General features: G+C 34.6%; 18 protein-coding genes across 33 annotated transcripts in view; 9 read left to right on the top strand and 9 right to left on the bottom strand.

The window, feature by feature from the left end:
• The window catches only part of LOC133692606 (cleavage stimulating factor 64), a 5,374-nt gene extending 659 nt beyond the window's left edge, over positions 1-4,715 (bottom strand). The window contains exons 1-9 of the mRNA XM_062113678.1: positions 4,296-4,715; positions 4,015-4,093; positions 2,749-2,923; positions 2,382-2,415; positions 2,042-2,286; positions 1,882-1,959; positions 1,690-1,725; positions 1,103-1,612; positions 280-582 (exon numbers count right to left, since the gene is read on the bottom strand). Coding sequence (XP_061969662.1) covers positions 280-582; positions 1,103-1,612; positions 1,690-1,725; positions 1,882-1,959; positions 2,042-2,286; positions 2,382-2,415; positions 2,749-2,923; positions 4,015-4,093; positions 4,296-4,329 — 1,494 coding nt within the window. The 5' untranslated portion in view covers positions 4,330-4,715. The remainder of the gene's footprint in view (positions 1-279; positions 583-1,102; positions 1,613-1,689; positions 1,726-1,881; positions 1,960-2,041; positions 2,287-2,381; positions 2,416-2,748; positions 2,924-4,014; positions 4,094-4,295) is intronic.
• Positions 4,716-5,302: 587 nt separating this feature from the next.
• On the bottom strand, positions 5,303-8,663 carry LOC133692604 (NAC domain-containing protein 17-like). 2 transcript variants are annotated; one of them, XM_062113676.1, is made up of 5 exons: positions 8,341-8,663; positions 7,500-7,777; positions 7,092-7,406; positions 6,094-6,742; positions 5,303-5,811 (listed from the first exon to the last, which is right to left on the bottom strand). In XM_062113676.1, exons 1-5 carry the CDS (start codon positions 8,525-8,527, stop codon positions 5,399-5,401), a joined length of 1,842 nt encoding a protein of 613 aa, XP_061969660.1. In that variant the 5' UTR covers positions 8,528-8,663; the 3' UTR covers positions 5,303-5,398. The 2 variants fall into 2 exon arrangements, with proteins under 2 accessions (XP_061969660.1, XP_061969661.1); XM_062113677.1 differs by having other exon boundaries at positions 7,104-7,406; positions 8,341-8,662.
• Positions 8,664-14,974: 6,311 nt separating this feature from the next.
• Positions 14,975-18,945, top strand: LOC133692314 (very-long-chain aldehyde decarbonylase GL1-9-like). Its single transcript, XM_062113168.1, has 3 exons — positions 14,975-15,179; positions 15,587-15,943; positions 18,115-18,945. Exons 2-3 carry the CDS (start codon positions 15,713-15,715, stop codon positions 18,655-18,657), a joined length of 774 nt encoding a protein of 257 aa, XP_061969152.1. The 5' UTR covers positions 14,975-15,179; positions 15,587-15,712; the 3' UTR covers positions 18,658-18,945.
• Positions 18,946-23,686: 4,741 nt separating this feature from the next.
• On the top strand, positions 23,687-25,842 carry LOC133690752 (co-chaperone protein p23-1-like). The gene is made up of 6 exons (XM_062111020.1): positions 23,687-23,848; positions 24,601-24,787; positions 24,873-25,035; positions 25,160-25,203; positions 25,304-25,358; positions 25,484-25,842. Exons 1-6 carry the CDS (start codon positions 23,844-23,846, stop codon positions 25,582-25,584), a joined length of 555 nt encoding a protein of 184 aa, XP_061967004.1. The 5' UTR covers positions 23,687-23,843; the 3' UTR covers positions 25,585-25,842.
• A 2,275-nt stretch (positions 25,843-28,117) lies between these two features.
• LOC133692893 (uncharacterized) lies at positions 28,118-34,331 on the bottom strand. Of its 10 annotated transcripts, none has more exons than XR_009842008.1 (17): positions 34,186-34,331; positions 34,009-34,068; positions 33,803-33,914; positions 33,586-33,658; positions 33,367-33,412; positions 33,115-33,225; positions 32,909-33,005; positions 32,456-32,552; positions 32,308-32,368; positions 32,044-32,174; positions 31,278-31,395; positions 29,744-29,828; positions 29,343-29,450; positions 29,177-29,251; positions 28,853-28,954; positions 28,660-28,765; positions 28,118-28,566 (listed from the first exon to the last, which is right to left on the bottom strand). XR_009842008.1 is itself a non-coding variant. In XM_062114063.1 (16 exons), the coding sequence occupies exons 1-15, from the start codon at positions 34,252-34,254 to the stop codon at positions 28,902-28,904; spliced, it is 1,341 nt and encodes a 446-aa protein (XP_061970047.1). In that variant the 5' UTR covers positions 34,255-34,331; the 3' UTR covers positions 28,118-28,500; positions 28,853-28,901. The 10 variants fall into 10 exon arrangements, 2 of the variants coding, with proteins under 2 accessions (XP_061970047.1, XP_061970046.1); XR_009842007.1 differs by having other exon boundaries at positions 29,334-29,450; XR_009842006.1 differs by having other exon boundaries at positions 29,708-29,828.
• Positions 34,332-36,153: 1,822 nt separating this feature from the next.
• LOC133692036 (2-dehydro-3-deoxyphosphooctonate aldolase) lies at positions 36,154-42,066 on the top strand. Of its 3 annotated transcripts, none has more exons than XM_062112701.1 (15): positions 36,154-36,237; positions 36,358-36,424; positions 36,515-36,612; positions 36,926-37,022; positions 37,595-37,660; positions 38,475-38,534; positions 38,673-38,747; positions 38,878-38,962; positions 39,353-39,411; positions 40,094-40,138; positions 40,457-40,555; positions 40,808-40,855; positions 41,009-41,056; positions 41,693-41,797; positions 41,907-42,066. In XM_062112701.1, the coding sequence occupies exons 2-14, from the start codon at positions 36,389-36,391 to the stop codon at positions 41,747-41,749; spliced, it is 873 nt and encodes a 290-aa protein (XP_061968685.1). In that variant the 5' UTR covers positions 36,154-36,237; positions 36,358-36,388; the 3' UTR covers positions 41,750-41,797; positions 41,907-42,066. The 3 variants fall into 3 exon arrangements, with proteins under 3 accessions (XP_061968685.1, XP_061968686.1, XP_061968684.1); XM_062112702.1 differs by having other exon boundaries at positions 41,916-42,066; XM_062112700.1 differs by having other exon boundaries at positions 41,693-42,066.
• Positions 42,067-42,213: 147 nt separating this feature from the next.
• Positions 42,214-43,139, top strand: LOC133692040 (agamous-like MADS-box protein AGL61). Its single transcript, XM_062112706.1, has one exon. The coding sequence runs from the start codon at positions 42,488-42,490 to the stop codon at positions 42,977-42,979; it is 492 nt and encodes a 163-aa protein (XP_061968690.1). The 5' UTR covers positions 42,214-42,487; the 3' UTR covers positions 42,980-43,139.
• A 595-nt stretch (positions 43,140-43,734) lies between these two features.
• Positions 43,735-45,489, top strand: LOC133692038 (protein COFACTOR ASSEMBLY OF COMPLEX C SUBUNIT B CCB3, chloroplastic-like). Of its 2 annotated transcripts, none has more exons than XM_062112705.1 (2): positions 43,735-43,967; positions 44,793-45,489. In XM_062112705.1, the coding sequence occupies exons 1-2, from the start codon at positions 43,960-43,962 to the stop codon at positions 45,325-45,327; spliced, it is 543 nt and encodes a 180-aa protein (XP_061968689.1). In that variant the 5' UTR covers positions 43,735-43,959; the 3' UTR covers positions 45,328-45,489. The 2 variants fall into 2 exon arrangements, with proteins under 2 accessions (XP_061968689.1, XP_061968688.1); XM_062112704.1 differs by having other exon boundaries at positions 43,755-43,967; positions 44,788-45,489.
• A 127-nt stretch (positions 45,490-45,616) lies between these two features.
• On the bottom strand, positions 45,617-48,301 carry LOC133692037 (anamorsin homolog). Of its 2 annotated transcripts, XR_009841783.1 has the most exons (9): positions 48,144-48,301; positions 47,735-47,885; positions 47,177-47,343; positions 46,997-47,101; positions 46,668-46,827; positions 46,452-46,585; positions 46,041-46,115; positions 45,836-45,959; positions 45,617-45,711 (listed from the first exon to the last, which is right to left on the bottom strand). XR_009841783.1 is itself a non-coding variant. In XM_062112703.1 (8 exons), the coding sequence occupies exons 1-8, from the start codon at positions 48,144-48,146 to the stop codon at positions 45,921-45,923; spliced, it is 834 nt and encodes a 277-aa protein (XP_061968687.1). In that variant the 5' UTR covers positions 48,147-48,301; the 3' UTR covers positions 45,617-45,920. The 2 variants fall into 2 exon arrangements, 1 of the variants encoding a protein (XP_061968687.1); XM_062112703.1 differs by having other exon boundaries at positions 45,617-45,959.
• A 2,955-nt stretch (positions 48,302-51,256) lies between these two features.
• On the top strand, positions 51,257-53,212 carry LOC133691233 (uncharacterized). The gene is made up of 2 exons (XM_062111653.1): positions 51,257-51,722; positions 52,748-53,212. Exons 1-2 carry the CDS (start codon positions 51,375-51,377, stop codon positions 52,958-52,960), a joined length of 561 nt encoding a protein of 186 aa, XP_061967637.1. The 5' UTR covers positions 51,257-51,374; the 3' UTR covers positions 52,961-53,212.
• Positions 53,213-55,957: 2,745 nt separating this feature from the next.
• On the top strand, positions 55,958-60,426 carry LOC133690727 (ras-related protein Rab7). Its single transcript, XM_062110992.1, has 7 exons — positions 55,958-56,276; positions 56,365-56,391; positions 56,679-56,778; positions 56,857-57,003; positions 58,356-58,436; positions 58,520-58,665; positions 60,067-60,426. The coding sequence occupies exons 1-7, from the start codon at positions 56,224-56,226 to the stop codon at positions 60,128-60,130; spliced, it is 618 nt and encodes a 205-aa protein (XP_061966976.1). The 5' UTR covers positions 55,958-56,223; the 3' UTR covers positions 60,131-60,426.
• Positions 60,427-62,088: 1,662 nt separating this feature from the next.
• On the bottom strand, positions 62,089-64,135 carry LOC133691185 (ubiquitin-NEDD8-like protein RUB2). Of its 2 annotated transcripts, XM_062111579.1 has the most exons (4): positions 63,957-64,135; positions 62,797-63,056; positions 62,462-62,588; positions 62,089-62,332 (listed from the first exon to the last, which is right to left on the bottom strand). In XM_062111579.1, the coding sequence occupies exons 1-3, from the start codon at positions 64,047-64,049 to the stop codon at positions 62,477-62,479; spliced, it is 465 nt and encodes a 154-aa protein (XP_061967563.1). In that variant the 5' UTR covers positions 64,050-64,135; the 3' UTR covers positions 62,089-62,332; positions 62,462-62,476. The 2 variants fall into 2 exon arrangements, with proteins under 2 accessions (XP_061967563.1, XP_061967562.1); XM_062111578.1 differs by having other exon boundaries at positions 62,089-62,588; positions 63,957-64,134.
• A 1,100-nt stretch (positions 64,136-65,235) lies between these two features.
• On the bottom strand, positions 65,236-68,786 carry LOC133691369 (uncharacterized). Its single transcript, XM_062111841.1, has 9 exons — positions 68,556-68,786; positions 68,401-68,452; positions 68,227-68,300; positions 67,931-68,032; positions 66,950-67,102; positions 66,677-66,728; positions 66,189-66,262; positions 65,544-65,633; positions 65,236-65,463 (listed from the first exon to the last, which is right to left on the bottom strand). Exons 1-9 carry the CDS (start codon positions 68,678-68,680, stop codon positions 65,442-65,444), a joined length of 744 nt encoding a protein of 247 aa, XP_061967825.1. The 5' UTR covers positions 68,681-68,786; the 3' UTR covers positions 65,236-65,441.
• A 3,622-nt stretch (positions 68,787-72,408) lies between these two features.
• On the top strand, positions 72,409-76,862 carry LOC133691597 (polyadenylate-binding protein 3-like). The gene is made up of 7 exons (XM_062112176.1): positions 72,409-72,857; positions 73,573-74,348; positions 74,466-74,543; positions 74,638-74,727; positions 75,315-75,611; positions 76,133-76,357; positions 76,463-76,862. The coding sequence occupies exons 1-7, from the start codon at positions 72,599-72,601 to the stop codon at positions 76,682-76,684; spliced, it is 1,947 nt and encodes a 648-aa protein (XP_061968160.1). The 5' UTR covers positions 72,409-72,598; the 3' UTR covers positions 76,685-76,862.
• A 306-nt stretch (positions 76,863-77,168) lies between these two features.
• On the bottom strand, positions 77,169-78,477 carry LOC133691598 (uncharacterized). The gene is made up of 4 exons (XM_062112177.1): positions 78,363-78,477; positions 77,963-78,266; positions 77,668-77,832; positions 77,169-77,579 (listed from the first exon to the last, which is right to left on the bottom strand). Exons 1-4 carry the CDS (start codon positions 78,411-78,413, stop codon positions 77,302-77,304), a joined length of 798 nt encoding a protein of 265 aa, XP_061968161.1. The 5' UTR covers positions 78,414-78,477; the 3' UTR covers positions 77,169-77,301.
• Positions 78,478-80,898: 2,421 nt separating this feature from the next.
• Positions 80,899-82,036, top strand: LOC133691409 (embryogenesis-like protein). The gene is made up of 2 exons (XM_062111902.1): positions 80,899-81,717; positions 81,826-82,036. The coding sequence occupies exon 1, from the start codon at positions 81,168-81,170 to the stop codon at positions 81,711-81,713; it is 546 nt and encodes a 181-aa protein (XP_061967886.1). The 5' UTR covers positions 80,899-81,167; the 3' UTR covers positions 81,714-81,717; positions 81,826-82,036.
• Positions 82,037-86,287: 4,251 nt separating this feature from the next.
• On the bottom strand, positions 86,288-90,447 carry LOC133691573 (LRR receptor-like serine/threonine-protein kinase RGI5). Its single transcript, XM_062112138.1, has 2 exons — positions 87,070-90,447; positions 86,288-86,916 (listed from the first exon to the last, which is right to left on the bottom strand). The coding sequence occupies exons 1-2, from the start codon at positions 89,930-89,932 to the stop codon at positions 86,534-86,536; spliced, it is 3,246 nt and encodes a 1,081-aa protein (XP_061968122.1). The 5' UTR covers positions 89,933-90,447; the 3' UTR covers positions 86,288-86,533.
• Positions 90,448-95,478: 5,031 nt separating this feature from the next.
• LOC133691192 (protein PIGMENT DEFECTIVE 338, chloroplastic-like) lies at positions 95,479-99,878 on the bottom strand. Its single transcript, XM_062111591.1, has 8 exons — positions 98,906-99,878; positions 98,512-98,586; positions 98,355-98,426; positions 97,735-97,815; positions 97,521-97,618; positions 97,294-97,419; positions 96,103-96,151; positions 95,479-95,996 (listed from the first exon to the last, which is right to left on the bottom strand). Exons 1-8 carry the CDS (start codon positions 99,821-99,823, stop codon positions 95,829-95,831), a joined length of 1,587 nt encoding a protein of 528 aa, XP_061967575.1. The 5' UTR covers positions 99,824-99,878; the 3' UTR covers positions 95,479-95,828.
• Positions 99,879-114,527: the final 14,649 nt, after the last annotated feature.

Genomic DNA, 114,527 nt, shown 5'->3' on the forward strand with positions numbered 1-114,527 from the left:
TATAAAATATTTGGTCAGCCATTAATATTTGATTATAAATCGGATCAAAGATATCCAAATGATTGCATCTAATATGCATTTGATCTGTTGGTCGGACCAATTTTAATCTTTATTCAGAAAAGAATTTCCAGCCAGCTTTAAACAATTCATGTTACCTCAGAATATATACATTGAGCAACATGACAAGGGATGAGTGTGACCATTTGGGACTCTGGACCAGTTAATGCAAACTGACAAGTTAAAAGAGGTGATCTCTTCAGATCATTAGGGAGAACACACCTGAGGAACTTGTTTCCCAGAATGCTGCAACTCTTCTGGCCTGGGAAGTGGATTTGGAGGAACCGAATTGACTGCAGGTGCTTGGGATGGTCCAGATCCAGTGGCATTAAACAAATTAGAACCTCCCATAGGGACAGACATGCTCCTTCCATCATCTAATTTTAACACCTTTGAAGGGCGATTAATTGGTTCTTTAGAATCATGAGCTGTGCTTGTTTGCATGTTCAAATATGCATTACTTCTGAGAGTAGACCTATCAGCATTTGCTGCATCTGAAAGGCCCGATGATACTGAGAGGCCAGACTGCTACCATAATGTATGTTAGTTAACAATAAAAATAACACCAATCAACATGCAAAGGAGGTGTACGTATAAGCATGCTCACGCACAGAAATGTGAAGACTGATTCTAGCCAGACTTTGCTACATGATTTTCTACACATGAAGTAGGAGAAGTTTACCGGGAAATTCAACAAGGTGGCAGACAATACACTAAATATGACGTTGTATGTGCAATTGAAACCATTTACCTCCAAAATTGTGTATATTTCCACATACAAGAAATGTCTGAGCAAAAAGGAGAAAAGGAACGAAACATTTCTAGGCATTGAATTAACAAATGTAAGTGATCTTTTCCCTTTCCCCTCTCCTAATATTTAATCTACAGTAGATCTCCAGTGTTGAGATGCAGAAGGGGGAAATTTTCATCAAATAAAAGCAGATCTAATGAAATGTAACAGCAAAGCTACTCCGTACCAAGTATTCTTCTTTGTTTTTCAACAACAAATCATAATCATAAGAGCTAATGGCTTAGGTAACTGAACCTGAAAGGAGCCTGTTGCTGGAGGACGGGATAAAAGAGAAGATTGCATAGCTTTATTGGGAAGAACCATCTGAGGGTTGTGCCTAGCATTCGTATTTCCAACCTGTCTTGTATGTTGTACCAATGAAGGTTGCATTTGTTGGTTCAGAGGTGCAGAGTTTGCCATCTGAACAGGTGGTCTAACAGAAGGAAGCGCAGCAGGAAGTGGCGCAGACTGCCCTAACAATGTGGCATGATGAGGAACATGGTTGTTGACATGATGTGGAATCTGTGTTTGAGCTTGAACAGATGGTTGTGGGGTTGCAGAAAATTGGTTGTGAACCAGAGACTTCTGAGGCTGAACAGATGGTTGTGGACCAGCAGAAAATTGACCTAAGCCCAACTGCATCCTCTGCGCAGTAGGGGGTAACCCAGGAAGATTTGGAACTGCTGGCCGCTGAACCTGTTGAGAATCTTGTAATGAAGATAGAGCGGGTTGACCTGTTGATTGCCGAATATTTGGGAGCTGCAACTGCACAATTCAAAGCGTTCTTTAGGAAAAATGAATGTGACAAACCATAAAATATACTCTGGGGTGCTGAAACAAACCACTTGTGGAGTCACCATTCCAAGCATTATCTGTGCCTGTAAAAATTGTTGGATAATTTGTCAGACTAAGCATGCATCCTCTCTAATTTGTATAATAAGTAGTAAGTTTTAGGACAGATCGTATAAATAAGAAATAAGCAGAATAATAGAACCTCTATAATCATGAAAAAACACCACACAACAGGTGGGTACCTGAAAAAGAGCTTTTGACAGCTGTGGTTTTCCAAGTAACAGCTGGTGAGCTGCTTCCCTGTTTTGTGTAGCCATTCCCTATTAGCAGTACGGATTTAGATAATTATCACTAAACAATGCAATAAAAAAAAAATCGTATAACCTTTAATCAAGAGCGCACCTTTAGCTCAGACATGATTTCATTCAATTGATTTCTAGACATTTTTGCCAGATGAAGAGTCAGGGGGTCACTTGCTAGTGCTGGCTGACTCTGTAAACCATTTTGATTTGACTGCATGACAGTCTGAGCACCACCTAAAGTTCCTGCCATGACAGTTGCAGCAGTAATGGCTATGTGGAGACCAATTGGCTGGTGCTGAGCCGGCTCCTCCAGAATTGCTGGACCCCCTGCTTGTTTCTGGGGATCTGTGCAAGCATAAAGATAAAAAAAAATGTCCCAGGATTCTTTGACATGGGAAGAGAAATGAATACATAAAGTTATGAGAGCCAAAGAGACTAACCATTATTTGCAGCCAGTCGAGGACCCCCGCGACCCTGCAAGATAAGTAAAGGTCATCACTAAAGCTTTCACCTTCAAAGGGAAAAAATATGGCATTTGACACAACTGCAACTCAAAGCTGAATAACAATGCAATGACGTATAAAAGAAGCCAGTAATCCAGGTATACTGTAAAATACAAGTCTCAACCCAGTGGCACGATGGATGGTACCATTCAATTGATGTCAACTTAAACAGCTATAATATACAGGAAAATAATTTGACCATCAGCATTAGACTAGTCATGTAAGGACATGCCAATGACATCACTTTGAAGGGGAAAAAGGAAATAAATAAGCTGAATAGCTAGACATCTAAACTTTACCACACCTGTTCTCGGTTTCTGTCAGCATTTTTGTCATTTTCAGCAAAATCAACCCGTAACTGCCGGCCATTGATCTCATAACCCTGAAGATTACGACGAGCACTTAGCGCTGTCTCTTCATCCTTATATTCACAGAATCCATAACCTTTAGGTTTCCCAGTTTCTCGATCAATTACTAATCTGAAACAAAGGGAAATAATAAATCATTTAGACAGCATGATGTAGACAAACAAATTACTGCTGTGGGAGAAAAGAAACAGGGCATAGAAACCTGATTTGTGAGAAAAAAGGTAAACTAAGGCAAACTATCTATCTTAGAGGACAAACCACATAATTCGTTGAATGATTATATAAAGTTATGGCTATATGGTGGCATAGCAGATAGATCTACAATAAAGACAATCAAGAGATGGGCAAGAGATACACCTAATGTTCTACTGAAGAACTGACTGATTCTCAATTAGTAAAGCTAAATGACTGTCGTGACATGTGAGCTACAGACTATTTCTTGGCTGCTCCCTTTTTCCTCTCTCGGGTTTTTACCTTCATTTGATTATGCTGTCAAAGTAGTCAACAGATGGTCTTATATCTAAGAACTCGTTATCATCTGTTAATATGTTAATCCACGACGCAAAAGTTAAGTTCGGGAAATTTACTAAAGGCATGTCAGCATTTTCTTCACTGACGGCTAATTGAACCCACTTCCATTTTTAGAGTAACCACCTATTGCAGAAGAAGCTTTGTTTTGGCCAAGGCCTTGTAAAGGAAATAAACACCCTAAGTATCTGTATTTGAGTGCTTTCTTCAAGCTTGATAAGACAGAATCAAAAGCACTCCCACTGCCTAAGGAAGCACCATGTCCTTCTGGAATGGTTGGTAACCATTCCAAACCCATCTCTTACAAGAACTGGAAGGGGTATCAGGGTTTCCCATTCCGGGTATAACAGATTTGCGGTCTTCCTTTTTATACATTAAAAAAGAAAAAATGAATGAGAGATTAACTGCAACGAATTCCACCCTCGCTAATGTCTCAACCCGGAAACTTCAGCTAACCTTCCCGGAGAAAAGGATCAGCAAACAACTAGTTTCGCAGCAGAATCGGTGCACAATTCAATAATTTAAATAAAATACAACATGGTAACTAGTTAAAGATTAAAACTGCAATGATAACAGAACAAAAATTGAAATTTGACAATCAACTATTTTCAAATTCTAGGGTTTCAAAAGCTTTAATATTGCAACTCCCAAGGAAAAATAACAATAATACAGACCTGAAGGACACAACAGGCCCAACCTCTCTGCAGATTTCAATTAGCTGTTCCTCGGTTGCATCATACGGTATATTCCCAACTGCCAAAATTACAAAATAAATAATCAAAAATTCCAGTTTGTAAGTTTCCACCCAAAAAAAGAACCAAGCTTGTAACTCAGCGAAATCAGTTTCAAATTCAACTGGATTCTGCAGGATTGAAAAAAGAAATTGCTGGCTTTTCCCAGCAATCAAATCGAACACACTATTGCATAGATAAGAAGAGAGAGAGAAAAGAGATACCAAAAACGCAGCGATGCTGAGAAGAGGAGGCCATGAATTATTTTAACAAGAGAAGAAGAAGAAGAAATGCTCCATCTTCTTCCTTCTCCACGAACCGCTCTCCCTCTATTCTCTTATTCTTCTTCGAAAACGGCGTCGTATAGTACCCCAAAAAATATAGATAGCTGAATAAATAAATAAATAAAGTGTTTTATTCGGTTGCTGTTTATGTGTTCGTGAATTCGTACGTTGTTGAGTTGAGTTTGGTTTTGGTCAGCGTCAGAAAGTTCCCAGAAAGAAAGAAAGAAAGTGATATATATCTGTTTGTCTTTCTTCTGAATATAAAGGGGGAGGGAGGGAGTAATGCCTTCTGTTCTTTCAGGGCGATCAGGGAGAGAGTCGGTGTAGTGTTTCGGAGATTCTGCAGTTCTTGTCCAGAATAAAATGGGCTACCAATTTTATTTTATTTTATTTTTATCCACTCGACTGGCATTTATTTATTTATTGTTACTGAGGTGTCAAAAAAATACATGCTTATTAGCTTCAACCTTAGTGTGCTTGAATTTGCAGGATCAGGGGGGAATCGGACATCCTATTAAGCATATATTTTTTTGAGAAATATTTTTTAAAAAAAGAATTTAAGACCTCTGATTTGATTACAGCCTCGAGATTAAAGAATAAAATGCGGCAGAAAATTATAATGCATAGATTATATTTAATGTTTAAATTCCAGAGGCCTTTCTTTTTATCTTTCTGAAGGGGGTGATGAGAGAAAACGGGGAGAAGACTGGACTGGAAAATGAAATAAAGTGAGGCCTTGGAGAAGAGCAATGGACATGGCGGCAAGGGAAAATGCAGCGGTTTTCGTTAGCCGTTTTCCATCAGAGAGGGAATGTGTCCCTTGAGGAGAGAGGAGCATCGCCATATTACAGGGCCAAAGAAGAAGAGCTATCTGCAACTCCTACACCCTACTAAAAACCTCTCCTCATCCCAACCAAAAAATAAAAAACACTGCAGCACACACTAAGTGGTAAAAACTATAACTACTGTGATTAATAGGCCTATTCATAAATTTCAGGCGCTTCCCACAAAATATTCAACAGCGAACTTCACATTTACATAAATCACGAGGAGATTGATCTCCCCGACAATCTACCACTACCTACGAATACCCATAAGATGGCACACAAGACTCCAACAATCGACAATAAAACAAATCCCTTATTTCTACTAGCGCTCCTTACACTTGCAGCACCATTAGCTGCGACTACATTAATACTATTGACATTCATTCTGATCCTGCTAGCTGCGTCAACATTAATGCTTTTGACATTCATTTTGATCCTGCTGAAGCTTGACATTCGCTCAAAAGCCTTATTAACCAATGGATTCTCTGAAGCTGACGCAGGAGTAGTAGGGATGGACTCCACAAAACCCCACAAGGCAGAAGAGAACCAACCATCAGCAGCATCGCCCTCTTTTCCACCTTGATTTCCGTTGGTTATGGTAGAATTATTGCTGGATTCACACGCAACACCTGAACATGACCAAAATGGCCTACTATTAGACTAAACTACATTCCAATGGTTGTTATTAATAATAAACGAAGGAAATACATGTATTAGAACTCTTGAATCTGGCTCAAAGTCCCAAATTCACATAGGCTTTTCTGCCTCGCATGCCACCCATCTCATCATGAGCTCTGCATGGGTTGGCTAAGACGACAGCAAGTTTTGTCCAAAAATAAAACAGTAGCTTAGTACACCAGATGGAAGACAGGATAAATGCAGTGATTCTGCTAGTCAAACTAGTTATATACCTGGAGTTGGTTGGAAAAGATTCCCATCATGTGATTCTGACGCAGCTAACATATTACTTCTCTGACCATGCACCCATAGCTGATTGTTCATCTGCTCTGCATCAAAAAATTGTGCCTGCAGATCACAGTCCACTTGGTTGGCCACAAAATTTGACTGCTGCAACTGATAATCCACTGCATTTATTATTGAATCGGGCTGCAACTGGTAGCCAACTTGGTTAACCATGTCACACCCATAGGGATGCATATATGAATGTGAAACTGCTTCCTGATCAACAGGCCCCATGTCACGCAAAAACATGGCTGCGTCATGGTACAGGTCAAGCTCACTCAATCCATCAAAATCATCAAACTGCAAGTTTTCCACAGGATGCTCAGTATTGGAGAAAGATGGCTCTGGATCAATGAGATCATTAATTTCCAGGAAATCCTCTTCATTTAACTGGGGAGCCTGTTCATAGTTAGTGCCGGATGTGACCTCAGGTGCCTCATGCAATTGCAATGTTGAGGTACCTGACTGGTCAAAGTTAAAGCTGGTGTGTTTATTGCAGTGCTGACCACTTGTTGTCAACTCTCCAGCTGGCTCACAAACAAATTCCCTGAAAGATGGAACGACCAAAGTACTCTGCGCCTCTTCTTCCCCAGTAACCTGCAATGATGAAATTGATTAATTCAGTTGGATCCTGAAAAGGTAAAGATCAAGCAGAAGTAAAGAAACCACATAAAACAATGTAACTCTACTTTTGCTTTGTTAACACACAACCAAAGCAATTGTATCCTGCCAATCAATGTTATCAAACTATGAGCAAAAACAACTGGACCGTTTAAGATTTGTTTTGGACACAAAAGAATCAGTGCAAACCAATTTTGTGACATGACACAAGAACGGTCAAACTAAATATCACTCCGACTAAATACACCATAAACTTGTAATTACAGCAGTCAGTATGCTCTGGGTCAGTAAGTGAAAGAAAAGGATGAAACGTTGAAGAAATTACCATAACACAAACCTGAGGCAGTAAATAAGTAAAATCATTGTTCTGCAGCTCGTTATGTGCAGGTTCTTCACCAATTTGTTTTATTATCTCCTCAAAATCATTCAGTGGCGGCTCAAGTTGAGCAGACTGTATGAAATTATCAACAAGAGTCACTTCATTGTGCTTCTTAACAGGAATCTCTGGAGTAAACATGCCATTGACACACTGAAATTCATCATCAGCCCAGTCTTCTTCCTTAAATGGTGCTCCATACTGTTCACCATTCTTAGGACCAGCTCCGCTTTTTTTGTAAACCTTGTAAAGGGCATAGTAATCCTGATGCAGGAAATACACGAAAGAAAAAATAATAATTAGCATCAAATACACAACAAATGAAAAAATACAAAACAAGACCACCATCCCACATACTTGAACATTTGAGCATCTCTTAAGTTCTTCTTCGTCCAAAGAATACTCATGCATCACCCAGTCAGTTCGCTCACCGTTAGGTGCACGGCCTCTGTAGAAAACTAGGGTCTTCTTCACCCCAACATTTCGAGAATTGCAGACAACAATGCGATCCTTCCCTGTTGCTTTCCAGTACCCCTGTCTGGTCGCCCTATTTGATCTTGCTCCATTAGGATACTTCCTATCCCTGGGACTGAAGAAGAACCATTGCCTATCTCCAGTCTTCAAAATGGATTGCCCTGCAAGATCATAATTTCATTTTTTAGCAATAGATAATTCAATCTTCCAAACCCTAACTCAAACCTCCTGAAAAAAAAACTAAACAAACAAAAAATAAATTCACAGCAAAAACCATTGATATAAACTTTTGCAGTGCAAGAGATACAAACCCAAAAGAAATATACGATTACACTAAAAAAAAATCAAATCCAAAGCTCAAGGAGCCAAACAAACACACGGGAAGCTCAAAATCAGACAAAAAAAGGTTCGCCTTGTACCAAAACCAAATGAACAACACTTACTTTTAAAATGATTCCATCAAACCAATTTCATCACAGCGAACCATTCCAAAACATAAAAATAAAAATAAAAAACTCACCAGACAAAAATCCAAAGAAAACCCACATCATTATTTCTGATACACAAACTAATTAAAGTTGATCACCTCCCTAATTCCTGAAATCAAACCCTAAATCCTCCGATCAAATCCAAACCAAACAAAACCCTCAAAAATCAGACACGAACAAAACCCAAGTCAACGCCCATAAAAAATAAAAATAAAAACTTCTAAAGGATGGCATACCAGGCAACTCCTCAGGATCCCACTTGTAAACATCAACTTCGCGAATAATATTAAGCTTTAACCTTTTCTTGCAGATCTTCCTCTTCAGGTAATAAACCACAAGCTCCTCGTCTGTCGGGTGAAACCTGAACCCAGGAGGCCACTCCTTATCATCAGCGCCTAAACAAGAGTCGGCGTTCACCGTCATCGATGAGATTGACCGACGAAGAGAGGGAGAAATTTGAGAGAAATTTTTCAATTAAAAAAAAAAATAAAGTTGTTTGTTGATCAAGCAAAGTAATGACCAAGCATGGGGAGAGAGTGTGGTGGACTTTAAAGAAGCGGACGCGAAGTTACTTTGAGCTTTTTTGGTATACTTTTCAGGGTTTTGGTTGGGTGGGTTGGTGAGTAGTGTGTGTTATCGTAGGAGCGAGTGTGTTGTGATGTGTGTGGAGGGTTTTAGAGGGACTAAATTGATTTCTTTAGGAAAAATATTTTTTGCTGACAGGGTTTTAGAGGGACTAGTTTGAATTTTTTGGGAAAATGTTTTGATATAGCTTTTCCGTAACAAAAAGGAGCCCGATTTGTGTGATATTGTGAGTAGTTTATTAGTTTTTTACTCGAAAATTTAAATATTAAAAAATCAGACCAGCCTTGGCCCTTGGGGCGGGAAAAGATAAAACTTTTTAAGCCATTAAGTTTTATTTCTCCCCGCCAGAAGTTAATTTTTGTTTTTATTTTTATTTTTTAACTAGAAGGCGGCTTAAACTCAAACCATAGCTTTGTGTTTCCTGAAAAACGTGGGTGTGAAGAAGTTGATGTGTGTAGTTTATTAAAAAAAAAAACATGTATTCTTTTTTCCTCCGTCGTTCTCCTTGCAATGTTAAGCTTTGAATTACAATTATTAAGTAGATTGGTGGCTAATACTATGATGCTGGTTGAGCTTGATTTATTTTTTAAAAACTTTTAAAGAGTAAGAAAAGTTTGGGATTGAGATTATTAACTCAACTGAATTCAAGAATTAAAAAAATTTGTCAAAGCCCCTCCATCATACCTTTATTAACACGCATCAGACACTGGAAAGAGCGTAACCAGCCGCTTTCAACACCGTCATGAAAGTTGATGTTCGATCGTCAGAGAAAGCCACATGCGCCGCTGGAACACAATTGGACTTCCTCTAGTTACACGCGCTAAGCAGTTTATCTGAGTTTTCATATTAGTTTTAGTTTTATTTTCGATCCCTTTACACTTAATTGTTCTAAACAAGTTGAATTGTATTTTATAAAACCAAGCAATAACAAATCACTTGAATATTTTCCCGATATTGCAAGATCTCTGTATCAAGGCAATCAAAACAAGCTATGAAAGTCAAATCTCATACAAAGCAAACGTGAAAGGACTAGACTGAAGAAAAAAAAGTCGAGGGACTGTAATTCAAAAGGAGACATGCTTTTCCTTGACCTTGCAAATTAGTTATTGATATTGGTAAAAAATTAAGGACTATACATTTTTTTCAAGCTTCAAATCCAATCCCTGGAATTCTAATTATTTTAAATTAATAAAATTAAATTTTGTTTCACCAAACCAATAATTAACCAAGTGATGAAATATTTTCCCAGCACCCCGAGATCCCATACACGCACGAAAACAAATCACCAAGTGAGAGCAATTTCAAGATACCAAATAAGAAGACAGAGAAATTGAGAGCCTAAAGTGTAAAAAGAAATAAAATTGCCGGAATGAACAGTGCTTCCCCTCACCGCAACGTGAATAACTTCACTGTAGAATATAAGAAGAGATGCCATCCAGAGTGCTGCGTGTTTTGGTGGGAAAAAAACAGCTGTCGGATTTGATACAAACGACAAAGCAGGAGAAAGTGTAAGGAGGACGATTGCATTCATGGTCCATGTATATCCACGTTAATGGGAGATTTTGGATAATTTCACTGTAGAGCTCTTTAAGCTGCTCCCAACGTAATTCATCTAGTGTTTTTTAAAATTTTAATTTTTTTTTAAAAAAATTATTTTTTTATATGTTTAGATCGTTTTAATATACTAATTTTAAAAATAATTTTTTAAAATTAAAAAAATATTATTTTAATATAATTTTAAATAAAAAACATTTTAAATTATAACCGTTACTACGAGAGGCTGCACCGCTGTCACGTGAGCAAGGAGACACTACTGTTCCAGGTATAGATATGTTGGACAGGTTTAGGCGTGGCAAGTTGGGCAAAGATGATATATGCACGTATGTCGCTGTTGTTTGGATTATTAGAGCATAGCGGTAGAATACTTTTCTAGCCTTGAGGGGTCTAGAGCCTGTACTAGTTTAAACCGAGAGCTGTCGCTGGACAGTTTTTTAATTAGATTTTTATTTAGTCTTGCTATGATAAAAAATTAAAAATAGGTATTTATATATAAAAAATACAATAATTTAAATTCTAAAAAAATACCTTTTTATTAAATGAATTTTTATTTTTTATTAACATGTATTTTTTATTTTTACAAGGATATTTTTTTAGGCAAAAAATAAACAATAAAACATTAACAGAAAAAACCAAACTAAGAAAAAAAATTAAAAATCAATGAAAATAAAAAACAATTAAGCCTAATTTTGGTTTAAAGCTTCTAAAATCAATTGAATTAATAAAAAATTAAAAAATTAAAAAATATATCAGGGGTATAAGTCAAAAATTATCTTTCAAGGATTCAAACCCTAGTATTCAATAGTCGCACACCTCCTTTGTTCCCTCCGCCCTTCTCACTCGATCTCCTCCATGACTCCACATGCAGCCCACTCTTAAGATTTGCGTACTTTTGTTAAAACATGAAGTTCATATTGTTCGTGGTGTATTCAGTGTTTATACAGGTTTTACTTGCAACAAACTCTTATAATTACATATTTAATTTCTTTTATATTTATATTTATATTTATATTTATATTTATATATGTTGTTCAGTATCTGCAGTTATTTTATTTATTTTATAAATTTATTTTGGTTTTGCCCCTTGTTTTATAAAATTCAACATGACCATAAAAAAATCCACTAGAACCAACATGGAGGGAGGGGCACAAAAAACTAGTCCTCCTCCTCCTCTAAATTGTGTCAAACATAAGTAAAAATGGTGAAAAGTTACTCTCAATTTTTTCCCTGGTTTACATCCATACCAGACGTATCCTAACAAGGAGATATTATCTCAAGTGTGGAAAAAGAAAACAGATTGGATCGTGTAAGCCCAGATTAGATTGCCAGTCAACCGGTAAACAATTTGACCCGTAGGACATGTCCTTCCCGGAAAGTTCTCAACAGTATCAATTCCTTAGCATTGTTGTATTGTTCAAATCAGACTAATAGTGTTTTGTTATTTTATTTAATGTTGTTTTTTAAAATATTTTTTTTATTTTTAAAATTTATTTTTTGACTAGCACGGATAAAAATAATCTGAAAAAAATAAATTAATTTGAAACAAATAAAAAATTAATTTATTAACAACATGTCAAGATGAAACACAACAATTTCTATGTTTTTATAATTTTTTTAATTCTTGGACTGATTCAATAGCTTGATAAATTTCGCTGGACTAGAGGTTCAGTGATCGACTTGTTGACCAGATCATATTCATGCATTCAATGTCGAGAGATTTTCACACCGAATATTGCATCATTCCAAGAGGAATATTGCATCATTATACAATTTTCTATTATATAAAAAATAAAATGCATTCATATCCATGCATCATATGACATTACCAAGACTTCTTTCTTGGATAAAGTTGTCTCGATGGCCGGATGTATACAATCCCGACACGACAACTGAGAGTTTTGATACATTGACCGGTGGGAAAGTTGTCTCGATGGCCCGATGTGTGCAATTCAGACACGACCATTCAGAGTTTTGATACATTGACCGGTGGGAAAACAAACTTTTTCACATTAAAAAAAATGGCAGAATGAAACTTCTGAGCAACTGAGCAGCCTGACGAAATAAACATGATTTTTATAATATATTTATTTTTGTGTTTTAAAATTATTTTTTTAAAAAATAATTTTTTTAGTTTTAAATTAATATTTTTTGATATTTTTAAATTATTTTAATGTGTTAATATCAAAAATATTTTTTTTAAAATTAAAAAATATTATTTTAATATATTTTTAAATAAAAAATATTTTAAAAAATAATTATACCGACTTTTCAAGTTATGTTTAGATTTTACTAGCCATGCCGCGGCCCCTTTTTTCCAATAAAAAACATGCTCGGGTGCTGAAAATTGAACACGTAACCAAAGATATCGGTTAATTAACACGCTATTAAGTATTACACGACAAGATTATTAAACGGAGCTGATGGGACAGTCAACCCGATCAGAAAAATTAATTCAATTTTTTTAAAAAAATAAAAATATAGAGATTTTTATTCGTGAAAAACATTTTTTTTGAAAATCAAAGACACAGCTCACATTTGAAGGAGATTTGTTTTTTTCGAAAGCGTTCACAAGCCTTTTTTTCAAGTAACTTTCATGTCAGAAGCTTGTACAAGCTCCCTTTTCAAAGTGTTTTTCTTGTGTTGATTTCCTTCCCAACCTTACTGTTTTCTTCTATTCAATGGGTAATTTGAACCTTGCCTTTTCACTCTGATGTCCATTGATCTTCCTCTTTTTATTTGACGTGTATTTTTTTTTCTTTTTTTTTATCGTTGATTCCTCTCCGAAGGAGCTCGACAACGTTGAATTAGTATATGTTCTGGACAATATAAGAATCACCTTTAACTTCTTCTTGCGACGGTCCTTTTCGTTCACTTCGCTAATTTCCTTGTCGTCTGAGGAGTTGTGGCAACTGTTGTTGTTGTTGTAGGTAGGGTTATGGCTAGAGAATCAACCGGAAGGAACTGTAGTGGTGGTGGCAGATTTGTGATTTCAAAAAGAATTAGTGGTTTTTTAATTGCTTGAACTAGAATTAGAAGACTAATTGATGATGTTTGTTGTTTTTTTGTTATTGATGTTACTGGTTTTGCGCCTTTTTTTAAAAGAAAAAAAGATTAGATTTGGATGAGGATGAGTTTGAGTTTGAGTTTGAATAGGCTGAAGAGGTTAAATTAAGTTAATTTTTTTATTTATCTGAATTGGTATAGCTTTTGGGTTAATCTATTGGATCAGAGTTTTAAAATTATGAAAAAAATACATGAAAAAACCAGTTTTTTAATTATTATTATTTTTTGTTTTAGATTTTATTGTATAATTGATTTTTTTTCAATTTTTAATTTGTTATGGATTAGGTTTTGCGGTTTTTCTATTTATAATCTGGGTCTAATTAATCCTATTCATAAGTTTAAAGGATTAATATGAATCGATATATATTTTTTACTTATTTTCTTTTCCAATTTCTCTTTCACCATTAGTTTTCTTAAAAATAAAAACTAAATTTGTACTTTTTCTTTAGTTTTTTCGATAGGATTATCTTAATCTCATGATTTAGGTCATAAAATTTTATGTTTTAAACCAGGTTGACTTGCCCCTTATTACTCGGGTAACATGTATATCGTGTTGCCTTAAGTTGGCCCGGGCTAACCCCCCTTGTTCTATCTAATTTCATATTTTTGTTCCTTCAAATTATCATGATAGTTTTATTTTTTATATTATTTGTTTGTTATCGGTGATTTTTTTATTATTTAATTAAAATATAACCAATATATTAGCCTTTACAGGGCCTGTAACCTAATTAATTATTTTTTTTAAAAAAGAAAATACTCGCAATACTTAAATACTATTTTATTTTATATGAAAAAAAGTGGATCCATAACATAAAGCTGATCAACATCTAGTATGTTCTGTGAGTATTTTTCTATGAGATGAATTATGTAAAAATAACCTTAATTACATGAATAATTTAATTACACAAAGTTTAATTCCGAATCCATTTTCGGAAAGTTGAATCTTTATATTTTACTATATTTTACTAGAATTGTTGAAATGAAATCTATTCGAGGGATCCACTTATCCAATGCATGGGATTTTATGGATAAATAAACTCGAGAAAATAAAATATATTTAGAACCTACAAGAATTATTAATATGATCAACTCATTTAATATATGAGATTTTATAGAGAGTGATTTCGGGACAAATATCTGGTAAGAAAAAGCTCCTTTTTTTTAAGAATATGTATGATAATTTGTTAACAATAACAAGCTGCAATAATACCAATCTTTTCAAAGTTAAACAAAAAAATAAATAAAAAAATTAATTTTAAAAAGTATAACTTAACTAATATTTTAAATTTATTTTTTAAAAATTACCAGTTGAAATCTCACAGATCTCAAAGCCATTAAAAATTTACATAGTTATTAATTTTAAAATTTATAGAATTAATTAAGGTATATATAAGCTGTTCAGGAACTACATTAATAAAAAAAAATAAAAATCTGTTAAATTAAAGTAATATTTGCTGATTTTTCTCAGCGGACATTATTGTTATTATTATTATTATTTATCCAACACGCACTCATCCATCCAGCCAGTGCAGCCACTATCAAAAGACCCCAATGCTATACGAATCACGGGCCAGGTCGGCTGCATTAATTTTTTTTAATTATAAAAAAAGAAAAATCAAAGGGGCAGACAAAAAAAAAAAAAAAGTCATCACATCACAGCTTAAAAAATCAGAAAGCATTGAATAATCTCAAACCTGTGCCGTCACCAATAAGTCATTAACGTTGATCAAAACAACAGGGCAGGCCCTCTGCTTCGCTCTGGTTAGATCTAAATAATCTATTACGTTTGCTAAACCAGTCTGCCTGCCTCTTGTTTCTCTCGACGACGACGGAGACGACAACAGCTTCATCGCGCCCGCAATCTCTCCCTGTAAGTAACCGATACCTTAAACCTCAATTCGTTTCTTTCATTTTTTTTTTATTTACCCAGTTCTTCAATTTTTGTGTTGGTAAAAGGTGAACTTTGATTTAGGTCCTTTTTGTTGGCTAATTAGTTGCGGATGATACGGTGTTTTCTTTTTTGTTCCCTTTATTTATAGTAATAAATCAAAAGCAAGGTGTGGTTAATTTGAACCTCGTTAGCCTGAATTGTGGTGTTTTTGTTCTTTTTTTCCTTGGAAACTATGATATAAAAGTCTGGAAATTAATTTATACTTTTTTTGAGCAGGAATCATGGAAATCAAAATTTCTTTTTTCGTTTTTATTTTATTTATATATACGTTTTTTCGTTTAAATTTCTGATTGTTTTTTTTTTGTTGTGATGTTCGGGTTATGTAGAGTGAAGATTAAAGTTGCAGATCTTTAGTTTTAAATGCAGCTTCGAATCTGGAGATTGTGAGGTGCAGTTTAGGTCTGGAATTGAAGAGTTGATACTTGTTGTTGCCTTTGTAAATTGGATCAGACATGGTGTTTTGGGAGGGTTATGTGAGTGATGAAGTGATGGGCATTTTTGCCCCAATTGTCATTTATTGGTTGTACGGTGGGTTTTACCAGCTATTGCCGCCTTTGGATGGGTATCGGTTGCATACTAGAAAAGAGGAGGAAGAGAAGAATTTGTTGTCCCTGTCGAAGGTGGTGAAGGGTGTTTTGCTTCAACAACTACTTCAGGCTGCTGTTGCTCATACACTCTTTTTGGTTAGTTACTGAAACTGTTCAAGTAATTCCTGTTTGCCTTTTCTGTTATTTTGCAGTGAAATTGTGATCCTTTTTGGTGTGAACAATTGGATTTTTCTCAATATAGATTTTTTCCTATATGAAAAAACACAGGTTATAGAAATGCAAGTATAGAGTGGCGAAGGTATCAATAGCATTGTGGGTGATTACTAGAAAGGAAAGTGATACCGAGCTCTCTCTTTCTGGGTTAATTGTGTTAACGTCCATCAATATCATTTAAAGATTATCAGAAATTCTGTAGGATTTTTGGAAAAAGTAAGGGTAAAATTCTTAATTTACTCGTGTCATTGACCGTGAATTACTTAACAACGGACCTCGAGGACTCATGGTTTATTGGTGCTGGTAGTGTTTCCTAGAAGTGCCAGTGGTAGGAATGCTTTCCTTTACCAGCCAAAAGTGTGGAGGGCCTTTTTAGTTAAATAAGAAGTTAGGCGTAGTTCATGGGGGACCTTTTGAGAATTCCTTGGGGTAGGGTAGCTCATCCATGATCCCCGAGCCTTTACCACTGCTATTAAGTCATGTATTTTATATGATTTGTTAAGGAGTATACACTATTGTTGGCTAGTTGAAGAGACTGTTTTATCTATTACATTGTTTTTACAAGCAGTAAATAAGTATCTGATATGCTGAAAGAGAGGAGGTAGAAATAAAAGTAGTTGATCTAATAAAGGAGTCGAATAAGAGTTGTGGTCATGAAAGAAGAGAAGAAGACCATGGGTTATAGGTTCAATGACATTGAAGAATTTAATAGCATTAAGCTATTTAATACAATGAAAAGGTTCCAAAGGAGGGGCTTGATGTGGATTAGAACTTGTAATAGCTTGCTAGTTTACTCTCCTTCACTTTGTGTTCTATGATTGCCTAGGATTGGCACATTAGGATCCATATAGCTGATCCCATCTAGTTTGGGGTTGAGGCTTGGTCTTTGTTGTTATTGGTCTATGATTTTTACTACTAGTTCATTGTTTCAACTTGCTTCTTGGAGATGGATTTCCTTTTATTACTTGCGTGCAGTTCTTTAGATAAACAACAAGAGTATAGTTCTTGTAATGTGCTATGTGCAATGCGAGCCTTGCATGGCTGATCACATGTTAATTTTACTCTGATTGCTTGGGAATTTTTTCAATCTTTTGTTCTGTGATAGTGGTCTTCAGTGTATGATTCTGATGCCTTGGTTTTAAGAAGAGTAGCACTATTGACATTGTTTTTGTCTGTGTGAATGGGATATTAAGTTTATAGGCGGAGAAAAAGATGAATAATTTCTTTATGCTGATTCAAGATGCAAGATTTGAAGTTTCTTAAATGTTAGAAGTTGAAGTGGCTGTTATTATTTCTGCCATTGCATTCTGTTTTCATTTATCTTGTCCTTTTTTTTAACAGCTATACGGGGAACATTGGTATTTTTTGTTGGCAGAGTAAGCAGAAACTGATTTTCATGTTTGTAAAGTTATTGGATCCAGCTGTGTCCGAAACCCTTTTCTTCTTCATGAAGCAGGAAGTCTCTTTTTAGTTGTCTTATATCATTTTCAGAGTCTGTGAGATACAATATGTTGATTCAATAAAGGTACTGAGAAAAGACTTATGGATAAAACATTCAAATCTCATTTTGGTTATTTTCTAGCTACCATGTTTCTGATTGGATGCCCTTTCATGAACACTCAGAAATTTGATCTTGGTTTTCCAATTATGAAAGTTTTCTCCACTCACCTTACGATTCCAGTTGCTGCTGTGGAATGAAAATGAGCATTTTGGACATTGAAACAAGTTAGGAGTTTTGATATTTTTTTCATTGCTATTGGTCTTTTGTATTTCTTAATATAACCAAATAATTATTTATTTACCTTGACCCTTGTTTTGTGCAAAGATGAGAGTCTTGGACTTGCAACCATAGGGTTGCAGGTTCCCTTCATTTGTAAGTACTGAATGGTAGGATTGTCTCCTAGCCCTCCCTCCCATATCCCTGCTTTGGTAGGAGCATGTGAAGTGATTGAGAGATCATTGATTCTAGGACTTGGATAATAATTTTGTCAATTGCTTGGTGGTATTGTTTGATTTGCACGGTCTAGGATGTAGACCTGTATTTGTTTTACGTTTCACCATATAACTTTTTTTTGCCTGCATTGTTGCTACAGTTGACATCAACAGCTGATGAATCTGGAATCACGATCCAGCCCTCTATTCCTATCCAGATTGTGCAAATTATTATTGGAATGTTTGTCATGGATACGTGGCAGTACTTTATGCACCGGTACATGCATCAGAACAAATTTTTATACCGCCACGTCCACTCACAGCATCACAGGCTGGTCGTACCTTATGCAATAGGGGCACTTTATAACCACCCACTGGAGGGTCTCTTGCTCGACACAATTGGTGGTGCCATTGCATTCCTCACCTCAGGAATGACTGCGCGGACATCGGTCTTTTTCTTCTGCTTCGCTACAGTTAAAACGGTTGATGATCATTGTGGACTCTGGTTGCCTGGCAATATCTTCCATATTTTTTTCCAGAATAACACTGCTTATCATGACATCCACCATCAACTCCCGGGCACAAAGTACAATTATTCTCAGCCATTCTTCTCCATTTGGGATAAAATTCTAGGGACTCATATGCCTTACACTCTTGTAAAGCGACCTGAAGGTGGTTTTGAGGCGAGACTGGTCAAGGACTAGTTACAATTTGACACTTCTCCAGTATTATTTCAACCTTTCACTTAACAATGGAATATACTTTGGCTGGGTTGTGCTCCTCGAGGAAACATGAATTAGAATTGTTTGTTTGACATTATAAGCTAGAAGCAAGTCCATGGGGTGTTCCTTGTTTTTCTAGTCCTGTGAAGGTATATTGTCCTGCTGGTAATGGTAATTTGCACCAAGCTACCCAAAGATTTGTATTTTTGATACTCTGGGTTATCCCAGTATGTAGCATATCTGTCTCATATTGTTTTCCACTTGTTCCAATCTGTTGAGATTGATGTCCTAGTACTTTTATGATCCTCGAGAGTGCTGGAAGTTGCTTACACTAATTTTCAATTCCACTCTCATGCTCATATTCTGTTAGCACCATCTTGTTAAAACTTTGTCACAATCATGTCTTTTTGTCAAAACAAATTCCAAGCACTTTTTTGGGTGCCACAGTTGATAGTTTTTTTTTTTTTTAAAAAAATAAATTGTATTTTTAGGAGTGATTGGACCCCATCATCCCAAAATTAAGCATACCTTAACCAAACACTATTTATAGAACAAAACCAGCTAAAAGCAATTGGGGGCAAAACAATATTAAAAAGGCTCGACATCCTATTTTGAGGAGAACGCATATAAATCCAAAAATCCCTGCCAAACTTCTTGGAGCTGGGCAATACCACCTTGCAACTGCGGTTCCTTCAGCTATCAATCTGGCACCAAGCTTGGACCTGCCTATCGATTAAAAGTTCAAACAGTTAAGTCTTCTATGATCTTTGCAACTCTATAATGGTAGGGTGGTATGCTAACAAGGATGGTGTGAATTATAATGGCAGGGTCGCATGCAAACAGGAACTGTGAATTAGTAGAAGGTATATACTATATATCATGCAATGAGCATGCTGGAACAGGGGACCGAAGTAAAATAAAACAAAGGAAACTCAGATGGGATGTGGTTTTTTAGCGTTGGATAAATTGTTTCTGAGCAATGGTTGTACAGAAATTGAAAATTAAGTCATGCTAAGAATAATCTCTGCCAAAACAAAAACCTTCGTTAAATCACACTCTATAACTCACAATGATTTCTCAATCATGTCTTTGATAAAAGCTTAAACATGAATGAAAATCCCCACATATCCGAAGGTTTACTTGTTTTTTTTTTTTTTTTTTAATATGCTGCTTCAAATCTCTGATTTTTTGTTTTTTTTAGATTTTCAGGTTAATCTGCTACCGCTTTTGTTACCGCGTTTCCAAACGGTCTCTACTAAAGTGAACATTTTGGCTGTAGATCTTTAATGTTAAATGCAGCTTCGAATCCGCAGACTTTGAGGAGCAGTTTAGGTTTGGAACTAAAGAGTTGATACTTGTTTTCTTTGTAAACTGGATTGACTATGGTGTTTTAGGAAGTTATGTGAGTGATGGGCATATTTGCCCCGATTGTTATTTATTGGTTGAACGCGGGGTTTTACTAGCAATTCCTGCCTTTAGAAAACTATCGGCTGCACACTAAAAAAGAGGAGGAAGAGAAGAATTTGGTGGTGGTCAAGGGTGTTTTGCTTCAACAACCAGTTCAGGCTGTTGTTGCTCATGTACTCTTTGTGGTTAGTTACTGAACCTATTCAAGTAGTTCCTGTTTGCCATTTATGTTACTTCGTTGTGAAATTATGATCCTTTTGATGTGAACGATGAACGTTTTTTCCGACATAGATTTCTTCCTATACGAGAAAACACAGCTTGTAGAAAAGACGATGCAGGTATGGAGTGATGAAGGGATCAATAGCAATGAGATCATTACATGGAAGAAAATTGATACTGAGCTATTTTTCTTTGGGTTATTTGAGTTAGCGTCTATCTATAGCATTTAGAGATCCTCGGATACTCTAAAGGAGTTTTGTAAACAGTAAGGGTATTCTTGTAGTCATCGTGTGTTACTTAACAATGGAGCTTAAGGAGGATGGAAGTCATGGACTCACGGGTTATTGGTGCCAGTAGGATCTCCTCGGAGCTCCGCTGCTAGGTATATTTTTCACGAGCTGCCGAAGGTGAGGAAGGCTCGAATATATGGAAGGTGGGCATAGGTTATGGGGGTGCTTTTGAGAATTTCTTTGCCTCTTGCCTTTACTACTGCTAAATCATGTCTTTTATATGATCACGCGTCAAGAAGTACGCACTGCCTGTGACAAATTGAGGAGAATGCTTTGTCTATCACACGTCTTATGTTCTCTTTCTAATTAATAGCAGATTAGTTTTTTCTAATAGAAAACGAGTTACCTGAAGATGCTGAAAAGAACTGGCAGAAACTTTTCATGGCCCTCTGCAGGGAATGCTTCTTCATGGCTCCGTTATGTAGAAGCTGTGGATATGATGTCGTGCTTGTCAATTCTTAATGGGGGGATAAGTAAATTATATATGCCAGCTTTTAGAAGTTTTCTGTGACTGTTTCCTCCTGCCAGTTCTTTCGATAAACAAGTCATGTTCTTGGCCAGTAGTCTGTTTGTTTGCAGCGCAAGCCTTACACAGCACTTCCATGTTGATTCTGCTGTGTGCTTGGGAGCTCTTTCTTCCTTCTTGAGAATCGTGGCCTCCAACGCATCATCCTGACGTTTGGAAGAAGCTTGGCAGTGCGTGTGAATGGGATGTTCAGCCTGTAAGTAGGGGAAAAGATGAAGAATCCTTCTGGTTTCTCTTTGTTGATCGAACAAGCAAGATTACAGGTTTTCTTATAAAATGCCATCCATCCACACAAACAAATTATCCTGAAAATTGTTCATATGAATAAATGTCACGGATGATAAAATGGATCTTATAAATATTAAATGATCGGTCGATAATAATATAAACAATTATCACTATATAATTCATTTGCAAGCTCTTCTATTACATTAACAATCTTTTTTAACAGTATTTAATATATTGCAATCTAACTTATATATTTCACATAACAATTTTATCCAATGTAAGATTCAGACTCATCTATAACTAAATACGTGGTAAATTTCAAATTGCATCATTTTTTTAACTAAAAAAAATTAAAAGAGTTTTTGACTTGTTAAATTTTTTTTTTAAAAAAGCATGTCAATTCATATAAAAAAGAGTTTTTGACTTATTAGGATAATATTTTTTTTTAATATTAGAATAAAAGCATATTAGATCAATTCAGGTTTTATAATTAGATACATGAAATCTATGATTTAGATTATAAATTTATCGTGTTTAATTTTTTAGATTATTTTTATTTAATTATATAATATTGAGCTTGATAATGGACTTAACTTGGTTTAATTATTTTTTTTTAAATTATTTTTTGTTTAATCACACAACAAAAAAATTATTGTATATGGAGATATTTATTTAAGACCATAATAAACTCACAAATATTAATTCAAAATAAATTATGTTATTCAATTCAAAATAAATAAAATGTTAAAATAAAAAATTATAAAAGAACCAGCAAAAAAAAATAAATAAAAATAAAAAAACAAAATAAAAAACAAAGAATTATAAATAAAAGCCTAGGTAGGTGTGGAGGCTGGGGCAGCCCATGCACCTAGGCTTGTTAATTTTTTTCTTCCATCTCATTAAAAAGTAATAATAACAGGCGAAACGTTGACTACCGTCATGAATTCTGGCCATTGGAGGTATTTGGAAAGTCGGGCAGTTGTCCTATAGGGGTAAAATACCTATAAAACACATTTGTTTTTCAGCTAAAAGAAATTAAGAAACACTATAGGGACCTCAAAAAAACCTTTTTTTAATATCAAAATTCATTATTCAATTAATTAAAAAAAACCCAAATCAAAATAAAAACTCAATATATTTTTTCTGTCAAGATAAATAAATAAAAAATCCAAATAAAACTCTTATAAGCAAATAAAATCTATCAACACGAGAACAACAGGTTTTTTCATAAAAAAAAAAAATATTTCTCAATTTTCTTTATCATTCATTGCAACTCCCTCCCTAATCTATCAAACTTAGAGACTTTAATGAAAGAAAATAAATCCAATAACGTGATTTCAAAACTAAATGGATCAAAAATAATTTTTAACAAAATCTAAAAACAAAAAAAAAATTAAAAAAAGGTTCTGACAAATTAATTTTTTTTTAAGGATTGTTAAATATTTAACTAATATAATTTTGATCTTTTTATTTTTAATCTTTTCTATAAAATAAATTTAGATTTTTTTTTATGAAATCAAGCATGATAATACATAGCGAGATATGTCTTTGTGATTGAGTCAACTATAAAAAAATAAAAAAATAAAATTATCAATTTCAAATCCCAACCAATAAAATATTAAAGAATTTAATTAAAAAAATAAATTAATGACCGAAGGGAAAAAAAAAAAACAAGGGCCATAATTGATATTTCTTTTTCATATAAAATAAAAAAACTATTTTTTTCTTTACTTCAATTTTGATCCTTTTAATTTTAATTCTCGGCAAACAATCAAATTAATATTTTTTTTGAAGTCAAGTGCTAACCATATAACGGGTTACTTTATGAGATCTTGATAATCATATAAAAAAATAAAAATTAATTATCAATTTAAAATTCTAATTAACAAAATAATTAAATTAAAAAAAAACATGAAAAATATAAAACACGATTGCAATTCACAATTCACAACTATATGTCCTTCGAACACTCCTCAGTATGGCCGATCTCTTTAAGTTTTTTTTGGTAATTTTAATTTTAATTTAACGAGGAGTGTTCGAAGGACAGATAACGTTGAGAGGAATTTTGACACCTGAAATCCAATTTTGGTCGTAAAATACTCGATGAACTATCGTTTAAATTGAATATTCTCAGCATCTAATTAATAAAAATGAAAAAGAAAACCCCCCACAGCAACAAGATGTATGGCGCCCGCCCTCATAGAAGAATTTACCCGGCTCGACCGGTCGAGCCGAACACCAAAATAAGACAATCCCAAAAATACCCCCGGAGGTACCAGATACAAGAATGGAAGCATCTAGACGTGTTCGCTGAGTTAGGGTTTTACATTTCATTCGACCGGTCTATAAAACGACCCATACCTTCCGTCACAATAAAATTAGGAATATCTCTATCTGACAAAAATCACACGCAAAGAACAAGTCTCGCCGTTTGCTCCTCTTTTCCCTTCCTCTCTTCCCTGCTGCTCACTGCAGTAATTTCTTACTCACTGACCATAATGAGGTACTACTAATATTGTCATTTTGATAGATAGATTATCTTCAATACTTGTACTAAGCTAGACACCGCCCTAAGTTTGTTGCTAGACGCCCATTTCTCTAAGGAAACTTAGGGTTTCTTTGGGGATTTCTTGTCCTTCATGGTTGGATCTGGTATTTTGGACTAGTTTCTTAAGCAGGCGACGTTTGTGATTTGCGTGTCTGGTTATGATGTGTGTCTTCTATGGATGGGTGGTGGAGCCACAGTTTATTGTCTGAGATGGTTGTCTTTCTGCTTTCTTTTTTTTCTATGTTTTTTCAAAGAAATCTTTTCCCCACTATGTAAATTTTGTTTTGCGAAATTCGTTCTGTTTCGTCGATTGGAAATTGGACAAAAAAGAAAAAGAAAAGCTAACATGTGGTGTACTCCTATGGCAATCTGTGTTATTCCTTGTTGTTGTGATTAAGGCCTGTTGGGAAAATAAGATTGCCAGACATGATTTCGAGGAGTTATATATGTAGACTGGAGCATGGTATAATTAGTCTGGTTGCTTTAACTCTTGGGAAAACTTATTAGCCTTTGTTACTCTTGGATTACCTGTAAAAATTGTATTCAGTCCCCCTCCCCCGCAATTGTTCGATTTCATTTTGTATTATGAGTATACAGACATCAATGTAATCGAATGCTGCTGACGAGTTTGTTACATGTTGTATTTATGGTGGAAATTTGTAAATATTTGTTTTTCTCATGTCGCATTGGACATTCAACCTTTTCAGCCGCCATCCTTCAGTGAAATGGGCCCAGAGGTCCGACAATTTGTTCATCACCGTGCAGCTACCTGATGCACAGGATGTAAAGCTTAAAATCGAGCCCGAAGGGAAATTTTTCTTCTCTGCTACCAGTGGGGTGGATAAGATACCCTATGAAGTTGAACTTGACCTATTAGACAAGGTCATTGTAGAGGTAAGTACCCTTTCTGCCTCGTACCTGAACCTGTCTTTTTGAATATATTTTTTGCCAAATATCAAGTTTTTAATACTACTTGCAGGAGAGCAAGGCTAGTACTGGCTCCAGAAGTATCCAGTACATTGTGAAGAAGGCTGAGAATAAATGGTGGAGCAGATTGATAAAACAAACCGGAAAACCTCCAGTGTTCTTGACAGTTGATTGGGATAAATGGATTGATGAGGATGAGGAGTTCACTAGCAAGGGCAAGCCTTTATCCCTCCAGACTCCAATTCTCATTCCATGTCATTATATTTTTGCAATGCCTCCCCAGCAGTTCAGTTTGACTAATTATTCATGTTTTTTTGTTTTTTTTTTGCTGGTGTCTAGGAGCACCTGAGGCTGAGATGGGGGATATGGGTTTTGATTTTCCTGTAAGTATCAATGTTTTTGTTGCATAAGAATGGATGGGCTGCTCCTCTCTTAACTATTTGTGACTAACGCTGCTGTTTGATCGTAACCTTTCTAATTCAGAATCTGAATCTTGGAGGCGGAGGCTTTGATGGGCCTGCTCCTGAAATGGACGATGGTAAGTCACTTATAATTTATTCAAGCAATGTGCTTTTCGCCATTTGGATTTATTACTTCGAGACTAGTATGCAAACATTCCTGTTTAATCGGATTACCTAAAAATGAACCACCTCATCCGTGCAGATGATGAAGATGACACAGAGGATGAGAATGCGGAAGAAGCACCGTCAGCAGAGAAGGAAGTAGCATCCGCTAGTGGCGAAGCAGACACTAAGAAAACTTGAAGTTTTCCATGAAATGTGTTTTGATGCTCTGAAGTTGCCATTTTATTACCTTCATCTGTTGAATGTTTGACTTAAAAAGTACCATAGGTGCTGTAGTTCTACATCACAATATAGTTTGTGATAGAGGTCAACTATCGGTTATGATGTGGTCTTGCCATTTAACTTCTAGTGGCACGAATCGGTCTTTTTTATATACAATGGTACATGATGATGATGATGATCTATCTATACATGCCTGGATGAGCTGTTTTTCGTTGAGAGTTTTGATGATGATCTATACATCTCTTCTATCAAATTTCTTTTCTATTATTTATGCCATTTTTTTATAAAAATCTTATTGTAATTTTAAAAGCAGGTTTTATAAAAATAATTAAATTATGAATTGAAGTAATTATTTAAAATGCATTTTTGATTACAGTATATTTTTCATGATGCTTTAATGTTTACTATGAACAGTGGAGTTTTTAATATATATTTTTAATTGATTGATCCATAACAAATCCAGTTTGAGCAGCATTAGAGCTGCATTTATTTTTTAAATTGTAAAATGTAATTTGCTGTTTATCATATTATTTTAAGAAAATAATCTCAATTGAGCATACAAACTAGTATTATCATAAAAGTTTTAATATTATTTGAAAATTATAGCATAATTAGATAATTATTTAAATAAATTTATTGAAAATGAATTTTATTATAAAATAAAAAAATAAGAGGCATTACAAAAAAAAAAGAAAAAAGAGAGGAATGTTTGGGTTGTTAGGATGGGTCTACGTGCCTAGCTTATAATTAAAGAGGTGGATTGGTGCTTGGATTTGATAGACTAGATCGCATCTTAAAAAGGTTGAAGACCCCCCTGCCTGCTTTTTCTTTTTCTTTTTCTTTTTCTTTTTCCTTTTGGAATTGAGAAGATATTGTACTGATCGCCTACAACATTTTTTCAGTCACCAGAGGGTGCTTGTTGGATTTTTATTTTTATTTTATTTTTTTAAAAACTTATAAATACAAAAAAATCAAGTGGAATTCTATTTCTAACAAACATCATTGAATGATTAAGTTATTCTCTTGAAAAAAACTATAAACACCAAAATTGCAGGTATTGATATCTTTTGTGGTCAATTAAGAGTTTTCTTTCTCTCTTTTTGACATTTTTCTCTTTTCTTTAACCATTGATAAGGACTGAACTACAAAGAAAATGAAATTCTATGACTAAAATGCAAAAGTTAAAAAAACAAGGATGTTAGTTTTGACAGTTAATCTTTCAATTTTTGTTTTAATAACAATCTAAAATTTAATCATGTAAATTTAATATTTAATTTAATACCTGAATATTCAATTACACCCAGAATACATAATTATTCAATTACACCCAGAATACATAATAACACTTGAATACCATATATCAATTATCAAGTACATGACAAAGTGCCAAATTAACTTGTGAGGATGAGATTAAAAGGAAATAAAGTTTAGTGATCAAAGTGCACTGAGAGGAAAAATTCCAAGCCTAAAAGGGATAAAATGACAATGAACAAACGTGAACAATTAAATGTAAGAGGGAGCACAATGGATGAATAAAAAAAACTCAAACTTTTTAGGTTGTGTTTGTTTCTCGGAAAGTGATTTACGAAAAACGACTTTCTAGACTTTTCTGTGTTTGTTTACCATTAAAAAAGTTAGTCAATGAAAAATATTTTCCAGTCAAAGAAAAATTTGACTTGGTTTCTAGAAAAGTGTTTTCCTTTAATTTTGGGCGGAAAACACTTTTCGGAAGTTGTGAAAAATTTAAAAATGTTATATTATTTGCTGATTATATCAAATTTGGTCCTTAAACTTTTGATTGCTATATATATATATATATATATATATATATATATATATATATATATATATATATATTTTGTTTTTCAATTTCATCTCTTAAAATTTAATTTTTATATTAATTTTGATCCTTATTTTTATAATTGTCATTTACTTTTTCTTTATCATTTTTTAATTGAAATTTTTTATCCATCAAATCTTATCCTCATTCTTTTGATTGTTGCTTATTTTATTTGAAATAATTTATAAAATGTTAATTATTATTATTTTAATTTTTTCATCTTTTAATTTTTTTTATTTTTTAAATTTGATCTTTATTATTTTGATTATTATTTATTTTATTTGAAATAATTTATGAAATTATATTTTTTTTCAATTTCATTCTCATTCAACTTTTTAATTTGTAAGATTTGTTCCTCGTTATTTTAATAAACTTGAAAAAAAATAAAACATTAATACGTTATTTTCCAATTTATTTTTCATTATACTACTAAACATAAAAAAATAATTCATTTTTCCAGAATTCATTTTCTCGAAATTTACTTTCCAAAAAAAAAAAATACTTTCCAGCAAACAAACAGGACCTTAATTTATTTGTTAATTTTACAAAATATCATTTTTGATCCTTAATCTTACAGTTTTTGTTTTCATAACCTAAAATTCAATTTTATAAAATTAATCTTTAATTTAACACCTAACACTCAATTTCACATTGAGAACACAAGAACAGCTGGTTATAACTCCACATCGAGTATGCAAAAGCATACAAATCAAAACAGATTTCAAGAAACAAAACCATGTCAAAGTTCAGTATGAACAATGCGGTCGTTGTTAATACAACGTGTAATAATGATGAAATTAAAAAAAAAAGGAAGACTAGTGACAAAAATGTAAATAAGAAAAAATTTGAAGAATCTAAAAAGGAAAAATTGACAATCAACCATGGCGCGAACAATTAAAAGTGAGTGGGAGCACCCAATCTCTTGCCTGTCTTTCCCATTCTGGGGACCATCGGCCGAAGTTTCTGGGTCTTGATTCATACAATAATTTTGCCGAGCAAGCCATATCACCATCCAAGATTTACGAGCTCCATTTCTGAAGGTTGTGAAAACGACTTTTTCAGCTAAAAAAATGTCTCTTCCTAAATGAAGTGCACACCACCTAATTGCAAATTACAATTGCCACCCTGGTTAATATAATATAGAAACTAATAAATGTATTTCTAATATTAATAATTTTTAGCTCCTCCTTTACCAAGTATTGGTTAGATTCGTAGGACTGCTCCGTGGCTGTCTATGAGAAAAGAAACAATTGTTTTCCAGCAAGATGTGGTCTCCCATAAAACTTATATTTGAATACACTGTAATATTAGCCAGCATTGCAATCACATTATTTTATTTTCCTCCGGAAGCCGGCTAGAAATGGAAAGTGTATAAATTGAAATAACCTGCAGGATTGGGTTGCATTAAACTCTCCCAGCTCCGGCCGACTGGTTATCAAGCTCTTAACTTCACCGTTTCCAGCTTAGCACGCCGCTCTTCATATGATGCTGTAACAAGTTCAAGCAATAACAAGCACGGTGAAAACATTGATGTAGAGGTGTGAATATTTATTTTGGAGGAAGTTGGTACAGATAGAGAAACGATAATGGCTGGCTTTTATCACATCCAACCTTCTTGTTAATAGTTCAATAATATTTCATGACCATGCACACAAAATTCCATCTTTGAAGTAAAACTATGATGATACTCGAGGTTATGATAGGACTTACGCTCAGTTTCCCTTGACATGAGGGGAACATGAGAAGCTTTTTTTCTTGTCACTCCATTGCTAGATGAGTCTTTATCTGAAAGTTGAGAAATGACATCAGCAATGTAGACCAATAAAAGCAATAGCTAAGATGTTTCGTTTAGAAAAAATTGAAGTACTTTCTGCACCAATTGACAAAGGCAAATGACTCAACAGAGCCTCTTGAAAGATAGCAGCCTGGAGATGGTAAAGTCGGCATTCATTCTCCAAGTGAACATGCAGAGCTTGCCCAGCATCTATTCACAAATTCAGTAGCACTTGATAAAAATTATCTCAGATATTGCAGTTAAAATTGCCTACAAATTCAGCAAGCAATGGATGAAAGTGATGTGAATTCCAAAGAACATGACTTGTCTAAACAGCTGCTTTGAAATATTAAATACAAACAATGAGCTCCTTGGAGGTTGGGGGTAACCGAGCAGAGTTTGCTTAATCTCAACTACTGAATGTCTTGAAAACAGTATTTGTAATGGTCTTTTCAAATATCGAGTACCTGAAGAACATGAAAACTTGAGACCTTCAAACTCACAGGATAGAAGAACCAACGGAATTTCAGGAGCCATGAGATACTGGGGTTTCCTCAGTGTCCTGGTGTCCAGTAATGCATCTATTACCTATGAATTGAGTACTTGACATAAGTTGCCTTCATACTGAAATAATTATTCTTGAAGATATGGAAAACCATGCAGCACAACGACTGTTCGAAACTTTTCCAATGATTCATTCTGTGGGTTTGTCAGCCCAACTTAACTGGCTTTCAAATTCTCCCCAAGTGAAAGAATGAACCTTGAGGAATTCTCTTAAAGCCATCCAGGGAAGCAAAGAGCAAATATTACATCTGGATTGTCCATTAGCAAGGAAATTTAGCTCACGGAGAGGATTCCGCATGCTCACTACTGTATATGTTGGTGGGAAGCTAGGGGTGTCAGCTGACACCCCTGGTTTCAAAAACGTTTTGAGAGATTTAAGCAAATATCATAGCAATCTAAGATTTTCAGGGGGATAGTACTCACTCGACCCTCCTTAAATTTTGTAAAATTTAACCATATAAGGTCATTTAATAATTTTGTATCAAAAGTCAAACAAAACCATTAATAAGATATACTAAATGTATCAATATTTCCCTTATCTTTCCTTTACTATCAAGTACTAAAATTGCATGAAAAAGAAGTTGATTTCTTTAATTTCCAGTTCAAACATAACAATTTTCCTATAAAGAATAATAAATTATAATTCCAATGCCCAAGCATATGCACATCTTTCTATTAAAGAAGGTAAACATGGTTTCTTATGCTATTTTAAAAAATTATAATTTATTTTAAAGTTTCATATTCTAATTTTTTATGGTGGTTTGCAAAATTGTTAAATTATAGAGGAACAAGTTATGAACGAATTAAAAGACTTTCTGATTTTTCTCTTCTAGGAGCTCAAAGATTCCACCTCCTTAATCTCTATTAGCGGCACAAGGTCTAATTCAAGTGATAGTTTTTAAATAATTTATGTTCTATTTATTTACGATTAAATAAATATTAATATTAATGTTATTTGTTAATAAATAAATTGTATTATAATTTGTTGTTGATTTTGAATGTGAATAGTTACATTGTTACTATTATTTATTTAAAGTATCATATCAGAGTATAAGTTTTCAATGTTTGATAGTTATTAGTTGATCTGCTGTACTCATTGTATACCAACATACAGAGTGTTGTTTCGAAATGGTTCCTACCTGAATATTATAGTGAAAAGCTATCATCTATGATAGAATTGCTATGCATGGTGGGGATCCTATTTTTAAAGCGACACAAGGAATTGAAAAGCACATGAGTGCACATGCACATGTAAGCATTTACTGGCATAAATTATCCGCGGAATGTTCAGAGACAGCCTGTGTGCGCTCTTCTTGTTCAGATTTTATATTCTAGTCATCTCTGGAAATTCAGCTAAAGCAAATGTAAACTAAATCAAGATGCTAAACTTGTCTCTGCTGTAAAACATTTTGGCTTAAAGGCATCAAATAAAGAAGAGGAAACCATGCAATTAGAATGACATCTGATACTCACTTCAGGGGATTCAAGACCTTGGCCAATCATAAATAGCACAGCAACCATGCACCGGACTTGGTGCCACAGGAAAGCACTACCTTTAATTTTTATAGCATAAAGTTGATGCCCTTCAAATCTACAAAAGAAATAGTAAGGTCTCAATTTGAATAATTGCCAGTATAGTAAATTCACAAATGGATGTCTGTGCAATGATCAAGTTAAATAAATAAATAAAGGGATGTCTATATCTCGTCATAAGTTGGAATTTAACAAAATCAAGCATGTTTATTCACCTGGTTCTGATGCTTGGCTTCGTAATCATCCATTTAACACTCCCCATGCCACTACTGTGGCTGTGCATCACCAAATATTTCATCCCGAAGGTGAGAAATGAGAAGATTCAATCTACTTAAAGCCGAGTATACAATGTTTTATATCTCCCCATCCATTTGTATTTTTAATTTATTGTTTGCCGCACCCTCTCGTTTATTATTCACCATAATCCATTGAGAAGAATTGAATTGGAGGACCCATCCCACCATTTTACCACCTACGTTAAACCCCGGAGATTGATGTTTGTTTCTCTTGCACACTCAACCACTCAAGCAATGCAACTGCCAAACTTCAGTGATATGAAACATTTTAGGACTCAAATGCTAACTTCTTTTTTAAGGGTTTTTACCTTGCTTGTTGCTACATCCAATTGAGAAAATTAAAAACATGGCATACAAGGATAAACTGGTTTTGATATTGAAATCAGACGAGATGATTTGTAAATTCAGACCTCATATCACAAGGAGAGATCTCAAATGACATCACATTTCGCCTATAATTGTGCACCTTCACTGCATCCATCTTGCAGAAGTTTCTGAAGTCATGTTCCCCAATAAGTTTCTTACCTGCAGTCTCCATAACCTGCGGAAAAATAAAAAATGATGATAGAGTTATTGTTAATCCCTGTTCCTGCATGGCCAAGCAGCATAAAACCAGAGGTATAGAATGTTAAGTCCAAAAAAAAAGGCTCTAGCGATAATAGAACTGCATATACCAAGAGGTTCAAATTGTCATTCCAAAAGAAATATTTATATTCCCTGCTCAAACAGCTGAACCTGCACCACAATATAAGATGACTGATTATACAAACACATGATAGTTAACAAGTTCAAGGTAACAGTTCATGAAGCACATAGAAGGACCTTGCACTGAAGTCACTTGGAACAGGACACCAGCCCACAATCCGAATGTCTTTTGGAAGGACTCCATTCAACACTCTCACATAATCAATTTCCCCTTCTGAGAAAAATAAAAAAAGATAACAATACGGTAAGTTAAAAAATGAGGAATTTGAATTAGTTTCTCTTTAAAAAATTTATATCAGAAAATTCTCTCTTCCAGCTTGATAGATGTAACTTGTAAGCAGTGACACAGTGCTGTGTGCTCTATTTAGGATGACATCCTACGCCTAAGAGGACATTCTTCCCGAAACCTCAAAAATTGTTATGGAAGGATATGACAGTATAAATAAACTTAGAAATTAGAGGGAGGATCCCAATAACAAGATAATTAAAAATAGAAGTTCAAAGTTCTCTTAAAAGGAAAAGGCCATTACAAGTAAATAAAGCTCAGCAATCCATCTAAAAATAGCAAACCTGGCTGACCATCCTGTTCTTCTGGAACAGTCTCCCCTGAATGTTTGTTGTGTGCATCAATGTCCTTGAGTTTGGATCGTAAATACAGTGCAATCACCTGCATCAAACATTTTTCGAGCTCTCAATTTTCAAATGAAAATTCAATCGACCCAGAAATATCAAGTGGGTATTTTAAGGAAAACAGAACTTTTAGGAAAGCAACCTACTTGCCCAACAGCAGAAACTCCCTTGTCTGTTCTACCACATCTCGAGTACTGTATTTCCTTCCTATCACCAATTAAAAGTCTTGTCGTTTCAAGAGCCTTGAAAATCTCAGACTGCAAGAGCACTTGAATTAAATAAGAAAATTATTTGTCATAACAACTCATCACTCAACAAAATCACCTCACGTTTCACTTCCATACAGAACCTTAAAATCCAGTCCCATGATCTAAAATAGGAAAAACGTAATGCCACACCTCAACTGTCGGATCCATTTGTGCCTCCAAAGAAAAACCATAAAACCTGAAGCATAACACACAAGATTAAAAAGGTCTTCATTCTTCCACCATTATTCTAAACAGTATAAAATGCCTACAAAAAGAAACAAAAAGATTAAAGAAAGAAACACATAGCTCCTTGTTGTCAACAAAAAGAAACACAGGTTCATATTCAAGTTTCAACATCCCAATCGATACCTTTGACCAAAATACATGACTTTAAGAGCAACATATCTCCTCGGATGGTGATTCATGATCCTTGTATCATAACCTATGCATAAATTTTGATAAATAAAAAAATATCACTATATATTCTGATTGAGCTGGCGAAAAACAGACCAAAATAAAATACAATAAGAGCATGATAAGAAATCAGTCAAGTGAAAACACATTGGAGAAGCTAACAAAATAAGACCTGGCGTTTTAGGCGTGGCTTTCTTTCTTCCACTCTTCTTGCACCCAGAATTCATTTCTCCTCTCTCCTCTCCCAGATTTTCACATTTTTCTTTAGGCTTTTTCTCTTGTAACTGCATCATTGCTTAACTTCAAGTGCTAGGAAAAAAATAGTAACTGCTGAAACTGGTTTGGTTAATGTAATAAACAAAAGAGAAAAAAAAAAACCTCGTCACAGCGACAGCTTGAGAGTCGAGAGGAAAACTTTGCATTCTCTTCCTCCAATTCCTAGTTTTTTTTTAAAAAAAAAAATCAAGTTCAAAACATAAGAAATATGTGAATCGAGACTGAGTTAAACAAGCGAAGCGATGATTAAAGAGGAAGCAGAGAGGATAGAAATAATACTTTGACTCTGTTCTGAAGAAAAGTTATCTGAGATCTTAAATTGATGATTTCTTCTGCTTCTTCGGACATGGTTCAGCTTTTTTTACACTGTTTTCGCTCAAGTCTCCCACTACAAGGCCAAATTGAAGAAGAGACGGCGACTCTTGTCGAAGTTTTCACTTGCTTTTCAAAACGCTGCCGTTTCTAGAAAATAACTTAACGAAGCGGGGCTGTGTTGGGCTAATGGGGCCCGAGTATTTTCGCGGGCTTAGAAACTTTTGTTTTAAATTTCAGAGACAGGCCCAGCTTGATATTTTTTACGAGGACTGAAACAACATCAAAAGTGCATCGGGAGCTTGTACGATCTGCTTCAGAGAGTGCAGATCCATTATCTGTTTCTCCATTGCAGATCTCAGTTCATTCCAAGTCTCCAAATTCTCCAAGGTCACCTAACCATGTTGGCTCAAGCAAGGGAGATTCTAGCAAAGGGATTCCTAAGAAGGGAAGCCCACTTATGCATGAAAGACATTTTTTTCTCGATGAGATTGTCAAGAAAGCGCGATTGGCTATAATTGAGAAAAAGAAAGAAAGGTTGCGGGGCTCACTTGATGAATGCTTTAAGCCTTTAACTCAGGCCTCATAACCATATATCAGATGATGAAGGGTTTTGAGAAGATACCAGAATCTCTGGATGACTTGGCTCTGGATGTGCCTGATGTGAGAAACAATTCGCAAATATTTACGTTGAGAGAGCTAAGCTTGCAAGGTGGTTAGATTCTTCCTTTTGTTTCAGCAAATCAGGACCTACCAACGAGAATGACGCCTGTCTATGATAATAGGTAAGTTTTTCTTATATAATCAGCTTGTCTCATGCCCTACAGCTGAAGTACCAGCTAGAATTTTCACATACATTATAGGTTTAATATGGAAGTAAATGTTGCATGATACTGTTTTTATAGGAAACCATCGCATTATAAACTGCATGTGTTGATATCCATTAATTCTGCTGCGGCAGGTTGTGTTCTTGGTCTTGTTATTTATCCTCTCGACTCTCAGATCAAACTAATGAAGCGGACCCGACGGATTTCATTCGGTTGCTCTCACCTGTTCTTGAGTTCACCTTCCATTGATTTGTTCATGAAACTGCTGGCATGCCTCCCGCATAAAAGGCAGCTCTAGGAAGGTTTTTTGAACTGCAGCAGAATGTAATTTGATCGTTAGGAAATACTGGCAATTTCACACCTGAGAATAGAGGAATAGATACTCATGGATTGTAATTCAATTTTTCTATGATGGTAATAACTTGTCCATTGGCTGGTAATATATTTTTTTTTTTTGAGAGATATTGTTGGGATTAACTTGATACAATAGAAGAATATGTAGTTTGCAAATTGTAAGTCTGATTCAAGCCAAAAAAACATTTAAAAAAATTCTTGGTTATGGATGGCTATATATTTAATGAGCGATTGGAAACGCGAGCTAATTTATATTTTAAAAAAATTTATTTTTTTATAATAAAATATTTTTTTATATGTTTTGAATAATTTTGATATATTATTTTAAAAATAATTTTTTAAAAAAATATTATTTTAACATATTTAAAAGTAACTAAAACTATATTTCCAAACTGCACTGTAATGCGTTTTTTACTTTTAAAAAAAAAAATAATATTTTTTTATATAATTTTAATATATTAATATAAAAAAAAATTTAAAAATTTGAAACCAAGGACAACTGCGTCCTCTCCTCGCCTGCCTGCCCTGTACAGCGTTACAGTATAGGCTGGTTTTCCTTCGGGCCTGGCCACTCTGGCCATTTTGTTCAGACTTACTGGTTACTATAAGGCCCGAAACGCACATTGTTTTTGCGTCTTGACCTGGTTCCCCAACAGTCACTAACTCACGGCTGTGTTTTTTTTAACATGTTTTTTATTAAAATTTATTTTTTAATATTTTAAAATTATTTTAATATGTTAATATTAAAAATAAATTTTAAAAAATAAAAAAATAATACTTATTGACACTCGGTCTGTAATTCCGAGTGTGGATTTCTTTTAGCTATAGCGTAGATCTAGTAAGATGGGATCTCTCTTCTGCTATGAAAACTTGTATTGTTATTATTAATAATTTGTATGATTGACTAAAAAAATGACAGCCGTGTTCTTCAAAATCTGAGTAACATAAAATTTTGCAGTTGCAGAGGATTCTTGGGTTAAGTAGAGAAGATGGATTCCTCAACTGTTTTGTTTAACCAGCTCAAGGTAAGGTTTTGGATCTCGAATCAGTTAGATTTTTGTTTAGGCGCTGCATTGGTATGAATCGTCCTTTGTGTTGATGGATTTGAACAACAGGCAGCAGAACCATTTTTCTTGCTAGCTGGACCCAATGTGATTGAATCTGAGGAGCACATTCTTAGAATGGCCAACCATCTCAAGACTATCTCAACCAAGTATGTTTCTTGTTTGTTTGTTAGTTAGTCAGTTACTTCTGAAAATTCGTAATTTTTTTAGTTTGATGAAGGAAATGCGTTGATTTCGTATTCATTGGAAGGAAGCTGGTTGAAGAGAATTTGTTTGTGAGGTGTTAAATGAAGCTAATTGTGGAAGGCATTGCTTTTTATGTGTGTGCGCGTTTAAAGAAATTGAAGTGTGAATTTGGTCCTTCTAGTTCCTTTGCCTGTTTGCGTTACTTGAATCAAGAAAACAAAAGAAGAAGATTGATGATTGAGATTCCATTGATTTTGTCTTTTTTCAATCTTGTAGAGTTGGGTTGCCACTTGTTTTTAAGTCAAGCTTTGATAAAGCTAATAGAACATCCTCCAAATCCTTTCGAGGTCCAGGGATGAGCGAAGGGTTGAAGGTATCGATTCATGCTGTATGAAATGAGAAGAATGGAATATTGGAATAAGAAATGGGTGTAAAGTTCATGCTTTTTATGTTAATTCATAACTGTTAAATCAAGACTAGCAGCATTTATGAAATACATGTGAATAAGCTCACACATTCACAGGTAAGGACTAAGTTAAATGCTCATAAATTGTAGACATTGAGTTGGAACTCGGGATAGGATAATGTTAGCATATATTCCCTTTATAGATCATGGTGATTTGCATAATGATCTCGGTATTATGGTCTTTGCCATTATTATTTGACATGACAACTCAAATCAGATGTAGGACAACAAGTAGTGCATGTTTGTATACATTTTCTAAGGTTATTCAATGGTTAACTCCTGATATATTGGCACCTGTATCAATTTATATCAAACTGCATGCACAGAAATTTCTTAACAAGTTTGTTCTCACTGTACTAGATTTTCTTGTTGGTGTCATGCTATGAGTAGACTTTTCAAGATGCTATATAATTTTAGGAAATTTCACATGCATGAATGGATAACTGGTTAATATCATATCTCTCTCTTATTTGGTGTAGATCCTTGAGAAGGTTAAAATAGCATATGACATCCCCATTGTTACTGATGTGCATGAAACAATTCAGGTAGGCTGCCGTCCTATTCTTAAAATTCTCAAGGTTTCCTCAGTTGTTCACATCCTTTTTACTATGTTTCATGGCTGACTTCTGCTCTTTAATTTTTTGGAAGGCTATATTATATGCTCTAATGCGTTGAACGATTGTCTACTACATGGCTCTTCTAGACTTTCAGTTCCATTAGGTGGAGCATTACTTCTTAATGGTGTTGAGAATGAGAAATGAAAGTTGATGTGCTTGGCATGGTCCAAACCTGAACTAAGTTAGTTCTATTCTAGTTTCAACTTGTTATGCAGATCCAGTTCTTCTGTTTTGCTATATCATTTGGATCTACAGCATACCAGATGTGACCGGTCCTGTCCTTTATCTTGCCTTGGGAGTTGAAACCAGCTATACAAACCCAATGCCGAGTCAACTTTAATTAATTAGATTTAGAAATAAAAGTTGATGTATTATGGTGTCGCAAGAGGATATCATTTATATATCACTGTGATTGGTTTGTTATAACTTTGAAGTCTTTCTAATATCAGTGACCAGAATAATAGAATTTTGAAAAAAAAATGATTAAATTACTGGCTTGATGAACCTCATGGAGTTTTTCTCAATTGCTTTCCCTTGGAATGTGTCGTAAAGAATTTGCAGTTATCCTGATTTCTTGAATTGTGTAAATCCTTATGTCCTATTTTATCTCTTTTCTATTTATAGTCCTTTGTTTCTGCTCAACCTTTTCTTCAATGGCATCTTGCTACCAATACAAAGTATTGACATTGCAATTGGATTCCAAAGTGTCCCAAACAATTTGTAACCTTTTCTATTTGACCAGTGTGAACCAGTCGGCCAAGTTGCAGATATCATTCAGATTCCAGCATTTTTGTGTCGTCAGGTTAGGTTGCTACCTTATAGCTTCGAGCCTAGTGCGTCCATGATGATTTAATTTTGAGTTTGAGAGAGGCGCTTTGGGCCTTTACCTTTCACTGTTTTTTTCAATTTCAGTTCACTTATTTTTTGGATTTTATAACAGACAGATCTTCTAGTTGCAGCTGCCAAGACTGGAAAAATTATCAATATTAAGAAAGGCCAATTCTGTGCTCCTTCTGTGAGTTCTCTCTTTTTCATGGAAAAGTATTCTTATTTCACATGTTTGGATTACAAGATTTTGAAATATAGGTATGCTTCTGTCTTATGTTGTTTCTCTAATTGATGATCGTACAATTAAAAACATGCAGGTCATGTCAAATTCTGCCGAGAAGGTAAGATTGGCGGGAAATCCAAATGTCATGGTTTGCGAGAGGGGAACTATGTTTGGCTATAGTAAGTCTGCCCAGTTTTTGTCTCAAATGACCCATGCCATATGTCTGAAGGTGTTGTTTGTTTCTTATTATCATTCAACAGTGTAAAAGAGATCGATTAGGGGATTCTTGAAGTTCTGCAACTCTCTGTCTGAAATTAGTTTAAGAAGTCGCTTTAAATGGGCATACCAATAATGTAGGACAGCCTGGGTAATTAAAAACTATGGGCTGTCTTGCTAAGAAAGAATAGTGTGTTGAATTCTTTGGATAGAAGTTCCATGAACTACTTTTCGTGAACTCCACTAGCTAAAAGAGCTCGGTTTAAACATGTTTGAATTTTGAAGTCTTTGATGAATAATAGCATATTTGTTATCCAGTTTGATTTGATCCTACATTTGGGCTTGGTTTGTAGATGATTTGATTGTTGATCCACGTAATTTGGAATGGATGAGGGAAGCTAAATGTCCTGTTGTAAGTCAATTGCTCTTCTATATTATTGTTTCATGCCATTTGATGCTTCTCAAGTCCTTATCTGTTAAAGAATAATTCCATCAAGAGAGGTAGAAAGTACATAATTTATACAATGTGTATCAAAGCAGAAGGTGAATGGTGATTTGCATTTATAAGGCCAACTAATAGCAGATATTCACCTTATTTTCATTCATATAGAGAGCCCTTCACATGAGTCTCCAAAACTTGGACTATTTCCTTTTTCACGCCTTGGAACTTAATGTCTATGAGATAAGGAGAGTTCATTGTATCTGATCAGGATTCTAATTTTCTTTGCAAGAGCACAGCATCCTTTTGACTTTTTTAGATCTTGATCTTGAATTTAATCTTCCATTAAAATAAGAAAAGTTCTAAAAATGTTTCAAATTTTTCCAATCATGAATGATTAAACTTAATCCAGTTTTTAAGTTTATAGCATTGACTTGCGTAATTTTTGTTCTTTAGTTTAGAAGTCACCAACTTTTATCTTTCATAAAACATGGTGTTTAAAGTGATTATAGAAATGATCTACAACCGCTTTGAACATGATTCCCAGGATTAATGTACTTCAGATAGTTCTTTTTTGACTAATGTGCTTCTTATGCTTTGATTTACATGCTATAATCTGGAATAGTTAACCGTTGGTTTAAGTGTTTCAAAACAGGTAGCTGACATCACACATTCACTGCAACAGCCTGCTGGGAAAAAGGTGTGGTTGTCCTACATTTTCAATTGTACAATTAGATAACGGTGAATAGATTCAGCCTTAGTAAAGAGTTAGTTAACCATTATTAGCATGTGTTACATAATTTCATGATAAAAGTTATGTGAGAAACCAATCTGTTGATAATATTGGCCTTTGTGCTTTGCATATTGATCTTTGATGCTATGGATTTGTGCTGTCCTTCCTTCTGGTTGCTGTATTTCCCTGGCCTTCATTTTTAAGTATAGTTTAATGTGTTGCTATCTACATCTGCTTCTTGTATCTTCTCCCTTACGAAATGGTTAAACTATGCTCTGTCTACAGTTGGATGGTGGAGGTGTTGCTAGTGGAGGTCTTCGTGAATTGATACCATGCATTGCAAGAACAGCAGTGGCTGTTGGGGTGGATGGAATTTTCATGGAGGTATGATGATCTGTTAAAAATGATCAATTTATTAATGGAACGTCTCGGGATTATAATTCTTGTTGCTTGGTTTACCCAATGCACCCTTTTCTCAAGTTTGTGGGGATTCCCAGGTTCATAAGAAGGGATTAAAGTTAATTGCTCTGGTTAAGGAACTCTTGGCTGGCCCAGAACTGATTGTAGTTATGCCAGTGTTAGTATCCTCGATCATATACATACAATGGTATCTCAAAGCTTCTTTTTGGTGCTTAGGTGCATGACGATCCTCTAAATGCCCCAGTGGATGGTCCAACTCAATGGGTGAGTTTTACATGCATGGTCCTTGACAAACACCGTAGGTGTTTTTAATGAGATTCCATATACAGATATTTGTTTAACCAGGTGCCAGATAACAATTTTTTGTATTTTGGAGGTATAATCATCTAACATCTTTTGTTTTTCCCATGAAATTAGCCTCTACGCCATTTAGAGGAGCTGCTAGAAGAGCTTGTGGCAATAGCTGTAAGTTCTAGACCCATCTTGAATCTGCACATACAGTTTCCTTAATGCTTATTCACTGTAAGAAACTCATCTTCAGCAATGCTGCAGACATTGTATACTTTCTTCTCTAATTCCTGAGATGAGAGAAAAAGTATCCAAGTGTCAGATAGGGTCTCCTGTTTGGGAGTATAATCTCATAGAACCCTAAGAATTTTCGTAATTTTACCTTCCCACCACTACTTGGTATCTCTGTCATCATTTACCGATCTCTTTAACTCACTGTTTCCTTTTCCATTCATTTAGCACTTTTTTGAACCAAGCATACTTGATTGGTAGGTTGTCCTTGGACTTGTGCAAAAGCCTGCTAGTTTGATTAATTTCACTTGCTGCTTTGGTCTCTTCCTTCCATCTCAAAGTGTTTCAGGATGCATCGTCTCTTTGTGCTATAGCCCTCAAGTAGGCATGTTTAGAACGTGCAAATTTCTTGTCTATATCTCAGCCCTTTCAATCCCGACCCTTTATGGACTTGATTGCGGAATGATTTCAATTGTTGCGAGAAAATTGACATGGGCATTGGTATTGAATTATTTTCATCCAGTCATCTTTGACCTGGATGCTTACTTTATTGTTCTGATGGTTACTTTGTTGCTCTGACAGAAGGTGAGCAAGGGGAAGAAACAAATGACCATTGATCTCACACCATTTCGCGATTAGGGAATTGAAGACCTCTCTCAAGGAGTAACAAGGCAAAGTTATTGGGCTGTAAGATCCTCTTCCGCAGTTGAATAACGTTTTAAGAACCTTCCATTTGCGGATGCCAAAATCATGCCAGATGCATCCAGTTAGTGCGTTCTTAGCCATTGTTTCTCAGTTTCCACAGGTTATTGTTCACGAAGCAAAACCTCTGGTGCTAGATGACAAGCTTCACGTGTACCTATGAGGTGCATCCTTCGAATATTGGTATTCATTGTGTTCATACTGCATCTCTTAACTAAAGTTCATATCGAAAGCTTCTCATGTTAATGTTTTCATATCGCATCTCTCCTCGTGAGAGAGGCCGTTTGCTCGTTCAGTGGAGTAGTCGGATTAGGATTTCTGAAGTAGGTTATCGCTTACATCCCAACCGTTGATTATGCATGCGCTAGACGTTGATGAGCATGCAAGCCATTATATTTATCGTTTTATTTAAGCAAAATAAAAATTGAGATTATTAAAAATAAATATCTGGAAACAGCGTGTCCCGAGGGCTTGCAAATGCGAAGCGTGTAACGTGTTCGAGAGAAACCCAAGTCTCCTTATCCGAACCCATTTCAACAACCGACTTAAATGAGATGATTCCTTTTCCGTTTTGGATTAAACAAAAAGCTAGCATATAAACAGTTAGCCCGTCACCTCTCAGCCTCAGAGCAGAGGCAAAGACAAACAGGCGTTTTTGGCTAGCTATCTCCCAGGATGACGAGAAGAAAGATTGAAATAAAAAAAATAGAAAACGAAGATTACCGAAAAGTGACCTTTTCAAAGCGACGAGCTGGTCTTATAAAGAAGGCCAAATTTCTTTGCAGCGGGTCCAATGCACAGATTGCTATAGTCTCCTACTCCTTGTCGGGTAGGCTCTTTACGTTCGGCCACCCTTCTGTGGATTCGGTCGTCGACCCATTTCTTGACAACTACACCACTGATAGCTGCGGCAGCAGCTCCAATGAATCTCCTCATGTCAGCACACATGGGCCATCGCCGCCGTCTAGGGGGATGGTAGATGGGAAAGAAGGGCGGCCTTCGTGGTGGGCATTGCCAGTTGAGGAAATGGATTTGGATATGGATGGGCTTCGGCAATACAAGGCTTCTTTAGAAATTCTCAAAAGCAATGTGGCTAGTCGATTAAAAGAGATGGAGGAGAGAGCATCTCTCACAAGAGATTTTGTAGGGTTTCTTGATGCTCATTGATTTTCTTATGATTCTTTTTATAGTTACTGAAAAACACACAGGATTTTTGGGGGTTTTTCTTTCTTTTAAGAGTTAGCTGTTAGTGCAGGATGAGGATTTTTCTTTCTATTTGAATATTTATATTCGTGAAATAATCAATCCAGGATCTTTATTACTTTTATTATTGGAGTTTTAATGTGATGGGCTTAGGTTGTATTTGTGCTTAATTTTATTATTATTATTATTATTATTTGAGTATATGAACTGTTTTTTTATATATTTAAATATATACAGTCATGAATTTCGATCATCTAGCTTACTCTCACAAGTTTTATATCGCAATTCATCTCCAATACAAGTGGGTTCGTGTTTTTGGATTAACCATCATTTTTTCAATTTTTAACATTTTCAAGAAATTGAAAAAATAAAAATAAAAAAACTAGGAAATAAGGTGAGTTTATATTTTTCTTACTCGTGTTTTAGGATTTAATTCAATGTTTATTATATCTTTGTATGGTATTTAGTTTTCCAATGTGTTCTTATATCAAGTTTAATTCGGGTGATTAGATTTTAAATTTTAAATATTAAATATCCTTTAGAAATAAATTTAAAAGATAATCTTCTGCAATAATTATGATTTTTTTTTCTAAGTATTTTTCTATTTAATTGGGTTTTTTAAGCAGATCAGGCCCATGCCCAATATTGCGCTCGTCTAAGAGAAAGCCTGGCTCGGGCTTCTTGGTGATGGAATCAGCCGAACCAGATTTCCAATGTGGAGTCCTATGATCGTGCTTTGTTTTTCCTTTTCTTAGTCAAATCAAATTAACCCATGAAAAAAAAATACCTAAAAATCCACAAGCACAATGATAGATTGCCACTCATTCATCTCTTCCCCTCTCTCATACACACAGACAACATGGCAGCATGTTTTTCCCTCTACTACTACAACCACCAGAATCATATAAGCTGGGCGCCTTTGATACACAAGAAAGGCAAATCCAATGTTTCGGTGAGTGCCCAAGATTCTGTTTACAATTTTGCTTTTCCAGTTTCCTCTGTACATATCATGGTGTCATGGAATTCTAGTTTCGTCCTTATCTTCTTCTGCTCTGAACTAACCTAGCATTTTATTAAATGATTTTGTGTTTAAAATGAAGTTTATCAGATCAAAATGTTGGATTAAAAATAGAAAAAAGAAACTGGGGCGTGTGGGGGTGGGTGTTAAAACTGATATTTTAGCTGAATATGGTTACCGATTTCTAAAGGAAGCAGCAGTGTCTGCAGGCCAAGGCTTCTTGTCATTTGATTACTGATGAGGCTTGCTCAATTTTTTAACCTGATAAGGAACTGGGGCTGGCCTTTGAATCCCTTTTGCTTTGTCCTGGTAACAAGTTCGATTTTTTGAATTTGATCTGAACTTTTGAAACCAAGCCAGCCCTAGAGAGAATAGCTCTTACAATTTTGATGAATTTTCTGACCTCTGTGTGCATGCGTCTAGTTTCTTCAAGAACTCCGGCACCATTTCTTGACGATGTATTTTTCTAATTCATAAGGAAGTATAAATTTTCCAAAAAAGAAATCCCATCTACACCAGAAAATCCTCAGTTTCGTGTTCCATTAGGTTTTTCTAGTGTATGCTGCTTGAACCCAAAATCCCTGTCCTAGTGCCCCTCTGATTTTCTTAAGATTTCTTTATTTAATGAGCTGCCTGGAATCTTTCTGGATGCCTTTTCGAGTTTTGTTATGAATCAATAATTCTGATTTCATTTGACATTTGGTTTTTCTTAGTTTTTTGATATTCATTTGCACTAATACAATATATTGTGCAGGAAAGGTTGAAACGCCCTACCAGAGGACATGCCAATCAAGGCCGTCAAGTCTTGCGGTCTAGGACGTGTTGCTCTGCAGGAGTCACAGCCTCTCTCGATGTTGACTTCTCGCCATTACACGCAACCATTTCAGGGGAGCCTTTTAGCGTTCTCGAGGCTGTGAGGAATATCAAGGTTGATATACCGACAACGTCAGAGGCCACCTCAAATTTAATCCAGAGGTTGATGCTGGCAGATTTGGACCCTGCCACAGCTAAGTTAACTATAGGTATCTTAGGGCCGTTCCTCTCAGCATTTTCCTTTCTGTTTGTTTTGAGAATAGTAATGTCATGGTACCCAAAGCTTCCTGTTGGGAAGTTTCCATATGTAATAGCTTATGCTCCCACAGAACCGCTTCTCATTCCAACCAGGAAGTTGATTCCACCACTTGGAGGAGTGGATGTGACTCCTGTGGTATGGTTTGGCTTATCGAGTTTCCTTAACGAAATACTGGTTGGTCCACAAGGGCTTCTTGTTCTTCTTTCTCAACAGATCAACTGACTTGCTTCCAAGCTGCACCAGGCATCAAATTGCATATTCAGTTTTGTAAAGGCTGAGCTTGTTTATTCATTCATTTAACCAACAGGAGTTGGTGCTTGTTGACGACAAATTTGTTTATTCATTCATTTAACCAACAGGAGTTGGTGCTTGTTGATGACAAAATGTGTTTGAACTTGTGAATAGCTGCTTTGTGGTCATCTACACGATGGCTCGCGTCGCCCGATGCTGTACAGGTGCCTAGCTAATAATGGGACACCTTGTGCATATACATCCACACCAACACAGACAGTAGTGATGCTATATTCGGAGCTAAATTCAATTTGAGTTTGGGAACTGTTTGGATTGGATACATTTTAACGATGAATGAGTTCTAGAACAAGGGACCTGGGACAAGGAGAAAATAAGCACCAAGACAGATAAGAAGTACAAAATTAGGTTTTGTTATTCTCATCATCAACCATTGTTTTGACATTTTATGGACCATTTCCAAGACACTAAAGTTGATTACCATTTGAATTGGTGAAGTATGCATGGATCATTGCCAACTGAAAACAAAAGCTTTCATAAGCTGCGTATGTCCAAAAGCAGCATCTTCAAATGTCTGCCACGAGAAAGTTTTCAGACAGCGACACCTGTAAGAAGAGAGATTCTTAGTTCTATACAATTCAGTATTGTAAATGTAGACGGAAAGGGAGAGAGATCCTGTTAATTACCTTTTCACCGAGTTTGAATGGAGGAAGACCTTTGTAAGGGCATGTGCTGCAACGAAAAGCATCCCCTAGTCCACACTGCGTGACATTCAATAAAAAAAGGCCAGAGGAAGAAATATTTAGCTAACCAGCCCACAATACGGAAGACTTTAAAAGGCATGGCAGTTCTAATGTTTTCATGTGCTAGTCTGTTCATGAACACAGTGCCTTGATACAAAGTTAAATGCACACTAAACGTGACAGCTTTAAAACGAGGATGCAGCTTACTTTCCCGAAACAATGTTGCGGTGAAGCCCAAAAAAATCAGATTCATCTAAGAACCCATGGATAAGAACATGTTGAGACTAATAGTTTAGCATATACAAATATACAATTTCATCCGTGCAAATGCACATCCAGAATTATAAAACTTACACTGCCACATGCTGATTGAGGATTGTTCAGCTGATCCGTGGTGAGTCCCAACTTCACTGTTTCCTCTGCCTCAGCTCTACCACAAGTGCAGTTCTTGCAAGCCTTCCTTGTGCTTCCAACTTCACAATCACCAACTTCACATACAAATTTGGTTATTAGTGGCCCAAAAAAACCATAAAAATGCATAAAACCAACGTTCGGTGTCTTGTATCTTACCAAGTGGTGGCTGAGGTTTCTTCAAATCCTCTTCAGTCAAAAGGCTATCCTCATCAATCAAATCTGAATCATCATCAATCTGAACCTTGACTGATGATTTTATGGATTTTTTTAGCGCAAAGGATGACCCAATATTCCAAGAAGGCTTCTTGGCCTTGACCTAAAAATAAAGAAGGATTATAAATGCAACCAAGTAAATAGTAATATGAATACTGGAAAGCAAATAATCTTTGGACGTGGTGAAAAGAATGATACAGCTGAAACTTGCAAAGAAGAATATGTATTCTTGCCCTTTCACGTTAATGATCAACTTGTGAAGACTAACTCACCCCAAAAGAACGAATCGCATTGGAGAGTCCAACAGATTTTGGTTGTAGAGCTTCTACTTCTGAGAACCCAGCCAAAAGCAACTTGCGCTGAAGACCAGAAATAGACTGCAAAACATCACGGTGAGAAGCTTTGTGACAAAGTAAGCTTTATCAAGGAAAAAAAAAAGCACTGACATTCACCTTGTCAGTTTCTCCTATAACAGATTGCTGAGAATTGTAAATCAGAATAGTTCCACCAGGCTTCAACACTCTAAAAATTTCCTTTACCAACAGATCACCAGGAAATTCAAGCGAACTGCAGATGGAAACCACAATATCCACAGAGGAAGGCTCCGCTGGCAGCTTACCTGTCATAAGTCATCAACATATATTAAACCAGGACACAACGTAGCATGCCCAAATCTTATTTAATAGAGAACAAACAAGATGCACAAGGGTGGAGTTTGATGTCATGCAATATATTTGGTACTGAGATGCGAGCCAGTGACTGCCAACTCTATAAATCATCCATGTTACCCCCACTGTGGCAAGGTGGATAAATTGACCTCCCAAAACACATTTTCTTTTTCATTTCTCTCCCGCTAAAAAATATACCCAATCAAAACTACCGTTCTTTAATAAATAATCTCCTCGTGAAAGTTTATGAAAGAATTCATGTGTAATACAGATACATGAGATCCAAACAACAAAATCAAACCTGTCAAAATTTAAAAAAAAATAAGGAAAGAAAGAAAGTACTTAAAGATGACGCTTGAGTAATAACTTGAGGATCACACTGTTCAACCCCGTCATTCGCGTCCCCCCTTGCAGCATTTACTACTCTGCTTACTGAAATAAGAGTCTCGTCTGTTAAAGCCAGCACAGAACGCTGCAGCGTTCTCTTAGTATCCTACAAAACACCAATCAAAGCATCAAGAATAATCTGCAAAAACGGTGTAGTAAATGAATTATCTTCAGTATAAACAAAAATATAAGAAAATTATGCTGAAGATCAAACAACAAAAATTGTGTATGTATTCGACATCAAAATTGAAAATTCAAAAAACAACTAGAATGGATCTACAATACCGACTAACAAATTAACAATTCAAAATGAAAACTGAAAAAAAAGAAAAAGAAAAAGAAAGCTAGAGGCATTATGATTTACCATGCTCTGATTCTTCAACAACCTCCTCGAGAAACTTCAATAACCCTAATGATAGTTTTTTTTTTCTTCGCCGACTTCCTCTCGCGTTTTGTGTTTTATTTTGCTTTTTGGAATTATTGCGTTCGCGTGGTTTTGCTGCACTCTCTGCTGTTTTTATATTGAAAAGGTGAGAGGGGTGTCGCAATCGGGTGTGACGCGTACACATGAATGACAAAAGGAAGCTATGACGTGGACGTAATGCTAGCTTGAAACGCGAGGTGCTTAATGACGTAATGTTAGCGTGAAATGCGTGTTGCTTTAAGGAATGTGTAATTAGAATGTTTGTTTTTGTGTTTTTGAAAAAAAAAATTATATATATATATATATATATATTTTTTATTTTAAATTAATTTTTTATGGTGTTTTTATTATTATTTTGATGTGCTATGTTAAAATTAATTTTTAAAAAATAAAAAAATATTATTTTAATATATTTTCGAGTAAAAAACACTTTAAAAAATAATCACTCTTATACTATACTCTTAAACACCCTCTATTTTCTCGTGAGTCAGCAATGCTGTTTTTGTTTCTGAAGCATCATTTGCATTTCTTCTAAACACAGTAATAATGATGTTTGATTATTTATTGAAAGTAATATACAAATTGTAGGCTTCACCATTTATCTAAAGCAGGACCTCGATTATGAAAGCTTTTTGCAAGTTCAACCACGGGTTGAACTTTTTTATATGCCGTGTGCAGATTGAATTAATTCACTCTGCATACAAAAAAGTGAACAATGTAGAGTATTCGCTCTACACCGTTCACGTGAACAATAAAAAATTTAATTTTTTTTTAATTGTGTTTTATTAAAAAAAACTAGTGTTTAACATTATTCAATTACACTATATAAATTAGAAGGAGATTGCATGATGGCGTAGCATTTGCAGAATTTAATCGTAATCTTAATTTTGTTCGTGATAATATTTTTTACTAATTTTGTTATGCGCTCAAAAAACCATTGAAATTGTAGTCCTTATCGGATGAATTTCGTACGTGATAAAATTATAAACAGTTTAATTGAACAATGAAAAATATTTTATATAAAATATTATTTATTTCATGATGTAATAGCAGTAGTTAAATCTATAATATTTAAATTAAAAACCCTCAATATATATATATATATATATATATATTATAACTTCAATCTAAAAAATATTTTTAACTAAACACATTAAATTACTTTTTATTTAACTTAAATTTCAACCACAGTTTTAACTAAACATGTATAAATACCAAACCAACCTCAATCGAAAATGCTTTTTATAAAATGACTTTTTTCAAACCACAACCACAAAAGTTATCATAATACCAAATACACTCGTAATCTATGAGAATGTTTGTTTTTGTGTTTTTTAAAAAGATTAATTTTTTTATTTCAAATCAAAAATTTTGTGTTTTTTTATTATTTTAATGTGCTCATGTCAAAATTAATTTTTTAAAAATAAAAATATATATTATTTTAATATATTTTCGAACAAAAAACACTTTAAATAATAATCACTACTATACTTTTAAATACCTTCTATGGGAGTTAGCAATGCTAAGGTGTCCTTTATAACTGTGTATTTTGTATCTGATAAATAAAAATAATAAAAAAATATTTTTTAAAAATATTAATAACACGTGTTGAAAAGATAATAATACTAAACCTCTAAGATCTTGTTTGGCTATGTGACTTGGCCGTGTTTTTGTAAAAAAATATTTTTTATTTTAAGGTGTTAATATTAAAAATAAATTAAATTTTTTTGATATATTTTTAAATAAAAAATATTTTAAAAAACAATCATTATTATAATACCGAACACTATCCATTGATAAATTATTGGTTGAAACACTACCCTTCATGTTATTTTTTTTTCTACAAATATTCTATTAAGAATTTCATAATTTTAACTTTTTTATTTTACTAGCTTTAAAAAAAATTATCACACACACATGTATATATAAATCAATATTTTAATTTTTAAAATACCTTTTAAAATAAAATACTTTTCAACAAAAAAATAAAAAAAGTTGATAGTTATATACGAGGATTTTTGGGCATCGAGGTTTTGTTATGGTTGGACAAATAAATAAAAAATTCAATCATTCTTATTTTCTCTCTCTCTTTTGCCGTCTCAAAGTACATGCTAAATTAATTTTTTTTGCTTCTCAGCAATCATGGCAAATAATTAAATTATTTCCTATTTCTTTATATTAATATTTAATCTTTAAATTTATAAACACACTGAGAATTATTAATAACAAATTTTTAGATACGAGTCTCGGGTACATACGAGGCTTGCTGCTCAGTGGTCTTGGCAGGCTTTGCCCTGCCCAGGCGTCCTGGGTTCGAGTCCTCATGTGTACCCACACTTGAGGGTTTAGCTGTTGTGGTCAATTCGTGTGACTTGTTCCACCCCCGTTCCGGGTTCGACCTTCTATGTGCACGCCTGTCACCCCCGCGGTGCCTTACATGCTCCTGGGCTTGCAGGATGTCCAGCGAGCCGTGGGGAATAGTCGTGGTGCGCGTAAGCTGGCCCGGACACCCCACGTAAATAAAAAAAAAAAATAAAAAAAATCCAAGCGCCTCTCTTTCTTCTAAACAATTACTCCTTAAAAACACGTCCTTTTTAATTATCTTCGACACAACAACCCTTCTCTCCCTCCTCTTTTTTTTTTTTTTTAATAAACTCAAATCTAAATATTAGATATGATTTCTTTTAAAGTCCAAGTAATTATGGATATAGATTTGCATGTTCTAAATTTTATGGCTTTGCTTGTTTTTTTTTCCTTTAATTTTTTTTTTCGTGTCTATTGTAGATTTGTTCAAGGATTCATGGTGGACTGGAGAATAGATTTACAGCTGTGTTGAAATTTCAAGTGTTGAAGTTATTACAATGACTTCGATGTTTGATCAGAGTCTTTTATTACTTGAAAAATAATTAAAGTGACATGTTTATTCTACAATCATGAAAATATTTTAATTTTTTCCAAATACATAAGATACGAGTGATGTGAGGATTCATCTCATTAAAAAAAAAAAATCTTAATTATCACACAAAATATTCTGAATATAATTGTCACAATTGAATCAAAATCGGCCCATAACGAGTCATAAAATAATCTTTTAATAAATATATTTAATAATCCTGATATATACGGTAATAAGCTGGCACTTACAATCTAGAAGCCGGCTTTCCGAAGAAAATGGAGGCAGAAAACGAAATTAGAGAAATCGAAGGCGCAAACGAGAACGAATCTTCACCGAGCAACCCGAAGCCGACGCCAAAAACGGTTAGGACCAAAGTACCGGAGGTGGAGATCCATCTGTACAGACAAGGCAAGGGTCCGATTAACGTGTTCAAGTCGAGCTTGGGAGGGTGGGACCAGGACCAACTGGAGGTCCGAGAAATCCTCGAGAAATACGGGTTCAAGTCGATCTTCGCTTTCAATCCAGCGTCGGGTCGGGGTGCGCCGATTCGTTTTGGGAGGAATGGTAGGTCTATACTTGGGTATAGAGATGGATCGGTCATTCACGTTGACGGAGAACCAAAGGTAATTTTAGAACTTGATTTGGTTTTATTTTTATCTGATTCGATTTTAATCTTTCCAGTTTCATTATGTTACAGCAATTATCATTTTTTTCAATGTTTTGTTGCTTGCTTACAATTTTATTGCACCAAGCGATCGATGATAAATTGGCATATAGAATATTGGAAAACTGGATCAACCGTCATAAAAAAAATCTAAAAATTAGAGAAGAAAACATCAACCTCCATTTTCTTGTCATTTTATTTCACTGGCTGGGTTCTCTTGGATTTGCATTGAATGTTCATTTCTGAAATTTATTTTGTCAAGCATGTAATTTCTTAACCACTAGTTCTTGAATGGATTTCTGAATGTTGGGATTTTCTCTAAATTAATTCCTCCCAGCTGTGCCAATTTGCCTTGGTGATATTCTTTCGCCACGTTTTCAACTGCTAGTTAACAAGATTCGAGTCAAATGAATGCTATGGATTTGAATAGATTAGCCTCGCTTTGATTATTTTTTTTCCTATAAATGTTTTTGATGCTCAAAATGCAAAGTAAGATGCTCATTTTTCTTGCTATGTTTTCGTATTAGAAATGTGAGGCTGTTGCAGGATTTGGGAAGATTACTTACTTATCCATGTTGAAGTTAATGGTGCATAATTTGAACTTTTATGCTTGTTTACTTCTTTAAAACAATTAATTGGAGGCTCTTTGCTTCATGTTTGAATTCAGATTCCTTGTCGTAAATGCTCAACCAGGCATTGACCGGCTAATTCCAGAAGCATCTTAAATTTCATCTGACTTATTTTTCTTTGAACTTTCTACCAGTGATGCTTTATCATGCATTGTAACATAGTCATCTTGCATTTGGCATGTGTTCTGTATTAATTATTCTCTAGACTGGGAATTCTGGGCATGGATTACAATCGTGTTTGGACTAGTTGCGGTTTTGTTGTATATTTTTGTCCAACTCACGATTCTTTTGGTTTTTTGCAATAGTGTTTCTGCTCAAATAGGATATTTATGCAAATTGTACTCTGAAACTGCAGGACTCCTTGATCAAACCAGTGACCAAGACCGTGCTCGGGGTAGCAGTGATCACTCTTTTGATAACATTGGCTCTGAAGGAACGTCCAGAATGGTTCAAGAGTTCAAACCTTTTTGGCGGAAGCTTCCCTCCATGGATCCTTGCCTGTGCTGTTATTGTTTTTACTCGCATGAGGAAGAGAACTGGGGACTTTTTGAAAAAGCGTGGCTGGTAAAACATATGCCACTGAGCATTCCTGGTTCTGGTGGAAGAGCCAATCTGACTACCTTCAAGGTTTGAGTAAAGCAACTGCATTTTGATGATTTAGTCCTTTGCCTCGTTTTATACTCTAAAAAAAAAAAAAATAGCCCCACTTTTGATGATGAATTGATGATAGATACTAGAACAAGATAATCAAGCTGTCTCTGTTTGGTTAGTCGTTGATGGACTTTCATGGTTATATCATCAATTTTCTTTTTCTTGGGTCGATGTTTTTACAGAGACTGAATTAAGATTTATATTGCTCTTCCATTAGGAGTGAAATATAACGATGCTAGCAGTAGATAATTATGGGATCCAGTTAAACATCTGATGATGCTAACAAGTGAGAAATCCATCATGCTAAGAAGCGTTATTTGAGACTTTGTTCGATTTACTCCTGTAGAACATGAGACTTTCCAAGATTTAGGGTTCCGTAATTACAAGGATTCAGGTTCAATATTTTCTAGTAGCATCTTTTTATGGCCACCACAAGGTTCTCCTTTCCTAACGTGTAAAAAGTGTGGAGCCTTATCCTTTTAGGTTTAGGGTTTCAGGATTTAACTAATGTGGTCGAGATCGGACTGGTTCGTCATGTATGGAAAAAAAAAAAAAACAAAAAAATTCACACCCAAGTGTGAGTGATGAGACTGTGTTAGCCGATCCCTTCGTGTTTTCTGGAGTGGCTCGGGCTTGGTTCATAGACGCTCAGGGTGACTACCAGTAGAGAGTAAACAATAACTTCTTTCCTTTTAATCACAAACACTACAACTCTCACAGCGTTAATCGTATACTAGGGCCAGTCGACAAGTGAATATTAAAGAATTCATGGTTTTGTTTCATCGGGTTTAATAATAATATTAAATAATTTTTTATAGTTTAGATATCTTTTTGGGTTATTTTTTTTTTATTTAACCCAAAACGTAGCATAGGTTAAGAACCAGTGATCGGACAAATGCAAATAAAGACCATCCAGGTATGTTCGTTTGATAATGCAATGCACGCAATTTTCAATTGAAAATATATTCAAATTATATATACTAATATAGCATATTAAAATTATAAAATAAATATTTAAAAATATATCAATTTAATTTTTTAGATGAAAAATAATTTAAAAAATAGATTCAATCATAGAAACAAACATTATAAAACATTTGTTTTGTGGTAGCATTTGTTTTTTTGTCAAACAAAAAAAAAACTATCTCCTTGCCCATACTTTATGTTTTTTGCAATGGATTCCACACATAATTGCAAACCTTAGTCTTGAATAAGCTAAAGTAACTTATTTTCCAGAAGCTTTTTATTTATTTTGTATAAAAAAAATTCATCTCATGATAGTTTTAACAGTATAACTTATTTTTTTCAAATCACAACTAAAAATATTTTTTTAAAATCTACTTTTTAAATGCAGTTACAAAAGCTATCATAATACTAAATATATTTTGTATTATAGTGAAAATTGCTTTTTTAAAAAAATATTTTTCATTTTAAAATACATTATTTTAACATCAATGAATTAAACTAATTACAGTAAAAATAGCACATCACATGTACAAAAAAATAAAAATAAATAAAGACCACCCATACACTTGTGTTTAGCAATGCACTTTTCATTTGAAAATATATAAAAATAATATATTTTTATTTATAACAACATATTAAAACTATTAAAAAAATACATAAAAAACATCAATTTAATTTTTTAGACAAAAATCAATTTGAAAATAACTTTGAAAAGCAGGTTCAACTGTAAAAACAAATATCAGAGACCGTTTGTTATTGTGGTGACTTTTACTTATTGTAAAAAAAAATTGTTTTGTTAGTCAAATAATTTATGTGTTTTGCAATGAGCCCCATGAATAATTACAAAACTTGGTGTTGTAAAAACTAAAATAACTTATTTTTTATTCATGTAATTTTTTTATTATTTATTTTGTATAAAAAATATACAAAATATATATATATATATATATATATATATATATATATATATATATATTATCAAACCTCTATTTATAATCGCAACTAAAAATATATTTTTAAAATCTATTTTCTAAATCTCAATCTAAAAAACTATTACAATGCAAAATGTATTTTGGATTGTGATGTAAAATATTTTTATTTAAAAATAATTTAAAAAATATATATTATTTTAATTCCTAACATCAATATATTCAAAATATAATTTTTTTTTCAAGCTAAACAAAGTTTTAAACACAAAAACAAATGGTGACAGACTCGGGATCCTTTTAGTTTCACTTGAATTCCTTTTTGATACGAAAGTTCATAAAAACTTTGAAGCGTAGCAGAAAAAAATCTTTAGTTTTTTAAATCAAAACAACAGGTGTGGAAAGGATAATAAATTATTCTACAAAATAAAATTAAAACGACTTTATATATATATATATTATTATTTTATCAATGCAATTTAATTTTAACTATTACTAGTGTTTTAGCTCACATTTCCAGGTTAATTTATTTTTTTAAAATAAAAAAATATTAAAAATATAGAAATTGCTTTGGGTCTTTTGAGTTTGGTAACCATGACATATCCAACCAAATTAATCTAAGTTATTTAGCTATGATATTTTGACCAAACTCAAGTTACATGAGTATGATATTTTTATCAGATCTACATTATTTTAGTATTTAAACCCGTGCTTTTAAATCTCAGACCTACTCATCTAGGTATGTAGACCCGCGTACCTGCTATATTCAGGAATTTTGAATCTAACATAATACCTAAATCAAAAGAGCTTGAATCTAGCAACCTTTGTCTCACCCAAATAAACAACAAATAAATAAAAAGTATTTATGCATTTTAATTATATATATATATAAACAAACAACAAAACAACATCTCACAGAAGGTATAAAATTAAATATTAAAAATAAAATTACTATTACAATCCATATAAAATATCTTATATAAAATATCTTATGATCTAAATGATTTCTACCCCCATTTTACTTTTGTTATAATTTATACATAATTGGCAGACGATCACTAGAAACTTAAAAAGGAAAAGAAATTCGTAAAATCTAAAAAGAGCAGATCGAAATTGGCGCCCCTTTTTTCTTCTCTTTCTCGCCCCATCTCCTTTCTTACAAACAGTGAAAATCTGGAAAAAGAAAAGAAAAGAAAAGGAGGAAAGCTGTTTCTTCTTTTGATTTGAATTTCTATCACCACACCAGCAGTATAATTCGTGACTATTAATAAGAAAAAAAAGGAGCGGCATGTTAACGCGTAGGCGTACCTTGCTCAAGGTCATCGTTCTCGGCGATAGCGGGTACGGTTTCTAGGGTTTTTCTTCAGATTTGTTCAGCACATACAAAATAATCTGATTTGGTATTTTAAATGTTGTCTGTGACTGTCAGGGTCGGCAAGACGTCGTTAATGAACCAGTATCCTCTTTCTTCATAATATCGCTAGATTTAGCCTTTCTCTGATCTCTTAAATCTGCATTTTGATTAGTTAATTAGTTAATTAATTTATTCTTTTAATATTATTTTTAATCTTTTTGCTATTGATAGTGTTTAATTAATAATAACGTGGAGAGTTCATTGGGTTTTTAATCAATTTAGATGCAGATGATATAGAAATGGTTTGTTTTGCGGTTTTTTTTTTTTTTTTTTTTTTTTGGGGGGGGGGGAGTGGGAATGGGATGTATAGTCCTTAATTGATTACTCAGATATGTGCACAAGAAGTTTAGCCAACAATATAAGGCTACGATTGGTGCGGATTTCGTGACTAAAGAATTACTGATTGATGACAGGCTCGTCACTCTGCAAGTGGGTTTTCAATTCTATTGAATTGTTTTGGAATGTCTGCAAGAATGCTTGCTGAAAATACTAGTATCTTATATGTAGATATGGGACACAGCTGGACAAGAAAGATTTCAGTCGCTTGGAGTTGCATTTTATAGAGGAGCAGATTGCTGTGTTCTAGTCTATGATGTGAATGTCATGAGATCATTTGATACTCTTGACAACTGGCATGAAGAGTTTCTTAAACAGGTTCTTTGTTGCATTTCTTCATTGTTTCTATGAGGGCTCTCTCATTACCATTTGTCAAAAAAGATTTGAACAGTTGGTGTGTGAATTGGAAAGTGTCATGTATATACAGTAGTACAATAAAGCAGTGCATTAATATGGCTTGTGCTACTTGCTCATAATTCTGGCTTCGGCAGCAGTTCTGGAGAATGGCTAACCACCTTCTTCTGCCCCTAGAATTTACTATCACAGCCTTGATAAAGTTGGGATTTCTTATGCAATGAGTAAATGGTTTGCTAGCCATTCGGCTATCATCTTGATTTCTTCATCTTGACTTCTTAGGGAAACTTCTTAGTGACTGCAATGGACCAAATAAGTTATAACGATAAACCAGTTAAAAATGGCATTCTGTCCTTTCACCCATCAAAGTGATGGGATTAACTTGATGAATGGATAGCTGCTATGGCACTGTTGTATATAGATTCTTAAGGCTTCATGATTCCTCAAATTATTCCCACACATCTGGTCAATTCAACACTAATGAGTTTTTTCTAGTATCGTATGCATTGAGGTTTTTGTCCTTTACAAGATCTTTTTATTTTGAATGATGGGAAAGGAAATCAAAACGTATTTTATTCAACTTACATGCTGTGATATGTTATACTGGGGGCGGATATCAGCACCAAAAGATATGGGTAATGTCCGAGTAACAAAGTCCCGCTAGTGGTCTGAGGCATAGGGGGTTGTTCCCTTTACATTAGGCAATGTTCCATTTTACATGGATTGCACCCATGGTTTGGGGCGTATGGAATTTTCATCACACACAATTGAGTCTAGTTTTAGTAATGAGGGAAATGATAATGTCCTAGTAATATATTCCTGCTATGGTCCATGATTCCATTGCATAGGAGGTTTCCTTTTATTGTAGATATTGTAGTCTTCCTTGGAATGCTCCATTTATTCACTCTCCAACTCTGGTGTTTTGACTCTGAAATAATTATAAAGTAGGTCAAACTAAGATTTGTATTTTTAGGCCTTGATTTAGCTGATTTCTCCGAAATATGGGCAGATTTTGCCAGGAGTTCTTGTTATGATAATAATTCTGTTACTTGGTGGTTGATGAATAGAATCATTGTGCTTTCTCAAGGGAATTTGTCAAGGATACTGACAGCTTTTGTGGAAATGCATCAATTTATTTGACTGGGCATTTCATGCCTATATAATCTACCAGGATAATCCTGCCCATTTTGGCCATCCATCACTTGCCTGCTTTTTCTTGGGTTTATGGTTTGCAACTCTTTAGCTGCTAATTTTTGAGGATGGCATTGCTGTTCTCTTTCCAATTCAACATGGTTTTCATTCCTATTCTCTCCCAGGCAACCCCGTCTGATCCCAGGACATTTCCATTTATATTACTTGGAAACAAGATAGATATCGATGGTGGAAATAGCCGAGTGGTAAGGATGTACAATTTGAATCTGGTAAATTCATTTTCCTTTACTCCTTGCCCTGCCCTTGGTCTAATATTTATGCTGTGCAGGTTTCTGAGAAGAAAGCTAAGGACTGGTGTGCTTCAAAAGGAAACATACCTTACTTTGAGACGTCAGCAAAAGAAGATTACAATGTTGATCCTGCATTCCTGTCCATTGCCAAAATTGCTCTAGCCAATGAGCACGAACAAGACATGTAAGTTTAAATTGTCAGCTGAGTTTTTGTTTGGATTGTATCAGCACCATATATTAGTAATGTAAGTGGTTGCAACAACAGCCATAAGTTCAGGTGAAAAAATGGATTGTTGATTTGAAATCAAGAAATGAGACGCGATTAGGTCTTCCAAGTTTACTAGACCAAAATCAGAATTAAACAGAATGCAAGATTACAACAAATAATCTTAAAGGGAAATATTTATTGGAATGGGTTAAGAAATACAAATTTTATAAGACTCCAAAAACAAAAGGACCTAAAATTACTAGGTTCTGGTTGTATCTCTATTTCCTTTTCTGGCGTACTTCATTTTCCATCTTAGCCTCTTCGTTCATTCTTAATTCTGAAAATCATTTTTAGCTTTCATTTCTCTTTAGCTCCCAAAAAAGTACTTAACCAGGAAATTCCACAATGCTTCCAAGCTTTTGGTTGCAACCGTAGAAAGTGATCAACTTGGCATATGGAAAGTTTCATGCTAGGAATTGAAGACTTTGTTTTCTTCCTTTCCAAGCTGATGGAATGCCATTTAAAAGTTTCTCAAGAAGATTGGATATCCTTCCATCCATGATGTTTGTTCCATGGTGTCATTTCAAATGCTGTGTTATGGGACAAGGATATTTCTTTTCCTACAGAATATGATATTAAAACTTTAGGGTCTTTTAGATGTGTGATTGCAATTGTGCATAAGTTTTTTTTTTTTCAAAAAATAAAAAATCATTTGCTATTAATATTTAGGATCTACATCCCAGGATGGTGGCCTATTAGTTTGGTCATAAATGATTTAAAATAGTTTGTTATTAATATTTAGGATCTACAGCTTAGGATGGTTTGCCATTGGTTTGTTATAATCCAATGAACCCAAATTTAAATAAAAGCCCTAACATCTCTAAAAGACCTAATAATAACTAAAAGATAAATAAATCAATCGCCCAACTAATTTAAATAAGACTAAAATCATTTTAAAAATCTGCTGGTAGAATCAAATTCCAAATTCAAAAGCATGTTTCTCTCTCGTCTTAATGAATTAGACTGCATGACATATAGCGTGTTTGTCTTTTCTCTGTATCTGCTTATTATTAACTAAGATGTATTATTGTATGGTAACCAGAATTTACCAGAAATTTGAACTGTATATGGACTCATTCAGGTTCCTTGGCATGCATTTTTCTTGCTATGCTTTCATGTGCCACTCAAAAGGCAAAATGTTTTCATCTTGATCTTATTGTACTAGTTGTGATATGATAAAATCTTAAGTTGAGGTTTTGAACCCCAATCCTTGATTTTAAATTTAGTGCTTGCTGTGCTTCTCAAACATTGCAATGATATTTAGAACAATCCAAAACGTTTATTAATGAACTTTTTTGTCCCTGTATTTAATTGCAGATACTTCCAGGGTATCCCAGAGGCTGCCTCAGAGAGTGAGCAAAGAGGTGGCTGTGCATGTTAAGTTCTGGATAGATCTAACATATTCGTCTTAGTGCTCGTGGTTGGCTCATTTATCATTTTTTTGGTCGTTGTGAGTTTTTAGCCTTTTTCTTGAACTTTATTTTTTTACACTTTGTATACTGAGCTCGCACTTGATCCTGAAACATGCTTGAGTGTCACTGCCATTTCTAACAGGCAGAACTGTTTTGGTTTGATAAAATTCCGAGTCTAAAACCGTAGAACTCCACCTAGGGTTAGTATGCCATGAACTGCTTTCAGATTGTCCCTGTTGTGATAAAAGAATGGATGCTTTTTTCAGAGTTGTGTCGGAATTGAGTGTTTCTAACGCCTCTAGTTAAAAAGATCTTATTCGTGAAAGCTGCTGGGACCCTTTCATATTTTTGACTTCGGCATTTCGAGATAGTGAGCCTTGTTAAGCAATGTGATCCTCTCCGTTTCTAGTCGAGATTATTTGTCCATGTCAAATTTGATTAGTTTTCATTACGTCATGGCCCATCCAGATTTCCAAAGCAGGGGAAGAACATTTTCTAAATTTATTTTTTGATATCAACATTAAAAACATTTAAAATATTATTTTTATTTTTAAAAAATCAATTTTTCAATAATCAATACCTTAATCGCAATAACAAACACGCTCCCTTCATCTTAGAGTGCCTCGAAGTTAAAGTTGTGGATCCTGTTTTTTTTTTTTCTCCCTCTTCTGACATCATTCTGGTTGTCAGTTAAACTAGGTAAAACAAATGGGAAAAAAAGCTATAGCATGCCGGTTCCATTTTCACCGATTTCCACACAACAGCCAACGAAAATGCACCGACATGATCATTCGAAACTCGTCTTGATCCGAAATTTACTCTGCACTGGCCGTAATTAGTTGCAGGGCAGCATACCTATTACAGCATAGATGCACTGAAATTATCGTGCTCCACAACTCTTGATGCTAAATGTTAAGAATAATTCTTGCTAGTAATTCTAATTTCTAAGTGTTAACATTGTTGGGGATAATTGTTACTTGGAAAAGTGGTCTCTGGTGGTGGTAAACTGAACACGCAAGGTGGATCCGGTTTTCTGATTGTGGTAAACTGAACAAGCCTAGCAAGCGATGGTTTCAACTGCATAATGATCTTCCCTTAGCTTTAAATTATTAGTGGCACTTGGGGAGATTCTTCAATATTATATGTTCATGAATATTTAGCCATTTGATGATTAATTTGATCACCTGACCCTGTTCCACACCCTTTGCATGTATGTATATACACATGATCTGCAGGTTTGTTTTTCGCCCATGGCTACGTGCAAAACGCGGTAATGTATCGGTTCGTATTGTATCTGTCATCAATTTTTTACTGGGGAGCGAGCCTCCGCGCGTCTGCAGCTATTAAAAATGCTATCGATGGAGTCGAAGCCATTCTTCTTGTTATCACCGTTCACCTTGCAGAAGCTTTTACTAATTCGGTGACTTCATTATCGTTATTTCTACAACTGCTGCTTATACATGTGTAAGCTGGCTAGATCAAAATATATTATTTTATGTGTTACTGTGAAAAATTAGTGGACTTTCATGTATTTTTGTTAACGAAGATATATAGTTTCACCATTCCTCAAACTTATTGACAATGAAGTTCTATTGGATATGGTGCTGGTGGATAGACAGAGCAGCTATCAGAGAACCATCATCGTCTTCCGGCGGTCAAGTATCAACAAACATTGGAGAGTAAGCAGAAGAAGTGAAGAGAGTAGAGCGCGTTTCAACACTGTTTCCTTTGTGGACGATCTTCCTGGTGTATGGTCTGGTACAGGCAACAGGAACACTTTATTCCTTGAACAAAGTGCCCGCCTGGATTTTCGCATTGCTGACAATAACTACGAACTCCCTTCGAATGCTTTCTTCATTCTCAGGTCAAGCATATCCTCAGATAAAGTATAAATCCAATCAATTGGTTTGTGTTGACTATTCAGAGATTGCTCATAATACTAATGGTTGAAGTAGGTTTCAGAAATTGGATACAACATGACATCATGGAAGATAGTCATCTGGACACATACTTTTTATTGTTAGCAATCCTAAGCGGCGGGAACTTGTGTCTCCATGCTCTTGGCAGAATGTCCAGCCACCACAAATGCACATGCATATCAACTGGTTAAAAGCTCAAAAATACATGTGACGTGGGCACGAGTGAACAAGTAAAACAGGCAATGGTTTAACCTTGCAAAAACATAAGAAAGCAGCAAGCGGAGGTAGTGTAAGATAATTGAACAATCTTGTTTATTGTGGATTCTCATAACCCCATGCTGTACTTGTATGGAAGAAGCTTGGATAGGTAGATTTTTATACCGTTATGAGTGCAATTCAAAGACATCCACCCCTCAGAGCAAGAACAAGATGAAGCACAGAGCCACCCTCAATATTGTAGTCACGAGCTGTCTTATCATCTCCAAGCTGCTTGCCAGCATAAATAAGCCTGCAACCAGCAGAAAGCATAATAAAGGAATGTGGTTGTGTTAAAACCTCACTGTAGTTTGCCATCCAGATGGAAGTTTTTAAAATGCAGCATGGTTCGGAAAAGAAACCAGGTGATGTTACTACTACGACACATTAACAACTCCTGTGTTACTGATAAATTAAGCATGCGGCTACCAAGGGTATCAAAAAAAGAATCGCATTGCTACCTTTGCTGCACTGGAGGAATTCCCTCTTTCTCCTCAACCCGTTCCTTAATCCTATCAATGGTATCATTTGGTTCAATGTCGATTTCAATTTCTTTTCCAGTTAGAGTCTTCACCTTGATCATAGTTCCTCCCCTGAGCCTCAAAACCAAGTGAAGCGTCGACTCCTTCTGGATATTGTAATCAGCAAGAGTTCGCCCATCTTCTAATTGTTTACCAGCAAAAATCAATCTTTGCTGATCAGGAGGGATGCCTTCCTTGTCCTGAAAAAGGTACACCCAACAAAGTCAGACACGAGTTTCAGCTACTCAAGGTAAAGGAACATCAATCATCAAAACCAAACAAACTAAACGCAAAAGAACACCAACTTGTTACTGCTGCACTAGTTGAATATTCTTGACCAAAGCTTTATCAATTTGTGGGAATCGAACAATACAAAATATAGTTGACTATTGTTGCAGATAAATTAACTGCACAACGGCTACCATTCACTTGTCTAACCAAGAAAGTGTCATGGCTCTCATTCACGCTATGAAGAAACACACAAACAATTGATGGCGACAGGTATTAAGAGCCTGTTTGGTGTTTTGGTACTACTACTTTTTAAAATGATTTTCACTCACAAGTACATTGAAATAATAATTTTTTTCATTTTTTAAAATTCATTTTTAATATCAATTTATCAAACTAAAAATTTTAAAAAAAAATATTAATTCAAAGAAACAAAAAATCAAATTTTTGCAAAAGTGCTTTCCAACGCAAAAACCTAAGTCGGGCTTCAGATAATTTCCATTGAATATTCTAGAGTTCACAACTCTTCTACTCTATCAGTTACATCATCGCTAATCCCAGAACTGCAGTTACTTAAAGCATATAATAACAGTACAAGATTTTACTAAGACCACAAAGAGAAGCCAAACCCATAAAAATTCAAGGCTGAAACGAGTCTAAGCAACAAAATCCAAAGCCTTATTTTAACTCATGAGAAACACCAAGCATTATTCGATTCTACTGATAATTAAAACCGCAAAGACGAAACCAAAAATAAATAAATAAAATCTTTCCGTCAAAATAAACAGACCCACAAGAATTTTAGACGAAATAATAGTAAAAAAGAGAGGAGGAATAATTTAAATTTAAAAAACAAAACTGAGTTAAGGTACCTGAATCTTGGCTTTAACGTTGTCGATGGTGTCGCTACTCTCGACCTCGAGAGTTATGGTCTTGCCAGTCAAAGTCTTAACGAAGATCTGCATCTTCTTCTTCGTTTCTGTCTTGTCTTATCAGACTTGTACTTCTCTAAAAAAACACTTGAGCTCTCCTACACGATCGATGCAGAGAGACAAGTACTTATACTACGCCTATTCAGTCCTTTATTTCTACGGCGCTCTTGTTTTAGTCCTTCCGTAATCTTTTATTTTTGTATATTTTCCTAAATTTGATTGGATTGTATTAGCAAAGCAAATAATTAAATTTCAATTTACTCCCATGAATTTCAAATTTATACAATTGATAATTGTTTTGAATTACACACAAGTCACTTTAATTGTGGTAATTACATTTATTAAAGATATATTTTATTTTTTATAATTATCAGCTGAAAATATTAACTTCAATTATGATTTATTTTACATATTAAATTTCTGTTGGACTCACCTTATTCTCTATCTGAATATTTTTTTTTTACCAGACTTCAGTTTCAAAAAAAAGCATGCCTGGCCTTGCAATTAGTCCTCAGCATACATGTGATTGAAAAACCTATTTCAATCAAGGACTAAATTTTAATCACAAAATATATGAAGGGCAAAAATAAAAATAAAGTTATAAACCATACTAATTTTTTCTTAAAAAAATAGAGACAAAAATTTTTTCATAAAAATTAGATACTAAAAGGATATATTTCAAAAATATATATAATTCATGGGTGGTTTCAGTGGATAACTCTAGGCAAACCCCACCAAACCAATTAAATTTGGGGTTTTGTTGTTTTTAAATTAAATAGTTATGGATAAGTTATGACATGGTTATTTTTGTGTTTTGTTTTTTAAAATTATTTTTTTTATAGTAATTTTAGATTATTTGATATGATAATATTAAAAATAAATTTTAAAAAATAAAAAATATTATTTGATTGATTTCTAAATAAAAAATACTATTAAGTAACAATTGACGAGGTTTATACAAATATAAATTCTGGTTTGTAATTTTGTAGTACAATTATGATTCAATTTATGAATATGTCAACAATTGTCATAAGCAATCACCCTGTCATAAAAGTCCAAGACAAAGCGCACACCAGAATGGTATTTAAGCTTCATGTCCATCAACTCCTGTCGTCTAGATGAGTTTCACGTCCTTTCATACCTGTTTTCTGCCCTACCATGGACAAATAACTGTGCGGCTCTTAGGAAATAATAAAAAAAATATGTGCAATGGAAACAGTTCATGAACACAGCAAGTTAATTTCCAAATCTTTCCGCAAACAAAGGCTAGTAACACACAGGTTCTTGGAAGGAGAAGTTAGAATCTTGATGCTTGATAGCTCAATTGCAAGACCATTATAATTAACATTTAACTTCCTCATTTTTCTGCCATAATGTGATTGTATATGTCGAAACATCAGCGTGAACAAATCACTAAATGACCATTCATATGTTCATACTCCTCAACCTGCCACCCATAATATTGAACCCAGAAACACTTAAAGCCACCGCAAGGATTTAGAACACAGAAAAGTGCACTAGACTTGCCTGTTGCCTCTATTGAATAAGATCAGGTAAACTGGATCTTGAGAAGTAAGCTGCAGCAGCTGTTTCACGATGTAGGCGCAAGTAGTAATGCTGAATATTGTAGGAATGAAATATCAGTACTTTCAAAAGATATCGAATTGATCAGCTTTGGACTTGAAAAGAAAAGGAAGATAATTATAGAAGAAAAGTGAGCAATGTATCGTACAAATCAACATTTTATTTCAGATTCATTAAATATATTTTCACCATGTATCTGCTAGATTCTTTTATCCCTGATGGCCAAACATTTTCATAAAAAACATGCAAATAGCAATTTATACTTCCATATTACATCAACAATGGCACACACTGTGTGAGACTCGGTTTGGGCACCAAAAGAACAACATGGAAGGAAAAGCAAAAAGGTAAATAATAAATATCGTTTTATCAATTAAAATTTCATTCCTCTTTGGTATGTATCTGAAAATTCCTGCATCCCAAATGGACAGATGGTTTTAAATTGCGTAAAGCAACTGCAGATCATACATATAGCAACTTTATCTTCATAATGTTTTATGACTTCCTGGCAACTTTTTGACTCTCTCTTGACAGCCAAAGCAAATCATCCTTTATATTTGAGAATCAAGGCTATGGACGAGATATTACCTCCCAAAGCAAATCAATAACAATATCCATAAGAATGCACTGATCCAACTTGATTCCTTGTAGGCAACCCAAACCTAAATTCACAAGGAAGGACACTATTCATTTGAAAGAAAATGCACAAGGATATTTAGTAAAACCCAAAATTTACTATGATTCTCTCGGTAAATCAAATCACCACTAGACTTTAATATCCCAAAAGATCTTTAACAAATTTTTAAAGAAAGTCAGAATCTTGTGAAATTGTGAAGAATGATACAAGCATAAGGGTTTATATCATTGTGCATCCTCTCTGCAAACAACTGTTATGAATTTCTTGAAAAAAATGAAATGTATCCAAGTACCCGTGAATCACACATGTCAAAGAAGCTAGTGAAAAAGAATCATTTTTAGAGAGCCTTTTGTGGCTTCGGTAGAAACTATATCAAGGTCTTAAAATTAACTTCAAGAATAAAGGAGCAGAACAATGTAACCAAAATAATTCCACCTACCGAAAGAGCCACGACATTGATATAGAAGTCAATTAGTGTTGCAACCATCCAACTGCGAGCATGCAATATACAATCAGTATTATAGAAGATAACAAACTAGCAAATATCTCTAATGAATTAAACAAAAACCAATGATTAGATATAAACAACATCTTAAAGAAACAGAGAAATCTCTTCGTAGCTTTCTGCCCTGCCCCACCCAAAACAAAGGCCAGTAAGAAGACCTTTTAATAGAAACGAGGCTCATCATGGCTAAGGAAACTGAAAACTTACGGAGTAAGAAGCTCTTTGCGAAAAGGAGAACCATCAGTTATTAAAGTGTAAATCAAAGTTCCCAGCATCAGAAGACCCAGAATGCTGAAAGCAATCCTTGCAGTCACAACAGCAGATTGTTTTGTCTTTTGTTCCACACCCCTATAAGCAAGTCTGTTTGTCAATGTATGAGCAACTATTACAAAAAGGGAAAGCGGGTGAGATCTGTAGAGCTTGTTGAATCTATTTTATATGAGTTGTGAATAAACTTCTAAAACATAATAACCCAAAAAAAAAAAAGATTTCAAAGAATCATGTACTGGTGGTATGGAAGATATTCTCTTCCTTCCAACAGATTCCTAACTTGTTTTGTGTCCAGTTAGAACGGAATTAAGAATCAGAGCAGTAAAACTCTAAAATAGCAGTTTACCCATCAAGAAGTTCGATCCTTTTAAACAGTAAATCACCATCCAGACTGCTGTTGATGTCTATGAAGGAAAACCTCCAGTTTCAAAGAAAAATTCCCCTCTACAACACATTATGAATTCCACACATGGAATAAAGTTTTTACTTATGAACAGTAGCATTCAGGCTTCCATCATCAAGCAAAGCGGTGTGCACAAAAAAATTAAAATCAAGCTGCAGCATGCTTAGCGTCATGGCTACAATTGCCAGATACAAAACTAAAATGTTTGAGTTGAATTATAAACATTGGAGCTTACATTTTACCATGATCCAAAGGTTACTGATTCAGGGCATCGAATTAGGTCAGGAGTGGTTAAGCACATGCTTATCTGCTTCTACAAAAGCAACACACATACACACGCAAGACACAAGCTTTGAACAACCACCACTGCAAAGCAGAACAACTGATGGGGGGGGGGGGGGATGGAAACGGGAATAACTTCCAAATCCTATATGGGCTACAGCCTTACTTCCTTATTTTAACAATACTCCAGCATGAGAGCGTAATTCTAGAAACCAGAAATTCAAATCACATACTTGTTTTCGTGCCGCAATAGTACATGATACAGCGGGTCTTGCAAAGATTCTTCAGGCGACAACTTGAGAAGTTGAATAAAAATGTAGGCGCACGTTGCAATGCTGAAGATATTGAACAAAACACAAAAAGATTAAACAACAAATCCTGACACTATACGGCAAGACTATATTAAAGAAGTGACTTTTTGACACTACATCCATTTCTATTAACAACCACCACCACATTTGAATTAATTTCTCAAAGGGATTTGCACTTAATGGGACAATAATTAAAGTATAATAACCATAAAAAATACCTTCCGGAGCATATTAGCAAAACTATCCAAACTGTTGCAGTAATAAAGTTCGATTCCTTGTAGGTGATCCAAGCCTGATAACCACCAGAGAATCCTCTCAGTTGAAGCACGTATCATATTCTTAAATCTTAGGAAGCAAAGACTATGTATATTGGAAGAGAAGGAAAGTGGTACCGCTAAAGCTATAATATTGATGTAGAAATCAACTAAAGTAGCGGCCATCCACCTGCAACATAAAAGAGAGAGCAAACAGATTTTAGAATTTTCATTTACTTAGAAAACTCTGAAAGTGGAAAGAAAATATTTGACATGGAGAGAGTTTTATTTACGGGGTGAGGAGGTCTCTGCGAAATGGGAAGCCATCGACGTAGATGGTGTAGATGAGAGTGGCCACCATTAAACAGCCCAATACTGAGAAGAGTGCTCTTAAGCCATTTGATAGTGGAATAGCCATTTTTTTTCCCTGCAGAATACTGTCTTCTCCAATTCTACTATACAGGCCACAGAGGGGAAGACGGAGACGTGGAAGACTGAATGCAGTTGCTTCGTTTCTTTCTTTGACTGAGAGGCCAGTGGAGAGGCTGAGTCCACGTCATCGCTAAAGGAGGGGGGCTAAGATTGTAAAATCGGCAAGCGAAGGAGATATGTACGGGCCGAGTTAGTTTCTCGGCTCAGTGCCGTTTACCTGACTCGAGCTTAAGGCGTGGTTCCGCGTCAAGACTCCTGGTTGGGCTTTTCAGTGAGACTGCTTTATTGTTCTAATTTGTTATGAATTGATTAAAAGTAGGGCTGTTGGTGTGTGGTACGAGATTTAAAAAATACAAATAAAGTGAATTATTATAATAAAAATTATTTTAAGTGTATAAAAATTTATTTCTAAATATTTTTGATGTAATAATAAATTAAAGCATTAAAATAGTAAAAAATAATGAAATTATCAGTGACTAGCGGTGAGAGATAAATAAGAAATCACTTTATATATATATATATATTAACAAACATAATTCAAATTCAAAATAAATAAATTATAAATTATGCAATACAAATACAATGTCAAAAAAATATAATTTTAAAATTTAAAATATTCATAAATAGTCAAGATTAAATAGAATTTTAACTTAAAGTAATTCAACTTGAATAAAATACAAATTTGATTTAATGGCTTTTCAAGTCCGAAACGAAACATGTGAAATGAAATCGGAACATTCTGGCCGAAATTTATTTAAAAAATCTGAAACAGATCGAGATTTAAAATGAGATAAAATTTATTTTATTTTATTTTATTTTTTAAATTAGTATAAAATATTTTGGCTATTCCAGACAAAACGGAACAAAATTAACAACTATAACACTCCCTTGTTAATTAACCCCGAGACAAGGATTTGTTTTTTAATTTAGTTTGCTAACATGACTGTCAATGAGTCGTTACATTATAGAAAATAAATAAAAAATAAATATTATGGTATTTTTATTCTGCCACTTTGAAAGAAAACAGTGTAGATTCCGAAATCGTTTTCTCTTTTCTTTTTTCGATGGGGCTTTCTATTTTGTTCCTAATTTTTTTTTTGTCCTTTTATATTATATTGATTGGAATTTAGATTTGGTAATTTATTTTAATTTTTTTTCTGTAAGGTTATTGAGGTGTAATAAAAAAAAACATCTTGTTTGATTTTAGAAAAAAAAATGTTTTATTACTTGCACAGAATTAAAATCCCAAGGACCAAATTTGACAATTAAGCCAAAATGCAAGCTTCTTTTTTAAAAGTTTTTCATAAGGTTCATTTTTATAAAGTTGAGCCTCCAAAATATTTTTCATTTTTAACCCCTTTAGTTCAAACCATTTACTTTTTAGTTCAAATCTTTTTCGTTTAGCTAACGATCCATATCTATTAGAAAGAGGAGAGAGTTGTTGAAAAATAAAAAAAAGAAGATAAAAAAATGCTAGTTGTTTATTTTCCAATAACCACAAAGGTCAATTTTCGTATTAGTAGATTTTCCATTTAAGTGTTTTGCCCTTAATATCATCAAAAAAACTAGATTTGGGAGCTACTATTTTTTTCATCTTATTTTGATTTTTTTTTTATCAATTAAATATTATTTTGAGGTTAGATATAGATTTATTTGGGTTTGTGGGTGCTTTTTAAGTATTTTCATGTAAAATTTGTTGAAAATAGATTTTTTAAGACCAAAAGGCTAAGCTTGCTTTTTGACCACTTGAGGGGGGTAAATCTAACATAGTTAATGAGTGTATGTGACACGTCATTTGATTTTTTTTAATAAATAGATAATATATTTTTTATCCATTTTAATAAATAAATAAAAAATAGTCAGGAACATGTGCCTGGCTATCTTTTCTTCCATTTTTATTACAATTCATTAAGATGAATTAATTTGATTTTTTTGGATATTATTTTGATTAAATATCAATTGATCTTTATTTTTTTTAATAACATTGTAATATTTTTTTTATAGCATTAAAAAGCATTTTTCAATACAATTATCTGCCTTGTTTTTCTTCTTAATTTTTATTTGGTGACTTTTCTGCCCATGTCAACTTTTGTTGTCATATAATCAAGTAAAAAATGAATTCCAAAAAAAAAAATTATTAAATTCAATTGGATCTACATTTTAGAGCACTGGTTTGGAGGGTTGATTCGAATTGAAATGAGTTAATATAAAATGTTGTCATCTTAATATATAAAAAAGGTTCAAACGATGCCATTTTTAATTTTTTTAAGCTAGTTCGAGTTTTAATCGGATCATATTTTAAGTTACAAAGTTAACCAAAACACATTGAGTCGGGTGGGAGCCGACTCAACTTGAAATCCAACCAAGCAATGGGCTCGATCGAGTGGTCTCCGAATTGGCATGCCAAATCAGGTTTGATAACAATTGAAACCCAACTTGGATACTCATTCTTGTATATCATCATGATAATGTTTGATTACTGTATCACGATGAAAAAGACAATAAGAGCGAGGACATTGCATAAATGAGAGACAAATATATAATTATGTTTAGTATTAATGTACAAGACATAATGATTGTCTCTATATCTTTATCTGATTAACAGTGGACATGACAAAATAAATTATAGAAAATTTAGTTTACCCTTGATATATAATATTGTCAAACTTATATATATATATATTAAAAATAACTATATATTATTTTTTATTATTATTTTAGTTTTTACTGAGTGTTAAAATTAATAATAGTATCATAATCCTAAATATTAAACTTTAACCGATCGAGCATGGGACTAGGACAACTCGAGACCTTGACCGATCCAGATTTAAGAAAAAATAAATTAAGGAGTGATGTGGCCTAACCCGGTTAAAAACACGAGTTGACTCGTAAATTGATTGATCCATGGTAAAACCCAATAAAAAACAGAGTAAAAATTCATTGATATTTTTTACTGAAAATTTTTCTTGATCAAAACAACGTTGTTTTAGGGTTGACACTTTCAATCCATAACCCGAACCTTATCCGAGGTCAATCTTGAAGTTGTATTTTAAAACTACAAGAACAACTACTTTTATTGCTTTATGCTTTAGTTGAATAAGTTTGAAATATTTTTTTATGGGGACATTTTAGAATAAAAAATTAAAAATATCATTTAAAAAGACAAGTTTTTATGTACCTAATGCCTTTGAAAATATATAAATTAACTAAAAAAATATCTGAATAACATATTTATTTTTATATTTTTGACTTTTCAGCCACAAATATTTCTTCAACAATATATATTTCTTTCCCCACTATATTGCACTATAATATTGCATGATCATGGGATCCCACCAATAAAAAAAATCACCCGTTTACTCTCCCTTCGTTTTTTTTATTTTTCAATTCTGCCCTCCATATTCCCTGTCATCCAGAAGTGAGATCACCAACGTGACGTCACAGAAAAATAAATAAATAATAATAATAAAAAATCCATCCAAAAAGAAACAAAAGAAACAACTTGCAGGGGAGGATCCCCACAAACAAAGCCTCGAATGCCACGCATGGACTCTTCCACCAGAAACAGCTCGCACGTGCGATTCTTCACATGTTTTTTCACTTCCTGAAGGAATCCAACCGAAAGGGGAAAAAAAAACCCGGTTCAAGTCCCTTTCTTTTCCCCACGCACACATATATAACTCTCGCTGCCTCCCTCTCCATCCTCTCCCCCAACTCCCCTCCACTTCTCCCTTTCTAAAGAGGAAACAAACCCAAAAAAATAAAACATAAAAATAAAAATAAAGAATTCAATTCCGTTTACGCAGCCGACCCTATTTTCTCTATTTACATCTGTCCCCAATCACTCCACAAATATATACTTTTTTCAATTTATTCTTTCCGTTGCGAGAGAAGAAAGAAAAGAATGGCTGCAGCGGTTGCGGTACCAGTGGTTACGGATCAAACAGCGGCAGTGGTTGCTCCTGCAGAGGAAACGCCTGCAGCCGAACAGTTTCCGAACAGGTCGCTCTACGTTGGGGATCTGGAGCATAACGTCAAAGAAGGACAACTGTTTGATCTGTTTAGCCAGGTGGCGCCGGTTGTTTCCACTAGGGTTTGTAGGGATCAGGCTGGACTAACCTCGCTCGGCTATGCTTATGTCAATTTCAGCAATCCTCAAGATGGTAATTTTCTTCCCATTTATACGATTGTTTGGCCCTTGTTTTGTTGTTTACTCTGTGATAGCAATCTGTTTTCACGTGTTAGTCAATGTGTGAGTGCATGCATCAGTTTTTTCATTAAATTTTATATATTTTTATTGTCCTGCAGTTTTTCTCGTTGTTAATTCGAGTGTTTTTTGTTGTTGTGATCAACTTGTGTGTTTTTTAATTTTTTTGAGTGCGTGGTGCCAATGTTTTTGTAGTGTCCTATTTATTAAGATCAATCTGGTTTTTTTTTTACTGCAAAGATGGAGAGAAGAGATTGGAGTTCTTCAATTGATGGTTGCTTCCTTTTTTTTTCTAGAAGAGATTGGAGTTCTTCAATTAATGCTTGCTTTTTTTTCTTGTTGTTTCTTAGTTTTTTTAATCCTTCAGAAACTTTTTGTGCAGAGTTGATAAATGCCAGCCAAAGTGAAAAACAACTCCCTTTTAAATTTTTTTTTTTCTGGGATTTATCCAATGTTTCTGATACTCTTCTCCGTCACCCTCCCTCACACCCTTTGAATGTAGCACATCTTAGTTCAATGACATTGGAAATGATGTCAATTCAAGTTTGTGTGTGCATATAATGTCTTTGCGACTGGAAATACGAGGGCAGACACCATTTTTCCTCAATCGTTTTGCTAACAAAACAAACTTCTTAGCATTTTGACCCTGATTGTCATTTTGCAAACCGCAGCTGCAAAAGCAATGGAGGTTCTGAACTTCACCCCTTTGAATGGGAAACCTATCAGAATTATGTTTTCTCATCGTGATCCTACAACAAGGAGAAGTGGACATGCAAATGTCTTTATCAAGAATCTGGACACTAAAATTGATAACAAGACCTTGCACGAAACATTTGCTTCCTTTGGGCCTGTCCTTTCCTGCAAAGTAGCTGTTGACAACAATGGTCAATCAAAAGGTTATGGCTTCATACAGTTTGAAAACGAGGAAGATGCTCAGAGTGCAATCAACCGTTTGAATGGCATGTTGGTAAACGATAGAGAAGTTTATGTTGGACCTTTTGTTCGACGCCTAGAAAGGATTGAGGCTAATGGGTCACCAAAATTTACTAATGTTTATGTTAAGAATTTGTCTGAGACAACTTCTGATGAGGACCTTAAGAAAATTTTCAGCAGTTATGGTGCCATCACCAGTGCAATTGTTATGAAGGACCAAAATGGGAAATCTAGAGGTTTTGGTTTTGTGAACTTCCAGAGCCCAGATTCTGCTGCTGCTGCTGTTGAGAAGTTGAATGGGATGACCTTCAGTGATAAGGTTTGGTATGTTGGGAGGGCCCAAAGGAAAGGAGAAAGGGAGGCAGAGTTGAAAGCCAAGTTTGAACAGGAAAGAAATAGCAGGTATGAGAAAATGAAGGCTGCTAATCTCTACCTAAAAAATCTTGGTGACACCATTGACGAAGAAAGATTGAAGGAATTATTTTCTGAGTTTGGATCTATAACATCATGCAAGGTATAATCTATTTACAAGTAATTGTTACAATGCAGTTGCTTTTGGAAGTGATAACTGGGTTATTTTTCCATGCAAATAAATTCAATTTTGTTATTCATGTACTGATATTCCTTCCAGGTCATGCTTGATCAACAAGGGTTAAGTAAGGGCTCTGGTTTTGTTGCCTTTTCTACACCAGAGGAAGCTTCAAGAGCTGTAAGTTTTTAATTGCTAATTAGATCTTGCCATCTGGCCTTTTACATTTGCAGTTGTTGTATATTAATTTGTTACCACCAATTTTTATTTTCAGTTGAGTGAAATGAATGGAAAGATGATAGGAAAGAAACCCCTGTATGTAGCCATTGCCCAACGCAGAGAAGAAAGGATGGCTCGGCTGCAGGTGATCTTCATCACTGCATATTTTTCTCGTCAAACAATTACTTTTCTCTTTTTTGTTTCAATAAGAAAGCATTTGTTGCTGGGAAGCATGTATTTATTTATTCATCTTTTTATATGACCTGTAGATGACTTGCATAGCCCTCAGAGCTGTTTTATACCAGTGGCACCTGTAAAAAATGACTACTGAGCTCTTCAATATCTTTGTATCATTGTTGTTGGTAATCTGGATGAAGATTTTGGTTTACAGCAGAAAGAGCTAGTTTTTTGCTTTTGTTTTTAGGATTTTTGGGGAGTGAAATAATTCAGATACCCTGTAAACCACGATCCAGATGCAATTGGACAAAGCAAGATAAATGCAGGAATCTGAGGGTTGCTTTTAAATTCACTATTTACTTTTCAACACCCGAATTTGATCTTTTCCATCACTATTTTCTGCAATACAGTGTAGTGTATAGTGAGATGAGTGTTACACTTGTTCAAAAGTTCAATAGTTTGAAAGTATACAAGGGTAGAATCTGATGTAACGCCTATTTTCTCACTTTATTTGTGAAATGTATATGGATTATCTTAAACGATGTTTCTTGTCAGGCACATTTTTCCCAAATTCAGGCACCTGGACTGCCAACTTTACCTTCAGGACTTCCTGGATATCATCCTGGCACACCTAGGCTTGCACCACACCAGCTCTATTTTGGCCAAGGAACTCCTGGCATGATGCCCCCTCAGCCTGCAGGCTACAGTTTCCAGCCGCAACTCTTGCCTGGAATGCGTGCTGCTGTTGGCCCCAACTTTGTTATGCCGTATCAGCTGCAAAGGCAAGGACAACAGGGGCAGAGGATTGGTATGCGGCCTGGAGGGAACCACCAACAGATGCAGCAGCAGCAGGTGCTTTATTGTTTACATGTCTTTCAACATTTCCTTCCTTTATCTGTCACTCAAGAACACATCATATTTCCCTTCTTTGCCTGTTATATAAGAAAATGTCATGTTTCCCCTTACCTAAGAAGTGTGGTCGGTAATTTTCACATGTTAATTATACTGTTCTACATGAGCAAATCCCTTTTAATTTTACCTAGTTTTTATTGCAAAGAGGCACTTGCTTGATTGAAACTTCATGACTAAATTATGAGATATTATTGCACTTCAATCTGTTGGAAATGTTTTGTCCAAACTTTCTTCCTCTGATGGTTAATTGCATGGTGAGAGTGGTCGCTTTTATTTTCATCATTACTTGAGCTTTTTTGGCTGACTGCATCGTACTATTCTCATTTGTGTTTCATATCATGGGTTAATGGTACTCTATTCGGTGTTGCTCCTAATCTTGATATGTAACTTGTAGTTGATTCAAAAAATATTCTGCTACAAGTGTTCGCCTATGTCTGATTTCCGCTTCATTTTGAATTCAGCTATTGCACCGGAATACTAATCAGGGCTTAAGATACGTGGGCAACGCAAGAAATGGCATAGATTCGTCTGTGGTTCCACAAGGTTTTGTTGGTCCAGTGATGCCGTTGCCCTTTGAGGCTTCAGGGATGCCTATAACTCCTAGTCATGCCCAGCCAACCACTCCAGTGCCAATTTCAACTCTCACAACCGCTCTGGCTTCTGCTACACCGGAGAACCGCATGATGGTATGTAACACCACGTTGCCCCTCCACTCTGGGAGAATGCTTTTTATTTGGTGAAGATAGATGTATGAAACATAAACTTCTTATCTTTTTATACATCTCTGGCAGATGCTGGGTGAACAGCTTTATCCCCTTGTGGAATGTCTGGAGCCAGATCATGTGGCAAAGGTGACTGGGATGTTATTGGAGATGGATCAAACAGAGGTGCTGCATCTTATTGAATCTCCAGATGCTCTCAAGAAAAAGGTGGCCGAGGCAATGCAAGTCCTTCAGGAAGCTGGTGCTTCTAGCGTTGGTGATCAACCTGGCTCCTTGGCACTCAATGAATGAAGCATAGCTTATTTTCGTGGGTAAATACAATGATTGATACATTGGTGTTTATGAGCACGGTTTTTAGGGCTTGATGACCCCACCCTTTTTTAGAATTTTATCTGAAACTAATATTATAGGACCTTACTTTATTTAGTGGATCGGCAGCTTAGACTACCGAATTTGAGCATGACAGCGATTTTTAGGGTTTTTTTCTGAATCTTGAAACCACAAAATTATCGAAGCACAATCTGAAAACGTGGTAGTGAAAACTTAATTTGTGTCACAAGATGATGTATAGAAAACGGAATGGGAACTAAATAAATAAAGGATAAGAGCCAACGGAGTTAAAGGGCGCGTTATCTGTCCTCATTTTGTTAGCTGCAAGGTCTAAACTCTAAACCAGATTTTGGCACAGTTCCATGCATCTTCTCTTGCGTGTAGTGAACAGGATGAGCTTCCAGTATCGAATGTTCCTAACCCGTAGAAGAATTAAACCTCTAAAAGAAGTAAAAGCATGATCTCAAACGAGATCAACTGCACTCCATATCAATGACAAGTAGCTCAAAGCTTCCAAATTTCAGTTAATTTTGGTCCCTGACCTATATAGAAAGAGTATTGAACAGAGTGAAAGATGTTTACATGAAGTCTGGGTGGACATCATCTTCTACCTTCTGATCGTCATCCAATATGTTCTCCCAATCACCACAGTTCTGGTGGTGAGCTCCAACATTTCTCCCCCTCCCAGAGTTAAAACCATCTTCATCTTGCGTTATGTAATCTTTCCATTTGGAAGCCCTGGTTTTCCCCGTTGTCGGCTGGGAAATCCTTTCCTCCTCCTCAACCTGTGTCCTGCAATCACTCCATTTTGAATTGCCAGCAGCCTTTGTAGACCGATATTTCCTTGATTCCTTGTCTGCAACTCAAAGTTAACCAAAACAATTAAAACTAGGAAACTTAAAACAGGTGGAATCTCTTGAATTCATTTACTACGATTCCAGTACCTCGAGACATGGGAATTTTGCTAGCATTTCTCTTTGAAAAAACCGGCTTGTACAGATTTCCATCGCCATGATCTCCACTATTCTGCCCAAAATCATTCTTCAATCTGGGTTTCTTAAACATCTCCTTGGGCAACTCTGTCACGACCATTGGCCCAGGTTCCTCTCCTGCGTTACCATATTCCAATTTCCCTCTCAAGAGCGCCATGATCGACATTAACCCAAAATTATATTCAACCATTCAATCAATTGATCAAAATTAAGACAATTACACTTAAAAAGAAACACGTACAGGTACCTTCGTCCTCTTGTTTAATATTATAATCTTCCTCTGCATCAAGGTACTCGGTCCAATCAGAGCGCCTCTTTCTCTGGCAATCTTCATTTAACCCAGTATGATCAGTTTCTGATGTTGGGATTAGCGCTGCATCTTGATCGAAGGAGTCTTGTTCGTCAGCGATCTTGCGAGACATGTTGAATGATTGGACAAACTTGCGGAGGTCTTTAGCCATGCAACCTTGAGCAAAGACTTTCCTTACGGACTGCTTCTGGTTGCAAACTACGCATGTCCATTTGTTGCTGCTCTTCTTCTTTTGCTTCACCTGGACACGCAAAAAAAAAAAAAAGGTTTATGTCTGGGGATGAGTAGATGAACAGAAAGATTGGTAAAAATGAGAGAAAGAGAGAGATGAGGGTGCCTGCATCGTGGAGCACTGGTAGCACTGCAGGGCGATGAAAATCGTCTGCATGATCTTCTTCTGGGTGGAAAGGAATTTTTCGCTTTTGTTTCTCGATCTGTTTGGGGTTTGTGTTTTGAAATGTTTTTTTTTTTTTTGGCGGGGAGGGGGTTCTGGAGGTTTAAATTTTGAGTATTTGGCGCCAATATTTAGAATTTTGGGCCAGCTGCTGGAAATGGGCCCGTGGCCTGATTTGTCACCGCATATGGCTACACACATCTATTATTTTTTTTTAAGAAAAAAACATAATTTTTGTTTTTGAGTTCATTTTAAAAATTAAAAAGATATTAAATTGATAATTTTTTTTTATTTTTTATGATTATTTTTATATGTTGATATAAAAATTTATTTTTTAAAATAAAAGAATATTTTTTTAAAATATTTTGTACCACAATATCAAATATATTTAATACTGTCTAATTAATACTTGAATTGAATGGAAAGATTGATAATCAATTAAAAATATTTGCTCAGGGTTGTTCTTGATCACTTGAGTCAAGTCAACGGCAGCCACAAATCCCACTCGAAATAATCGGAATTTGAGTGGCAATAGTTCAAGTAGATAAATTTGCAGTGCATTTCGTATTTTTAAACAACCAATTTATATTTTAATATTAACATTTTTTACTCTCTTTTCTGAAAAGATATTGAAAAAGTTTAATTAATAAAAAATGAATATTTAAATAATTTATTTTTAATGTTTTGAACTACGAATGACTTTTTTTTTTTTGGAAAAAAACATTTTAACTTTTCATTTTTATCTTAAAGTAAAGCTACTCGGCTACTCGCCTCTCAAATCACCTTCGATTTTCCCTCTATTTCTCATCCGCCGCTCATCGGCGCTTTTTTTTTCTTGTTTGGTATTGGCTGACTTGGTCAGGCAAATCCAGCTCCTCCCCATTTCTGCTGATTTCATACGCGCTGAATCCTATGGTTCTGGTACAGAGTGTAGTGGGGCTCCCCGTATTTCCCTCGACTTGAAGCTCCATGCTGGTGACAAACACGTCACTCTAGCATTTCTCCTCCTTTGACATGTACAGCTGTACTCCTCATTCTTCTTGTATCACGTTTTGTTTTTTTTATATATATTTAATATTCTTAGCAATAAATCAGTGTATTAAGATTAGTAGAAAATATTCTTTCATGTGAACGCGCCTCTCCGAGAGTATGGATGTTCCGCGTAAAACCCGACCGGGAAAGGAGATAGTTTCTGTTTGCCAAAAAAATTGGTAGAAAGGGAACTGAAACGGAGTGCCTATTGATGAAATTTGACATTGAATGCTGAGAAAATGTGCTAAACTCCTTTTTGGACATTAACTCAACTATCATGTAACGCCTATCTCACTGTCCGGTCGCAGGAACTCAACCCGATGATGAACACAATTGATTGTTCATGCTTTATTCAAACACCTGATTGTTTATGATTCTCCATTAGTTGCAAAAACCAGTTAAAATAATTGAAGCAAGCCTTAACATTTGCCATGATTATTATGAAGGATTATGTTGTTTTTTCGCTTTTTTCTTTTTCTTTCTTTCCAGGAAGCACCGAGATTTGCAGCTGTCAAACTATGCAATCACTGAGTACATAACTGTAATAAACATTCTTATTTGTAGAAAACTTTATGCGGCCATATTAATTGAAGCAATTGTGAAGATTGCCACCACTTGGGACAACTCATATGTCGATGCCGAATTTTCAAAGCCCTGGCGTTTTCTCACTTCCAGGTGAGTAGTGGACGAGGATTTTTAGCAGGGGTGACTACGTTCTCTTCTCAAAATCACAGAGAATCAACTCATATATATGATGACGCCTGAAAAGTCAGGTAGCTGGCATTACCCATGAACATGTTCTTCTTCCAAACTGGAGCTCCTTGTTCACCACTGAACGTGCTATCATCACGACTGCCTGCATGGATGCCGTAAATTACTCCTGTGCCCAGCATCGTATCTTCAGTGTTGAGTTGTATTACCGGATCGTGATCAAAGGATCCATAAAAAGCACTCCATCGACGCCATTTACGTGAATGCGAAGCACACACGAACAAGGCAAATGCACACAAGAGAAGAGTCACTGCAGTCAGGCCAGCTTCTGATGAACTTGGTGGTATTTGTTTCAAGTGAAGTTCGCGAGCCATGGGAATTTTTTGATGCTTGATTCTCTGTGATTTTGAGAGAGTTTATAAGGCTTATCTTTGCCAAATGGGGTTGCTGGATTTGGAGGATTTGTTAGATTTTAGATTGAGATAATTTTTTATTTTTTTTACTCTTCATGATTCTTGTAAAAAAAATAAATTAATTTAAAGTAACAAAGCAAGCTAAAAAAATTAATTTGAAAAAAAAATCATAATTACGGTTAAATTGTTTTTTTTTAATTTAAAATTTTTTAATACTATTAAAAATTAAAAAATATTATTTTAATAAATTAAAAAAAAATCTTTATAAAACAACGTCTATATTACTTCAAAACAAGCGCCTAATCGATCACCGTAGTACAGCATTAATGCATCGTTCCAACTATACCTACCTGCTGCTTTTTTTTCATTTTTGATCGGTGGTTTGATAATGACGGTAATGACCCATTTTGATACTGATAAGGGCCTTACGATGCATACCTAAGAAAGATCCACACCTTTCATCCAGACCATTTTCAATCTTTATATAGCCTAGGCCCAGTCTAAACCTGTTAGAGAAGGGAGTTGGGACTTGGGGTTTTAGAGTTTAGCCTAGAGAATTTCTTTTGGGTGTCTGCTCTCTTGCTCAGTGAAAATGCAGAAGCGATTGCAGATTTCTCGTTTCCAATTGCTTTTGAGACGCCCCTTTGAACGTTCCCCGAAACCCACAAATCCGTTCCCCCTCCAGTCGCGAGCTCTGATTCCAACCTATTTCGTTCCGAACTCAATCGACTCTCCAAACCCCAAATTTCTTCACACCCCTGTCTCAAATCTCCATACTTTCACACACCCTTTTAGGCCGAACACTCGAGCTCGGTCCCTGACCGACCAAAATCGGAGAGGACACAGTACTGAGTCTGGAGATGAGTCGGTTCCCTTGTTAGATGTCGACAGAGAAGTTGACATGATAAACCTCAAGTTTGCAGAGGCAAGAGAGGAGATAGACATGGCTTCGGAGTCAAAAGAGACTGTCTATTTTGATGAAGAGGCTGAGTGTGCAAGGGCTGCAGTGAAGGAAGTTACGGACATGTTTGAAGGACTACTAGGGAAATTGCCAGAGAGTGAAAAGGCAGCTTTGCAAAGGTCAATGGGGCTCAAGATGGAGCAGTTAAAGGCCGAGCTTCAGCAGTTAGATGATTAACGAGGTTTGTGATAATGAGTCTTCGCTTAAATTCTCTTTAGTGCTTTCCATTTTTGGGGTTTTGCAATGTATTATGTTCTCATTGAGGATAATTTTGATATTGATGTTATAGGTGGAAAGGGCTTTGTTATGATGCCTGGGATATTTACGGTAGGAAATGAAGATGATTTTGAATAATGGATCAGTTCAAATTTAATAATGTCAATGGTACTAATAGTGGAAACTCTGTTACCTTCTGACTTAAAAGATATTGTTTTATGTAGCTTAGAATCATTTTTTGACAATATGAGGCCTATGCAATGAATGGTCACATGCTTCTATTATGTTCATGCTTTGACTGACGAATTGGAGCTTGTTTACGTAAGTCTACCTCTCTTATTATTGATGTTACGGATTTTATTTTGAGCAAAACAAATGGATAAATGTTATGGGGAAACATTGCTGTTGTTGGAACTTATCATGCCCCAATGCAGTTTATGCCTTTAACTATATCCAATGAGTAGCTTCTTGCTTATAAGAACCCACCAAAGATTAGGATGATACATTGATATGTAAGGTTGAAATTGAGAACTAGGAGAAAATATCAAGAGCCCACACGTTGCCACAGTCAACTCAAGCATTTTGTGGTTTAGTGGCAATGAGGCCAAGTTCATAGGTAATATGCAAGGAGAAGGGATCTGCCATGGAGTACTCTGAAATGCCTAAGAAATACATTCAACTCCATTAAAGTTTGCTTGCATCAAGGTTCCTAGTACTGGAGTAACAGGCACTAACAGTGTGTTTCTTGTACTTTTTATTCAGAGTTGTATGTTTTTTACTGTCAAACACTGAATTCTTACAGTTTTCTTCAATCCTGAGATCAATGGTCCTTGTTATTCCTTTGCACTGCTCTCACCTCTTTGTCCCAGTTATCTCCCACTTGTAGACTTGACCACACCCTGGAGTTGTAGTCTGTTTATTGAAGAAGACTGATTTTTAGACACAATGGATATAGATACCTCTTCCAAACAGTGGCCTCTAACAAGAGAGTCAAGTTTTGGGCAGCTATTCAACAAGTGGGTTTGGATCTCAAAGTGTCCAACCGATATGGCAGGCTAAAAGCCACATTTAATTTCGAAGGATTAGGAATGTCTTTAACCATCTATTGTCCTTTTTTCCATGGTGCACAGTGTACACTACGAAATCTTGCAGAACATATCCTGTAAAAAGCCCAAAAACGTTGGAGACTAAGATGGAAAAATGCAACTTGTAAGCATGTACACTCTTGTTGCCTGTTACAATTTCATGCAATAATAGCAAAAAGATACGACTACATTCAAACTGCCTGCCTTTAGATGTCTTTTGATGTGACAGAGAATGCTCAAATAGCAGTGTTTATATCTTCGTTTTGAGACAGGTAGATCCATACGGGTGCTGGAAAGTTTTTAATACATCAGCAGGAAGTAAATTTAGTTCATGAATGGGGCATTTTTTCAGTAACCAGTGATAGATATTGCCAACAACATTAAACTTATTCAATTTCCCTTCCATTTTCCTTAGCCAGCACCTGAATTCTTAAATAAACTAGAGGCTTCATCTCTTTAGAGCTTTTTTCATGTTATTGATTTCCTAGTTCATGCTGAAATAACTTGCTTATAGCTGATCCACAATTTACCCTCCGATGCTTTCACACAATCATGTTATAGAGTGTATGTTTAGCGTTAATATTCTTTATACTTCCAATACTGGTTAAAGTTGAGATGGAGAGGGAAAGATTGTGGACCTCATTTTGGAAGGCAGCAATGTCATTGTTGTTACGAAGAAGGATGTTGCTTTGTAGATTGGTATGGCATGATATGTAGTTGGTCACTTTTAGTTATCTGGCATAACTAAGTGTTGAGTCAAAGAATTTAGAGTATTCTTCTGGAATTAGATCCATGAACTAGCAAGCAATTCATAGGCTGCCCATTGGTAGTGACTAGAAATTTCACTTTCTGGAAAATATTTCTAATGAATGATACAGTATTTCGTGGAAACTACACAATAATGTAAACTGAGTTTCATTGTCTTCCTTGCAAAGCAATTAACTTGACCTTCTAATATCTTTTTTTCTCATCAATCTTTCCATATGATCGAATTTCTTTTTTCTATTTCTTAAAATAAAAAATAAATTGAGAAATAACAGGAAATGTCAAGTTACATACAGCTTTTAAAACATAGGGACAAATTAATTATTTTTTATACTAGATAGACTATTCATTTCATTATACAAAACTATAGGGACTAATGCATAATTTACTCAACCAGAAGAGGGCGCGCTGAGAAACCTTAGCGAGGGATGGCTCTTCGGAAGAGCGAATATCTGTAGTTGATGAGGGGTGAGATAATGTCTCCTGACATGTAATGGGAATTTACTGGATGTATTGTTTAGGCGCTGACGAGGTAACATGGTGCTTCACTAACAGTAGTTATACAGGAGCAGAATATCCAAGGAATTTATCAGAGTTTGCCGATTGGTTCTCAGAGATGGCTGTATGCTAATACAGTAGGGCGTGTTAAACTGCAGTCCATGGTTTTCAAAGATTATTTGGTTGATACGGAGAGAGATGTGCGCAATTGCAGCCCATATAAAAAGCAAAGCATACAAGGAAAGGAAAGAGCAAAAGAAAAATGGTATCAGAAACAGATAAAATGCATGTGGAGAAAAGAAATTCCATTATGTGGCTTTTGGGGACAAGCTTAGTGGTCTAAAAAGAAGAAGTCGCTAAGAAATTGAACTCGAATTGGAAGGTTGTGAGCCCTAACTTCTATATGATATTTCTTTGATTGCAATGTTTCAGGACAGCTTCTGGCAAGTATGGACAAGCAGCAAGTTCTGCAACTTGATGTCACCAGAGGCCATGTTCAAGTTGAAAAGCACCAAATGCAACTAGTAGCTTCATTCATTTTATTTACAACTAAAACCAGGTAACTTGAATTGGACCAGAGAAGACACAAAAGGCTTCTCATGTGGTGAGCATGAACTGATTGTCTTCTTGTCTACCTCTTCTTTTCTTTTCGAACGATTCTGTCAGGATCACCTCTTGTCGGGGCTCGTTCTATATATATATATATATATTCTAGCCGTTTGGGTGAAGTATAATTGTACATTTTCCAAGAGAATCGGTTGCGCCATTTATTGCTTGTTTCAAGAGTAACAGGTTGCATGATACTTGTTAACATGTAAAAATCTCTAGCGTATATAGACACAAGATTCTTGCTGTTAGAAAGCTGATTACAAGATAACTGGAAATTTCAATCAATAAAAACCCCTATGAACCTAAAAAGAGTATAATGACCCAGTAGAAATTACTTATTTTTGGAGAACATACTATAAGTTCTATACCTATATATTTTTATTGCCACCTCATACTAGATTTAATTGCATTTTATTGGAAGTGGGACACCGGCCAAAATATTTTTTTTTTGTTTCCAAAGAAACTTTCATCAACTTGCATTATTTTGATATGAATCTTTGGAAGCAATTTGTTAAATCTAAAAGTAAAATAATAGAAGCTCTCTCATATAATTCCCTATCTAAGATTATCTCCAGCTCAGTATTAAGCCCAAACATTCCAGTCGAGCCCATGAAAAACCCAAAATACTTAATTGAAGTTTTGCAGCTTCATCGCCTACCATTGCGGAGGCTCCAATGCAAATACACGATGAATGTGGTCCATAGAGTGTGGTCTGCATACATCATTTCTACTTCAAATTGCTTTGGCCCATAATACCTGGGATTGTAAAGATTGACCTGGCCATGAAAGAAACAAAAAGGGAAGCTTATTGAACTAATCATGGATCTTTTTATTTCTTTATTCACGTTACATCAAGGTATTATCATGTTGAGGTTCTGAATTTAAGTTAAACAACGGATTCTTCTCTCTTTATCAGGAAAAAAAAAATAGCCAAAAGGGCATTGAGCAAGAGGGAAATGGGGATGTTGCAGCAATTATTTTCTTATTAGATCTTTTTGACCCGATACTTGTCTCATGAAAAAAGGGAGATGTTGACCATGTGAAGAATAGTGAGAAAGGGGATACAAATTAGCCTGTTGAGGCATGGGGGGAAGGAGGAGGAAAGCATGGCCTGTTTCTATCTGTCTGCTTTTATCAGCATCATAGGCCCTACATGCAAAAACATGTATGGGGAGTCCTTCCGAGTTGAGTAGCAATTCCACCGGCAATAGGTTTAACGTTTCTGTTTTCTTCAATCGAACAGGGCCAGACACAATCCCCCTGTCCCACATTTTGGACATCCTCGAATGTTCATATGATTCTGAGGATCTATTTTCATTTACTTCTGTCTCGTGCTCTCTTGCTGTTGCATGAATCTTGCTACTTGTATATATGTCATTATGTGCTGTCAGTAAATTTGCTTGAATGTCTCCTAGTTACCAGTTGAAATTTATTTTATGATGTTGTTTCAACTGCCACCTGCTGTGGCAAGCACCACACAAACCTAAATTCTGGCTGAAATTTAGGAATCTAATCCTGTGGGCATAAGCAGCAGATCACATTTCACAGCAATTCAGGAACTTTAGTAACATCGACGCGGGCAAAAAGGAAATGCATAGAGTTGCATGTAAATAAAAAATTGTAAATGGGAAAAAGCAAAGGATGAAGCAGATTCAACCACATTGCTGTTTCTACAACTGTACAAGAAACCCATCCAGGACCACCAGCTAAATCTGATAACAATACCCAAAGCACACTCTTCAATTCCTCTTGTCTTCTTGGGATAGAAAGAGAATCAATCAATGATTACTTTGGAAGCAAAGAAAAACAAGGACCAAAATTATTTCAACTTTGATTCGATGACTGTTTTATTAGAGGTTGAGAAGTCTTTCCCCATTCTTCCGGTGGACTCTTTACTTCCATTAACAATGCCACCACCTCCTTCATGGTGGGGCGCTCTGCAGGCGAAGAGTTCACACAGAACATTGCAATTCCTAGTGTTTGCAGCATTTCCTGCACCATTTGGTCCGGCAAACCTTGAAGTTTTGCATCTAGTATCGATACAGCTGGTTCAAAGCTTCCCATCTTTTTCTTCACCCACTCAACTATGTGTAATCCATCTCCTAAATGAGGCTCAACAGCACTGCGGCCACTTATGATCTCTAGCAATACCACTCCATAACTGTAAACATCACTCTTTTCTGTAATGTTCATGGTGTATCCATACTCTGCAATGATCATGGAAATATATTTATTATTAGCAAATGAAATAAGAATTATATAGAACAGCACACTACAAGATTCCATCAGCATATGACGACAAATCAACTAAAGAAAACATGAAAAAATATATTGGAGTTCTAGAAATCAGGGATGCTTGCCTGGGGCTATATAACCATAAGACCCAGCTACTCTGGACATGGCATGATGATAATTTGTAGAGTTCATCAGTTTGGCCAGGCCAAAATCTGCCAAATAGGCCTCATGCTTTGAATCCAGAAGTATGTTGTTGCACTTTACATCTCTGTGAAGAATTGTTGGCACGCAATCATGATGAAGATAAGCTAGACCCTGAGCTGAACCAACAGCTATCTTGTACCTCGTTTCCCAATCCAGGTTCCTATTCCCCTGCAGAAGCTGTTGCAGATTGCCATTTGAAATGTAGTTGTACAGAAGGAGCTTGACACTCCTATTCGAACAATAGCCTAAAAGCTTCACGATATTCCGGTGTCGAATGTGTCCAAGAATTTGAATTTCTGCAGCAAAAGAATCCACCGGATCCTCATCTTGTTTTGTTTTCCAAAGCTTTTTCACAGCTATCAACTGCCCATTTGGCATCTCAGCCTTGTAAACAATCCCAGAACAGCCTTTCCCGATCACATTCTCCTCCTTCAAGCAATCTAGGATGTTATCAACGGTGAAGTTAAGCTTCTGAAATGGGATGAAAGTCCATGGATAGGAGAAATCTTCGGCTCCTGATGAAGCTGTTAATGCTCCAGAAGATTTCTCCATTGCATACCTATGGTTCCGCACGACTATAACCAAGGAAGCAATAACTATAATGGTAACTGAAGCCAGAATAACTAAAATCAAAGCTACAGTTTTGGCTGATTTTAATCCATTTCTTTGAACTATTCTCGAAGAACAAGAAGTACCATCTGTGGATTCACAAAGTCTTGGGTTTTGTAGGTATGAATTTGAAGATAGAGTTCTGAAGAATGGTGATACAGGAATTGGGCCTGAAAAGTTATTGTAGGAGATATTAAGGGAAGTTAGGCTGGTAAGGGAACCTAGAACCCTAATCTTTCCATAAAGGAAATTATGGGAAAGATCAAGTGACTGTAACTGTGTCAAGCTAGACATCGTTTCAGGAAGTTCACCGGTAAATCCATTTAAGCTTAAATCCAAACTAATTGTTAAGCTTGTGACATAACCAATTTCAGGTGGGATTGGACCAGAGAGGCTGTTATAGCTCAAATCAAGCAGCGTTAGCTTCTGCAAGTTTCGGATGGACCTTGGGATTGCCCCTGTGAGCAGATTGTTATTGAGAATGAGCTTGTTCAGGTAACTGAAGTTTCCAAAACTCCAAGGAATTTCACCTGTGAAGCTGTTCCTGCTAAGATCAAGCTGCTCCAAATTTACAAGCTCTCCTAGTAGAGATGGTATCTCTCCAGTAATGTAGTTGTTGTGCACATCCAACAGCTCAAGAACCGTGATGTTGGCAATCTCCAAAGGTAGGCCACCAGAGAAATGATTCATATACAAGTCCAGAAATACCAAATTCTGCAACTGGCCTATCTCCTTGGGAATATGACCTGAAAGCTGGTTTTCTCCAAGCCTCAATCTCACTAAAGACTCACAATTTGCAACAGTGCGAGGCAACCCCCCTGATAATGAATTCCCTAGAAGCAGAAGTTTGCTCAATTTCTTCAAACTGAAAATCTCTTCTGGAATTGAGCCTGTGAGCTTGTTTCTTGAAAGATCAAGAGCATATAATTCTGTGCAGTTCCCAAAAGAGGCTGGTATTGTACCAGACACTAAATTACCCCACAAGAATAAACTTTGCAAATACTTCAAATTGCCAACCTGCCATGGAATTGTACCTGACAGTTGGTTCTTGTCAAGCTGGAGAGCAGTTAAACTTGTACAGTTACTCAACTGCCAGGGTATTAAACCAGTAAGTGAATTATCAGACAAGTGAAGCTGCTCGAGAAACACTAACTTTCCTAAATCAGCAGGTATTTCTCCTGAAAGATCGTTAGCTGAAGCATCAAGCAAAACAAGTGATGAACAATTTGAAAGTTCAGCTGGGATTGCTCCAGATAGTGCATTTCCCCAAAGAAGCAGACTAGTAAGTTTTTGCAACTTACCCAGTTCAGGAGGGATTGAACCAGTGAGCTTATTCATGTGCAAGTACAAGTTCCTTAACTCTGAACACAAACCGAGTTCAGGTGGTATAGAACCAAATACCTCCGTGTCATAAAGAGACAGAGTTTGAAGATTGATCAAGTTCCCAAATGTGGGTGGTAATACCCCTGAAAGACCAGTTGCTGCAGCACCAAATGTTGTGAGATTGGTTAACAGTCCTAATTGTACCGGTATTTCTCCTGTAAGAAAAGGATTGCCTCCAACTCTAAATTCTTGGAGCGAGACTAAAGAACCCAATTGAGATGGTATTGAACCATTGAAGAGATTGTCTTGTAAGCAAAGAACTTGTAAAAAAGTAAGGTTTGCGAGTTGGGGAGGTATCCTACCAGATAATTTATTGGAGTTCAAGTAAAGAAACTGAAGGGAAGAGAGCTGGCCAAGTTCCTGTGGTATAGTACCAGAAAGAGAGTTAGAGGAGAGGTCTAAGAGTCTAAGATGGGTGAGTAGGCCAAATGAAGGAGGGATGGCGCCAGAGATATTAGTCGAGGAGAGATTGACAAGTTGTAGAGAGGAAAGAGAGGAGAGTTGCGAGGGCAGCGAGGAAAGATTAAGGAACGTGTTAGGGAGAGAAAGGGAAGTGACTCTATTTTGTGGAGAGCACGTAATGCCTTGCCATGAACATGGAGTTGGGCTTGATGGGTTCCATGAGGAGAGGATTGGTGAGGATGCTTTTGCTGATTGGTCTGCTGCTGAGATAAGAGAAAGAAGGGCTTCCCCATCAGAAGATAGAGAGACTACAAAAAATGTTTTGGTACTGGTTATCATCATTACCAAGAATGAGCAAAACAAGAGGGAATGGTGGTTTGGCTTCTCCATTAGAGCGATGATGATTTGAGAAATCTTGGGTTAATAGAAAGGAGGATTTTTTTGATGATTTTGAAAATGGTGATAGTGAATGGAGGTACAGAGATGGTGAAAGAAAGTCCACTCAGGAGACAACATGCATGTGAGAGCAGTTCCCGTGGAGGCCTTGGATGCTTGAGTTTTACACTAAAGTGTTGAAACCATGCATGTGAACTGTACAAAAAGAAGAGTGCCACTAGATCTCTTGTGGAAGAGTAGCTGATACAGTCAAAGTGAAGAAAACGTTACCCGAAAAAATTCCCTCTCTGATATTAAAGGCAACCAAAGCTAGGTGGTGGCCGGTGGTGATGGTGCTAATATTGTAAGCAAGATGAAGATATCATCAAGCTTTTTGTGTCCAAGTTCTGACACTGCACATTTTATCCATGGTCGTTTTCTGGGTGCAGATGGTGATGGTGGCTGAGATGGTGGTGGTTGTGGTGGACCTGATGGTGGATGGTGGCTGAGGTTGGAGTTTGAACAATCTTCTTCTGGTTGCCTTTTATGCTTTGGCATTTAAATAGGTAGTTCTTAGTTTAGAGCAGTTCACAACTTCACATGGGCGGGCGCTTCAGCTTCTTTATGAATAGCCCAAATTGCCCTTGTTTCAGCATGGAAGCATTTTGTTGTCAAGTGGGGTAGTGTTGACCTTTTGTTCTCTTGGGTGCTCACATCAGTTTCTCCATCCTTATACATGCACGTGGCAATAGTTGGGGACGTGCACGGGTCAGTGGGCCACCCGGTTGCTGACATGGCACAACCCTGGCTGTCTAAATAGCTCAATATAAATGCATGCTGCCAGAAAGACAAATGGGTCCTACTAAACCGATGGCTAGGATTGCTTTAAACTTCAACCTGATAGCAATCATGGTCGACACGTGTAAATAACAGTTCCACAAAATACCAGAAATCACCCTTCCCAACAGTGAAAGAGGACATGTAAGGGGGTAAGATTCGAGAGTTTCGGAGTCTGCCATCCGTCTTAACTCCACCGGAAAAAGAGAGCAAACAATAAAATGGAGAGGGCGCCTAGGGAAGAGAAGAGGCTGATGATAATAGGAGTGAGGCAGCTTAGGAGATTGTGAAAGGTAAAAGGGTTTCGGAGTAAGCAACCATTTTCAATGTCTTTTTCCTCACACTGTGCTGTCTACTATACATTGCATAAACTATAAGGTCTTAAACGTGGCCTCTGTTATAATAAAAGGGTTAGGCTTAAGGGTGGCGTGGATACAGAGGAAGTTTCATGGTAGCGTCGTCTAGTTGGCTTAAGGCCCAAATATTTCTTTTTACAGTGTAATTACTGTGGGGCGGTGAAATATCCAAGTGATTTGGTTACCGAGGAGGAGGAGGTGGGTTTGTTTTGGGAGTGGGGATCTAAAGATAATGAAACACAGACAGTCACGAGAGAGAGAGAGAGGGGGGGAGATGGGTGTGGATTTGAAATATATTAGGGCACAGGTAACGATTAGGGTTTTTATTAGGGTTTTTATTAGGGTTTTAGGTTTTGACTGCGTTTACCTAGCAATTTAGCCGCACGAGACACTTCTCTCATTAATGTCACAAATGTTTTGCAGTGGATGATTGATTCCGCGCCCCTGTAAGTTAGCCAGTTAAGTTAGTAATAACAGTGTTGAGTTAAAAAATTAAAAAACTGATTAAATTAAAAAAATTAAAAAAACTGAATCGTGATAAAAAAAAAACTAATTAAATTAATTAAAAATTTTAAAAAAATTAACTAGTTCGGTTTTAGTTTTATAAATCTAGAATCGAAAAAACTGAACTGAATCCAAATCAGAAAAAAACTGAACCAAACCAGATAAAAACCGAGCCAAACCGGAAAAAACAAAAAAAACTAGCCAAACCGGGTTGAACTGGTTTTTATCCTAAAAACCCGAACTGAAACCGGTCGGTTTGAACCGGTTTCGGTTTTTTTAAAAACAATTCGGTTTGGTTACTTGTTTTTGATAAAAACTGAACCGAACCGAAAATAATTACCCTTAATACTGGGGTGCACGGTAATTTTTCTTTTTAGATTCATTTTAAAAATACATTTGATTTAAATAAATATTAATTTATATTTTTTCAATAATAATACTTGCTTGTAAAAGGGGTGCGTGTATCATATATCCATATAGACATAATAGCATAATCTGTTATTATCTAGGGCTCAGTGAATTATTGTATACTGTTTTCAGGTATTCTGAGTGATTTTATTATAGATTATACTGTTTTATATCACTGTAAATTATGAGTGATTTTATTATAGATTGTATTGTTTGTGTTTATTCTCTGATGAGCTCTTTTAAAATGCATGTGGGTGGACATGAATAATTTGTATTATGGATAACACTGTAGGCATTGACTATTTTCACTAGTCAATTTTCACTGTGAACAACATTGTAGCGCTCTGGGGGGTATTTTTCTGCTGTGTTTTTGGTAAAAAGTTGCAATTAACAGCGTTGTTTTCTTTGCCAAAAACTGTTGGGTCTAGCTTAGCAGCAGAACCCAATTCTATTGGATCTGACTACCAAACCAAACCCAAACACACATCCAAAATATAACACTAGCGTGAATCATGTTGTCAAACAGGACCCAATAGTGCATGGATGCCACCGATCTTGGGTTTGGCTAGGCAGCTAAACTCAATATCTTTGGGTTTGACTATGTAGCTGTATCCAAGGATATTATTATTTATATTTTAAATTTTATTATTGTTAGTATTATTAATATTAAAAATAATATTATTTATCTTATAAATAACATTATTTTTATTATAATTAATATTATTAATATCATAATTAAGAAATTTAAAAAAATATATCATTAATTTTGAAAAACAATCATAGATTTGATTTGAAAGGTAAAATTATTATTATTATTATCATTAATACATCTGAAGAAAAATATTATTAGTATCGAAGAAAAACAATAAGTTTTATTTGAAGGGATTAGAAACTATAAAAACTTAGGTTATAAAATTTAATATTATTATTAATGTCATTAATATTATTAAATTCATTAATATTATTAAATTTGAAATAAATTTTATTACTATCCAAAAAAATATAGATTTTATTTGAAAAGTAAAATCAATTATTATTATTATTATTAGCTTAGGTCTGACATGTCTTTTCAGACCCAATAAACTTGGGTCTGGAAAGGGGTGGCTGCCTCAAGTTGCTTGGAAGTAGTAGGGACGTAGATCCAAATCCCTTAAGTCTTACAATCTCCCTTGCCCAAGACACTTGGGTCAGGTGTCCAGACCCTAGGCTAATGGGTCCGCATCAATACCCAATATTCTTGGGTCTTGCGTCCTCACCCAACTCTAATGGCTTCGGATTACAGCCAGATCCAAGGCTTTTAAGTCTGGCATTTAAGAGGGACCAAAAGCTCTTAGATATGGTGTTTCAGTCAAACCCACTTAAACTTGGATAAGTTTATTATTATTATTATTATAAATGTTATTATTTGTATTATAATTAATATAATAATTAATTAATTTTTTTAAAAATTAATATTGAAAAACAACCATAGATTGAATTTGAAGAGTAAAATTAAAAATTATTATTATTATCATTAATATATTTAAAGAAAAATATTATTACTATAGAAGAAAAACCATAATTTTTTTTAAATACACTAAAAAATATTCAGACAAGTTATATATTATTATTATTATTATAAATATTTTTACTGGGTCTGACATTGTAGGCCGAAAAAATATCTTATTTTATGTAACTGGTATATTCATATCTTATTTTTTTTAAAAAAATTTGGTTATTGTTAACTATTTTTTTTTGTTTATTTATATAGATAGTTTTTGATTTATTTAATTAGATGTCTACATAGGCTTTTTAATTTATATTTTAAATTTTTTATATAAAAAAATACATCAAAATAAATTATGTATAGTTTTTTTTTTCTAAAAAAAATTATAACCCATAATAAAACAGGATTCAAATAGCTATTACACATAATATAAAAACTGTGGTGCAGAGGTCCAGCTAGCTCCCTGTTAAGGAGCAAGACTCATAAAAAAGGGGTCCAAAAGTATACCTTTAATTTAAGGCGCCGTATCAAGGCATACTTTATGATGCAAGCCATGATTAGAATAGACAAAATCTGGATTGAAATCTCATTTATCTCATCAATTCGTCTCCCCCCCCTTGATTATGATTTACGAGCTCGGACGATCATGCATCTATGAATAAATAGTTAGGGTTCATGATGAAGGGAATAGGAAGCAGTTGATGATGAGATATAGTATTTGTTTTAGACTCTGTTTGCGAGAACGAGAAGGGTATGGAGGGGAGGGGTTGAGTGTATTCTTAGTTTGATAAGAAGGAAAGTGATCGGAGGGATTTCTCTTATCCTTCTTCATTTATCTATGTTAGCTAAATAATTAGAGAGATGGCAAGGCAAACAGACCCGGGAACAAGGTAAGTAACTGTAAGCAGAAAGTATATAGATGCTTGGCTTGTACTCCATTACTATACTGTGTTTGACATTTCACTGAGATTTAAAGAAGCATAAATCAAGGCATGGAGATGGGTCTGTACTCGGCTGAGTTGCTGGATACACGGAATGTGGAATTTTTTATTTTTTAATTTGGTTAGAACTAATTTTGTTTTGTGCAAAAAGGCTAGCTCATGTCCGGAAGGATATTTCGTTCTCAGGCATCTTGAAAATGATTGACATGCAAGTGTTGGTTCGAATTAACAAGAAAAAAATAGGATAAAATTAAAATATATTGATGATCCTTAAGCAAAAGTTTGCTTCCGTTGCTAGCAAACAGATCCTTTGCGCAGATAATTATGCAGCGATGGCTTTTACAGATTGACTTTATATGTTTTCTTCGTGTTTAAAATTCCTGGAGCCCCAAACCCTATTTACCTAGGCCATTTCAACTTACTTGGATTACAAACAATACTTGTAAACCCCCCTGCCTGAAAACAAAAGAAAGACATTCTTTGTTTAGTAACTGAAGAAAGCATGGAGACAAAAATAGATCAGGCTAGGGTTGCTAAGTCCTCGTAGCTTTCTGCTAAACAAAGATTGAATACCGATTTTTCTCTTCTGGTCATCAGCATAAGTAAAACTCGGTGAAGCTGTCACACCATACCATGGAGTCAAGCTGTCATACCTCGATTTTTTTATATATTTTCTTAACAAATGGATATCAACGGTGCACACTCAGATTTTAAAGGGCCATTCTTATGACCCTGATGCTATAATATCACTTTCTTGATGGAATCGAGGTGGAGGAACATAGACGATCTTTCACAGCAAAGGCAAAAACAACGTGCATTAAACATGATGATAAAATCAAACGGACCAAAAAGAAACATTAAGAGCAACGATATATATATATATATCTAATAACAACACTAAACGGATGAACCAACTCAAACATAACCTCATCGGAGTAATTCCGTATAGATGAAAAGAGACTACCATTTCAAACTATCTTTGCCCTTTTTCCGGTCAGTGACAAATTGAATAAGTAAAACCAGAGGAAATGAATGAATATGATAATTTATTGTAGAAGAATAAAACCGTATGGTACTAAAAAATTATGAAAAGGACGATTAGATGCATGTTACATATTGGACAGAACTACGCGCTTCCATGCTGTGATCGCCGTATGCTGACGTCGTGGACCTTCCAATCTGATTTTGAATCAGAAACAAAAAAGTCACAAGCCACAAAAAATTATTTTGCGGTGCCCGTAGAGAATAATGGCCTGATAAGAGTTCTTCCCTTTTGCCATGATGAGCCGTGTTTAAGTTTAGGGTGAGAGAAGAGCCGGGCCCAAGTCCTCCATGTTCTGGTTGGATGGTACAGAAGTTCAAAATTAATCCGGCTTCTTTCACTCCTTTTCAAATTTGAACCACTTCCAGTTTGCATATAATGTTGCCTCAGTGTCAGAAGATAGGGCATTCTTGCTTGGTGGGATTTCTGGCTTCAAATTTGTTGAACTGGCTGGAAGCTTTTGCCGATACTTCTTTGCCATCTCTTCTGCCTCAGCAAACACTTTCTGTCCAAAAAAAAAAAAAACACAAATTTTACTAATGAAACTCATACTCTGTCTCATATAAGACAGGATTAAATGAAAAAAGTAAAAAACCCAGAAAATATCCGACCTCTTTGTTTGATACGAACAGACCAGGCTCACTTTCAAGGTCAGCAATACTGCATGGTACATGCAAGCAAAATACGTCGTTACCTTGGTACCACTATTTGGCACTTTACAAGTTTAAAAGAAACGAGAGAAAGATTTGGTGAAAATATGCAAATAAATCTTCAAAGATTTTGAATGTTAAGGTTAGCAACAATTGAACAGTCCCATAGAAGGCACAGTAAACACAGAATTTAAACCAAGTAAAAGCCATCTAAATCCCTCCGAGCTTCCTTGGGAAAGAAATTCAAAAGAGCTGCAAGCACAGTTGTGAGGTGTATAAACTAAACAAAAGAAGTCAGGTTCAATGTGTAGAGGGTACAATATCAAGATTCGTTCACAGAGATTCAAGGACTTATGATCGGATCGTTCCACTAATCAAAGATCCATAGCCCTACAGAGTCAAATTTGCTAAAGGGAATTAAAAGAGTTTCCATCAGCAACAAATAGCTAAACACTAAGAGGAAGGAGGAAACTCATTTGAAGAGGTGAAGGGCACCATCTGGTGTCTAAATACATGATTCATTTAACAATTAAATTGTAAATTTAGGATGTTCTGGGAAAAAAAGCATACATTGACATATTCTGTGCTATTTAGATAGCAATCTTTGTTGCCCATAGGAGAATACCAGGCCCATAAAAAGTGACTTCCACATCTTATGTAACCATTGCAATGCACAACTCAATGAACAACATAATTCTGTAACTAAAGAACTGGCAAAATAAACAAAACTGATTTTGCTGGCTGACCAAAATTTATCAAAAAATTGACTTTTTGGTGGACCAAAACTGTTTCATTACCCCTTTTCTTTTTCCATACATTGAAGTCACTCCTCTCTAGTAATGTTCCTAAATTGTTAAGGAAAATAATCTCTCATGATGATAAATAAGAATCTTTCTCCAGAACTGGCACCACAGAACCTTCTCATGTTCTCTTAGGCTAGCCATGTTATTTTTAGAGTGTCTGTACATTTCCAAATATGGAAAAAGAGAGACAAAGAAAAGTCTTGCATACATCACTCTTGTATTGTATCACGAAAAAAGGTTCTGATGGTTCCTTTCTATCATTGGACTGGCTAGTATTCTGAAAATTAGATGCATCATGCAAGCATGGGATGAACAGAGAAAGAAACCCGGCAGTTGAGTCCTCAATTACCTGAGAGATATTTTGTCAGGAAACATTGACTTTGCAACAAGGACTTTAACCTTTTCGTCAACTTTAAGCAAGTCACTGACAGATGAAATGCGAGTCCTAGTTATGTTTGAGACATGCAGCAGCCCACTGAAATGCATCAATAAATATTAGGATACTTCTTTACGAGTGAAGAGCAATACGCTGTGATATATAAACTAAATTGCAACCTACAAGTATAAAGAACTCACCTACGGTTAGTTTCACCTATTCTTACTTGGGCTCCGTATGGAAAAAGTTTCTTAACAGTTCCTTCAAGAAGGGTTCCCTCTCGGAGGTTTATCATTTCCTGCAATTTTGTACACAAATTCATAGAGCTTCTTCATTAGAAATTTTTTTTAGCCAAAATCAAAATCTTAACAACAGAAGGAGAAAAGTAAAATAGAATGCCACAAGGAAACTGACCCAAGCTTCCCTTTCACTGAGTATTAACTCATTATTTGACTCATTTATTCGTTTAATCAGCACGTATATTCGGCGACCCACCTACACCATGATGAAACCAGTGAACCACAAGAAGCATCCAACAGATGCAACAAAATAAAGCACATGATTGGCAAAAAAAAATAAAAATTCAAGAACAAAATTCATAGATAACAAGCTAGTATAGTCAAGACACAACCTACGGGAGGCCTATAGCAAGACAGTTGATGAAGTGGACCGAAAGGAACACCGTTTTAGGTGCATTGACAAGGATTTTACTATCAAATCCAGAGGTAAATCCAGATAGGTTATCTAATTATAGAAACATCAATGCCTTGCCTTGGAAAATTAATCCGCACAGGTGCCTTGAATAACCACAAACATGCACCAGGCTTCGGAAAATCATTGTAAAGAGTGTATAATATGGAAATGTAAATCCAAAGGCAGAAGATTGTGCATTTTATACAATTTTATTCCAGGAACAAGTTCTTATGATTGACGCAACGTGGCAACAACTATTAAATGATTAAAGCATCAACACCTAACAAAAACAAAAATTATAAGTAATTCAGAACCAGAAATTCCAGGGTATTGCACTTTACATTTTCTTTCAACTCCTTAAAATTGTTCACTCTGTTCATTAACTCAGCCTTTGGAAGGAAAGCTCGCAATCCCTGAAAGAGCAAATTCCAAAAATTTATCATTACTATGCATGCAATGCATTTACACACAAATCAAATACATAAAGGGTACACAGACCTCAATTCTCGTAAGTAGGCCCCCGGTATTCCATTCTGAAATTTTAATCTCAATAGGTTCATTCAAATCTTTGATCTGCTGACACAAAGTAAGATGTCAACAATAATCCTCAATTTCATAGTTAATTTCTAAAGGCCCAATTCCAATCTGATTGTTTTTATTTCAGTAAGAAGCTGCAAAGAAATGCGTTGAAAAAAAAAACTATCTTATTATTTTACTCAATTACAAAGGCAATCGACATATTTTTTCTCAGAAAGAAAAACGCAAACAACAAACAAGGGATTCCTATTTATGTCTGAAAATTCATTTTGAATCATCTAAAGAATTTTACCAAGAAGCTATTTCAGCACCAAAAAAAAAAACAAAGTGGAAAGGAAGAAAGCGAGAAAAGAACCTGCCTCACTCGTTGCCAAGCTAACCGCCGGAAAAGCCGTCTGGTAGAAAGTAATGGCCTTCCACTAAGCGTCCTTCCAAGAACCTCTGAAAACAGCACTGTTCCTATCTCCACAACCGGCTTCCCTAACCCTGGGGGGCCTGGACTCATTGCAACCTCGTCCTTAACAATCCCCATCTTCCCTTTAACCATGAACTCCTTGACATCCTTCTTTGTATCGCACAACAAAAATTCCATCTCTTTGTCATACAAAGGCAGCACCTCCTTTGTTAGCATTGTACCCAACAAGTCTGCCCCAATATTCACATCAAGTTTATTCTCATTGCCAGAAACCACAACTCCAACCACAAAATCACCAGGTTTTGGCTCATAATAGTCCACATTAATCTTCCTAGCCTCCTTGTCTTCATTATCTACACCACTTCTCTCCTCTACAACACCTAAATCACGCTCACCCTCACTCACTTCATCCAATGAATCATTAGACTTGAAGAACTTCAAAAAAGGCGCCAAGGCCTCATCTTTACCAGGTTTCTCAGATTCTTTATCAGCTTCTACATCCAAACCATTATTAAAAATCACTGGAGATGGCTTATTTAACAATTCAAGCTCCTCATTCACTTGAATTCTATCATCCCGTTCCTTTTCAGGCAGTTGGGTACTCGAAAAATCATCAAAGACATCATTTTGGGAGCATAATGTAACGAGGGAACTTTTCCAAAGTTGGGAATTCTTAGACAAAAAAATGGCTTTAAGTGTCCCAAGACTACGAAATGAGTGAAAACAGGGGGGTTTTGCACACTTGTTATGATGGACTATGCTCCTCTTATGTGTGATAACTAAGCTGTTAGTATTGGATGGTAGTGAATAGCTGAAGAGAGTGAGAGACTTACAGGGTTGAAGAAGAAGGACTTGCATCTTTAATTATCCTGTTTCTTTGCACCTCATCAGCGTAGCTCTCTGCTTACACCTCCTCCCGTTTTTACTCGTGGTTTTATCCACTTTGTGTGTTTTATCATGTTCGGTTCTTCATTGGGCTGAAAGATGCTGCCAGGCTATGATCAGGCTCAGTGACTAGGCCCAAGTAAATTGGGCTTCCCTGACATGCTTCTGGCTGGTCTTGAAAGCGCAAATATTACTAGGTTATTGCCTCAACCTCCGCTGCAGGCTGGACAAGAGAAAAATTAAAATGCAAAGAAATAACATAATAATAAAGGGACAACCAAAAAACCTAGATGATAAAAAAAAAAAATACAATCCAAGTGTGTGAGTTCGGATGCAATTTGGATAACCGATTTAGCTTTTAAATAATATTTTTTTAAAAAAAATTATATATTAAATCAACTTGATTTAACATATGATAGTATTTTGTATATGATTGAAGACAAAAATATAAAAAAATCATGATATGATTATATATAAAAAAATATATTAGAAATCTTATTTGTTATTTACATCTATTTTTAAAGAAAAAACATTTTTTTATATATAAAAAATAAAAGACGACACATCAGCTGTTTTACGGTGCCTAAAAAATTAAGTGGGGATGTTTTCAAACCATTTTCACCCAAAACATAATTAATAAACTCTCCTAAAACCATCCAAAACCAATTTAACAAGCCAAAAACTCTAAAAATAGTTGAATAATAAAAATCAAATCATATCCACCCTCCCCCCTCTTGACTCCAATCTATCTTTTTAGATAAAATCAAGGTTAAAAAAATCTTAATGAGAACCCGCTCATCAAATGAATTATGTTAATATTAATATCAAAATATTTTATTTTTAAAATGTGGTCAAATCAATGACCTTTTTTTATATTATTATGATGCGACGACTCTTTCCTGTGACAAACTCGAAGGTTATAATGAAAAGAAAATAAATTTTCAATCAAAATTAAAATTGCAAAAACTGCATAACTATACAAGGAATAAAATGGAGAGTGTGAGGGTAAAAAAAAACTTTTCAATGTAATTTTAGATTCACAATGGCCTTTTTCCTTGTTTTACATTTTGATTATTTTTTTGAATTGATTCAATGCTTAACAAAAGTTTGACAAATTGGGCATAAAAGACTATAATTGAAAACAAAAGGTTTAAGGAGGAAAAAAAAACATTGTTACAGTCTTTTACTTAGAAGTTTTAGTATAGTATTTAATCTAATATACACTAGTGATTTTCTACCCTTGCTTGTTTGGTTTTACATAAAGAATTTTTTAAAAATCATTTTTCTAGTTATATTAGTGTTAAAATGTAGAAAAGTGAGCTATATTGAATACTGATAATCTGGTGATTGAGATTTTATGAAAAATTATCTTTTTTCAATAATCAATAACTATTTGATAATGTGATTTTCTTATTTTGAGCAAAGTTTCTAATATGTTGAAAAATAATTTAGATTAATAGGTTAACATACGAGTTATCAATTTAATTAGGCAAGTTCTTAATATGCCATGTTAAAATTTTTTAGTATGTAATTATGAGGGGTGTAGCCGGTCAAGTCTTAGATTAACTCTTTAAAGGTCACCAGTTCGAGTCTCATAAATCTCAGGACCACTGAAGGCTTATATGGTTGTTAACTTTAGGACCTATGAGATTAGTTGAGGTGCGCGCAAGCTGACCCGAACACCTATGTTAAAAAAAAATAGTATGTTGAATTTAAACATGTATAAATCTCAACACAACTTCTAACAAATAACAATTTAAAATTTTAGAATTTTGAATTGACAAATATAATTCAAATACTCAAAATATAAATCAAATTTAAAGTTTTTTTTTTAGTTTAACGTGGGTGTTCGGACCAGCTTGCGCGTACCTCGACTAATCCCACGGGCGCTGAAGTTAACGACAATGTAAACCTCTAGTGGCTATCATATGAGCAACCACATGGCTCGAACCTAAGACTACGGAGAAAACAAACTTTTTAATCCCAAGCTTTTATTATTGAACCATCACCTAGATCACCTAGATGGTTAAAATTTAAAGTTTTAAACACTCAAATGTTAATAACTACAGTCTACAATTAAAAAAATAATACAAGTTCTTTCTCTTATAATGATAATATCTACAAGTTTCACGACCGAGTTTTATATCCATGCTTTCGAGAAAAAGGGCCGTTTGTATGGGTTTGAAGGGGTCACGGCGTCGCCGAGAAAGGATCTGGATCGAGGAAGGCCTAGTGAAATTGTTCGTGTAGGCTTGGGGCTGAAAGAATTTTGCTAGGCTACTCTCTACAAATATTTGGAGTGGGCGTATTTACTTATCTACTTGGGCTCAACGCTTCTGTATTTCTAGCCTTATGTCCTTAATTCTCCTGCGTAAACACAAAGATGGAATAGCCCAAGCTCCGATTCGTTTTTGAACCCTAGCAACCGAGGACAAACAAGTTTTGGAGCGAGGAAACCTTCTCTCCTTTCTCTGCCATTCTGATGGATTGGAGCTAGCAAAAATGTTCCACTACATGCTGAGCTCAAGAAAGTTGAAGCTTTTAAAATTATCATCTATCTGTCGGAGACTCCACTCAATCTCAAGGGACCATGGAAAAACATGCTTTGTATGGCCCATCAAAGTCACAACTTAATTATAAATGGTATCTTCGATCTTCCCAATTTCGAATGTGGAGATGCTACCATGATTATGACAAAGCATGCCATCTTTTTCTTTGCAATAAAAAAGATTTAATCTTGACCTCTTGTGCTACAAATATTCTTTTTAATAAATTATATATATATATATATATATATATATATATATATATATATATATATATTTGTGAGAGAGACTTGCACAATATTTTCATGTTTTATATCATAATGCATGATATTTTTTAAAAGTTATTTTTACTTGAAAATATATTAAAATAATTATTTTAAAGATTTTTATTTTCTTATTTTAGGACATCAAAACTATAAAATAACATTAAAAAACATTAATTTAATATTTTTTAAATTATATGTACTTTTAAAACATACTTAAATATAATTTTAAATACAAGAATAAACAATACGGTGAATAAGTTAGTACAAGATACAAGATAGATGTGTCTTTATCAACAGTGGGAGTTTAATCTAAACCATAGACGACCAATGAGTTTCCTTCCTATCAAACAAAGCAATCTCTTATGTTTAAAAACGATTTATTTGTTTATTCAAACCGACAAGAAATGTTTTAGTTGTTTATTCGAAGGCCAATTAAATTCTGGATTAGATATCATCATTCCTGTTTTCAATGTTTTCACAAGTAATTAATGTAAAACCAAAACTTGAAAATTAAACATTTCAACTCTAAAACCAAGTCTCCTTGCAGGAAAACTACAAAGTTTGGCCATCTAGAATTAATATGGCGAGTCGGATTTTCAGACAAAACCTCGATGTTGTACATTTGAGGTTATTGCTAGAATTTGCGATAATTGAACAGAACAATCCCAGACAAGGGAACAATTGCCGACTTGCAAACTTCCAACACTGATGGTGCCTGTCGAGTACTTCGAATAAAATTCAAATAAGAATTCTCTAGCTAAATGATTTAGAAATGCAAGCCCGAACATTCCACCAGCAGGCCCGAATCAGAAACCAGACAGTCAAGTTTACAGTAACAATAAGTTGACTCTTAATATCTAAAACACATGCAATGTCCGAGAGCTTGGTGTTAGATTTGAATTGCGCGGCCAGCATTGGATGCACCGAGGTGATATATTCGACCTATCTTGGTCTTTTTTAGCCAAAAAAGCTGATGTGCAGTTATCAACATATTTTTCAACCCCCAACTAATACTCACCTAATGACATTGATTTTCGGCAGATAATGACAAGAAAAAAATGAGATGGTTGATGTGAAGGGATTGATGATGTGCTACGAGAGGGCAAACCGGCATTTAAATTAATTCATATGTAATTTTTTTAAAAAAATTCGAGACAATCCCAGGCTTTTCAATGTTATTACCCTTACGATTACGGTACCGAACATCATACATGAAAACGATAGTACTTTGTACATTAAATACTCGTTAATTCTCGTGTTTGCAATTAAAATAATCTTGACTTCTGTAACCAAAAAGGTAATACAATCTTGACTTTGCATCTACTGGTGCAGAACAGACGAGAGATTACGTATTGTTGCGGATACACTTTTTCCATCGGCTGCGTCCAGGAGCCTTTGCAGGCAATGGAGCAAGATTAGGGAATCAATACATTTTCTTTTTCAAATAATAAAAGATATTACCATCTATTGTCAGGGTGGTCATCAATGCAGCATCACTGACTGGAAAAGCTCGAATTTCAAATAAACTGGAAACCTGTCACAACTTCATTAATTTTTCCATGCCACCTCGCAGTTTTGGAGTGGATTATAGTGACGACGACAAAAACACTTGTCCTCGACTTTCTCTGTCTATCGACCATTGGTTCCAAGCCAGCTTAGGCCTGACTGTGTTTGACATGGATGCTCACTTAAAAGTTAAAACCCAGAATTAACAAGTCATATATAAACAGTTCGGTGGGTGCAGTGTTTTGAGCAAGAATCGATAGTTTGTCCAAACCTTTGACGTAAGAATATATATATATATGATGGGGTATGCTCCTATCAAAATCGTCAGAACTCCATTTCTATATCTATAATTTTAATCTTTCAATAATATCCCTGTGGTTTTCGAAAAGTTTCGAGACTATACCCTAGCTACTTTTATACAGTTGCCGGAATCTAACCATAAAAAGTCACCTCTTTTGTCCGTTTTGTTTTGTCTTGTTTCTCTGTATACATATTGTGATAATGTATCGAAGGTAATACTTCAAGAAATAAACTCAAAAGGTCGATTTATTGTTAAGTTTTATGTAATATGAATCTCTTGAATTATTAGTTTTTTACATAGATTTTTTATTTTTTATTTTTTAAATTAATATCCATTTTATCATGTTAAACTATTAATAGAACTCTTCTGTTACCTTTTATCTAGTTTCTTTATTAAAATCTCACATGCTTGTTTAAAAAAAATAAAGATTTTTGAATTATTTACATCTTTTTTTTTCTTTTGCTTGTAATACCTGAACTATGATTTGCTTCCATTAGACCTTTTTTCCCACCTTCTTCGTTAGAACTTTAAAATATCATTAAAATAAATATTTCAGTCTCTAAAAAATAATTCTTAAGCGTCTCATTTCTTTTGTTTCATCAATTTTTTTTCTTAATTGATTTCATAAATGAACTATTTTTTTAATTTAAAAACCTATTAATTTAAATTAGAGATTATTTGTCTAATTTTAAATTTTCTCCACCAAGCATTCACTAAATACATCCATTTTAAATGACCATAAAACTAAATCCATAAAAACAATAGTTCTTTAAATAACCACATCATCTTAAAGATGATGAATAAACAACTTTAATATTGATAAATCTAAAAAATAATTTAAGAAAACTATTTTTATATAATTGTAAAACATAAAATAACTTAATAAAAATAAATAACATAATGTGAGAAAACAATTATATAAAGAAGTTGTCATTCCGCTATTTATTTACTTGAAATGAGCTTTATCAAATAAAAAATGCTTGATTTGTTGTCTTTAGTGGTTGAGCCTTGGTTAGTAACTTTTATATTAAGTGACTCTTCATAATTATTTTTTAAATTCACGACATAATCACCAACACTATTATTTGATGAAGCATGAGTGTTCTTGTTGGACTTGAACTTATTTATTTTTAAAGGCATGGTACCTAAAAGAAAACAATGAACACAATTAAAAATTTTAAACATACTACCAAATTAAAATTTAATTATTTATTAAGAATGAATCATAATTAACCTATATAAACCAACTAATAACTTAATAACCCATCATTTTTTTAGTAACTCAATTATCCAAATTTAGAAAAATATAATTTATAGTTCAATAACTATCAAATATTTTATAAGATGAAACATACTTAACCCCTTATTATTATAATATCCGTGCAAATTCAATTTCCCATAAATTTTCAACTAAACAATAAAATTGATAAAAAATAATTGGTACCTAATTAACTACTCATCATTTACTCCATTTAAGAATAAATAACATCAATTAATACTTTAATTGTTATCAATTACATGTTAACTTATTTTTTCCTAAATCTTCAACAAAACGCATAATTATCGGACCCAATTAATTATTAATTATTTTTTCAATTCAAACTTATTCAACCTAAATTAGTACATTTAATTATTATCAATTTCACACCAAATAATTTTTTCTTGAATTTTCAACTTAACCATAAAGTTGACACCAAATAATTAGTACCCATTGAATTACTCATCACCTTTTCAATTTCAACACATCTAAGTTATAAAACTATACTCAATTTTTATAAGTGACAAATTAAATTAGAATTCCCCAAATTCCAAACAAAGAAACCAAAAATAAAAATCATACATTAATGCAACAAAATTATCATTATAAAACAAGTAAAACACTTAAATATACAAGTAAATTATAAATATTACAAACAAACAATTTAATAAATTAAATTAAAACATAAATAGGTTAAAACATAAATGGATGAGTTTGCTTAATTAGTAAAGTGAAGCTTGGCAAAAAATAAAACCAATAAAGGGAAACTTAAGCTTTTAAAGAGATGTTGCGTCGACACCAACAAGTTATGGTGACCAAATTTATGAGGGGTGGGCTGTTGTAATTTGAATTGGAAGAAGAAAATGAAATAGGGAAAGGAAATGAATGTTGAGTTTTAATTTCTTTTACAATCATCAATGAAATTTCCATCGACAATTCCATTGGCCATTCGACATGTCAAAAACATTGAAAAAATTATCAATAATTTTTTTTAATTGTTTTATTCTATTGTTGTTTCCAACTAAAATTATTGATTAAAGTTTTCCATTGATATTTTCATTGATTTTTTTTCTATTTTTTTAGTGGTGGCGGTATCATAACTAATATCAAATGAAACTTGATGGTTTATGAAATCAAAAAACAAGTCCTAGCTATTTTAGGCCAAGCCTAACTAATCACTCATCAATCTAAGAAAGTACAACTAAACCGTCCTTTAAAGAAGCCTATCAAAACCTTTTCCAAGAAAGCATAATTGAATCTTTTTTTCAAGAAGACCTAATTGAACCCTCTCTTTTTCTCACACTCTCTTTTACCCTCACCAAGCCACAAATGGTTATGAGATTATCTTGTCAGACACACACTACAATGCTAGACACTCTCAACTTATCTCTCTTGTTAGTACAACACGTTTACAAAGACCATCCTTACACATTAATAACCACCTTCCTCACCATGTCTTTTTAGAGGATACTTGCTCTTTCACTAATGGTTATCTTTCTCTGCACACATCACAACATAAAATCCCCATCTTTTCTTGAAATGACTACTCTTTTCACCAGTAATTAACTCTTAACCTGACTCTTACATCAACTCTCCTGGTATGACCACCCTCTCTCACCAATAACTCTAATTTAGGACAACCTTTTTACCAATAACATAGAAATCACAACAACTAATAACTCAACTTTCTATAAAAACAAATACTCCTCATCATTTTTTCTCCTCTACAATGTAAGCTTATGAGGCATAAAGTATCCATAAATATCATAGGTGTAAAAGAGAAGGGAGGAGACAGGTTAATATAGGCCCCCACAAGGTCACACAAGGCCATACATGCTACATACACTTTCTCTTCGTTTATTTACTCATCCCCTTCTACGAATCTACATTAACTAATTTAAGTATTAGAAAGTCTTCTATGCTGCCATGAGATGTGTTTTGCAAGAAACACAGACCAATCACCTTATCCCAAGACAAAGCAGTGAAAAACCAAATGTAGTTTGAAGTTTTCTCTACTTCATTAAAACCTAATAAAAGAGGCTCCAATCCAAATCGCTTCGTCGTTTATGTGTTAAAATCAAAAGAAAAGAAATAAAGGGAGATGAAAGGTAACAAAAAAGAACCTATTAATAGTTTAACATAAAAAATGAGCATCAATTTAAAAAGTCTCCATCTAAATTAAGTAACAATTTAGAGAGTGGATGTACATGTTCATCTAAATTTTCTTACCTGGACAACATCAAAACTTTTTGGAAAATCTTAGGTATAATGTTTACAATAATAAAAGCAGAATATATGAATATACACACAAAAATGAAGTTTACTATCTTATACATGTAAATAATTAAGTGAAAATATTGTCGGAAGCCAGGTGTGTGGTTCTCCTGGATCTCACGGGACTAACGTCGACTCTTTATCAGTGGACCATGATCTACCTCTTTCTCCGGCCACACACGTATAGTTTCTCAATTGATCCTCGAATATTAATTAGCTTTCATGAAGTTGACTGTCGATGCCGTGGGAATAAATTATTCTAACACTAAAATGTTATCGCCTGGTTTTATATCGATGGCGACCGAGAAAGAATAACTTTTCAAATACTAAGTCGACGAGGTGTGTCTTTATTACATGATTAACACCTCTTCTGGGCACTTTCATCTCTTCTTTGGCACTCTCAAATCAAATCCCTTTGAAAATTCAGAATAAGTTGCTTGGGGAATTTGCTTCACAGGCGTTTTTTTCAAAAATTTGTCCCTGTGATTGTCAATTCAGACTGATCCCACAAGCATCGTATCGATTGGGAAGGTTCGAGAAAGTATAGAGTTCGTTCCTTAAAATAAAATAATTAAGATCCGTGTCAAAGAAAAATAATTAAAGTTAATATATTGCCTTTTAAAATATTCTAAGGTTATTTTATATTTTTTTTTAATAAAATAAGCAGCCTCCTATCACTTTTCAGATTTTTTTAAAAAATAAAAGCTCATATACTTTTAACTTAATTTTTTAAAAAACCACAGCAAGAGAAGTGTGAAATTACCATGTCTACCGAAAATTGTCATGCAATAAAAAATATAATTCAAATAGAAAAACAATGATCGGGTACTTGAATCCGAGCCATTGTCTACCGAAAATTGACATCAAGATTTTAAGATTGTGAAAATATTCTGTATTTTATTTGTGTAAATTTTCAAAAAAATAAAAATAAATAGCAATCCATTTAGAGGCATGCATGTATGTAAAACTGAAAATTACAGAAAAAAAAATTAAGGAAAAATCTTAAACACTTGCAAACTTCTCCAATTAACGGGTTCATCAAATTACAGATCCAACTTCTTGGTTCATCAAATTTCTTAACCACATCAATAGCTTTCATTGACTTCGCCTCAATTTGATGATCTCTAGCTCCAGGCTGCCTTGGTTGTTCCTCCGGTGCTCTTATTTTGCTATCATCCACCATTGTTGATCTGTAGCCACAGACTACTCATGACCCACCATTGAACAGTCCAATAGTGTTTTCAATAGTGTTTGTATGTATATTCAAATATATATGTGATCATCTTCATAAAAAAAGTGTAAGGAAAAAAACCTCAATTTATATGGGCAAGATTGTGACGGTCCCATAGAGATTCTTACAACAGATATGGGATGCCCATTCTAAAAGAAACCACAGAAAATAAAATATCCTTAACTGCTTGAACTTTAGCATTACCCCCTAGAAGCTATCGGGGAGAGAACCTTTTTATCAACATAAAAAGCACATTCAGCCCCTCCTTTGAAAATCATATTTTTCATCTTGTTGCAACAAGCGGCTCTTTGATCAAGGGTCTCTTTGCTATTTTGTTATTTTTTTATTTTTTTTCAAAATAATTTTTTTTGTTTAGTTTTTAGATTGTTTTGATATGTTGATGTTAAAAATAAATTTTAAAAAAATAAAATAATATATTTCCAAACAAAAAAATATTTTAAAACTCAATCTGTGATTCATTTCCAAATAATAAATATTAAAATAACTAGCATAGGACTGATGGGCGTATTACAAAGCAAAAGCAAGGTGTGATTCAAAGTCACAAGACAAGTTATTTATTCTCACACGTACATATATAAAAATCATAAGACAAATTCACTAGTCAAGTTTTAACGAGGAGGTTGTTTACTATGAATTACTACACTCATTTCAATGTATAATTGAGATTGAAATATAACAACAATAATATTAATTAATAATTAATAGGGGATTATTGAAAAACTAGAAAACTAATTTTTTTTAAGGAGAATCAAAATCCTTAATTAGCCATTATTTACTAGTAAAGTCACCGTATTAAACACCAAAATAAAATTAGTGCGAGTATTCATTTGAAAAAATTAGTTTGGAAGTTTGAAAATATAAATGTGGTTATTTTTTAAAATAATTTTTATTTAAAAATGTATCAAATTGATTGTTTTTTAATTTTTTAAAATTATTTTTGATATCAATATATTAAAATTATCTGAAAACACTAAAAAATATTAATTTAAAATAAAAAGATAAAAAATTTTAATTTTTTTAAAAATTACTCTTAAAATTAAAAAACAAACAATACATTCGTGGCCGAAGGGAATTGATAAAAAACAAAAACCAAAAGTACGTAAACAAAACAAACAGTTCGAAACACGTGGCACAACCACGTGGAAGGAAATGAGGTGATGAAAGGAGACGGGGGGGTTATTTCCTTGCAGACTGCGGTTTATAAACAGCCAAGATCTGTTTCCCGAATCCCATCCCACTTGCCCATAAAAACTAGATAAAGAAGCCCATATATAGAACAAAAAGTAGGATATTAAAAAAAATCAAAGGCATGGTGATGATCTAATTTATGTGGCTTTCAAGTAAATACATATATTAATCTCGAGTCATAATAATCTCTGAGGATTTTAAAGAAACAATTATTTACGACAAGATTTGTTGAAAAGTGTTGTGATTTTGTCTAGTCCCGGGATTTTCAAGAAATAGAAGCTGATAATTCAGTACTATTAAGGTGCTGGGAAACTTGATCCTGTGAATGGTTTGCCTCGAGGCCCTAGGCTAGATGCTTTATCCAAAAAATGAAAAAAAACAAAAAACAAAAAACAAAGAAGAGGTATAGCGGTATTTTGGAAGAGGGATGGGCATAATTAGTAATAAAATTCAACTAATAATAACATGTTACTTTGGAAAAATATATTCCTGGAGCATAATGATAGCGGGGAGGGCATTAATTCCAACGAAAGGGTCGATTCCATAATTAGCCGTCATCGCTTGATCTTAGCCACAATGCACTAACTAAAGTCACGCATGGATGTGACCAAAAGCTTTCGTTAACAGTGCTGGTTAAATGAATTGTTACATATACAAAAAGTAAAAGCATCCGATCGAGAGTACTGTTCAGTATTATTGGAGCCCATTAATCCTGTTCTCTATGAGGCGATCATGCATGCATGGGGCTATAATATAACTTGGTTTTTGATAAATAAGCCCCTTTTTTCTAATTTATTAAGACTGATTAACTAATCCTCATAGTTTTTAAGAATTTCAATTAAAAGTGATCATGTGTGGTTTACTAAAAGCAAATGAAAAACATGCCCACATGCAGATGCAGGGACGGTTTAGGTTATATGGTTAATTTCAAGCTGGCCCAGAGAACTCGAAGATCCTCTAAGAAGTTTCGATGATATTTTTGGACAATATATAGAAAAGTGGAAACAGTACAAGATTGAAAATCCCCCTATTTCTGTGCAAAACATTGATAGTATTGGGGACTTGAGTTGTCATGGAAGACAGATGGTATTCTAAGATGCCAGGGAGCTCGAGTCGTGGGACCTTAATTTTCACCTAGGTCAAGACAAGCTTCATCATGTTGCATGCTACTGTCCATTATGTTTCTTCTTCCTGGATGATCAGTGTGAATACTGAATACCATGTGCGTCTCCACTTGCGTCTGGCATGGTACTATACAAGCCATGGGTTTCCAGAATGCAGTGGCGAGCTACAATGGGGGTGGGTGGGGCGGTAGTTAAGTAACCTTTATGCTTTATATTTTATATTTTATATTTTAGGTGAGTTTCTTTCAATTTTTTTTATTGTATTGTTTAATTTTAGTTTTATTCCTTTACAATTAGTTATTAGAAATCTTAAAGTTTATGATAATTTAGGAGTTTGTTAAATTAATATGTATGAATAATATTATATGAATTTAACTGAGTTTTGATGAATTAATATGTATTTTGTTATGAATTTTATATGAAAAATGACGGTGATCAACTTACTAGTGATTAAAAATGAAGTACTGGACAACTTAAAAATTAGGGATATAATAAAAAAATTAAAAATATATATTAATATCTATATTTAACTCAGTTGTGTAAAACAACAAATCAACAAAAAATTGTTATCAATAATTTCACTAGTCCCTAGAAGACTTAGAAATAGATAAATAAAAATTTAATTGTATATACTGAGAAAAATATCTTTAATAAAATTAAAAATAAAATCATTATAAAACAGTTTTAAAATATAAAAATTCAAAAAGAACAATTATAATGTAAGTTTTTTCATTTTAAAGATATTCTTAAATTAATTTTGCTCTATATGAGTTAGTAAATATATTTTAAATTAATTAATTTATATATAATATATATCCATATAATATATCATATCAAATATTTATTAGCAGCTTATTTCTCATTTGAAAATTTTTTGGTTCCGCCACCGGCCGTATGCCTGGAGCTCGAGCTGTGGGACCTTAATTTTCATGGAGGTCGACAAGCTTCATGTTGCATGCTACTGTCCATTATGATTCTTCTTCCTGGATGGGCACTATGAATACCATGTGCGTCTCCACTTGCGTCTGGGCATGGTACTATGAATACAAGCCATGGGTTTCCATACAGGGCCGTTATGAAAAGTGCAGGATAATTATTGATTGTCGGTCTGGCCAAATTAATGGATTTTGCTGGATTAAAAGCACCCGAGTTTAACTGGTCATGACATGGTCTGAAAAACCTTAGATAGCTAAGTTACAGTTCTGAAACTCTTGCTGGATTGAAGACGTATAGGACAAGGCCACGATAGAGTAGTTTCTAACCGAGCGACCGACCAGTACATAAGGAGGAGCCAAAACCGAAATCGTTAATTCCCTCCGACAATGACAACCAACGGGTATACAGTGTCCATGGCCCCCATTAATATATTGTTCTAAGCTTTTTTTCTTTCTTGGTCGGTCCTGGTCTGCTGGGATCAATCAAGTTGCCCCGTAGTTTTAGGCTTTAATCCTGGCTGCCTCGGCAGTCAGCATATCGTTAATTAGAGTTATTTCACCCATTACAAAAATCATTCAGTGTGAGAAACTAGAATTTCAAAACTTGCTTCTAGCCACAATTTTAATTTCGAATCGTGTGGTTCAATTGATCAAATTTTAAGTTTGTTTTTCAAAAATTATTAGTTAAAGTGCCACAAACCTCAAGTTCATTGAAGATTTATATGATTGTTAATTTTAATGTTTTTATAAATTAGTCAAAATACATGTAAGCTGACCGAATACTCATGATTAAAAAGAAAAAGGTGCAAGAGACACTTTTGAGTTGGTTTGATTACTTCAAAGCTTCAATTCAAACCCTATAATCTTCGAAGCTTCAATTATATGTTCTGTGCATTGAGATTTCCCCTTATTTTAACTCTTTCTCAGAATCAGCTACATTTGAAATGCTTCTATGATTAGGCTAATATATATATATATATATAAACCGAAACTTTGATTCATTTTTACTGAAATTGTTTGGCTTAAATGTGTGCAAGGAGGTTTATTTTCGTTCCCGATCCCTGTCAGCATTACTCAAAAAGTCGGAAGTAGGAAAAAACTTCAATTTTTTTTCACCATGCTCTGCTCAATTTATTATATACTCTTTAACCTTTTGTTTTGACCCCACGACTCATTGGGAAATGTACTCAAAGAGAGCATGCGAAGACGTGATCTAATTGATTGTGTTTTCCACGAAGTAAATCATCATTGTATCATAAAAGCAATGCTCATTTTCAATTCAGTGCTGGGTTTCCGCTCTGTTGGTGGAAGCTTGTGGAGGAACCGGCGAGGGAAGCTGCCATGAGCCTCCCTCCCAATTACATGGCTAAGATTTAATTTCCTGGTATTAAAACACGATTCATGCCATGAATTTGCCACTTGTGTCACGAAGATTGTAACGTACATTTTGTATATATTTGGGACCTTCCTCTCGTGGGACATATACGAACCACTCCGGAGCTGGCGCCTGCAAAACCTCTTTGTTTGACTTCCATTATTACGAGTTCTTACTGCAGTTGTCAGACCTGATTTCAGTCTGATTATAAAAAATAAAGCTAAGTAATTGTATCAGTTCAAGTTCAATATTTTTTTTATTGAAATGATTTTATTTTTTAACTTGTTAAAATTCAACTAATCGAGCTGGATTAACTTTCCAGCTAATATTTTTTTTATTCAAATTAAAATTTGAACCAAATTAAGTTTTGAATTGATTACAAGATTTTTTCATTCAAGTTGGGCAAAATTTAATAACTAATGATTCTTATCCACACGGTTTCCCACCCCAATTAACAACCTGTTTGTTATTAAGTTTTAAAAAAATAAAAAATTTTAATTTTTATATTATTTCTATATGCTAATATTAAAAATAAAATTTAAAAAATAAATATTTTAATGTTCTTTTTAAAAAAATTAAAAAATAACCAATACTACAATATCAAACTAACTCTTAATCTTAATTTTATAGAATCAAGGAGTCACCATTTCAT

The sequence above is a fragment of the Populus nigra genome, chromosome 4 (genome assembly GCF_951802175.1).
Source record: "Populus nigra chromosome 4, ddPopNigr1.1, whole genome shotgun sequence".
NCBI lineage: Eukaryota > Viridiplantae > Streptophyta > Magnoliopsida > Malpighiales > Salicaceae > Populus > Populus nigra.

Bases quoted from the DNA above. Each gene is read 5' to 3' on its own strand.
- LOC133692036 (XM_062112700.1), top strand. From the start codon at position 36,389: ATGGATTCCTCAACTGTTTTGTTTAACCAGCTCAAG. The intron at 36,613-36,925 runs GTATGTTTCTTG...TCAATCTTGTAG, and splicing joins CTCAAGACTATCTCAACCAA to AGTTGGGTTGCCACTTGTTT. The intron at 38,748-38,877 runs GTGAGTTCTCTC...AAAAACATGCAG, and splicing joins GCCAATTCTGTGCTCCTTCT to GTCATGTCAAATTCTGCCGA.
- LOC133692314 (XM_062113168.1), top strand. From the start codon at position 15,713: ATGGTGTTTTGGGAGGGTTATGTGAGTGATGAAGTGATGGGCATTTTT. The intron at 15,944-18,114 runs GTTAGTTACTGA...TTGTTGCTACAG, and splicing joins TTGCTCATACACTCTTTTTG to TTGACATCAACAGCTGATGA.
- LOC133691185 (XM_062111579.1), bottom strand. From the start codon at position 64,049: ATGCAGATCTTCGTTAAGACTTTGACTGGCAAGACCATAACTCTCGAG. The intron at 63,057-63,956 runs GTACCTTAACTC...TACCTTTTTCAG, and splicing joins ACGTTAAAGCCAAGATTCAG to GACAAGGAAGGCATCCCTCC. The intron at 62,589-62,796 runs GTAGCAATGCGA...TGCTGGTTGCAG, and splicing joins ATTCCTCCAGTGCAGCAAAG to GCTTATTTATGCTGGCAAGC.
- LOC133691597 (XM_062112176.1), top strand. From the start codon at position 72,599: ATGGCTGCAGCGGTTGCGGTACCAGTGGTTACGGATCAAACAGCGGCA. The intron at 72,858-73,572 runs GTAATTTTCTTC...TGCAAACCGCAG, and splicing joins TTTCAGCAATCCTCAAGATG to CTGCAAAAGCAATGGAGGTT. The intron at 76,358-76,462 runs GTATGTAACACC...CATCTCTGGCAG, and splicing joins CACCGGAGAACCGCATGATG to ATGCTGGGTGAACAGCTTTA.
- LOC133692037 (XM_062112703.1), bottom strand. The intron at 47,344-47,734 runs GTACTTTCTTTC...GACTTATGACAG, and splicing joins TACTCAAGCGTCATCTTTAA to GTAAGCTGCCAGCGGAGCCT. The intron at 46,586-46,667 runs GTAAGATACAAG...TTGTATGTGAAG, and splicing joins GAAACCTCAGCCACCACTTG to TTGGTGATTGTGAAGTTGGA.
- LOC133692040 (XM_062112706.1), top strand. From the start codon at position 42,488: ATGACGAGAAGAAAGATTGAAATAAAAAAAATAGAAAACGAAGATTAC.
- LOC133691573 (XM_062112138.1), bottom strand. From the start codon at position 89,932: ATGGAGAAGCCAAACCACCATTCCCTCTTGTTTTGCTCATTCTTGGTA. The intron at 86,917-87,069 runs GCAAGCATCCCT...TGATCATTGCAG, and splicing joins TTATGGTTATATAGCCCCAG to AGTATGGATACACCATGAAC.
- LOC133692893 (XM_062114063.1), bottom strand. From the start codon at position 34,254: ATGTCCGAAGAAGCAGAAGAAATCATCAATTTAAGATCTCAGATAACT. The intron at 32,369-32,455 runs GTCCTTCTATGT...ATTGTGGTGCAG, and splicing joins CCAAGTGACTTCAGTGCAAG to GTTCAGCTGTTTGAGCAGGG. The intron at 31,396-32,043 runs GTCTGAATTTAC...TTTCTTTTGTAG, and splicing joins ATCTCTCCTTGTGATATGAG to ATTTGAAGGGCATCAACTTT.
- LOC133691598 (XM_062112177.1), bottom strand. From the start codon at position 78,413: ATGCAGACGATTTTCATCGCCCTGCAGTGCTACCAGTGCTCCACGATG. The intron at 78,267-78,362 runs GCACCCTCATCT...TTGCGTGTCCAG, and splicing joins ACCAGTGCTCCACGATGCAG to GTGAAGCAAAAGAAGAAGAG. The intron at 77,833-77,962 runs GTACCTGTACGT...ATGGTAACGCAG, and splicing joins TATTAAACAAGAGGACGAAG to GAGAGGAACCTGGGCCAATG.
- LOC133692604 (XM_062113676.1), bottom strand. From the start codon at position 8,527: ATGACGGTGAACGCCGACTCTTGTTTAGGCGCTGATGATAAGGAGTGG. The intron at 7,778-8,340 runs GTATGCCATCCT...ATGATCTTGCAG, and splicing joins GGATCCTGAGGAGTTGCCTG to GGCAATCCATTTTGAAGACT. The intron at 5,812-6,093 runs GTATATAACTAG...GGTCATGTTCAG, and splicing joins TCTTTTCCAACCAACTCCAG to GTGTTGCGTGTGAATCCAGC.
- LOC133690752 (XM_062111020.1), top strand. The intron at 25,036-25,159 runs GCAAGCCTTTAT...GCTGGTGTCTAG, and splicing joins TGAGGAGTTCACTAGCAAGG to GAGCACCTGAGGCTGAGATG. The intron at 25,359-25,483 runs GTAAGTCACTTA...TCATCCGTGCAG, and splicing joins TGCTCCTGAAATGGACGATG to ATGATGAAGATGACACAGAG.
- LOC133691369 (XM_062111841.1), bottom strand. From the start codon at position 68,680: ATGGCTATTCCACTATCAAATGGCTTAAGAGCACTCTTCTCAGTATTG. The intron at 68,453-68,555 runs GTAAATAAAACT...TTTATGTTGCAG, and splicing joins CGCAGAGACCTCCTCACCCC to GTGGATGGCCGCTACTTTAG. The intron at 65,634-66,188 runs GTAATATCTCGT...TACAATATTCAG, and splicing joins TTATTGATTTGCTTTGGGAG to CATTACTACTTGCGCCTACA.
- LOC133691192 (XM_062111591.1), bottom strand. From the start codon at position 99,823: ATGCAAGTCCTTCTTCTTCAACCCTGTAAGTCTCTCACTCTCTTCAGC. The intron at 98,587-98,905 runs GTTCTTTTCTCG...TTGTGTCAGCAG, and splicing joins CTTGGCAACGAGTGAGGCAG to ATCAAAGATTTGAATGAACC. The intron at 97,816-98,354 runs GTAAAGTGCAAT...ATCATGGTGTAG, and splicing joins TTAAGGAGTTGAAAGAAAAT to GTGGGTCGCCGAATATACGT.
- LOC133690727 (XM_062110992.1), top strand. From the start codon at position 56,224: ATGTTAACGCGTAGGCGTACCTTGCTCAAGGTCATCGTTCTCGGCGAT. The intron at 56,779-56,856 runs GTGGGTTTTCAA...TCTTATATGTAG, and splicing joins ACAGGCTCGTCACTCTGCAA to ATATGGGACACAGCTGGACA. The intron at 58,437-58,519 runs GTAAGGATGTAC...TATGCTGTGCAG, and splicing joins ATGGTGGAAATAGCCGAGTG to GTTTCTGAGAAGAAAGCTAA.
- LOC133692038 (XM_062112704.1), top strand. From the start codon at position 43,788: ATGAAAAAAAAATACCTAAAAATCCACAAGCACAATGATAGATTGCCA. The intron at 43,968-44,787 runs GTGAGTGCCCAA...TATATTGTGCAG, and splicing joins AAGGCAAATCCAATGTTTCG to GAAAGGTTGAAACGCCCTAC.
- LOC133691409 (XM_062111902.1), top strand. From the start codon at position 81,168: ATGCAGAAGCGATTGCAGATTTCTCGTTTCCAATTGCTTTTGAGACGC.
- LOC133691233 (XM_062111653.1), top strand. From the start codon at position 51,375: ATGGAGGCAGAAAACGAAATTAGAGAAATCGAAGGCGCAAACGAGAAC. The intron at 51,723-52,747 runs GTAATTTTAGAA...CTGAAACTGCAG, and splicing joins ACGTTGACGGAGAACCAAAG to GACTCCTTGATCAAACCAGT.